This window comes from Crocodylus siamensis, chromosome 6 (genome assembly GCF_052110815.1).
Source record: "Crocodylus siamensis isolate JL-2025a chromosome 6, ASM5211081v1, whole genome shotgun sequence".
In the NCBI taxonomy this organism is placed as follows: Eukaryota; Metazoa; Chordata; order Crocodylia; family Crocodylidae; genus Crocodylus; species Crocodylus siamensis.
In genome coordinates, this window is record NC_143400.1 from 22205242 (window position 1) to 22325389 (window position 120148).

The 120148-nt window shown below is 55.3% G+C and overlaps 8 protein-coding genes across 21 annotated transcripts; 4 read left to right on the forward strand and 4 right to left on the reverse strand.

The window, feature by feature from the left end:
- Positions 1-9931: 9931 nt before the first annotated feature.
- On the reverse strand, positions 9932-16486 carry LOC149861613 (zinc finger protein 213-like). Its single transcript, XM_090052452.1, has 4 exons — positions 16424-16486; positions 15519-16181; positions 15213-15411; positions 9932-14327 (listed from the first exon to the last, which is right to left on the reverse strand). The coding sequence occupies exons 2-4, from the start codon at positions 16098-16100 to the stop codon at positions 13378-13380; spliced, it is 1731 nt and encodes a 576-aa protein (XP_089908578.1). The 5' UTR covers positions 16101-16181; positions 16424-16486; the 3' UTR covers positions 9932-13377.
- Positions 16487-23767: 7281 nt separating this feature from the next.
- Positions 23768-36340, forward strand: LOC149861614 (uncharacterized). Its single transcript, XM_090052478.1, has 4 exons — positions 23768-24349; positions 24430-24553; positions 29191-29307; positions 34636-36340. The coding sequence occupies exons 1-4, from the start codon at positions 23891-23893 to the stop codon at positions 35421-35423; spliced, it is 1488 nt and encodes a 495-aa protein (XP_089908604.1). The 5' UTR covers positions 23768-23890; the 3' UTR covers positions 35424-36340.
- Positions 36341-38464: 2124 nt separating this feature from the next.
- Positions 38465-46612, reverse strand: LOC149861615 (zinc finger and SCAN domain-containing protein 31-like). Its single transcript, XM_090052521.1, has 5 exons — positions 46043-46612; positions 45839-45962; positions 45030-45119; positions 43197-43716; positions 38465-41249 (listed from the first exon to the last, which is right to left on the reverse strand). The coding sequence occupies exons 1-5, from the start codon at positions 46499-46501 to the stop codon at positions 41213-41215; spliced, it is 1230 nt and encodes a 409-aa protein (XP_089908647.1). The 5' UTR covers positions 46502-46612; the 3' UTR covers positions 38465-41212.
- Positions 46613-46667: 55 nt separating this feature from the next.
- On the forward strand, positions 46668-61295 carry LOC149861616 (antigen-presenting glycoprotein CD1d-like). Of its 5 annotated transcripts, none has more exons than XM_090052527.1 (9): positions 46668-48669; positions 48799-48937; positions 49352-49524; positions 50503-50675; positions 52268-52546; positions 52683-52964; positions 53108-53410; positions 54745-54850; positions 59422-61295. In XM_090052527.1, the coding sequence occupies exons 4-9, from the start codon at positions 50564-50566 to the stop codon at positions 59426-59428; spliced, it is 1089 nt and encodes a 362-aa protein (XP_089908653.1). In that variant the 5' UTR covers positions 46668-48669; positions 48799-48937; positions 49352-49524; positions 50503-50563; the 3' UTR covers positions 59429-61295. The 5 variants fall into 5 exon arrangements, with proteins under 5 accessions (XP_089908653.1, XP_089908651.1, XP_089908652.1 ...); XM_090052525.1 differs by having other exon boundaries at positions 60455-61295; XM_090052526.1 differs by lacking the exon at positions 49352-49524 and having other exon boundaries at positions 60455-61295.
- Positions 61296-63404: 2109 nt separating this feature from the next.
- Positions 63405-85683, reverse strand: LOC149861617 (sialic acid-binding Ig-like lectin 5). The gene is made up of 7 exons (XM_090052538.1): positions 85511-85683; positions 75955-76308; positions 75380-75625; positions 74630-74908; positions 71700-71867; positions 71507-71553; positions 63405-67756 (listed from the first exon to the last, which is right to left on the reverse strand). Exons 2-7 carry the CDS (start codon positions 76253-76255, stop codon positions 67715-67717), a joined length of 1083 nt encoding a protein of 360 aa, XP_089908664.1. The 5' UTR covers positions 76256-76308; positions 85511-85683; the 3' UTR covers positions 63405-67714.
- Positions 85684-85744: 61 nt separating this feature from the next.
- Positions 85745-98038, forward strand: LOC149861618 (zinc finger protein 202-like). 7 transcript variants are annotated; one of them, XM_090052432.1, is made up of 7 exons: positions 85783-85801; positions 86560-86781; positions 91666-91910; positions 92299-92987; positions 93077-93278; positions 94072-94161; positions 95902-98038. In XM_090052432.1, exons 4-7 carry the CDS (start codon positions 92385-92387, stop codon positions 96888-96890), a joined length of 1884 nt encoding a protein of 627 aa, XP_089908558.1. In that variant the 5' UTR covers positions 85783-85801; positions 86560-86781; positions 91666-91910; positions 92299-92384; the 3' UTR covers positions 96891-98038. The 7 variants fall into 7 exon arrangements, with proteins under 7 accessions (XP_089908559.1, XP_089908558.1, XP_089908561.1 ...); XM_090052437.1 differs by lacking the exon at positions 85783-85801 and having other exon boundaries at positions 86516-86781; positions 92299-92483; positions 92571-92987; XM_090052433.1 differs by lacking the exon at positions 86560-86781 and having other exon boundaries at positions 85745-85801.
- A 4942-nt stretch (positions 98039-102980) lies between these two features.
- On the reverse strand, positions 102981-108764 carry HPN (hepsin). 4 transcript variants are annotated; one of them, XM_090052447.1, is made up of 13 exons: positions 108649-108764; positions 107963-108051; positions 107166-107267; positions 107050-107091; positions 106648-106777; positions 106372-106494; positions 106161-106201; positions 105575-105740; positions 105242-105432; positions 105018-105113; positions 104429-104571; positions 104134-104298; positions 102981-103997 (listed from the first exon to the last, which is right to left on the reverse strand). In XM_090052447.1, the coding sequence occupies exons 2-13, from the start codon at positions 107997-107999 to the stop codon at positions 103959-103961; spliced, it is 1275 nt and encodes a 424-aa protein (XP_089908573.1). In that variant the 5' UTR covers positions 108000-108051; positions 108649-108764; the 3' UTR covers positions 102981-103958. The 4 variants fall into 4 exon arrangements, with proteins under 4 accessions (XP_089908573.1, XP_089908574.1, XP_089908572.1 ...); XM_090052448.1 differs by lacking the exon at positions 108649-108764 and adding an exon at positions 108387-108508; XM_090052446.1 differs by lacking the exon at positions 108649-108764 and adding an exon at positions 108387-108468 and having other exon boundaries at positions 107963-108048.
- Positions 108765-114987: 6223 nt separating this feature from the next.
- On the forward strand, positions 114988-118861 carry LOC149861620 (tapasin-related protein-like). Its single transcript, XM_090052558.1, has 5 exons — positions 114988-115088; positions 115386-115712; positions 115797-116090; positions 117289-117393; positions 117508-118861. Exons 1-5 carry the CDS (start codon positions 115022-115024, stop codon positions 117663-117665), a joined length of 951 nt encoding a protein of 316 aa, XP_089908684.1. The 5' UTR covers positions 114988-115021; the 3' UTR covers positions 117666-118861.
- Positions 118862-120148: the final 1287 nt, after the last annotated feature.

Genomic DNA, 120148 nt, shown 5'->3' on the forward strand with positions numbered 1-120148 from the left:
AGGAAACTACACACACAAGCATGCACATGCACACTATTATGTCAAGTTTTTGTCACTTCTAATGTAGTGATTTTAAGTTTGCTATTGTGAATTAAGCTTGTTATTGTATCTTTATATTTGTTAGTAAAAAATATGCTTTTTAATTTGTATTTGGATGTATGGATGAATGAGTATAGAGTTATTGGTAAAAAGCAAAAGTACTATGTGTCAGCAAACAAGGTACCAAATGGTGAACTATGCTAAGAAGAGGCTGAAAAGGTAAATTTAGAAGCTAGTCTGTACCAGGTGAAGAGGAAGACAAGCAGAAAAAAAAAGATGAAAAACAAGGTCTGCAAAACATCTCAAAGCTAAAGACTCCCTTTGTGATGCACACAGCCTACACCGGTGACAACAGAAGAATGTTGAAAAGCAACACCTTAAGTGGCAATATGTGAGCTGGACCACTTGCCAGAGTGGAAAATCACTAGAGTCCGAACACAGAAGGCACAGAAAGGTGGACCAAGAAAGGTGGACCAGTCATCCAACATCAACTTGATAACCCCTACAAAGGAGGGAGAGTTTGCAGCAAGAAGTTGGGGAGATATTCTGCAAAACTTCACTGGAACACAGATGTGTCTGTATTTCCTGTTCCTGCTTGGCCAGCCACCTGGTGTAGTATCGAGCAACGAACTTTGGTAACTATAACATCTGCAGAATGACTGTGAGTGTGCGTGCGTGCGTGTGTGTGTGTGTGTGTGTGCGCATGGGTGGGGGAGTGGATGTATATATGAGAGCTCTATTGAATATTATGATCAATAAACACGGCATTTTGCCTTATTCCCCCTCATAAGGTCTCGCTCATCATTTGAGCAAATCGGTAATTTGTGCAACTCTAATGTGCTTGTGTGTTTTTAGTATGTAAAAGTAGGATTCAGATGGAATGCTCTTCCCTGTTCTTCCATTACTGGCCCCTTTTTTTGTTTTTTAACAGTAATTTGGTCACTTTAAGAGAGTAAAATATACTGTGTCCTGAATTCTCTCAGCAGTCCCCTAAAAGTACAATTAGATATTTTGCTTTGTGCACTATTATGACAGTAGACTTCTTCAATCTGGGGTATAAAATACCTCTGCTGTTTCATTAGCCCTCGGGTTTAGTCCTTTTCCTTTTCATTCCACCAAAAGAGCCCCAGTGTGTGTCTAGGATATTCAGGTTGACTATTTTTGTTACAGTTTCCCAAGGAAGAGAGATTGTGCTTTCTATCACTGGCTTGTAGTGAAGCCTCTGCCATTGTGATGATGGCACATTCAGCTTTTTCTGAATAATCACCCATGTGCGTGACGGGTACGATATGACGAGTACAAGAGCTGTGCATGCTTCCAGTTCTCTTCAAGGAGAGAAAGCTCCCAAAGCTATTAGAGCCGATCAAGGTCAAAGTCCCAGTCAAAATATAGATAGTTGGGCAGATCCATCAATAAATTCCTCTGAGCCAGCTCCACATTGGACGGTTGAGATGCTCAAAAGTCAAAGCAAATCCTTTTTGCAGGCCAGAGTTCAGACTGGATCCCAGCTCATGAATCCTGTTCCCAGGATACTCCATGATGAGGCGATCAGCCTACCTCTGGGCCCTTGAGCCTCTGCCACATCATGATCTTCTTTCCTAGACAAGTTTATATTTTATGTATCTCATTTTAATACCTGTTGCTGTGGTCTTTTTTTCTGATGTTTTTGGCATAATAATGAAAACCACTTTCGCTGGAAAAGGATGGCAGTTGTCATGGGTGCCTATGTGTGTGCATGTGTCTGTGCACATGCAGGTGCATGCACCCAGAGCAGCTGGGAAGAATGGCCAGGTACTGTGAGGTATCTCTGTGCAAACCCAGGGCTGTTCGCTCTCTGTACAGCACAGTTGCTCCCAAGCCATGGCACACAGGGGCCTTTGCACCCTGGACCCTGCCTTCCTGCCCTGGATCTTGGGGTCAATGGGAACCTGCCCAGTGAGCGTTGCACCTTGGTTCTGCTGGCTCCTTCCCGGACTCTCCCCCTCACGCTGGTCACAGTGTCACAAGACTCTTGACTGTGCTGCCCTGCCTGGCACAGTTCAGCTCTGGCAGCAAACACGGCCTCCGGGTCCTGGCATCCCAGCTGCAGCTGTTCCAGCCTGGGGTCCAGCCCACGCACGCAGGCCTCTAGGGAGGCTGTGTTCCCTGGGGTCCCTGGGCCCAGGCTTTGTGACTCAGTGCGTCCCCACGGCTGCATTATGACATTGTGACATCGGAGCCCTCTCGGCCAGCCCTCAGCCTTTGCTGGACACAGGTCACTTGCATTCTGAGTGCTCATTGGCCGAGTCCTGGCTTCGGTCCCACCCCAGCGGAGATGCAGCCAAGGCAGCAGGTGTGTGTAGCTTCCTTGCAGGGGCAGACCCTGGAGGAGCCCTGCTGGGCCCCAGGGGACCAGAGCTGCAGGGAGAAGTTGACACCCAGTGGGGCAGGATCCTGAGATGAGCAACGGAGCCGGAGGCAGGTGGTGAGAGAGGAGCGGCCGCTGGGGAGACGGTGCCTGCGGAGCAGCTGCAGACGGGACCTGGGGTTAGTGAGATGTGCACGGTCTGCCCTGGAAATCACCAGGCTGAGCTCCAGCTAATGGAGGCCCTGCCTTTCTCTCCAGCCTTGGGGCATCTCTGGGCTGGGGTCCCAGGCCTTTCCCCACAGCCTGAGGGGCAGACCATGTGAGCCCCTCTGGGGCTGGGAGTCTCCCTGGGGCTCAAGTCTCAGGAGTGAGATTTTGGGGGATTCTCACCCCAGGGCACATGGCTGCACTGAGGTAGGGGGTCGTCACCCCCCTGCCTTCCTCCTTAGCAGGGGCACCATGAACCCCTTGGCTCTGGGCAGGCATGAGGAGCACGGTGTGCACAGGTCTGGCCAGGACCGGCCCCTGAGGGTCTCTAGTGGTTAGGACCACCCAGGTGGCACAAAGCCAGGCAGTCGGCCTCTGCGCAAATGCTCCTTGGTTTCTAGGGCCTTGGCGAAGTGTCAGGACGGAAGAGTTAGCATCTGGATCTTTTTTGCAAGGACTGAACTGGGGCTGGCTCCTTCCACGCAGCAAGCGTCATTGGAGCAGAGCCCGAGCTGCTGCCATGAGTGCCAGGACCTGCTCAGACTGTAACTGGCCTATGTTTTCAGAGCTTAGGTTGAGGCCTAGGATTGAGGGTCTGCTGTTTGATTGGTGGAGCCCACCCACCAATCCAGAGGCAGCACAAGGGAAGCAATGCCCCGCCCTTTTCCAAAGGGAGGGGGCAAGGAGCAGCTGGACCTGAATCGGAACTGCGCCAGCCAGGTCGGGAGAATGAGGGGGATGGAGCCCCTGAAGAGTATAAAAGGGGAGCGCGCTCGGCAGGCTGGGGACAGCGGGGAGAGAGGAGCTCCACAGATGGCCATCTTCGGGACCCCGCTTGAGCTTCAGCGGTGTGTGAATCGGTGTGCGGGGATCAGGCTCTAGGAGCCGTTTGAGGCGGCTTGAGCCTGCGAACCCGGCAAATGGCTGGGCAGTCAGTGTGCAGATCGGCACACAGAGAGCAGGCCCTGGGAGCAGCTCGAGGCTGCTCGGGCCAACCCGGTGTGCTGGTTGGCACATGGAGGACCCGCCTGGGAGCAGCTTGCGGCTGCTTAAGTTAGCCCTGGCCCTAGGCCAAGGGACTGGAGCCCTGCTGTGTGGTTCTGCCTTTAACTAAAAGAGCCTCTGTGCCCAGAACAGGGCCCGGGAACGGCAGGATGCCTGGTGTGGGACTGGGGAACCAGAGCCTGTAAGGGTTTGGCTCCTGCAAGAGAGTGAGCGAGCCCCGGGCTGCCCAGTGCGGGGCACCAGGCCATTGATGAGCCCCGAAGGCACCGCTGGAGAGAGGCTGTTGCAGGATTGGCCTCCAGGGGATGAGCCTTGGCTGCTTCAGAGAGGAAGCATGTATTGCTGGGGAATCGGGCCCAGGAGGGGAGGCAGGCATAGGACAGGAGGGTCTGCCGCCTCCACCCTCTATCATGGGAGGGCCGTGTCCACGTCCCAGGGCCCTAAAGGGGAGGGGCTCCAAGGAAACCCGTCAGGGAGGTACTGAGTGCACTCCCTATTTTGGGTGATTGTTGTGTAGCTATGGGTATTCTTTAAGGATGTTTATATGGTTTATATGTTCTTAATGTGTTAATATGTATATTTGTATTGTTATTTGGGAGGTCTAGGAAATATTATTAACTTATTTGAGCTACATAAGTTGAGTCCCCATATGTGTTTATCGTGTTATAACCTTAACTATGTTGTTCAATGTATTAATTATTATATATGTTGTAAGTTATATGGCTTATGTGAATTGTGGGATATTATATGTAGTGATATATGCTAAGCTTTATTGCAAATATTTCATGTTTTAGCTTAAGTATTTATTAGACTAATAAATTGTATATAGTTAAGCTCTTGGTCTCGGCCTGGCTGTGTAGAGAGGAGAGGGAACTGCTCTAGTAGCCAGCGCCTCCATCAGCACCATGCCTGACCCCACCCCTGTCACTGGAGGACAGGGAACTCCCCCCCGGGTGTACCCGGGCTACAAGACCAACCCAGAGGATGCAGGCTGGTCTCTCTCTCCATTTCTTTCCCTCTCCTTCTCTCTCTCACCTCCCATATACCCATACACTGTGTACACACTCACTAGTTCACTAGGATTGGGCTGTTTTTTCCAGCAGGGCAAGGGAGTGGCTGAGGCCTTGGGGGGCTTATTTGCCCCTTCTGCCTCCTCGGAGCCTGGGCAGGCCTGAGCCACCAGTTTGTGGGGCAGCGTGGGGGAGGACCTCCATTCAGGGGCCCAACCTGGCCCCATATCCAGTGTAACCCTCGAGCCTGTGACCACCTCTCCGAGCCATGTGGAGCCCCCAGAGCCTTCAAACCAGTGCTGGGCTCTGCTGCAGCTCCTGGTGGCAGGCGCTGAGCTCCCACGTCTGGCTGTGAGAAGAGACGGGAGCCAGAGGGACAGGGCAATGGAGGCAGGGAAGGAGCGTTCTCTGGGCACTGGGGGTCTAGGAGGCAAGAGCAGGAGGGACGGGAGGGGGTCTAGGGTGAGAGAGGGGGGCTGAGGGGGCTGGGAGACCAGACGCCTGGCTTCTCAGGGCACTGGGGATCTCAGGTGTGAGAATCCTTGTGCACTCACAAGTGCCCCACCATGCACCTGGTTATCCCAGTGTGGGCTGCAGCCCTGCCAAGCCACCTTCTACACCCACCCCATGGCCTAGGCCCCCTGCTCACAGGGTATGGGGGGATGGTAAGAGCATGGACACCTGGGTCCCAGGGGCAGCGCTGAAGCCTGTTCCCCCCTCACCCAATGCAGAGACTCTGTGGGTGCAGCCAGCACCAGGGCACTGCGGGGGAGCTTGCAACCAGCTCAGGGGCAAGTCATCAGGGTCAATGTGGGCACTGCTGGCACAGGAGCACATGGGAGTACATGCAGGAACAAGTGTGTGGAGCCAGGGAACGTACTCCCCACCCCACCCCACCCCACCCCACATGGGCATTGTGACACTGGTGGTTGTGGTACTTCCTGCCCCATTGTCTGCACTGCCCCCCTCCCAGGCAGCCAGTGCTCCACAGGACTTGAGGGGGCAGGGGCTGTGGGTCCAGAGTGTGGGGCTGGGCTGGGCTGGGAGCGATGGGGTTGCAGGTCAGTAGTGAGGAGCACTAACAGGGCTGTGGGTAATGCAGAGACAGCAAAGGGGTGCGGGTTGGGAGTGAGGGGCACTTCTGGGGCAGAAGGGAGTAGGGGCTGGTGAGGTGCTGCCCCACGGCTGGAGGAAGCCTTGGAAGTGCCACGGCCCTCTGCATGTGGGTGTCCGGGTGCACCCAATGCACCACTGGGGGACTGGATCTGCAGGCCTCAGGCATGGGGTGGGCACTGGCTGGGGCTGCTGCTGGCAGGTGAACAGGGCCTGGGAGGCATCTCCACCCCCTGCAAGTCCCAGGTGGGGATGAACGTCAGCCTGCAGGTTCGCAAGCTGCACCTGGTACAACAGGACAGATGCCACGATCCTGACATCCTCTCCCCCTCCAAAGCCTGGCAGGTCAAGAGCCCATCCTAAGGGTTATTATTAAAGTTCACTTGATACCACGTTGGAGGAGTTGCCATGGCAGTCCTTGTGGGGCTCTGGCAACAAGAAATCCTAGCGGGAACAAGGGCAGAAGCAGCGTCCCAAGAGGTGCAATCGTACAACGACAGAAAAGGTACCAGGTAACGTGGGGCCCTTGCAAGACACGCTAGGAAATTTGGCCATCACACCAGACGACAAAGGTAACCTATTTAATGATTTCTTTGCCTCCATTTTCCTGAGCAGGAACCAGATCAGCCCCCCCACCGGGCCCCCCTCAGGCCCCAGGGGAGGCACACCCAGGCCAAGGGTCAGGGAGGATCTAGTCAGGGAACTTCTGGAGGGACTGGATGTATTTAAATCAGCGGGTCCGGACGATCTCCACCCCCGAGTGCTGAGGGAATAGCTGAGGTCATTGCGGGACCCCTGGCACGGCTCTACGAGCACTCGTGGTGCTCTGGTGTGGGGCCAGAGGACTGGAAGAGGGCCAACATGGTTCCCGTCTTCAAAAAGGGGAGGAAGGAGGACCCAGGAACTATAGGCCAGTTAGTCTTACTTCGATCCCAGGCAAGCTGTTCAAGAAAATTATGCTGGCACACATCCACGAGGGGCCAGCAGGGGATTTCATGCTTAGGGGCAACCAACACGGGTTCATCAGTGGCAGGTCCTGTCAAACCAACCTGGTGGCCTTCTACGACCAGGTCACCAAATCCTTAGACGCAGGGGTAGCAGTGGACATCATCTTCCTGGACTTTCGGAAGGCCTTCGACACTGTCTCTCACCCCGTTCTCATTAAGAAACTGGGGGCTGTGGTGTCGACACCCGCACAGTCAGATGTGTCCCAACTGGCTGGAGGGCCGCACCCAGAGGGTGGTAGTGGATGGGTCCTTCTCAACCTGGAAGGACGTGGGCAGTGGGGTCCCCCAGGGCTCGGTCCTTGGGCCCACACTGTTCAACATCTTCATCAGAGACTTGGACAAGGGGGTAAAAAGCACCTATTCAAATTCTCAGATGACACTAAGATGTGGGGGGATGTGGGCACGCTGGAGGAGACGGACAGGCTACAACTAGATCTGGACGGGTTACAGAGGTGGGTGGATGAGAACAGGATGGGATTCAACATCTACAAGTGCAAGGTGATGCACCTGGGGAGGTAGAGCCAGCACCATACCTACAGGCTGGGAAACTCCCTTCTTGTCAGCACGGAGGCGGAAAAGGATCTTGGGGTCATCATTGACTCCAAGATGAACGTGGCCCGGCAGTGTGGGGAGGCAGTCAGGAAGGCCAACTGTATCTTATCGTGCATCCACAGATGCAGCTCGAGCAGGTCCAGGGAGGTGATCCTCCCCCTCTATGTTGCACTGGTCAGGCCGCAGCTGGAGTACTGCGTCCAGTTCTGGGCGCCGCACTTCAGGAGGGATGTCGACAGCATGGAGAGGGTCCAGAGGAGACCACTCGCATGGTCAGGGGACAGCAGGGCAGGCCCTACGAGGAGAGGCGACGGGACCTGAACCTGTTCAGCCTCCACAAGAGAAGGCTGAGGAGGGGTCTAGTGGCCTGTTACAAACTAGTCCGAGGGGACCAGCAGGCATTGGGGGAGTCCCTGTTCCCCCAAGCACTGCCAGGAGTGACCAGACATAACGGTCATAAGCTGGCGGAGGGCAGATTTAGATTAGACATCCGTAAGAACTACTTCACAGTCAGGGCGGCTAGGATCTGGAAGCAACTTCCAAGAGAAGTGGTGCAGGCTCCTACCCTGGGGGTGTTTAAGAGGAGGCTGGATGAACACCTGGCCGGGGTCATTTGACCCCAGTACTCTTTCCTGCTATGGCAGGGGGTCGGACTAGATGATCTGCTCAGGTCCTTTCCGACCCTAGAAACTATGAAACGATGAAAAAAGCAAAGAGACGGGGAAAGCAGAGGTCCTGAGCTGGATCCTGGTGCCTCTCACGTTCGTTCCAGGTTCATTTGAGCCGAGGGATTCGCTCCCAGGGAGTAGAAATGGTGAAAGGCCGGTCTGGCTGTTCCAGGGAGGCTCTTCCTCGCAGCCACAGCTGAGTCTGGTAAAATTTGGTGAAATCCCTGAGATGACTCAGAGGGAAGGGATGGTGCTGGTGGTCTCTGGTCATCTGAGTGCAGGAGGAAATCCAGACTACAGATGACCGGTGTGAACTGGGTGCCATACGAGCGTGCTGGCTGGGGTGTTAGCAAGGGAATCCTCCCTTTCCTCCCGCACCACCACCGTAGCTGAGCTCAGACCTGTTCTGGAGGGCACCATGCAAGCTTTGATGTCTCTGTCCACATGTGAGGGCAAGGAAATGAATGGCCAGCGAGCCCCAGACTGCTGCCATTTCATGCCCCGTTTCTTCACTAGCACTCCTGACAAGTTTATGCAAAGCTAACCTGGTAGGGAAATAAAAGGGAGCCTGGGAGGACACCAGTGGAGTTGGAAGAACAGATGTTTTGTGGTGGGAAGGTGAGGTAGGAGGGAGCTGGGTTAGATCAGGTACAGTGAGCTGTGGGGTAAATGGAGGGAAGGGCAGGATCAGGCCTGAGGTGCTGTGGGTGCAACTAAACAGCATTGTTCAGGGTCACACCTGGCGCATTGTAGGTTAAAGGAAAGGATTGCTCCTGAGTCTTGGAGGGGTTGAATGGAAGGCAATGACAGGGTTGAATGGGGAGTGTGCTGAAACCAGCTGAGGAAGCTGGGATCCAGTCTGCAGTTCTGGTGGGCACCACCTTGGGGGACTCCGCGTGGGCCAGTTTCCTGGAAATAATGATGGTCAGTAGTTGCATAAGCAGGACCCCTCCATGCCCCCTTCACCCCAGAAGGCGATGGCAGCCTGGGCTCGGCAACTGGGCCCAAGATGGCTCCCAGGTTACTTCCCTATGACTTTGTTTCACGGTACTGGGTAAGTGCCGTCCCCAGGTTTAGCAACCGTTCTGGGGCAAGGGGGGCTGAGTGGGCCTGAAGGGAACGAGCGAGGCTCGGAGGGAGCTGGAAAGGGGGAACAGTCCCAGGGTGGGCAGGGAGAAAGTCCCAAGAAGGATCAGTCCCAGGGAGGACAGTAAAGTCAGAGGGAGGATGAGGGGAACTGGAACGCCATGAAAAAAGACTGGTTTTGGGGTAGGGTCTCCTGTGCTTTTGGGGATGTCGGCACCCTGATACCTCCTCTTGAACCAGAAAACACCCTCCCTCCTTCTTGGCAGCTGTTCAAAAAGGAGTGCTTGGAAGCAGGGTGTTACAGGCCACCAGGAAGCCAGGGACTGAGAAGAGTCAGGGTCCCCAAGCCAGAGGCTTCCCTGCACAAAGCTGTGCTAGGGCTGGGGTCCTTAGGAGAGGGGGAGTAGATACAGTTGGGGGGTCCAAGGAAGAGCTTTCCCCTTCCCCTTGAAAGGGGAGCTGGATCCTTCCATGGGTGCAAGGGGAACAGAGAAAGGAGGGACCTGGGAGACACTGGCCTTACGGTGGGGAGGGGTAAAACTGGGAACGTAAAGGTGCCCGTGGGAAGTTGTTTCCTAGAGGGTGATGGTTATAGACATGGCCCACAAAGTCCCTTTCCTCTCTCTGAACCTGCAGCCTCCTGCAACTACTAGACAACCCAGTCCTCCACCAACCATCATGGGGGCTACTCAAAGTGTGAGATTTTTCTTTTAAAAGAAAAAAAAATTAAAAAAGAGAAGGAAAGTCAGGGCTGTTTTCTTTCTTCTGAACTTCTGCTTGGTTCAGGGGCAATGACAGGCTTTTTGCCCTGTCTGGTAGGACACAGACCAGAAAATCAAAGATAGGGCGATAGGTGAGGGCACGAAAAGAAAGACCATAGAGCCAAGTGGCTTTGAGACTAGCAGAGACTTTAATGTGTGTACCGGGGAGTCCAACATGCTGAATTCCTCCCAAAAGCTTGATCTGACAGTCTCTGCCTCTATGCATGGGAGATGCAGGGCTGCCACAGGCTGTTCCTCCTTGAGCAGCTATTTTTGGGGAAAGGCAGGACAGTCCATGAATGCCTATGTTCTGCCACTGGGATTTCCCAGGCTTCTATGTTTTGCTCATGGCTGCATGGGGCTGGGGGGGAATTGCACTCCCCCACCTCTCCGCTTTCAGCTGCATGTCAGGGATCATTCAAGCCTTCTTCAGAGGCTGCAGCTGAGACTGGGGGTTGCAACTGGGCCAGGCCAATGCTCCTGCTGGGACTCAAACCTGGAGGTTCCTGGCTAGGTCTTGCCCCTCTGCTTAAGGTAACACTAATCACCGTATTCAGGGTCAGGAAGGAACTTTGTCCCGTGCTCAAACTGGTACGGACTCCGTGTGCGGGTGGCGGGGTTGCCTTCCTCTAGTAGGAGAAGGGATTGGACATGGCCCTCTTCCTGCAAGCTCTTGAGCATACAGAAACCTTCACAGCAGCAGGGCATTGGCCACCACTGTCCCCCTGCTCTACCTGTGCCCAGTTAGGGTGTTAGGTCCTGTATTGTATCAGGACTCACCGTGTCATTCTGCTGTGCATTTAGAGGATGGATTTTTATAGGATGCTTTGAATACAGTTGATCCTGTGGGGGTTGGACTGGATCATAAAAATCATAGAAATTAAGGGCTGGAAGGGACCTCAACAGAGCATTGAGTCCACCCCCCCCTGCTCTGGGTGGAAAAATTGCTGAGATCAAATGATCCCAGCAAGGCGTCTGTCCTGCCTCTCTGTGAAGACTTCCAAGGTTGGGGACTACCCTACCTCCTTGGGAAGCCTGCTCCAGATTCTGGTCATCCTCACCGTAAAGTCATTCTTCCTTGCATCCAACCTGAAACCATCTTCTAACAGTTTATAGCTGTTGCTCCTTGTCCTCCTCTGGGGTGCTCTAGTTTTTCTCTCAGCTCCTGATATTCACCCCTCACACAAGGATGGCAAGTCCCTCCTCAGTCTTCTCTTCCCCCAGCTGAACAGTCCCAGATCCCTTAGTCTTTCCTCATAAGGTTTGTCCTCCAGGCTCTTAATCCTGTGGCCCTTCTCTGGGCCTGTTTGAGATTATCCACATCTTTTTTTGAAGTGCAGCGTGCAAAACTGGACACAGGACTCTAAGCTGGGGTTTCACCAGCGCTGAGTAGAAAGGAAATATCACTTCCTTACCCCTGCTCACAACGCATTGGCTAATGCATCCCAGTATGCCATTAGCTCATCCATATTGGTCATCCCAGTATGGATGACCTTCCAGCCCCATTCCTCTGATTCTACAAATGCTTCCCTGACCGCTGACACAACTTTTGTTGCACCCCAAATGTCTCACAAATGGGACCCTGTGAGCAGCGAGAGGGACAAACCCATCAGCTTGTGCCATGAAACAGAATGGGATTGGCATGAGATACATGACAGTCTGTACACTATACATATCTGCCTTAAACACTGCGTGCAGCCCTGGCCTCCGCCTCTCCCATGGGATGTAGGAGAGTTAGACAAAGCAAAGAGCAGAGCAACCAAGATGATCAGGGGAGCAGTGGGCAAACCAGAAGAGACTAAAACGCTACACTTAGTGAGAAGGCTGAAGGCAGGTGTGAGAGGGCTATGATAAAGGTCTACAAATCACGAAGACTATGGCCAGAGTGAGCAAAGAACTACAATTCAAAGTCCCAGACTACTAGTCCTAGGGGGCACCCACAGAAATTAGGAGAGTTTTACAACAAACAAGAGAAAGTACCGTTTCATGCATCATGTAGTTACACTGTGGAAGTAATTCATGATTACAGGAGGTTGTAGAGGCTGACAGTACAGCTAGGTTAAAAAAAGGGGCCTAGACCAACTCATGGCCTGGGGATCTACTAACACCTGTTAAGCAGAACAGTTGGGAGATGTTTCCTCTGGCATATCTAACCCAATGAGGGTGGATTCACAGATTTCGTAGGCATTAGGGATGGAAGATCTTCGAGTCGAGGTTCAGGAAGTCAGCTGGGGTCATAGGATCCCAGCAAGATAAACATCCAAATCTCTCTTGAAGGCATTCAAAGTAGGTGCTTGAACCACCTCCGGCGGCAGGCTATTCCAGACCTTGGGGGCTCGGACAGTAAAGAAGTTCTTCCTTAAAATAGCCTGAAACAGCCGTGGAGGAGTTTGAGATGGTTTGACCTTGTCATCCCTTGGGGGTGTTAGGGAGAGTAACTAGATCTTGGGGTGCTCAACCCACAGCCCATGGGCCACCTCCAGCCCCTGCGTCTGAGACTGTCACCCTGTGTGTTCACAAGGCCTGATCTTGATGTGCAGGGCCTCACAGAGGTGGCATGGGGTCCTGATCCCAGCCCGGCCCACAGACTGGCTCCATGAATTGTCTGGCCCATGGGGCCAAAAGGCTGAGGACTGCTGCTTTAGATCCACCCAGTTCAGTGCTCTCCCTCTAAAACCACACAGTCCTGCTGCCATCAGGATACTGGGCTGTATGGACATTGGTCTGAGCCAATTTGGCACTTCCTCTGTTGTGCCAGTCACACCAGTTGTGTCAGGAACGAGGCCCTGTCCAAGCGTGGTGGGGAGGGGCATCTCCAGGATCAATATGGGGTGAGGGAGGCCCCCCAAAGCCACCCCCAGTGCCTGTGCTGACCCACCCTGCCCAAGGTCTGACTCGGAGGCCGTGCCCCTCTCATGGGCCCGACAGCAACCGAAGTCCCTTTTCCTCCAAGAACAGGTCCAATCCCTTGGTGAATCTGGCTAAACTCTCAGCTTCCACCACATCTGGTGACCACAAATCCCAGCCTTTCATGCTACGGTGGGTGAAAAAGACCTGCCTGGTGTTCGTTATCTACCGATGACCTCCTAGCTTCATGCTGTGACCCCTCATTCTTGTCTGGTGAGAGATCATCGATAATAAATCACTACCACATTTCTCTTCGGCATTAAGTGTATTGTAAACCTGTCCCCTGCTCAAATGTTCTTATCCGACCTGACCTAGCCTAGCTTCATTAGCCTTGCCTCCTAGGGAACCCCTCCATAGGCCTCATCATCCTTGTTGCCCTTCTTTGGACCTACTCTACCTAGTCTCTGTCCTTTTAACATATGAATTTTCATCCTTGAACCAGACGCTAGGTCCGTTTTGCCCAGGCTCCCGTGTCACATGGCAGCAGAGAGCGGAGGATGAAAGGGAGAGTGAGCTGGGCTTCTCCCCCTGTTCCTCTCTCCCTTGCAGCCTCCAGCACTGAAGGTCCAGGAAGTCCTTAGCTCCCCTTGGAGGTGCGAGGGACCAGAACTAGGCACAATATTCAAGGTGTACTGAGGACAGAGGTGCACACGAAGTCCTCCCCCATATGGGCAGTCACGGCGCCTCCTGTGCGTGGATGTGCCGGTGGCGGGCCAAGCTGGAGCGGTCGGAGAAGCTCTTCCCACAGTCGGGGCAGCTGCAGGGGCGCTCGCTGGAGTGGATGCGCCGGTGATGGGCCAGGTCTGAGCGGTTCACAAAGCTCTTCCCGCAGTCGGGGCAGCCGTGGGGTTTCTCCCCTAAGTGGAACTTGCGGTGAACAGCCAGGCCAGACGACTGGGCAAAGCTCTTGCCACAGTCGCTGCACCGGTGCGGCCTCTCGCCCGAGTGGATGCGGCGGTGGGCGGCCAGGTGGTCAAGGCGGGAGAAGCTCTTCCCGCACTCACAGTGGTGCAGCTTCTCCCCTGAGTGCACGTGCTGGTGGCGGATGAGCTTCCAGCGCCACAGGAAGCTCTTCCCACACTCTGGGCAGCTGTGTGGCTTCTCCCCGGAGTGGATGCGGCGGTGCCGGGCCATGTCCGAGCGGCTGGAGAAGCCCTTCCCACAGTCGGGGCAGCCGTGGGGCTTCTCTCCTGAGTGGATGTGCTGGTGGCGGGCCATGTCTGCGCGGCTCAGGAAGCTCTTCCCGCACTGCGGACACGGGTGAGCTCTCTCTCGGCGCTTGGCACCGAGCTCCTGCTTTTCCCGGATGCCATCCATGCCGACTTGGATCGGAGGCTGCCCCTCGTACTGGGGAAACCAACTCTGGATGCTTGTCAGGTCTCCCAGGTCCTCCGCAGTCTCACCGCACCCCCAGCTCTCTGGGAGATCTGCCCCAGATCCGCTCTCCAGCCCGAGCGGAGCCAACACCTCCACATGCTGCTTATGCTTCTGGGGCCGGCCCTTCCTCTTGCACAGTCGGCCCTGCTCGGGTCTCAGGGGTCTCCCTGGGGAAGTCCTCAGCCCCTCCAGGTTGGCAGGTGCTTCCTCAGGAAGCTGCTCCTCTGCTTTGCCTAGGATCCCCACACCTGCCAGGAGGGAGGAAGAACCCATGGGTTAGCCCAGAGCTAGTGGCAAAGGGAAAGCCCTGCTCCTCCGCGCTGGTGTGCACCAGAAGCAGCCTCGGCATGCGAGGAGGAAGAGGCAAAATCCCCAGCTCTCGATAAGGGACGTCAAGGGCCACAAAGCTGGAGATGGTCCTGGCTCAGAGCATCATATCAGAGCCTCCACGAGCAATGCTCCCTGGGGGAGACTCCATGCTGAGTCAGGCTTAAGGTGGGGGGAAAGGAAAGGAAAGACCAGGCTCCTCTGCTCCAGGCCACAGGGAGCATTTCTAGGGAGAAGCCTTGACAGCAGAACAAGCCAATCCATTCGAGCATCAAATCCACATCCAAACACTCCGGCAGGCCAGTTTTCTGCTCTTGAATTTGGTCTCTTGATGCCAGAGAGGGGAAGAGAAACCCCTCCCAAGGTTCTGGCTATGCTTCTCCCTGCATCTTTTGCTTCATGACTGCCCCATTCAAGTCCCAGGACCTTCCCGTCAACCTCCTCCTGGTCCAGGCCAAGCTTGTCCCCTACCAGACCAGGAAAGAGACCCTGGGCTGGCAGGGAAGCAGGGCTGTTTTCTGTCACTCTTCCATGCAGCTTTGGCTCACCATCCCCTAGGCCTCACCAGGGCATGACTGGGAAAAGAGAGTACCACGGGCACAGGGGGGAGGGGGAATTGGGATACAGTGGTTGGTATTTACAGCGACCAGGATAAACCAACTAAAATAAAGGCTTTTCCTGCTACTGCTGTCATGCAGCCGGACTCTAGTTCCAGCTCCACCCCAGACAAGCAGTGACCGGGATTTGAGCCCCTTGTGCCATGGGCGGAAGAGCCACACAGGCCCCAGGGGCATGCAGCATGTTACCTGAACCCAGGAGTTGCGGCAGCTCCTTCCTGGAGCCGTGGGGCAGCTCGTTCCGGGGCCCGGGGCTCTCAGCCCATCTGGCCAGCTCCACGGGGTGGAGCTGGGGTCGCTCTAGTGACGAGTCCAGAGGTTCCCACAATGCCCCAGGAGGCTCCATCCTGTCTGAGGCTACGTCCTCAACCTTCACACGCACCGTGACCTGGGGGAATTAAATATCTCACCACGGAGCCCCAAACAAGGAGACGGGAGGAGAGGGAACGTCCCCCAGACCCATGGAGACAGGGACGATCGGGGCACGACACTCACCTGCAGCTTCTCATCCTCCGCCTGCCCCAGCTGGAACCCCTCGGCCAGGGCCACAGCCTGGGCGCAGGTCTCCACGCCGCGCCCCCACTCCCAGCTCCGCATCTCCTGGGGCAGGATGGCCAGGAACTGCTCCAGCACCACCAGCTCCAGCACCTGCTCCGGGCTGCGGCGCTGCGGCTCCAGCCAGCCCCGGCACAGCTCCCGCAGGCGGCTGCACGCCTCCCGTGGCCCCGCCGCCTCCCGGTAGCAGAAGCCCCGGAAGCGCCGGCGCCGCGTCTCCAGGGTCGGGGGGTCGTCCTGGGGAGCCAGCTCCAGCTGTCGTGGGGTCACGGGGGCCGGCAGGGCTTCGGCGGGGAACAGCGGGGACTGCAGGACCTCCCAGCGCTGCACCGACTCTTCCTGCGGCTCCTGTTTCACCACCACTCTCAGAGGCTCCTTGCCAGGCCGGGCCGGGCCGCAGCCTTGGGCCTTGTCGCGGGGCTTGGGGCCTGCTGGGTCCTGCTCCTCTTTCTTCACCAGGGGCTGCAGCAGTGCCTCGAAGGGGAAGGCCAGGCCTGGGGCTGCCCCCAGCTCAGCAGCCATCTCCTCTGCTGGGGAGGCTTTTCCCAGAGTTGAAGCCGGCGTTCGCGCTTTCTCCCTGCTCGATGGCGCCCGTCCGGGCCCCTGGGAGAAGAGACAGCACGGGGGAGAGGGGCGATGGGGGCGCAGCTCCACCACGCGCCCGCTCAGCCCTCGACGGACCGCCCGCACCTGCGCCGGCGGGGCACGGGGGGCCCAGCCCTGCCCGAGGCGGGGCGCGCTCAGTGCCCTGGCCCCCCCCAGCCCTGCTGGGGCCCCCCCACTCCCTCCCGGAGCCCCTGCCCCGGCCGGGCCCCCCACTCCCGCCGCGCAGCCCGGGCACCCACGGGCGCACAGGAAGTCTCCACGCTGGGAGCTGATCCCGGAGCCCCGGAACAGCGCTGCCGCCCCGGAACTTCCAGCAGCCAATAGGAACGCGCACTGCGCGGCGCCAGCCAATAGCCGCAGCGGGAGGCGGGAGGAAGCCTCGGGCTGCCGCGCGGATTCGCCAGACCGCCAGTGACGTCAGAGGCATGGGGGCGGGGCCTGCCCGAGGACAGATGCACGGCGCCGAGCACTGGGCGGGGCTGCAGCCTCCCAGCCAGTAGGGCAGGTCTATGCAAATGAGCAGGGCTTGTGATGTCACAGCAGACCGTGTTGTGGTCAAACAAACAATGCGGTGTGATGACGTCACAGTAGGTCTTATGGTGCCCCAACAAGGTTTGCGATGTCACAGTAGGGTTTGTGATCGCATGGTAGGGGTTGTGATGTCATGAACCTACCCTCAGCCCAGCCCCTGGCCGTGGGGATCGTACCCGGGGGGATGCTGAGCTCTTGATTTGGGGCTGGCAGAGCGGGAGCAGAGCTGGGGCATGGGAGCAGGGTGGGACAAGACCCCTCGAGGAGGGGAGAGACCAGCACCGTGAGCCCCTTCTCCCCGGCCTTGAATGACTTGGCGTCTGCGGGGCAGGGACAATGTCCTGCCGTGGGGGATCACTCCCGGGCCCTCCCTCTGCTTGCTCCTTCGGCCTTTGGGCTCGGGGCCCTGTGAACCCCAAGGCCTCTGGCTTGCACATGAGACGCCGGCGGTGGAGTCGAGGGTATCTGCGCTGAAGAGGCCAGGAGGGAGGAGAGTTGCCTGTGGCAGCATCACACAGACTAGAAGGGTGGAGCTCTGCATAGGCAACTGGTAGGGGGTGCGCGGGGGTGTACATGCCCCTCTGACGGGGCTGGTGCCACCTCCCCCCTGACGGCCAACACCGATGCTGTCGGTAGGGCTGGTGCCCCCTGACATGGCCACCACCATCGGCGGCATCTGCAGGTGCCCCACCCCAGATTCAGGGGCACCTGGCACTCATGGAGCTCTGCTCAAGTCGATGCAATGGCATTTGGCCCAAGACACAAAATTCAAATAAAAAAGGAGACGTGAGAAAGCAAGGAATCCTGGACTCCTGCAACGTGAGGGCTGGAAGGGACCTCACGAGGTCACATCTCATCCAACCCCTGCTCCAAGCAGGACCAGCCCCTACTTCATCATCCCAGCTAAGGCTTTGTCTTCAAAACCTCCAAGGAGGGAGACTCCATCACCTCTCTGGGTAGCCTGAGCAAGAAAAATTTTCCTAATATCCCACCTCAATCTCCCTTGCTGCAGCTGGAGCCCGTTGCGCCTTGTTCTGTCGTCTGCCACCACTGAGAACAGCCCAGCTCCAAGGAGATGGGAAAGGAGAGGCCTGGGCTGGATCCTCGTTTGTGGGGTCTGAGACCTGGGGTGGATCCTGGTATTCCAGAAACTTCTAAGAGGTTCATTCCCAGGGACTGAAAATGGCAAGAGACAGCTCTCACTATCACAGAGGTGTGAGTCCGTGGCCACGTCTGAGTCTGGTAGCCTTGGGCACGACGCTTTGAGCAGACACAGAAGGAAAAGCAAGTCATCCTGCCACTTCTGGTCTTTTGGAAATGAGTGCAGAGGGTAATCCCAGGGTCACCAGACAGAAGATCATAGAAAATTCAGGTTGGAAGGGACCTCAGGAGGTCACATCTTGTCCAACCCCCTGCTCCAAGCAGGATCATCCCCAACTACATCATCCCAGCCAAGGCTTTGTCTAGCTGGGTCTTCAAAACCTCCAAGGAAGGAGATCTCACCACCTCTCTGGGGAGCCTGTTCCAGTGTTTTACTAACTTCTTCCTGAGAGAGTTTTTCCTAATATCCAATCTGAACTTCCCTTGCAATTTCAGACTGTTGCCCCTTGTTCTGTCATCTGACCCCACTGCAAGCAGTCCAGCTCCATTCTCTCTGCAACCCCCGTGAAGGCTGCTGTCAAATCCCCTCTCTGTCTTCTCTTCTGCAGACTAAAACGCCCAGTTCCTTCAGCCTCTCCTCCTATGTTATGTGCCCCAGCCTCCGAACCATTTTTGTTGCTGGATTCTCCAATTTGTCCACATCCTTTCTGCAGTGGGGGCCCAAAACCGGATGCAGGACTCCAGATGTGGCCTCACCAGTGCTGAATAATGGGGCAGAATCACTTCCCTTGATCTGCTGCCAACGCTCCTATTAATGCAGCCCAGGACTTTTTTCACCTGTAACACCCTGAGCTGGATGTCTAAGCACGATGGCTGGGGTGTTAGTAAGTCTATTCTCTCTTCCCACCACCCTCACCTGACTTGTGCTAGGATCAGCTTGCTCTGAAGCTGGGTGCTGATGCAGGTCAGCACCATGCAAGCTCTGGGGTTACACAGTCGCCGTCCGACAGCAGGGTGGTGAGGACAGGCCCTTTGGCCCCCCTGCACTGCTGGCATTTCACCTCCTGTATCCCCCCACCTGACTCATGTCATAATACAATAATTGAAAGTTAGGTGTGCATCCTAATTGAGGAAACTGAACTTGAGCAATTTTGGTTAGAAGGAAAAATCTTTTTTTTCACTCTGCCTTCCCAAAAATAAGCTGCCTGTCATACTTGTGGGGGGCATGGTATACATATAAATATTTTTGTTTAAACACATTTCTCTTCCCTTCTCTCTTCTTAAGCTATATGCCTGCAGAAGACTCTGAAACTACAATATTTAGCGCATGCCTGTAATAATGTACCTGATCTGTTTGCATGAAGATGTGCGTGGTGGTGTTTTACATCAGTCATGAAGAGCAGTAAAAAAAAAATCATTCACACTTAAATCAACTACAATTCTAAAAATGGTCTCTGCCATGGGATTAATATTTCTGAAAACAAGGGTTGGGTATTTGAGCCATCAAATAAAGTTCAGTCAATTGACCGGTCAAAAATGTAAAAAAAAATTGCCAAGAGGTTCAAATAATACACAGAAAAAGCATGTGACAAGGACACGAACTCCTGGTGCTTCCGCCCTGGCCTCCTCTGTGCACTCCCTGGCCCAGACTGATGCTGTGTGCCCCACTATCCCCAGCTCTGAGATGGGTCTAGGGGAAGCAGAGGCGATGCTATATCTAGCCCCCTTTCGTACCATTCATAGCGCCCTAAGGAATACATCTCCTCCCCCCCTCGCTGAGCTCTGCACCCGCATGATGGTGGTCGGGTTTGGGGGACATCCAACAGCTTCATATATGTCCAGCCCAGGGATAAGGGAATAGAATAGGGGAAAAAGAGGAGGTTCCCTCACTGGGTGTTGAGGTCTTTGCAGAGGTATTTCTGTGTGTGTGCGTCTCCCAGAGTTGTATGCATATGTGTGGAGCCAGAGAGATAAGTATTAACCCCAGGGAAGCTGTTCCCTTACCCCCTAGAGCAGACAGGCTAGGGGCAAAAAAGACTCTAGGTCTGGAAACAAGCAGCCTATGGCAGAAACAGCGGCACAGCTGGACCCGGACTGCACTGGGCACAGGGAAAGACTGGCCTTGCCCCAGGATAGAGCTACAGCAGCCAGGCTTGGATGATGCAGACAGATGCCGGGAGGGTGCTGGTGGGGTAGAAACAACCACTGCTGTTCTCACTGCTAATGCCCCGTGGGCATCACGGACCAGGCCTCTGCCCCCTACACTGGTCTCACATGCTGCAGGGGACCTGCCCTGGTCCCCTTGGTCCAACCAGAGGCAGCTCAATAGCCCCAGGGTGATGTCTTGTTCCCTATGCAGGTTCAAACTCCCTCATTGTGCTGTGCCCCACATAGCAAGGCATCTTAACCACTGGACTGCAGGGGCACCAAGCACCGACACCATGTTCCTGAGTTCCATCACCAGCTGAGGAGACTGTCTCCCTGTCTCTGCATAAGGGTTGCATGAGCAACCTCCAGGGAATGGATGGGAGGGAGGTCCTGGTCCAAGGGAAAAGGGGATTTGAACGACAGCTAATGCAGTGAGTTCCCAAGTGCTAGTGATTTCAGAAAACAGCTGGGGGCGGGAGGTGCAGCCACCTTTGTCGGGGGGATTGGGCTAGGTATACAGGCCCCCTTGCCTAGCACTGAGACGCAGCCACCTGTGTGCCTGGGCATTAGGGCTGGGCCCCTCGTGGAGTTGGGATGTGGCCCCTTCTGAGGTGGGGAATTGGGTCGCCCCCTCCCCTGATGCCAAGATGCAGCTGCCTTCCCTTTGTCTCTCTGCACTGGTGTGGACATGGGGGATGCCGGCAGCAGGGGAGGGCTGGAAAAGGGGGGACCTCAGAGCAGGATGTCCAACATAGACGACAGTCTGGTTATCCTTCGTTCTCTGTTGCTATGAAACCAGACGCCTCTATGTCCCCTATTTTTCTCTTGAAAAGAAAAACAGAGGACACAAAGGCGTTGGGTTTCATATCAATAGAGGACAGAGCTACAGAAAACCATCATGTCCTCTATGATGGCCTCCCTGGTGGGGATCCTCAGGCAAGGGGATACAGGTTGAGGGAAAGAGACTCCCAACTAAGGGTCTCCTCACCCTCCGCTGCCTTCCTGGCGGCCCCTGCTCCACGTGGCCCAGTTGAGGAAGCCGCGCTGCGGAGAGGGGGAGAGAAAGCATTGCATGAGTATGGAGGGGGGGTCTAGGCATGGGCGACTGGCGCCACCTTGGTCACCAGTGACCAGTCAGTGAGCTGGGGGGGTTCCCCTGCAGCTGATCTTGCCAACCGGGAAGCGGCCCCGGTGCTACATCCAGGGCTCCCACCCCCCGGCTGGCACTTGCAGGGGGGCACCGGCACTCCCCCCTGCCTGTCACTTAAGCGGGGAGCCCGGCCTGTCGGGGTGCACCAGTGCTCTCAAGAGGTGCATGTGCACCCCCTATGTGTCGCCACGGGGTCTAGGCACAGGCGACTGGTGCCTCCTGAGTCTGGCAACCGGGAGGAGGGTCCCCCAGCTGCCGATTACTGAGCTAGCAAGGGAACCAGAAGTGCACTTCCACCAGCACTTCCAGGGGGTGCACAGTCGATCTCAGGGGTGAGATCGCATCGCCAGTGGGTCTAGGACAACCATGATGCAGCCAGCTCTGGGATGGAGCAGATGGGGAATGGCTGAGTAGAAATCAGCAGGAGCAGCCCAAGTTGCCAGGCCCAGACTGCCGCTATGGGCCATGAACGCCAGGCTCCGGCCATAGCTCAGGGCAGAGGCACCTAGATCATTTCTATGTCCCATGGGGCCAGGCCCACGAAGGCTAAGACCCAAGTTCAAGGCCCAGACTGTTGCCAAGGGCCGAAATGAGGAGCCCACCCAGGTTAGGGCTCGAAGCACCAGGTTCAGACCATCACAAAGGCCAGGGCTGCCAAGCAAAAGCCGTTGCTAAGGCCCAAGGTGCTGGGCATAGGCCACTGCGAAGGCTGGAGAGTGCCAGGCCCAGGTAGCTGTTAAAGGCCAATGCGGCAGGTACAAATCAGACCCTAATGGCAGAAACGCCAGACCCAAGCCATCACTAAGGCCAAAGATGCCAGGACCAGACCCTTGCAGAGGCCTCATGTGCCCACAGTGTCACAACGATGGAGGCATCAGGCCTTGACTATCCCTAAGGGACGAGGTGCTGTGTCCCAACCATTGCTAAGGCCTGAGAGGGACAGGCCCACGCCATCACTGGAGGCCGAGGCCCAGGCCATTGCTAATGCCCTGGCTGTCAGGTGAAGAGGATGGCTCAGAGCAGAGGTGACAGGCTCAGGCCATTGTGAGGGGCCAAGGCAACAGGCCTGCCCCACCATGAAGGGTCAAAAGCACCTTGCTCCGGCCATTGATAAGGGCAGAGGTACCAGGCTCGTGCCCATTGCTGTGGCCTGAGAGAAACAGGTTGAGATTGCTGCCAAGGGCCACGGTCCCAGCTAAGCACCAAAAGAGACTCATAGATTCAGGGGCTGGCAGGGACCTTGCAAGACCATGGGTCCAGCCCCCTGCACCAAGCAGGAACAACTGGGGTCAGGCAACCCCCGTGAGGTGACAGCTCCGTCTCCTCTTGAAGATGTCCAGGCTAAGTGATTGCACCACCTCTGGAGGGAGCTTATCCCAATCCGGACACTAACTGTGAAGAAGTTTTTCCTAATGCTGAGCCTGAATTGGGCTCACAGGAGCTCGTAGCCATTACCCCTGGTTTTCCCCTCGATGTACTCCCCTAGTGTAGCGGTAACCTGCTACCAGGTCCCTTCTCAGCCGTCTCTTTCAGGCTGAAGAGTCCCAGGTCCATCAGCCCTTCCCCGTATGTCTTGCCGGGTAGGACTCTGATCACACCCTGGGGCGGGGGTCTCTTCTCTGGACCGTCTCAAGCTTGTCCACATCCTCGTTGAAGCGCGGTGTGCAGCCCTGGACGCAGGGCTCTAGCTGCACTCTCACCAGTGCTGAGGAGAGGGGAAGAACAACAGCCCTGGTGTTGCTGGAGATGCATGGGTTGATGCACGCCAGGGTATTATTTGCCCTGCTGGCCACAGCATTGAGCTGCCGGCTCACATTCATACTGTTGTCTATTATTACCCCCAGGTCCCTTTGATTCGTGGCGCTGGTCTGTTTGGTGTGGTCAAGCCTATGGGTGTGTTGAGGTGGCTTGTCCTGGAGGTGGAGCACTTGACATCTCTCAACCTTCAACTTCATCTGGTTCCAGCTCACTGTATTTGTCAGCCTGTCCCGAGCCGCCGGTATCTGCAGCCTATTTTCAAGTGCAGCCACGAATCACCATAACTTGGTGCCCTCTGCAAACTTGGCCAGTGAGCTCTTTATCCCACATCCAAATCACTGATGAAGATGTTGAAAAGCACTGGACCCTGCGGGACAGCGCTGCCGACTTCTCGCCCGGATGGCACAGATCCGTTCACTACGACACCCTGGGTCCCATCCTGCACCCGCTTTGTACCCACCTGTCTCGCAGGTGAGCCCGCAACCCTCCAATTTTCTCCAAGTGCCAGGCCAAAAATAATGGCCGAAGTCCAAAATCCCAGAGCCAGGCTTTCACAACGACTGTCCTTAAGAGCCAGGGGTCAGGGCCAGACTGTGGCTGTGAGAAAAGTAGCGGCCAGACGGTCAGCACCGGGGAGGCCGTGTCCAGCGGTGAGCCCGCAGGGCAGGGCGGAGGGGACACGCTGGAGGGAGCCGGGGGGAGGGGGTAACAATGGCTTGGGCGGCGGGAGCCGGGTCCGTTCAGGCTGCGGAAAAGGGACGGGAGAGCGGCGGGGCGGGACGCCGGAGCGAGCTCGTTCCCGGGCGCGGCGGCATGCCTGGCCCGCAGGCCGTGAAGCCCGGCGAGGGGGCGGGGCGGGGCGGGGCGAGGCCGGCGGGAGGAAGGGGCGGGGCGAGGAGGCACCGGGCGGCGGGTTGGGTTGGGGGGCCCGGCGGCGCGGGGCGGCGGCTCGGGCGGAGCAGGCCGCGGCGGCTCCTCCGCGCTTTGTCGCGGCCCGCAGGTGCCGGCGGCGGGGCGCATGGAGAGGCGGGGCGGCGCGGGCCCCGCGCGGGCGGCGGGTGCCCCTGGTGCCAGCCGGGCGCCCCCGCGCTGGGCAGCGCCGCGGCCGGTCAAGCAGGAGCCGGAGGAGCCGGGCCCGGGCGGCGGGGAGCGGTGGCGAGAGGGGCGGCCCGCCCTGCCGGCCCCGGCCCCCGACCCCCGCGGCCCCGAGACGTGGCGCCGGCGCTTCCGGGCCCTCCGCTACCGGGAGGCGGCGGGGCCGCGGGAGGCGTGCAGCCGCCTGCGGGAGCTGTGCCGGGGCTGGCTGGAGCCGCAGCGCCGCAGCCCGGAGCAGGTGCTGGAGCTGGTGGTGCTGGAGCAGTTCCTGGCCATCCTGCCGCGGGGCATGCGGAGCTGGGAGTGGGGGCGCGGCGTGGAGACCTGCGCCCAGGCCGTGGCCCTGGCCGAGGGGCTGCAGGCCGAGGCCGAGAAGCTGCAGGTGAGGGCACTGGTCTGGGCGCGTCTCGCGCCCCCTCTCCCTTTCCTGGGGTCCCGGGTGACCTGTTTCACTCCCCCCAGGTCGTAGTGCGTGTGAAGGTCGAGGACGACGCTGCAGACGGGGCGGGACAGGGCGCGACCCCGGGGTCCCTGAACGAGCCGCCTTGTTTCCCGGCAGAGGGGCCCGCGCCCCTCGAGGAGTCAGGTGAGTGCTGGCGTGGGGCAGGGCCTGGGGAGAGCTACGGGGGACCTGTTCTCGGTGCCGCCTGGCTGTGAGCAGCCAGCACGAGGCGACTGAGTCTCTTGCTGCCCACCTGTGGCTTGACGGGCTCCGATCGCCATCACCGCACATCGCTGCTGGCAGCCGCCCCAGCAGAAAGCTCCTTGGCCGTGTTTGGGCCTCGTCGCGCTGCCAGGGTGAGATCCGGTTGGTCAGATCAATCCACATAGTGGGCGGCATGATCGGGGTCGCACCTCAGATCCCTGCAGGCCTCATTGCTCACACGGGGGTCACGTGGACAACAATAATAACGTCCCGTGGCTGAGAGCCCCTCAGGGGACTCAGGCTCCCGGCCACAGACCTGCGTCCAAGTTGGCTGCGGGCTGCCCACTATGGGAGCACACCTGGTCACACACTGGGTTAGTGGTGTGATAGGAGCCAGCTGTGAAGTTGTTCCACATTATATATGGGATCACTTTGGTTCTCTCCACATTTCAGTCACAGGTGGAACGTGGGGCCTGGTCATAGCGTGAGAGCTGATTAAGTGGCAAATCACATCATAACTGTAATGGGTGGCTGGGGCCTCAGTGATCGAGTTGCAGTCATGCCTCACTGGTACCTGCTCTGAGCCCTCTGGGTCCAGCAGTGAGCCCAAGTAGGTGTTGGGGATGTGGATTTTCCCAGCGACTTTTGCCTGGTTCCTGTACACTTAAGCCCCAGCCTCTGTCCTGCAGATTTCCCCAATATGAAGACGTGGGACTCACTGGCAGATGGAAGCGCTTCAGGCTTGTGCCCCAAAAAGAGTGTGCCCCTGGGAGCAGGTGAGGGGAGCTGCAGCACCAGGAGGCACTGTCCATCAGCCGAAAACTTTCATCTGTGCTGATGCCCCTCACTCCCAGCCTGCAGCCCTCTGGCCTCCTAGCCCTGCCAGTGCCCCTCACTCCCAACCTGCAGCTGACCCCCCAGCCCTGCTGGTGCCCCTCACTCCTGACCCTCCTATAGGTTGGAAATTTGATGGTGACATAAGTCTCAGCTGCTGCACTCCCCAAACTCCTGGCGATTGACTCTTTCACTGCCTGCCCCACTCATATCTGGCGTGGATGGTGCGTGGCCCAGACTCAGCCCACAAGGCTGCATGACTAGCACCCCGGCCTAGGTTACACCCCACTCCTGTGCGTCCCCTGGAGGGTTTGGAGGTGAGAAGATTTGCCCCTTTCAGTGGGGGATCTTGGCTGGGACCGAAACCCCCCAGCACAGTGCCCTGTGGGTCCTGGAAAGGCAACTTCAGAGGGGCAAGATTCCTTGTGGCTCAGCTCCTAATCCACCTTTTCTGTCCCTAGCATCCCTGGGGACTTCCTTATCCGAGTCTTTCATTTAGGTACTCTGGTTTTTATCCAGCCAATGAATCAGTTTCTTATCCTCAGCACTATGTTTCTCATACCAGTTATTCATTCTTTCTTCTCTTGTTTCTGCCACTCGTGTATTTACGGTTACAGGCATACCTCGTTTTATTGCGCTTTGCTTTATTGCACTTCGCAGATATTGCGCTTTTACAAATTGAAGGTTTGTGGCAACCCTGCGTCAAGCAAGTCTATCGGCGCCATTTTTCCATTGGCGCCATTCGGCTCAGATGATGGTTAGTATTTTTTAGCAATAAAGTATTTTTTAATTAAGGTATGTACATTGTTTTTTAGACATAATGCTATTGCACACTTAATAGACTACAGTATAGTGTAAACATAACTGTTATATGCACTGGGAAACCAAAAAATGCGTGTGACTCGCTTTATTGCGATATTCGCTTTATTGCGGTGGTCTGGAATCGAACCCGCAATATCTCCGAGGTATGCCTGTATTGTCTTTTCTGCATTAGCAACTTCGTCCAAATCCATTTTTGCCACTAAATAAAGACTTCTCTCTTTACTTTTAATAGGTCAAGGAACCTTCACAGATTTCTACCTTTCTCTTCCTACATCTGTTAGTTTCTCCTAAAACTTCTTTAACCACCTCCAGCATCCTCCTTCCTTTATCCCAAGGTGCATTTGCATCAAGCCTTTCTTGTTAAAACAACATCATGGGTTGATTTTGCTACTATAGAACTGGCTTATTCATGGAATCATAGAAAATGAGGGTTACAAGGGACCTCAGGAAGAAGTCACATCTAGTCTAGTTCCCTGCTGAAAGCAGGACCAGCCCCAACTAGATCTTCCCAGCTGGGGCTTTGTCAAGCCGGGCCTTAAAAACCTCCAGGAATGGAGATCCCACCACCTCTCTAGGTAACTTGTTCCAGTGCTTCACCACCCTCTTCATTAGAAAGTTTTTCCTAATATCCAACCTCAACCTCCCTTGCTGCAACTTGAGACCATTGCTCCTTGTTTTGTCAAGTCACAACCTAAATCCTGCTTTCATCTCTTCCCCGTATTTCTTTCTTTTTTACTGTATTATTGGAATAGCCCAAAGTTCCCAAGTAGGATTTTGTATTATGCCACTTCACTCCAACAAGGTATATCACCTTTCATCCCTTCATTTCCAGTTTATCTTTAATATTAGCCATTATGATACTTCTTTGTTTTGTTTTGTTTTTTGGTACTTGATGTCTATTGCTTCTATAGGTGCTCACCCTTCTGGAAAACTGTTGACCAATGCCACTGTATGGGCTTCCACATGCTCACAAATGTGTTTCCTTCTTGCTTCTTATCTTCCTATTTGTAAACCCTATGGATCATATCATACTCTTTTCAGTACTTATCAACCTATGCAGTCATAGCTGCTCCTATGAGGATCTTTCTGTTGGATGGAATAACTGCTATGGCTGCATCTGCTGTTGATATCAAAGCCTCCCTTTCCTGTTTGGCAACAGCTTATCTGTGGATCCTGTATCTAGATGATGTGAATGACTTTCCCTCCCATATAAAGTTGCAATGTCATCTACCTGTCATTGACCAATAATTGGTGCTGAAAACATTCATTGAGAATAAATCCTGTTCCATTTCTTTGCACGGAGTTACCTTCGTATGATAAACTGTACTTGTCCATGTACATGTACATCATTTGTTATCTTGGACACACAAAATCTCTTATCCTTCTGTCTTCTAAGACATCTCTTGTTTCTGCACCTTTGCCCCCATTGTGTGGTACCACTGGGCAATTAATGTGAAGCAATAAACTCTAGAGTTTATTGCTCTGGAGTTTATTGCTCCTGGGGTTGCTGTGAATATGTGCCTGGGATTGCAACATGTTGAGCTGGGTCCGAGCAACCCTGGCTGGCTGGGTGCCCAGGGGGAGGGTGGGGTGTCCCTGTATTTAAAAGTACTACCCTGCTGCAGAGGTAATCAGTTTTCTGTGGCCTAATAATGCCCCATGTGTAGATACCAAGACATTTACTACGGAGCTAATTAGATAGCTCTGCAGTAAATGTCTTATATAGACATGCCTGTTATGAGGGGTTTTTTTATGCCTTTGTATGCTTCAGAATGATTTATGTGTCATACAGCCGTACTTCTGCTTTTTGGGTGACAGCTGTATGTCTGTTTGTCTATTCTGTCTGTCTTTAAAAAAAAAAAAAAGTTAGGAATTAATTAATCCAAATCATAACAGATCTAGCATTCAGAAACTTATCCAGTCCCCCAAAATATAGGCAAAGACAAACATGAATCTTCTCTCAACAGTACTACCACAATGCAAATCAATGTCCACAGAAATCTTGTGTTCCCTTCTTCTCCCCCGCCTTCCTCTCTTTCCAACCCCCTCCCCCACTCCCTCCCCAAAAAAAGGTTCCTCAGTGTTTCTGTTGATGCCAAGCCCCAGTGTTTCTTTGTCTCTGTACAATAATTCAGTACCTCCTTTTCCCTGGAACACTGCTCATCATCTCATCCCTGCTTTTAATTTTTAAATCTATTCCTAAGTGCTCACTCAGAGTTTGCATTTCAGTAATCAGAAAAGTTTCTCCCATTTTCTAGTCTGGAGGCAGAAGATTCATTTTTAGCAAATTCCAAAAATTTCCACAAATATCCGTCAGCCCGATTTTTAAGAATCAGCCAATTCTCAGTTATGGACAGGGTGCAATACACCTAAAACGACCAGTCATGACACATTCAGTTGATAGCAGGAGACCTTTATTGATGCATAGTAGCAGCATATGACGGTTAGCAGGCAAGCAAAGGCTCTCACCATACACTGTGCCCTAGGCTTGCACACAGGAAGACGGATGTCTTCTGCGGGTCTCTTCAGTTTGGGGTGGTCTTGCCTGGAGGCAACGCCCAAATGATCAACATGCCCTCCCTTTGTTCCTCTCCAGTGTTGTACCTTTAGGGCATTCATTGTGTACCTAGCTGGTGTGCATTCATTAGTCAGATTTTTTGCATTTCCTCTCTTTTAGTCTTCTTTGGTACTCATTGTTTTTTATTGCTTTTAAGATGAAATATTCTTTTTAATTTAATTGATGTGATGTGATGATTCTCCATGAAATACAGGTTGATGTGGCGCGTTATCCTTGATGCTAAATGTCCATCTTCCCTTTTTTCCTCAAGGCTTCATTAAGATATCTGAGTTCACTAGTACCAACTGGATACTAGATGGAGACTAACCAAACATAATATCCCTCTCTCCATTTCTTGGAACAGGACATCAAGGCCCCACACCGGACTTGATCTGTCACATCCAGCAAGACGAGGTGGAGCTCTGGGGCTGTGGCAGTAATGAACCTGGAGAGAGCACGTGGTCTGTGGGTCCACCCCTAGGTGAGTCCTAGTGGGTCCTGCCTTTTCCCCCCTCCCTTAATCTGAGGCCTGCTCAGAACCTGGAGTGACAGGGAGAGCTGGGCACGTCTTAAACGAATATGAGCTGTGACTCCAGGGTCCTGACTTGAAGCAGCTTGGCCTGTTCTGTACTGTCCAGGCCGATGTGTGCTTCCAGTGCCTGCACTTTGGTGAGGTAGGGACAGGTGACTGTTCCCTCTTCTTTGCTCTTGACCGTGGACGCTGGGGAAAGAAGTACCTCTTTGGCAAAGTCTCCTGTTAGCCTCCTCTCTGCAGAATGAGTCCTAGGCACCTTGGCAGGGGTTGTGTCATGGAGAGGGGAATCTGCTCAAAGGGAAGGCATACAGTACTGGGGCCAGAGACCAGCCTGCTGTTTTGATGCCAGGTGCAAATCTGGTGCCCTGGGGGAACTGTGGGCCAGGAATTGCACCGTCGCTCAGCCATGCAGGAGTTGAGCTCCCAGGTGAAGGTGCTCATCCCTCTAACCCTCTCTGGTAGTGCATGATGGGATTTGTCGTCTGCTATTGCGATCGTTATGGTCAGCAGAAACTTGAGAGCCAGTAGGGTTGCGCTGTATAGGCTGTGGCTCTCACCATCTCTTGTGGTTCCTCCTCCTTAATTTGAACTGCAGCTCTCCTCCATAACAAGCAAGTCATATGTGAAGCATTTATTTGGTATCTCTGCCTGTATTAAACAGCTGTGAGGTGTGGATAGGAGTCACAACCTCTCATGAAGCATGGGGTACCAAATCTTCCTGGTTTGTGCCAGTCTCCTCCTTTCTGCTCTATCTCTGGGGCATCCTGGGGACAAGTGTCCCAGGCTCTGAGACCACATGCAGTTTAACCCCAAGACCTTTGTCTTGGTCCATATTCCTCTGACACAGAAGACACCTGGGACTCATCTGCAGATGAAGGATCCATCCGCTTATTTTCCAGACCAGACATGTCTCGGCGAGCTGGTAGGAAGCAGAGGTCTGCTCCTTCCGGAAAGACCTGATTTCAGGCCTGGCTCAGCGGCTGAAAATCCTCCCCTCCCAGGATGTTTCCCTGAAGGATGAGGGCAGACACACTTCGCCTCTTTTGGTTAAGCCTGGCAGCCATTAAAGCTTGCTTGTGCCCCAGAAGCCCTGTTCCAGGTCCTCATCACTGGAGGTGTTCAAGGAGCTGGACAGCCCCTGGTCGGGGATGGACGCAGGCAGCGTGGTGATGCCTATGTTCTGCTATGGGGATTTCTCAGGGCTTTGCTGTTCCCCTTTCCTGCTTTCTGCTCCATGTGCCAGGGTGTTTTTAAGCCTCCTTCAGAGGCACTGGGTGTTGGCTGCAGCCCCGGCTGGGGGTTGTGACTAGACTGTGCCGATGCTCCTGCTGGGACTTGAAACCAGACAGTCCTGGCTAGAGGGTCTTGCCCCTCTTTTTGGGGTCAGAAAGGAATTTTACCTCATGATCAGATTGAATTGGACCCAGGTGGGGGTTTGTCTTCCTCTGGAGCAGGAGGCAGTTTCTCTGCTTGGGATCTCTCGACTTTATATTAGCACATTGTTAGAATTGACTATCCAGTGAAAGGTGGGAAAGATAACTAGTAGGGCAGAAGTGCCAGGCTTCAGAAAGGCTAAATGTAATGAGCTCAGGAGATTAGTAAGCGAGGCACTAAAGGGCAAGAGCATTGGTGAGATGGGAGTCCAGGAAGGGTAGGCGTTCCTCAAGGGAATGATCCTTCAGGCACAAAAGGCGACCATCCCAGTGCACATAAAGGGAGGCAACAGAGCCAAGAATCCTCTTGGCTCAACAAGGAAATCCAGGAGAGCCTAGGGAGGAAAAGAGCGGCATCCAGACTGTGGAAGCAGGGGTAGCCCCCTGCTTGGGTCGCGCTTGCAGGGAGTCGGTGGTTAATGCATGCCAGCGTGGTGTTTGCCCTGCTGGCTGCAGCATTGCACTGCCAGCTCATGTTCATGCAATGGACGATCGCTACCCCTAGGTACTTTTCGGCTGTGGTTCAAGTCAAATTGTTGCCACCACATCTGTAGGTATGTTGGGGATTGTTGGCCCTCAGATGGAGCACATTACACTTCTGAGTGTTGAACTTCATCACTCATGGATTTCACAGGACAGACTAGGGCAATTGGTAACAGATAGGAGGGACAAAGCTGGGCTCCTAAACAAGTTCTTTGCATCTGTATTCCTAAACACGGATAAAGACATATCTCCGAAAGGGGCTATAGACAGGCACAAAAGGGACTCCAAGTCACCAACAGTTAGCGCTGACCTAGTGAAGGGGCATTTGGAGGGGCTGGATGTGTTTAAGTCAGCAGGCCCGGATGATCGTCATCCAAAGGTGCTGAAGGAATTGGCCAGTGTCATTGCAGACCCACTGGTGAAGTTGTCTGAGCACTCGTGGTGCTCAGGATGGGTCCCAGAGGACTAGAAAAGGGCCAGTGTGGCCCCTATTTTCAGGAAGGGGAGAAAGGATGATCCGGATAACTATAGGCCAATTGGCCTTACGTCTATCCTTGGGAATAGCTTTGAAAAAATTAGTAAAGATCACATTTTTGGGAGTCCAGTAAGTAAAATAATGCTGAAGGGCAACCAGCACAGATTCATAGCAGGTAGATCCTGCCTGACTAACCTTGTTTCTTTTTATGACCAGATCACAAAATGCTTAGATGCAGGAGTTGAAGTAGATGTCATCTACTTGGATTTTAAAAAGGCCTTTGATACAGCATCGCATCCCATTCTTAATTAAACAAATAAAGCAGTTGTGGCTTAGATGACTACATGGCCAGGTGGGTGGAGAATTGGCTTGTGGGGTGCACCCAGATGGTGGTGGTAGATGAGTTGTTTTTGACCTGGAAAAATGTAAACAGTCCCCAGGGTTTGGTCCTTGGACCAGTGCTGTTCAATGTCTTCATCAGTGACTTGGATGAGGGCGTGGAGAGCACTCTGTCCAAATTTGCGGATGACACCAAGTTATGAGGCAAAGTAAACACACTGGAGGGCAGGGAATGGATTCAGGTGGATTTGGACAGGTTGGGAATGTGGGCAGATCGGAATAGGATGCAGTTTAAAAAGGATAAGTGCAAAGTGCTGCATCCAGGGAGAAAGAATCACCAACCACCTGCAGGCTGGGAGGTGACTTTCTAAGCAGCGCAGCAGCAGAAAGGGATCTTGGAGTCATAGTTGACTCCAAAATGAACATGAGCTGTCAATGAAACAGTGATAAGTAAAGCCAACCGCACTCTTTCATGCATTAGCAGGTGCATCATGAACAGGTCTAAGGAGGTGATACTTCCCGTCTGTGCAGCACTGGTGAGATTGCAGCTGGAGAACTGTGTCCAGTTCTGGACACTGCACTTCCTGAGGGATGTGGACAGCATTGAGAGGGCCCGGAAGTGGGCCATTTGTATGGTTATGGACCTACAAGTAAGGTCCTATGAGAAGAGATCGAGGGACCTGAATCTCTTCAGCCTCTGCAAAAGAAGGCTGAGAGGGGATCTTCATAGTTTCATAGTTTCTAGGGTCGGAAGGGACCTGAGCAGATCATCTAGTCCAACCCCCTGCCATGGCAGGAAAGAGTACTGGGGTCAAACGACCCCAGCAAGGTGTTCATCTAACCTCCTCTTAAACACCCCCAGGGTAGGAGCCAGCACCACTTCTCTTGGAAGTTGGTTCCAGACCCTAGCCGCCCTGACTGAAGTCGGGCCTCCTGATATCTAGCCTAAATCTATCCTCTGCCAGCTTGTGACCGTTATTCCTGGTCACTCCTGGCAGGCTCGGGGGAACAGGGACTCCCCCGATGTCTGCTGGTCCCCCCCCGACTAGTTTGTAACAGACCACTAGATCCCCCTCAGCCTTCTCTTGTGGAGGCTGAACAGGTTCAGGCCCCGTCGCCTCTTGTAGGGCCTGCCCTGCTGCCCCCTGATCATGCGAGTGGCCTCCTCTGGACCCTCTCCATGCTGTCTACATCCCTCCTGAAGTGCGGCGCCCAGAGCAGGACGCAGGACTCCAGGTCAGTGATCTAGCAAGGTCCTTTCCGACCCTAAAAATCTATGAAATCTATTAAACTCTCTTGTAGAAGCAGGACATTGCCGACCAATGTTCCTGTGCTTTACCTGTCACAGGTTTGGGTTTGTCGTCCTGTTGCATCAGGGCTGACTGTAGTTTTAGGGAGAGGTCGGACAAAGGGTGTCTAGGATGGTTTGCACAGGGCTGATCCTGACTCAAGCAGGGCTTGGACTAGATGTGACCTCCGGAGCTCCCTCCCAGTCCCCGTCTAGGATTCTGCGATCAGGACATTGACCCATGAGGCTGCCTCAGACCCGGGTCCCAAGAAGCTGCTCTCAGGACTTGGTAAAAGCATCAGAGCAAGTACTGGGATGAGCCCCGCACAGCCCTATCAGGGCACATCTGTTTCTTGAGCATGTCGGCGTACCTGGGTGTGCAAGGCAGTGCTCAGGACCATCCTTTTCAAGTCCTGCACCTCCTATGGTAAAGCCGAACCCCTAGAGAGCCTCCTTCTTGTAGGCAGTTGCCTCTGGTTTCATTCTCCACCCCAGACAGCCAGGAGATATTGATGTCTAGTGGCAGCACATGTATTTGCACATGTTACTGTCCCGCAAGGGGTCTGATGCAGCCTGGCTCTTGTTTCTCAGGCAGGGTTTAGATCTGGGACCAAACCACTGAGAAATGGGAGCCAAAGCTGTGTTAAGTAGGGAACATGAACCTGGCACAGACCTGGACCAGCCGTCTGGAGTCTCAGGCTCTCCAACGATGCTGTGGCTGATGAGAGCTGGAAGGAAGCGAGTCACGACTGTTGCTGCCTTCGCTGCCTCTTTCAGCGCTTTTCTTCCTCAGGGCTGTGTGAGCAGACTCAGCACCACAGGTGCTGCTGGCTCTGCCCCATTTCTCACTTGCATGCATTTGCCTCTTAATAAAGGCATATTCCCAAATCGCTCAGAATACAAGCGCTCTGGTTCGTTGGAGGTTTCCGGCCATCAGGCTCCTACAACAATGCCATGATGGTTTGGGTGGAGAGGCTTGGAAAGGACCCCGGCACCCTTCCAGATGGCCGTGCTTATCCACTCTGGGCGCATGAGACCTGGTGTCCTGCTACACATCCCTGGCCTTGTCCCCTGCGCCTTCTGCTGTCACCTTGCAGAGCATGCAAGGCACCCACAGGGAGTGCAAGCAACTATCCCAGTTGGGGCAGCAGCTTGGCTCTGCTCTGAGGCACATCCCAGCACAGGGCAACAGCAGTGCTTGGCCCTTCTCCAGCGGTACAGGGTCTAATTCCTGGGTTTCTTTTTGCACCCGGCAGGTGCTGGGAGGCTGAGCAGAGCAGAGTGGTGGCCTCATGAGGACGGGCTTGCAACTCCTGAACTGGCTGCAACCAGACAACCCTTTCCCACCTCACATGGACAGAGAAGAGCTGAGCCCCAACCTCTCCCTGCATTTGGGGAAGGCCTCAAGGGGCAGCAAGACCTTAGCCAGGAGAGCAGGGTTCACAGCGGGGAGGCAACGTATAAATGTGGAGTGTGTGGCCAGAGCTTCAGGGACAAGGACCACCTTTTTGTGCACCAGAGAGCCCACAAGGGGGACACGGACCTGCCCTGCGGTGAGTGCGGGAAGATCTTCCACGACAGGTCACTCCTCCTCATGCACCAGCGCGCGCACACCAGAAAGCACCCCCACCTCTGCCCCATGTGTGGCAGGAGCTTTGCCTGCTGCTCCCACTTCCAAGCCCACCAACGCATCTGCCGAGGGGAGAAGCCGTACGGCTGCAGCGACTGCGGGAAGAGCTTCATGAAGCAGTGTCACCTGGAGGAGCACCGGCGCCTGCACACGGGGGAGAGGCCGTTCTCGTGCCCGGACTGTGGGAAACGCTTTGCCTGGAGCTCGAGCCTCACCGCCCACCGGCGCATCCACACGGGGGAGAAGCCGTTCCCCTGCTCCCGCTGTGGGAAGAGCTTCCGGCAGAGCTCGCAGCTCGCTGTTCACCAGAGGGTCCATACTGGCGAGAAGCCGTACTGCTGCCCGAAGTGTGGGGAGAGCTTCACCTACCAACACCGTCTCAAAGGCCACCAGTGCCCTGAGCCACTGCCCTGAGCCACACGTGGGGAAGTCTTCCCTGGACAACCAGCCTTTTCCAGCACAGGTATTCAGCCGCGCGCTAGGTGAGCAGCATGGGGCCAGTCTTGGTAGCAGCATCAGGCCCTGGGGTCTGGCACTGACAGGTCTCCAGCTCTGAGTTTGGCCTCTGGGACTGGATACCACCCCCTTTCCTGCCCCCTCATGCAGGGATTGGTTCTTCGGGGCCCCTGGCACCACAACCTCTCGCTCTAGTGTCCTGGGATTGAGCCCTGGGGCCTGATGTCACCCCCATCTGGCCCTATGCTTGGGGACTGGGCACCCGATCCAGTGCACAGGGCCTGGGGTTCCCCACAGATCCAAAAACTTGGCAGTGGAGGAGTGGTGCTTCCATTTGCCCGCCACCAAATTTCCAGTGCGGTGGGCCAGATGACACATGGTTGTGGGCCAGAGAACACCCCTGATTTACATCAATCCATGTGTGCGCATGGGGAAGAAACCAGACAGGACGATTTTCCCCAGAGCTCCCAGCTCACCCTTCACCAGTGGGGTCCTCCCTGCAGGGAGACCTGCAGCTGCACCAAGCATGGGAAGGACTACAACCAAGGACCCACCCCCTTGAGACCTTCACCATCAGCAAGCAGCAGCTGCTGCCAGCTCCTCCCTGAGCATCAGAGGCTTGGCTGCTCGATCTGGAGGGGGAAGCTGGTGACGCGTCCGGCACTATGCCATCTGCAGTCTCAGGCCTTTCCAGCGACGCCACAGCCGATGAGAGCTGGGAAGAAGCAAGTCACAACTACAGCTGTTTTTGCTGCCTCCTTTGGTGCTCCTCTTCCTCAGGGATGTGTGAGCAGACTCAGCGCCACAAATGCTGCAGGCTCTGCCCCATTTCTCGTGTGCATGCATTTGCCTCTTAATAAAGGTGCATCCCCAAATCGCTCAGAATATAAGCGCCCTGGTTCCTTGGAGGCCCCCCGTCATCAGGCTCCTATGACAATGCCCGTGGTGGTTTGGGTGGAGAGGCTTGGAAAGGACTCCAGCGCCCTTCTGGATGGTTGTGTTCATCCACTTCAGGCGCACGAGACCTGGTGTCCTGCTGCATGTCCCTGGCCTTGTCCTCTGAGCGTTCTGTCACCGTGCAGAGCATGCAAGACACCCCCAGGGAGTGGAAGCAGCAATTCCTGGTGAGCACGGTGTATGCAACCAGATACAAGCTGAGCTGCCTGCTGTTTCATTTTGGGCACTGGATGTGTCCCGCCACCATGGGTGGCTGGTGCTGCAGTGGTCTGAACCCTGACAGAAGCCGTAACCAAATGGCATGGTTACGTTCCCTTTGTCTAGTAGCTCCCCTAAGCCTTTGGGTTTTCAAGCCTCTTGCACCTGGGATTCAGTCAGGTTGGCTTTTGGGGCAATCTTCTTGTCAGACCCTGTTTGCAATGGGCAGGTAGGATAAACCAATTTCCTGGTTCCCAAATAAGCCTGCTCTGTGTGGCTTAGCCCAGGGGTTGGCAGCCTCTGGCCATGAACTGGGATCTGAGCTCCAAAGCCTCTGTCCCTGCTCAGAGCGGTGAGTATGGCCCTGTGTCAGAGCCTGTATGGACGTGGCATCTCCCAGGGATCCCAGTGCTGTGTCATGATCCACGCTGCCACAGCAAGGATCAGGCCCTGCATGGCTCCCCTGCCTAGAGGCGTGTGTGTCCCCATTGCCAACAACTGGCTGGGCCAGGGCGCAACAGACCCTGGTGCAGCTGCTTGCAACCTCCTGGCTGCCGACCACAACCGACCCAGGCTCTGGACAGGTGGCTCTGGGCACCGGGGAGGTTTGTGGAGCCTGGGCCCCTGGGGAGCTGCAAGGGGCCCAATCCTTGTTATGGCAGTGCAGTCCCAACTACTTCCCCGCTGTCTGCCCTGAGGCACATGTGTCGAGCAAAATGCCTTCATGTGCCATGCATCGGACACGCATGCCGGAGGATGCTGACCCCTGGTCTAACCTTAATGCTACTGCCAGGTCCTGTAGGCAGCCACGCGGCCCTTAGCCCCATGTGGCCCCTCTCAGGTCTCCAGCCCACCTCCCCTGCAGCTACCTTGCCCAGAGCCCCTGGTTAACCTCTTCCTGGCTCTAGCCAAGCTGGACATCTACCCAACCAGGAAGGAGGATCTGGCCGGGGGATCCCCCGGTGCCTGTGGGGCCATTGTCCTGTCCCTCATCTGCTTACTTCTGCAGGTGAAGTGTCCCTGGCTCCTTGGATTAATTTGAGAGCCAGTGGGTGCTGGTCATTGGTGTCCCCCACTCAATGCCCTCGTGAAACTACAACTCTCACTCCTGGCTTTTTTTTGGTGTCCCATAAGGTCAGTGACCTGCCCTTCGCAGCTTGCATCACCCGGGGGGCACAGGAATTATGGTTTGACTTGGTGAGCTTTGGCCCGTGTCACAGACTGGCACGTCAACAGGCCTGCCTTGGGCAGGGGGTTGCAGTTGTTGTGGCCTCTGGAGGTCGCTTCCAGCCCCAGGTCTCTGCGAGTCCAGGAAGGTCTGGTTCAGAGGCCGTGCCCTTCACTCCTGTGCTGAATAGTGACTGATGCCCCTTTCCTCCCTTGGATCTGGCTATGCTTCTGGTTTGCATTGCATCTGCTGGCCACGAGTCCCACCCGTTGCTCCCATGCTGGATGCAAAAGACCTTTCTCATGCTAGTTTTAAACCTTCGACTTACTACTTCCATGGTTTGGCCCCTTGTTCTTGTCTGCTAAGAGACCAAGAATCAAGCCCTACTTTCCCATGGAAGAGCCAAGTATGAGCCAACCTTGCTGCCAAGAAAGCGAAGGGCATGGGTAGAAGCGTTGCCAGATGGAGGGAAGTGATTCTTCCCCTCTGTTCGGCACTGGGGAGGCCACATCTGGAGTCCTGCAGCTGTGGGGCTGTCAATCCAGAAAGGATTGAGAAGAGTCTGGCGGGGGTAAGGAAATGGTTCAAGGGGCTTAGGAAGAGAGGCTGAGGGAACTGGGCTTATTGAGTCTGGAGAAGAGGGGCGCTTGTACATGTGACGGTGTTTAATTCTCCCTAAATTGAATAGGTTTATTAAAACTGAAACGATTTGTTTTAACAAGCTGAGTGGGGATTGAATAGCAGCCTTCAACTCCCTGCAGAGGGCTGCGAAGAGGCTGGAGCTGGGCTGGTCTCAGTGGGGGCAGATGACAGGACAAGGAGCGATGGGCTGAAGTTGTAGCAAGGGCAGTTGTTAGATACTAGGAAGAATTTTCTCACAAGGAGGGTAGTAAAACAGAGGGACGGGCTGCACAGAAAGGTGGCGGCATCTCAATCCCTGGAGGTTTTGAAGACGCAGCTGGAGAAAGCCTCAGCTGGGATGCTGCAGTTGGGGCTGGTCCAGGCATCACCTGAGGTCCCTTCCAGCCCTCATTTTCTGTGATTTCACCTCATGGCCTGCTCACTCAAAGAAGTAGACCATTTCCACCCCACTGGTACAAGGGGAGGGGGTAGTTTGGGGGCTTGGGGTACTCTGGGGCAGTGCTGTGGTTGGATGAGGTGGGCACATGGTGGGGTGGGAATCGCTGTCGGAGGGGTTGGGGAGGTGACAGGGCTGGGGTGGGGGGCAGGAGAAGCACTTGGGTCAGAGTTGGGGGTCCCTGTCAGGGTGTGGGGCAATGGGGGGTGCTGGGAGGGGGTGAGGGCAGAGGATGGGGCTGTCCCCCCAGGAGATGATGGGGGAAAGGAGGACTTGGGGGGGGGGGTGGTTGGGGGCAGGGGTGTAAGGACCTTGGACCCTCATAGGGCACCAGCCTGCATCCGGGGCAGGGAAGAGCTGCCCCCTCCCACCCTGGGGAGTTCAAGGGATGGGACCGGGGGCAGTGGGGTGAAGACACTGGGCACCCCATGTACGCCAGCACGTCTGGCCAGTGCCCCAGGGGCAGGTGAGGCAGAGGAGGGAAACAGGCCCCTAGAGAGACAGGCCATTCCCTGCTTTGGCCCCCTTTCTCTGGCTTTGCCCCTCAGTCCTGGCCGCTCTCAGTCCCCAGGCCCAGTCTCTTGTGACAGCCCAGCTCTCCGGGTTCCTCGACCCAGGCACCTCCATCCACCCCGACAGTCACAATTCAGTCCTTCCGAGTCGAACACATCTCACCCACCAAGGGTGCTGCCAAAAGGCCCTGTTATACCCAGCCCCCAGTGCCACCCCCTAGAGGCAGCTGCACCTGTTACACTCAGCCGCCAAAACACCCCAGAAGCATCAACCTCTCTGCACTTGGCCAGGCTTCCCTGTTATATGCAGCCCCAGGCGCTCTGCCCCAGAGGTGGCCGCATCTTAGCAGGGATCTGGGAACAAGCCCAGCATCAACTCCAGACCTTACAGACAGGTGATTTGTCATCTCCGGGGTCCAGGATGCACTGGAGGATGTGCGCCATCATGGCCTGCGCAAAGACCGGGTGCTCAGGGGGGTTGTTCTGATCAACCTTATGTACAGCTCTGAGCACCAGCTGGGCCTGGGGCCTCAGGAATCAACCTCCCCCTGCTTGCAGGCTCCAGCTCTCACCCCACAGCCTATACAACTGCTCCGATAGTCCCACAGAGGCATCTGCAGAGGGACAGTTTCTCTGAGGGATGTGCGTGTGTCTGTCTGTGTGCACACATGCATGCACCTGTCTGACACCTGGGCTGTATGTGTGTTGGACACCTGGGTTTTGTGTGCACATGTGTTGGACACCTGGGTTTTATGCGTGTGTGTGATGGATGCTGGGGTAGGGGTCTGTTGGACACTTGGGTTGTATGTGTGTGCACACATGTGGGTTGGGCACCTGGGTTGTGTGTGTGCGCACACACATGCATGAGGATTGGATGCCTGGTGTGTGTGCGCACACGTGGGTTGGATACCTGGGTTGTGTGTGGGTTAGACACAGGGCCAGGGGGGCGGGGGATGGATGCCTGGGCTGTGTGCGCGATCTGTCGGTGGGGTTGGACACCTGGGTTGTGTGCATGTGTTGGATGCCTGGGCTGTGTGCATATGTCCATCCAGCCCTAGCACCCGGCCTTGGTGCATCCATGCAGGTTGTGGTGTGAGCCAGGATGCAGCCAGCTCTGGGGTGGGGCAGGACGGGAGTGGCTGAGTGGAACAGCACAGGAGAGCCCTGGGCCTTGCCCCCAGAAGGCACCAGCTGGGTAGGATCAGGGTCAGTGCACATGGTGGGGGGGGCAGGCACAGGGGCACCACAGGGGCAGCAGAGCAGGGGTGTGGGAGGGGGCTCAGTCATGGTAGAAGGAAACACAGACACGCCCCAGGCATCCAACATCCGCACACGCACACACACACAAGCAGAACCCAGACATCCGGATCACACGCACAGGTAACAGCAGGGACATGGAGACACCCAAAGGACCCCCATCCTTGCCCAGGGACCCAGACTCCTACTCTGGCCCAGCCACCCAGCACCCATCTGAGCCAACCGCACAGCAGCACTGGGCAAGTGTGGGGGTCCTATATACCCAGGTCCAGACATCCACGCCAGAGGCAGCTGCAACTAGCATACCCAGCCCTGTGCCCCACCCAAGCCAGCTGCAGCTATGTTATACCCAGCTCTGGGTGCCCTTCCCCAGAGCCAGTCGCAGCTGTTATACTCAGCCCCCAGCACTCCACCCGAGCTGGCAGCAACTCTGCTATACCCAGCCCCCAGGGGGGTGGGCACAGACTGGGGGAGATGTGAGTGGGAGACCAAGAGTCTCATCCCTGTCCCTCCCTGCTCCCTGGCACTAGGGGACTTACCCATCTCCATCAGCTGTGGAGCAGGACCACCAATGGCATCAGTGCTGCGGTGCCTGCATCAGGGGGGCAATGTCCCTGTGGGTAGTGGGTGCCATGGGGTGAGCACACAGGGGACTGGCCCCATACTCTTTCCCACCCCCCCACCCAGATAACCATTCCAGTGGGCCAAGTACAAGGCACCATAACTCATCCAGGGTGAATAAGTCCAGCCTGGGGGGCCAGGAGCCCGGCTGCCTGGGCAGGTGAAAGCAGGCCCCACTCACCCGGTTTCCCATCCAGGCTGCAACATGGTCTATGCCTGCTTAGCAGCAGGACATGCCAGGTGTGGGAGACCCCAAAAGCATCCTTGAGGATCAGGGGGTGGAAGGACCAGGTTGCAGGTGGTCCAGCCACCAAAGGAGGGACTTGAATCACAGGCCAAGTCAGGGCCCAGCCACCAGCTCTAAGGAGAAACTTTAATGGGATCCTTCGTCTGGCAGAACGCAGCCTGGACCCCTTTGCAATGTCAAACGAACCCCTGCAAAAGCCAGCCGAATGGACAGGAGGGTTGTAATTCTGACCAGAGGAAGCCATTGCAGTCAGGGACAGATCCAGGATCTCCCAAAGGGGGTGCGGGAGCATCGACCCATCCTGCCCCCAGTTTCCTCCAGTAAGAAGGAGACTGTGAGGCCTCTTTAAGTCTCTAAAACAGGTGAACCTCCCCCCGCCTTCTCCATCCTGTTCAGTGCATTGAGTCCGAGAAAAATAGGGCCAGAAGGGAGCTGTGCATCCAGTCCAACATCTTGCCCCAGGCAGGATCAGCCCCATCCAACCCATTCCAGACAAACCCAGCACCCCAAACTCTTAGCAAAATTACCATCATGGCACTGGATATCATCCCTGAAGCTGCCCCAGAGGGACCTCAACTGCTAAAAGAGGTTCCAGGAAGGGGCTCCGGTGCTTCTTGCCTGAGACCGGCGCGGGGTGGGGGGAACCGATAAGGGAAGATTTTCACTAGCTTTAGGGGTTGTGAAAAGTCCTCAGAGGCTTATAGCACAATGCAATCCAAAGGTGGGGATGTCACCATGCCACCACACCCCTTCTGCATCTGCCCCTGGCTCCAGAAAACCAGAAGGCAAGGGCAGCAATAGGGCTTTTGGGAGCTCAAGTCCCCTGCAGCCGATAGATGCTGTGCACGGACAAAGTGAATCTGGGTTTGGGAAAGCTGGGGTGCTCTGTCTCTAGCTGATGCAGCCAGCTGAGATCCAAGCTACCTCCTATGAGTTTGGGGGGGACCCTCTTCTTTGCCCCATGAAATCTGGGGGTCTGCAGTAGGTCCTACCTCCTGTGGGTGCATCTCTACCCTGCCCTCACGTCCTTCACAATGGCGTGACTGGGACCAGCCCCAGGATCTCCAAGAAGCCACTGGAAGAAGAGCAGAGCTCTGTAATCCCAGTCTTTTGCACCTGCACAGGTCTCCAGCCTCTGGTTCGTGCCCATGTCATGATTCTGGAGATGGGTAGAGACCTGCCCCAGGGACACCCCGTTCAGGTCTGGGCCCAGTTACAAGAGAAGCTGACTAACAATGGGGTGGGAAGGGAGGAGGTCAGCCCCCCTGGTAAGACTGAATTACGGTTGAGATGGTAAAAAGAAAACCTGAATTAGGCTCTGGGGGACACCGTAGGATCTGTGTAGGGTCAGATGCCTGATGACATCTGGGCTGATGCCCCTCCTGCTCCTTCAGGGCCAGACTCTGACCTCCAGAGGGATGAAGAGGACATTCACTCTCCCAGGAGAAATTCTCTCAGGAGTGACTGAACTCCAGATATTTTCCTCCCCGATCAGCTATTTTTACTCCAGGAGAAAAGGCCCAAACATCTGCACACTCGCAATTTCTCCTGGGAGAGCAGCAGACTCTCCCAGGAGTAAGTGAAGTTCTGCACGAGGCCACAGCCAGTTCTGAGCTAGCTCGTCTGGGACACATGTCGACAGGGACCTTCCCCTTCTCTGCCCCAGCACATACGAGGCCCCGCCAGGTCCTACCTTGTGAGGGACAAGGGCAAGGCAAATCTCTTCAGGCCCTCAGTGCGGGGATGAGTTGGCTCCCCTGAGTGCAGCTGCGGGCTGGGACCAGAGGTGCACCGAAAGCTTTGTCCATAGCCAGCCAAGGGATCCCCGGAGGGGATGCACTGGTGCTGGGCCAGGCTGCAGGGCTGCGTGAAGCACCTGCCACAGTCGGGGCAGCCGTACGGACGCTCCCCGGAGTGGATGCGCCGATGCTGGGCTAGGTGGGCATGCTGGGCAAAGCTCTTGGGGCACTGGGAGCAGCGGTACGGTTTCTCCCCTGTATGCACACGGCGGTGCCGGGCCAGGTCTGAGCGGCTAACAAAACGCTTCTTGCATTCGAAGCAGCCATGGGGCTTCTCCCCTGCGTGGAGGCGGCGGTGCCGGGACAGGGAGGACAAGTGAGCAAATGGTTTCTTGCACTCAGCGCACCAGTGACGATGCTCCCCCGGGCCAGGGGCCGGCTGCTCCTCGGTGACCTCTGGCATCTGGGCACCTGCTGGGTGGAGACACAGAGCTTTGTCCCTGCCCTGCTGCTCCCCTGAGCTGTCACGGGACTCAAAGCAAGGCTGGCCCTTGGCACTTGGTTTTCCCTAGGCCCCAGCTACACATTATGTCTATTATGCACCTGACTGGTGAATTGTGCAATAAATTTATTACTTTGCACATGTAGCCAGCCTAATCAAGCCACAGAAATGGCCATCCAGCTACCAGAAGAGCCAAACAGCTACAAAGGTAGCACTTGAAAACATGTAACAACTTTATAGCTGGTGAACTGAGCAATAAGTTCCAATTGGCCATGTGTGGAAAGTAATTAACCACCATTAATAAGCAAATCATGCAATGAATTTAGGACCAGCCATATATGCAAATTAATTCTCACACAATAAAAATGACTCTCCTTCTATAAAAAAAGCCAACCAGCTCTCAAGTTGTTACACACGTTCAAGCACAATGGCCCTGCTACACGTTTCATATTACGCAGTTAACTAGCAAATCGTGCGATACGTTTAGGCCGGCCATGTGTGCAATGTAAGCCTGGCCACAAGCACAAAGGAATTATCACACAGCTCACTGGTTAAATCGCACTATAAATCTAAACCAGCCAGACGTGCAAAGTTATCTTCGCATCGTTAACTGGAGAACTCAGCAATATACCGAGACTAGTCACACATGCAAAGTATCTATCACACGATAAAAATGACTGTCTGGCTATTAAAAGAGCTGACCAGCTACAAAGTTAGTGCCTGAAAATGGGTTTATAGCTAGTTTCTCTCCAGCTTTAATTTGGACATGTGGCACAGCCCCTATTAAAACTGAAGTTTCCCTTCCAGGACCCCCAGGGAGATGCGTAGGAGAGAGGCATGAACTAGGCCGGGGCATTCAAGTCACACGACCCTGGGCAGCAAAGTCTGGGCCAGACTCCACCCAGGTCAGAAATCTGGCAGTGGGGCAGGCAGGGGAAGAGTGAATCACCAGGGGTTTGGGGGCTGTGGCAGCTGCAGGCCCCTGCTGGTGCCCCTCACTCTTGACCCACAGCCCCGCTGGCGCCCTTCCCTCCCGACCTGCAGTCCCTTGCACCCCAGCCCTGCCGGTGCCCCTCACTTCTGACCCGCAGCCCCTGCCTCCCTAGCTCTGCCCGTGCCCCTCACATCCAACCTGTGGGAGTTGTGACGGGGAGTGGGGGGCACCGGCAGGGCTAGCAGTACAGGAGGCTGCAAGTCAGGAATGAGGGGCACCTGCACACATGACATGTTTCTGCTGATGGATGGTGCCTCCTGGTGCTACAAAGGGCCAGGCCACTCCCCTCACCTGCTCCCGGGGACAAGCTCCTTCTGGGGCACAAGCCTGAGGAGCTTTCATTCGCCAACGAGTCCCAGGTCTCCTCCGTGTCGGGGGAATCTGCAGCAGGACAGAGGCCAGGGGTTAAGCTTACAGGAACCAGGCAAAAGTCAGTAGGAAAACCCACGTCCCCAACACCTGCCTAGGCCCATTGGTGGAGCCAGGCACCACTGATGAGCAACCGCAACTCGATCACTGAGGCCCCAGCCACACGTTACACTTGCAACGCAATTCACCACTTAATCGGATCTGAAGTTGTGACCGGACCTCACGTTCCATTCATGACGAAGTGCAGACGGACCTAAAGTGATCCCACATACAACGTGGAACGACTCTGCGGCTGCACCACTGCGAAAACGTGCGAGCAGTGGGTGGGCAGCCTGCAGCCGACCTGGATGCAACCTCATGGCCGGGAGCCCAAGTCTGCTGGGGGAGCTCCTGACCACAGGACCTTGCTACTGTGGTCCTAGGTGCCCCCTGCACAGGCAGTAAGGCCTGCTGGGATCTGAGGTGCGACCCCGATCATGCCGCCCACTATGTGGATTGATCTGACCAACCGGATCTCACCCTGGCAGCGCGATGAGGCCCAAACACGGCCAAGGAGCTTTCTGCTGGGGCGGCTGCCAGCAGCGATGTGCGGTGATGGCGATCGGAGCCCGTCAAGCCACAGGTGGGCAGCAAGAGACTCAGTCGCCTCGTGCTGGCTGCTCACAGCCAGGCGGCACCGAGAACAGGTCCCCCGTAGCTCTCCCCAGGCCCTGCCCCACGCCAGCACTCACCCGACTCTTCGAGGGGCGCGGGCCCCTCTGCCGGGAAACAAGGCGGCTCGTTCAGGGACCCCGGGGTCGCGCCCTGTCCCGCCCCGTCTGCAGCGTCGTCCTCGACCTTCACACGCACTACGACCTGGGGGGAGTGAAACAGGTCACCCGGGACCCCAGGAAAGGGAGAGGGGGCGCGAGACGCGCCCAGACCAGCGCCCTCACCTGCAGCTTCTCGGCCTCGGCCTGCAGCCCCTCGGCCAGGGCCACGGCCTGGGCGCAGGTCTCCACGCCGCGCCCCCACTCCCAGCTCCGCATGCCCCGCGGCAGGATGGCCAGGAACTGCTCCAGCACCACCAGCTCCAGCACCTGCTCCGGGCTGCGGCGCTGCGGCTCCAGCCAGCCCCGGCACAGCTCCCGCAGGCGGCTGCACGCCTCCCGCGGCCCCGCCGCCTCCCGGTAGCGGAGGGCCCGGAAGCGCCGGCGCCACGTCTCGGGGCCGCGGGGGTCGGGGGCCGGGGCCGGCAGGGCGGGCCGCCCCTCTCGCCACCGCTCCCCGCCGCCCGGGCCCGGCTCCTCCGGCTCCTGCTTGACCGGCCGCGGCGCTGCCCAGCGCGGGGGCGCCCGGCTGGCACCAGGGGCACCCGCCGCCCGCGCGGGGCCCGCGCCGCCCCGCCTCTCCATGCGCCCCGCCGCCGGCACCTGCGGGCCGCGACAAAGCGCGGAGGAGCCGCCGCGGCCTGCTCCGCCCGAGCCGCCGCCCCGCGCCGCCGGGCCCCCCAACCCAACCCAACCCAACCCAACCCGCCGCCCGGTGCCTCCTCGCCCCGCCCCTTCCTCCCGCCGGCCTCGCCCCGCCCCGCCCCGCCCCCTCGCCGGGCTTCACGGCCTGCGGGCCAGGCATGCCGCCGCGCCCGGGAACGAGCTCGCTCCGGCGTCCCGCCCCGCCGCTCTCCCGTCCCTTTTCCGCAGCCTGAACGGACCCGGCTCCCGCCGCCCAAGCCATTGTTACCCCCTCCCCCCGGCTCCCTCCAGCGTGTCCCCTCCGCCCTGCCCTGCGGGCTCACCGCTGGACACGGCCTCCCCGGTGCTGAGTAGGGGGAAGAATCGCGTCCCTTGATCTGCCGGCCCCGCTGGTGCAGCGCCGGACGCGGGGAGCCCGGCAACCCCGGCACGCTGCCGGCTCCTATTCCACTTCTTGTCCCGGTCACCCCACGTCCTTCTCTGCAGAGCTGCTGCCTAGCCAGTCCCCCCAGCCTGCACCGGTGCAGGGGACTGATCCATCACAGTGGTGAGGTGCATCCTGAGATATCAAGCATCAGGTATTCTTTCCCCATTAAAAAGAAACTAGAAGCTATACTAATACACCCGGGGCCTGGATCTGCGTTATTTGGTTTTGGACTGAAGCAAAAGCAAATGGAGCAGCATTGAAATGAGGACTGGGGAGCTTTGTGACCAGGAGCAGCCAATGGGTGGCAGTGTGGCAGAGCTAAGGATAGCTTGATTAGTGGAATATCAAGAGACACGGGCCACCTCATTAGCATGAAGTGTGATGCCTGCGCTGTGCATATCAACCCCCATGACCATGTCCCTTGTCATCCACCTTCTCTCACTTGCTAATTGTTGGGAATTGGCCTCAACTGCTTCTGCAACCGCTTCTGGGATCACAGGAGGAACGTAAGGATGCACCAGCGCAGCAGGAAGGGGCAGGGGGTGTCCAGGACTCCCCAGTGTCAGGAGATGGGAGGGGGAGACGTCCGTACAAGGTACAGGATGGTTCAGTGCCAGGATGATAAATCTGAAACAGGACCCCCCAGATCAGGACATGGACATGCTCACATGACATGCCACAGGACATGGGCGTGTCCACACGACTTGAAAGTGTCCACTGAATGCAGACGTGCCCATAGGATGTGAACGTCCCCACAAGACAGTGGACATGCCCATAGGATGTTGGAAATGCCCACAGGATGTGGACATGGCCACAGGATAGTGGACGTTCCCACAGGACGGTGTCAAGACGGTCAAGATCCTGTTGCAACGTGATGGTTTGTTTGGATCTGGCGCTGAAAGGGGCATTAGCAATTATGAGACCTTTATATTGGCCGAGTTGAGGCTACATGGTGGTATGCCTACACCCAGTCACAGGCAAACACGCGTGAACACCTCACCTGTGAGAACACACGTATGTAAACAATAAACGTGACCCAACCTTTGCCACCGAACCAAGCCTGCAGAGGTCCTTTAAGATGAGGTTGGTATTGGGCTCTCCTGGCTGCGTCTCTTTGCTGGCATCCAAGAGACTCTTTGCTGGTCCAAGAGGCTTCAACCCTGACACTGCATCAGTGACACCCAATGAGGGCAACGATGACGTGTGAGAAGGGATACGATAGACAGAGATGGAGTCTTGCACCCCTATCACTTGTTCTCTGCTGCTGAAACAGAAGGGGAAGCATTTCCAAGAGCAAAACCCTCCAGTCCCTCTTGTCTATCCTGAAGCCTGGGGTCCCAGGCCGCAGCCTGGCCAGCTGCCAATGAGTTCCCCGAGCTCTGGTAATGACTAGACAGGAAGCGCCACGTAATGCTTCCCCGGGTCCCAATGGCAGTGCAAGGGCTATGTTCCACTTTGAGAAAGGGGACTGGGTCTAACCTCCAAGCAGAAACCTGGGAAAACCGGTCCGACTGGGGTCCGACAGGAACAACATCTCCCCTTGTTTAGATGCACGTTGTGTATGCAACATCACTGTTTATTACAATATAAACAACAATGCCTCCTCCTAAACTCTTCGCTCCAGGGGTGTGAATGCCCCTCTCTCCTTTTTTTTAACGCCCTTGATCTTCTACTAATCAAGGTAAGCCTTTCTTCGCTGTAAGCCAGCCATTTATTTCACCACTTTCTATATTGTGGCTCCTGTTTCCCAGGCTGTTTTTTTCACTCATTCCAATAGTTACACTTGTTTTTTGCATCCCTCTTAAAACAGGATCATCCATCCTTAGGCTGCTAGTGTATTTGGAATACTTCTCATTTTTATCTGGAAAAAAATGTGTGCTGTGCTATACGTGAGGACGCACTACACCATCAGCACCCCGCTCTCAAAATTCTAGATCCACCACAGACAGGTCTGTATTTATACTGGCGTGACCCCCCCCGTGCCAGTGCTTGTCTCTCTCTGTGTCCAGATGTTTATCTCAGCCTGTGTTATCTGCCAAGTGCACGCACCTGCACTTTGGTTCTTGTGATCTCTGGCTCAGTCGTCAAGTCTTGCATGTTACCTTCCTTTTTGAGTGTTTCAGCTGCTGTTTCCATATACCCTTCAGGGTCTTTTTGGCTTGTGAGTGTGTCTTTATTTAATTTTTTCTCTCTTTTTGGGTCATCCAGCCATCTTGAGGCCTCTTTCTCCCCTGCTGCTTGCCAGCACTGTATCGGCACATAGCAAAACCACTAAGAATGGCCATTTGCTGGATCAGACCTTAGATCCATCTTGCCCAGTCTCCCGTGTCACAAGCGACCTCCCGTTCCTCTCTCCCTTGCAGCCTCCAGCACTGAAGGTCCAGGAAGGTCTGATTCAGAGGCCGGGCCCCTCACCCCGATGCTCAATAGCAAGCGATGCCCCTTTCCTCCAAGAACGTGTCTGGTGGATCTGGTAACACTCTCAGCTTGCACCACATCTGGTGGCCACGAGTCTCAGCTTTTCCTTTCGCACTGGGTAAAAAAGACCTGCCTGGTGCTCTTTATCAACTGACAGCCTCCTAGTCTCATGCCATGACCCCTTGTTCTTGTATGGGGAGATAATAAATAAATAATAATAAATAATGAAAAATCCCTGGTGACTTTCTCTTCACCTTTTGATATTTTGGAAACCCTTCTCTGGCCCCCCTCAAGCATCTCTTTTCCAACCAGACCAGGCCTGGCCTGCTTGGGAAGCCCGTTCATCGCCCTCATCATCCTTGCTGCCTTTCTCTGGACCTTCTTTAGCTCTTCTGTGTGCTCTTGGAGGTGCAGGGACCAGAGCTGGGCACAGGATTGAAGTAAGTCAGTGCCCTCACTGACTATGTCCAAATGCTGGGAAGTCCTCCATGAAGGCCCTATGGTTTCATAAAGGTCCATCAAGGTCCTTTCCATTTTTGTTTTTCATTTCTCTTCTTAACCAGGCAGACAAGGTTCTTTGGGTCAATCTGATATCTTTTGTTAGACCAACTGAAATAGTTGGAAAAATTCTTCTCTGCAAGCTTTTGGATACAAACACCTTTCCTCAGCCAGAGGAAGCGTCAGAGAAGTGTCTTCTTAACCAGAGCTCCTATACCAGCCAGCCCAGCCCTGAGAGCTGCAGCGCTGAGCAAAGCTGCCTGGGGCCTGATGCCAGTGCCAGTGTTAGGTTCCTGCTACCAGTGGCAAACTATCTTCTGCTCCAGCCCCAGGGCCCCGTCTGGTCCTAGGGAGGCAGGAGAGAAAGCCAGCGTGACAGCAAGGCTGGGGGGTTTCTGGCCCACTTCCCATGCACCAGTAAGTGCAAGATGAGTGTTTTCTCTCCCCTCCCCACCACCCCCAGCATTTCCTCACACAGCTGCCACCTGCACTAACTCTGAGCCCGAAGCCTTAATGTGGGAACAGCACTGAGAAGGGGCTGTGACTTCCCTCCCCCTCTCCCCCAGTGCTCTTGACATGACTGGCTGGTCTCTGTTAGTACCTGCAGGAAGACGCTCCAAGGAGAAGGAGAAGGAGAAGTTTTACATGTCCAGGAGTGAATGATGGCACAGAAGAGCTCCCATTACTGGCCTTACAGATCCGCACACCTACCTCCTGGGTGCATGCTGCCTCCTCTCGTAGTCCTGGCATGGGTGCTGGGGGCACTGGCTGGTAAGCGGGGACCCCCAGCCTCTTGTGGGCGGGGAGGGGGTACAGCCTCCAGAGCCAGCACAGGGTAGCACCAAGCTGTGCCAGTGTCCTTTGTTCTGGGCAGTCTGAGATGCAAGGGTAGCTTTACCCTCCTGTCAAACTGGGCAATGAAGCCTTGAAGCCTGCGGGGAACTGATGAGAACAAGACTTATTCAGCTTTCTCCACGTTTCCCTCCCTTCCTGGGGGCTCCCCATCCCCCAGCTCTTCTTGTTCCCCTCATGAGGACACTAGGGGCTGTTATCTGTAGAACCACAGAAAATTCAGGTTGGAAGGGACCTCAGGAGGTCACATCTCATCCAATCCCCTGCTCAAAGCAGGACCAGCCCCAACTACATCATCCCAGCCAAGGCTTTGTCTAGCCGGGTCTAAAAAACCTGCGAGGATGGAGCTCCCACCTCCTCTCTCGGTAGCCTGTTCCAGTGCTTTACTACCCCCATAGTGAAAAAGTTTTTTCCTAACTTTCAACCTCAACTTCCCTTGCTGCACCTCGAGCCCATTGCTCCTTGTTCTGTCATCTCCCACCAATGTGAACAGTTTAGCACCATCCTCTCTGCAACCACCCAGCAGGTAATTGGGTGGTTCCACAACACACATTTTTTTCTGCTTCAGCTGATATTAGGTGTGTTACTAATATGCTGGGGGGGGCTCGCACGGTACAATCCATGTCTGATCAAAGCAAAAATGAACATAACTATGGTAATGTGCACGTTTGCTAGATGAATGCTAAAGGGTTTTTTTTTTTTAAAGAAATCTAACAACCTAGGGGAAAACAGTAAAAACAGGGTTTTTTAAAAAAAGCAGCCTATCAAAGTAGGCAAAAAATGGTCAAGACAAAGAGGTTTTTTGAAGAAAACTAACAAACTAGGGAAAATAGTTTTAAAAAGTTTTATTAAGAAAACTAATGAAGTAGGCAAAATTGTGCAAACAAAGATTTTTTAAAAGAAAATTAACAAACTAGGAAAAAATAGTCAAAACAAAGGGTTTTTTAAAAAAAGAAAACTAACAAACCAGGCAAAATAGTAAAAAAAAAAATTAAAAACAAAAATTAACAAACTGGGCAAAAAAATAGTCAAAACAAAGGTTCTTTGAAGAAAACTAAGAAACTAGGCAAAAATAGTCAAAGGAAAGGGGTTTTTTTAAGCAAAAACTAGCAAACTAGGTAAAACTAGTTTAAAAAATGGGTTTTGCTGAAGAGAACTGACAAACTAGTCAAAAAATAGCCAAAACAATCCAAAGCCCGTGTCGTGAGTTCTCTCCTTCAGATTCATCAAACAGCATCTTGCCGTTCTGAGCCTCTTGACGGCGCCTCTGACGCTTCGCTAGTAGGCGTTTTTGCACCCGAGTTAATATGACAACACCTATGTTAAAGGTTTTATGTAGAGCAAAACACGGCCTGCAGGGCTGTGAACTAGGAGAGACACAAGACCATGAAGTAGGAGAGAGACAGGCCCATGAGTGGCTCGAGCTCTTGGGTTGGTAACACTGCACCGAAAACCCTTCACCCCGACTCTCCATCACTCAGCTCTCCCCTTCTTTCCCCCCAACCCGGCAGCCTCCCCACCTCTAACCACAGGGTCCCACAACCTCCGAGTGCTCCAGATTGCCACCTTCCACGACACCGTCTCCGCGGATGCTTGGGGTATGGCTCTGCTGGGGGACATGGAGACCAACTCCCTGGGCTGCAGCACCTGCCCCATCCGCTTCTGCCAGCCCTGGGCCCAGCGAGCCCTGAGTCCAGAGCACTGGAGGAACCTGGAGCTGATGATCCACATGTACCTGAATAACTTCATTCGTCAGGTGAAGCAATGGGCCAAGCATCTGAACTTGACCTGTGAGTATGAGGCAGATGGGTTGGAAGGAGGGGAGGAGACTGTGTATCATGGAGCCGCTCATGTTACAGGAATGTTCTCTCTTCCCCTCCCCCACTTCCCCCCGGGGCCCATCCCCTCCAACCCTCCCCCATCCAGTCCCCTTTGTGGTCCAGGGCTCTATCGGCTGCGAGCTCCACCCCAATGGCACCTCGCGGGGCTTTTACACGGCTGCCCTGGAGGGCGAAGACTTTGTCAGCTTCGACCGGGACACTCAGGAGTGGGTGGCTTGGCGGGAGGATGAGCTGACGCGGTACGTACGGGACAGCCTCAATCGTGACAAGGGCACCATTGACTTGCTGCACTTCCTCCTTAATACCACGTGCATCAATGATCTCGGCAGCTTCCTGCAGTACGGGAAGGAGGCTCTTGAGAGACAAGGTGAGGCCAGAGCAATGTGGTCCCTCTCCCTTGCGGTCTCTTTCCCCACACGGGGTCTCTTACCCAACACAGAGTTGCAGCTGCCTTTGAGGTGGTGCATGGTAGCGAAGGACACACTGAAATGCATTCTCTGCCCCTCTTAGAGCACCCCGTTGCCGTGGTGTTTGCCCGGGAGCCTCCCCTGACACTGGGGCTCCTGACACCGTCCCTGCACCTGGTTTGCTGGGTCACGGGGTTCTACCCCCAGCCAATCCACGTGTCCTGGTTGCGTGATGGGGAGAAGGTGGCACCGGGCCCACGAATGAGCTCCACCGGGATCCTGCCCAATGCCGACTTGACCTACCAGCTGCGCAGCGCCCTGGCCGTGGCACCGGAGGATGGGCACCGCTATGCCTGCCAAGTGGATCATAGCAGCCTGCAGGCCGGGGGCCTCATTATCCCCTGGGGTAGGTGCACTGCCCTGATTTCAAGCCCCAACGTCAATGCATGAGTGCACAAGAGCAACCTGATGAAATGGTGGTGAGAATGATTTTAACTTGGGCCAAGCAAACACCTCTTTTCTCCTAAAAACCTGGAAGAGGTTGAACCCCTGTAACAGAAACTTCCACAAAATCAACACAGGGTACAGAAAATAAAGAGAAGTGCAAAGTCCTGTAATTACGACAAATCAGTCCCATGCACCGGTGCAAGCTGGGGGCTGACTGGCTGGGCAACAACTGTGCAGAAAAGGACCTGGGGATGACAGTGGACAATAAGATGGATATGAGCCAGCAGTGTGCCTTTGTTGCCCAGAAGGCTAAGGGCATCCTGGGCTGCACTGGTAGGAGTGTTGCCAGAAGATCAAGGGAAGTGATTCTTCCCCTCTATTCAGCACTGGTGAGGCCACATCTGGAGTCCTGTGTCCAGTTTTGCACCCCCCCACTACAAAAAGGATGTGGACACATTGGAGGGCAACAAAAAGGGTGAGGGGGCTGGAGGACATGACTTATGAGAAGAGGCTGAGGGAACTAGTCTTTGAGTGCCTGACAGCACCTCTGATAGGTCACGTGAGTTAATATTAGAACTACCCACCGAATTCAGGGTTTAGCTTGAATTAAAACAGTCAGCAGGACTGTGCAATAGGAGAGAGACATGACCAGGACTGCCGAACAAGCAGAATTGCGGTAGTGGATCCCTCCGCCCGCGGAGCAGCCGGGCCCCTTCCTCCCTGCCTGAGGAGGCAGAGCCCCCCAGCCAGTCGCCGCCGGGCCTCTCAGCAGTGCATGGGCAGTTGCCCAAAAGCATTACAGACAGACAGACTAAGCCCTTTATTATATTAGAATATAATATTAGAAGCTGACTTCCTGCCCTTTGGGCAGGGGGCTGGACTCGATGATCTCCCGAGGTCCCTTCCAGCCCTGATGTCTATGAAATCTATGAAATATATACATTCTTTATTTATTTTATATATAGATATATAGATATATAGTGGTGTTTCAGATTTTCTACATATATGTGCGTGTGTGTGTATACGTATATATGCATATATGTGTGTGTGTGTGTGTGTGTGTGTATGAGGTTTTTTATTTTAGTCACCAAAAAATGTGGATTTTGGGATACTTTTTTAAATCAGAAAATTTGGGTTTTGGGTTTTTTTTTTTATCAGAGCAAACCGGGATCCCTGCTAATTACACAGGTTACACAGGGATAAGTAGTCAAGAGTCAAGGGAGTGAGCAAGCCAGCCAAGTACAGATGGAGAGCTCCCTCCTCCCTCTCTCTTGCTGTGTTTTTTTTCCCCAGCAAACACCGGTCACTCCAACGTGGGATGGACCGTAGGAATCAGCATTCTTGTTTTGCTCATCGCCACCGGGACGGCCGTCATGGTTATACGGCTGGGAAGATGTAGGTGAGTTTTCTGCCTTCCCTCCATACCCTCCATTGCAGCTCTCGGCCCCGGGGGCCAGCTGAACAAGGTAGAGAACATCAGGTCACGAAGCACGATCCATCTCCTGGGGTTCAGTGGCTGGTACATTAGTGTCAGTGATAGGGGTGATTTCCATCATGGTGACATCTCTACACCAGTGAAAGCCCGAGGCACACATGCTGTGACACCAATCCTTCTGCCACTGAGTTGAGAAACTGGGATGAGCTGCAAAACCAAATGCCAGCTGGAGAGGAGCTGCTGGTAGCATTATAACGACATAGCTGTGTCCTGTGAAGAGCCACCACTCCAAAGGACTAATGATTATCTGGGTGTAAGCTCCTTTCCCATCACTGCCTCTGTGAAGCTGTTTGCATCTTTTTGAAGCATTGGCCTGCCTGGTTTGATTCACCTTAGAACAGCGGTTTTCAACCTTTTCTCATTTGTGGACCCCTACAGATTTTCAAATGGAGGTGTGGGCTCCTTTGCATGGCAAGTGTGGGTATTCACATACTTTTCATTGATCATAGTCATCTTTTGTGGACCCTTTAAACATAGTTTGTGGACCCTAGGCTGAAAACCATGAAGGTAGAATGATAAAATCGTAGAGAAGTGGGGCTGGAAGGGACTGCTAGAGGTCATAGAGTCATCATTACAGGGTCATAGAGATGTTGGGGTGGAGGAGATCTCCAGAGGTCATGGAGTCATCATTATAGGGCCATAGAGATGTTGGGATGGAGATCTCCAGCGGCCATAGGGGCAGAGAGTCCATGAGAAGTGGGGAAGAAGGTACCTGCAGAGGTCACATCTAGTCCAACACCCTACCTGAGGCAGGATCAGCCCTGTCCAAACCACCCCAGAAACATCCAGCACCTAAACTCTTTGTAAAACTCCCATTGACCCTGGCATGACATCAGACATTGCACCCAATCCTGCCCCAGGGAAAGCAGGAGGACCACAGTCACCAATGTCCTGCTGCTATAAAACATTGTTAATATATGCTCAAGAGATCCCAGGTAGAAGCTGTGACCCCCTGCTACAGAAGGCAGCCCCCAGCACCCCTGAGTCCGTACCAGTCTGACCATGGGGTAAAATCCCTTCCTGACTAACTCTGGCATCGGTCTGAGCCTGAGCAGAGGGGAAGACCCTCTAGCCAGGACCCTGCAGGGTGGGTCCCAGCAGAGCATTGGCACAGCACAGTCCCTATCCCCAGCCTGGGCTGCAGCCAGCACCCAGTGCCTCCAAGAGAGGCTTAAAACCCCCTGACACATGGAGCAGAAATTGTGGGGAGGTGCAACTTTCAAAGTCCAGAACAGAGGCATCACGAAGCCTCGATCGTCCCCAACCGGTTGCTGTTTTGCACCCTGTGCTCTTGTCCCAGGAGCTATCGGGACATACGCACAGAGGACCTCCAGCCCTGAAGGTGCCAGTACCAAGCTGGGCCCAGGACAGGGTGGAACTGCTCGGGACACATGGTGCATGGACCCCCACAGCTGCCTTCAACCACCTTATCCAGGGACTGCTTATAAATAGGAGAAGATCACCAGAGAGCTGTCCTGGATTGGAGAACTGGGGGACTGCGGTGTCGACACCCACACAGTCAAATGGGTCACCAGCTGGCTGGAGGGCCGCACCCAGAGAGCGGTGGTGGACGGGTCATTTTCAGCCTGGAGGGACATGGGCAGTGGGGTCCCCCAGGGCTCGGTCCTCGGGCCCGCACTGTTCAACATCTTCATCAGTGACTTGGATGAGGGGGTGAAAAGCACCCTGCTCACAGTTGCTGATGGCACTAAGATGTGGAGGGATGTGGGCACGCTAGAAGGGAGGAATAGGCTACAATTGGACCTAGACAGGTTGCAGGGGTGGGCAGCTGAGAATAGGATGGGATTCAACACCGACAAGTGCAAAGTGATGCACCTGGGGAGGAACAACCGGCACCATACCTACAGGCTGGGGAACTCCCTTCTCATCAGTGCGGAGGCAGAAAAGGATCCTGGAGTCATCATTGACTCCAAGATGAACATGGGCTGGCAATGTGGAGGTGCAGTTAAGAAGGCCAACCGCACCTTGTCCTGCATCCACAGATGCATCTCGAGCAGGTCCAAGGAGGTGATCCTCCCCCTCTGTGCGGCACTGGTCAGGCCACAGCTGGAGTACTGCGTCCAGTTCTGGGCGCCGCACTGTAGGAGGGATGTGGGCAACATGGAGAGGTTCCAGAGGAGGCCACTTGCATGATCAGGGGCAGCAGGGCAGGCCCTACGAAGAGTGGCGACGGGACCTGAACCTGTTCAGCCTCCACAAGAGAAGGCTGTGGAGGGATCTAGTGGCCTGTTATAAACTAGTCAGAAGGGGATCAGCAGGCATTGGGGGAGTCCCTGTTCCCCCGAGCGCTGCCAGGAGTGACCAGGAATAACGGTCACAAGCTGGCGGAGGTAGATTCAGACTAGATATCAGGAGGCGCGACTTCACGGTCAGGGCGGCTAGGGTCTGGAACCAACTTCCAAGAGAAGTGGTGCTGGCTCCTACCCTGGGGGACTTTAAGAGGAGGCTGGATGAACACCTTGCTGGGGTCGTTTGACCCCAGTACTCTTTCCTGCCATGGCAGGGGGTCGGACTAGATGATCTACTCAGGTCCCTTCTGACCCTAGAAACTATGAAACTATGAAACTTGAGGGAGACGACCAGGATTTTGTCTATCAAATGCTTAGGTCTTATCCATGGAAACTGGGGTCCCCATAGAAAGCAGAGGAAGCTGCCATACTCTCGCAGGCAATTAGATGGTGGCTTCTAGCTCATCGCATGGAGGTTCTGTAAAAGCTCTTGCAATAGGAGCAGTGAAGGCAGGGAACTCATTGAATCAGAAAACGAGGGTGGGAAGGGACCTCAGGAGGTCACATCTAGTCCAACCCCCTGCTCCAAGCAGGACCAGCCCCAACCACATCATCCCTGCAAAGGCTTTGTCTAGCCACATCTAAAAAACCTGCAAGGATGGCAATCCCACCTCCTCTCCAGGTAGCCTGTTCCAGTGCTTAACTATTCTCCTCATGAGAAAGTTTTCCTAATATCTAAGCTCAACTTCCCTTGCTACAACTGGAGACCATTGCTCCTTGTTCTGTTGTTGAAAATGCAACTGGTTTTAATATGGGAATTAAGAAGTTTCATAGATTCATAGCTGCTAGAGTCGTAAGGGACCTCAACAGATCATCGAGTCCGACCCCTCTGTCTAGGCAGGAAAGAGCGCTGGGTCAGATGACACCAGCCAGATGCCTATGCAGCCTTCTCTTCAAGACCCCCAGGGTAGGGGAAAGCATCACCTCCCTTGGGAGCCCAGTCCAGATTTTGGTCACTCTCACTGTGAAGAAGCTCTTCCTACTATCCAGCCTAATCTGCTGTCTGTCAGTTTATGACCATTGCTCCTTGTTACCCCAAGAGGCGCCCTGGTGAACAAAGCATCTCCGATCCCTTGCTGCGCCCCCCCTAATGAATTTGTAGGTGGCCACAAGATCACGTCTCAGCCTTCTCTTGCGGAGACTGAAGAGGTCCAAGTCCCTTAGTCTGTCCTCACAGGGGTTGGCCTGAAAGTCGCTGACCATACGAGTGGCCTCCTCTGGACCCTCTCCGTGTTGTCCACGTCCTTCTTGAAGTACGGCACCCAGAACTGGACACAGTGCTCCAGCTGCGGCCTGACCAGTGCTGCATAGAGGGGAAGTGTCACCTCCTTGGATCTATTTGTCATGCATCTGCTGATGCACAATAGTGCGGTTAGCTTTGCTGCTGCTTTCATCACACTGATGACTCACGTTCATCTGAGATTGCTTTCTGCGGAGAAGGTGATTCCCCAGCCAGTAGATGTGCTGGATATTTTTGTGCCCTAGATGCGGCACTCTGCACCTGTCCTTGCTGTACTGCATCCTGTTGTGTGCTGCCCGCTTTTCTAACTTGTCCAGGTCTGCCTGTGATTGTTCCCTATGCTTTGGGGTATGCACTTCCCCCCCACAGTTTAGTATTGCCTGCAAACTTGGACAGAGTACCATTCACACCCACATCCAAGTCACTGAAGAAGATATTGAAGAGTAGAGGTCCAAGGACCGAGCCCTGCAGGACCCCACTACTCACATCCTTCCAGGTCAACACTGACCTGTCTGCTACCACTCTCTGGGTGCGACCCCCAAGCCAATTTGCCACCCACCGGACCATGTACATGTCTATGTTGCAGCCTCTTAATTTATTATGAGAATGGGATGAGATACCGTATTGAAGGCCTTGGTAAAATCCAAGAGAATGACATCCACCTCTACTCCTGCATCTAAGCATTTTGTGACCTGGTCATACAAAGAAACCAGATTAGCCAGGCACAATCCGCCTGCTATGAACCCACGCTGGTTTCCCTGCAGCATTATTTTTCCCACTGAACTCACAGAAATATGATCTTTAATAATTTTTTCAAAGACTTTTCCAAGGATGGAGGTGAGACTGACTGGCCTGTAATTACTGGGATCCTCCTTCCTCCTCTTCTTGAAAATAGGGACCTCATTGGCCCTTTTCCTGTCCTCCAGGACGTGACCTGAGCGCCACGAGTGCTTGAACAGCCCTGCCAGTGGTCCTGCTATGACACCGGCCAGTTCCTTCAGTGCCCTTGGATGCAGCTCATCCGGGCCTGCTGACTTGAACACATCCAGTCCATCCAAGTGACTCTGCACCAAGTCAGCGTCGACAGTCGGTGGGCTGGTGTCCCTCTGACGCCCATCTAAGAACCCATGAGGAGCCTTATCTTGACCCTTGTTCAGGAACAATGAGGCAAAAAACTCACTGAAGAGCTCAGCCTTGTCCCCCGTGTCACTAATTGCTCCTCCTTGTTCAGGAGAGGTCTTATGCTGCCCTGCACCTTCCTTTTACTCCTACACATCTAGAAAAAGACTTGTTGTTGTCTTTATTACGTGTTGACACGTAATTTCAAGTGGGTAACTCCGTAGTTGCTTTGGCCTTTCTAACTGCCTCCCTGCCAGTGCGGGCCAAGTAGGTATACACCTCCTTGGTAGCTTCTCCCTGCTTCCACCACCTATATGCCTCTTTTTTGCCCTTAGACAGCCCTGGATTTCTCTGTTTAGCCATGGAAATTATTTTGCCCTTTTCCCCACTTTCCCTTGCACTGGGATCGTCTCCCTCTGTGCCTGGAGGATCACTTCCTTCAGGAATGACCACCTGGACTCCCATCTTGCCAATACTCCTATCCTGCAGTTCATCGTTCACCACTGAAGTCAGCCTTCCTAAAGTCAATTGCTTCCACCCGACTCGTGATCTTACCCACTTTATGCCGTATGGTGAATTCGATTGACTGGTGGCTGCTGTCCACCATTCAATGGTGAAGGTGAATTCTGCTGAAAGTGGCAACAAGGGACTGAATGGATGACCTGGGATATTTCTTCTCATCCTGTCCTTCTTGGTGCTGAACCCAGGCCATACGGCTGCCTCCTAGTCTCTGTCCGGCGGGACCGCAGAAGCGGGTGTGGGGCAATCACAGCCCTTTCAAAGGCGAAAGGTTTCAAACAGGCAGCAAAACCTCTCTCAATTTGCTACTGCTTTGTCCAGGATGGATGCTGGAGCGGATTTGCTGGGCCTGGATCCTTCTCAGCTTGCTCATCCAGAACAATGAGAACTTCACAGCCGAAAGGGCTCCGAGCCCCACATGTTCAGCCTCCTTAGACTCAAGGTAACTCTCACTGGACTAAGCAGCAGCTCTGCAGAAAAGGACCTGGGGTGACAGCGGACAACAAGCATAGGAGTCAACAGGGTGCCCTTGTTGGCAGGAAGGCTAAGGGCATCCTGGGCTGCGTTAGTAGGAGCGTTGACAGCAGATTGAGGGCAGTAATTCTTCCCCTCTGTTCAGCACTGGCGCCCTGGAGCCCTGTGTCCAATGTTGGGCCCCCCACTACAGAAAGGATGTGGACACATTGGAGAGAGTCCAGTGGAGGGCAACAAAAATGGGTAGGGGCTGGGGGCACATGACGTGACAGGCTGAGGGAACTGGGCTCGTTTAGTCTGCAGAAGATAAGACTGAGGGGGGATTGAATAGAAACCATCAACTCCCTGAAGGGTGGTTGTAAAAAGGATGGAGCTGGACTGTTTTCGGTGGTGCCAGATGACAGAACAAGGAGCAACGGTCTCCAACTGCAGCAAGGGAGGGTTAGGTTAGATATTAAGAAAAACTTTCTCATGAGGAGGGGAGTAAAACACTGGAACCGGTTACCTGGGGTGGGGTGGAGTCTCCTTCCTTGGAGGTTTTGAAAGCTCAGGTAGACAAAGCCTTGGCTGGGATTATCTAGTTGGGGCTGGTCCTGCCTGGAGCAGGGGGTTGGATTAGATGTGGCCTCCTGGGGTTCCTCCCAACCCTCATTTTTTATGTTTCTATCACTTGAGGCACTGATGGAAAATACCAGGTCTTAATTTTTCACTCTTTTCTGACTACGGAGAAATAATACAGGACATCTGTTGCAGAGCACTCAGAAAGACCCCAGCAACTCAGACTTTTTCTAAAAGTAAGGATTCCTGTTTGAAAGCCCTGGTTTTATCTTGCAAATCATGTTTGCTAACTCTATGTGTGCATTTCATGGGAGCCTTGAAAAGATCTCAACGCACCCTACAGCAATCCCTTCTCCATGACTCACTGTGCCCATACCCCAGGTCCTACCTTGGACAAACCCATGTTGCAGTTCATCCCTTTCCCCATTTACCTTTATGCTTTTCATTAATCTCCCCTTCAAGTGTCCCCTAAAGCTTCCTGTGCTGTTGAGATAAGATAATGAGTGCATATTTGCTCAGATGATTCCCTAACCCCCTACCCTCCCCCTTTTAGCATACAGGGACTATGTTTGCTCTTCTTCAGGAGGACCCTGAGGTGAGAGATTCATTAAAAATCCTCATGATCTGTGATTTCTGAAGCCTCTTTTTTCAGGGAACAGATGGTTGTAGCTGTTACCCACTTGAAATGCACCGGGTGAGGTGCTGCAATGCAACTGCACCTTCTTCATGATCCTTGCGTGGTCCAAGGGAGATGAATTGCCCTAATTTTGACCTTGGAAGAGGCAGGGATAAGCTTACAGCAGTTTTTCTATGCTTGTATCACTTGCCTGTGACATGGAGAAAATTGTTACCTCTTGTCTGTCCCCTGACGGGAAGATTCGCCAGGCCCATCTCTGAGTTCTGCTTCATGTATATCCATCGATGTCTACTAGCAAATTGCCCATCAAAAATGACTGGGACGGGGGGACAGAGGCCTGCAGCCATCCTGCCCCCCCGGGGCCCTGGGGCCACCCCGCATCTCCCCCCAGTGCTGGGGCCATTCCTCCCTTCTCTCTGCCGCTTCAGGCTAGTGCCGGGCCACGCGACTGTGGCAGTGGTCGCCGTGCCACGGTCGCAGCGGTGGTGGCAGTTGCAGCTGCAGTGGGGCACAGCCACCGGTAACTCCCCCTCCCCTTCCTGCTGCCCTCCCTCATAGTTTCATAGTTTCATAGTAGCTAGAGTCGGAAGGGACCTAGGTAGATCATCTAGTCCGACCCCCTGCCTTAGCAGGAAAGAGCACCGGGGTCAGATGACCCCGGCAAGGTGCTCATCTAACTTCCTTTTAAAAATCCCCAGGCTAGGAGCCTGCACCACTTCCCCTGGAAGCTGGTTCCAGGCCCTAGCCACCCTGACTGTGAAGTAGCGCCTCCTAATATCTAATCTAAACTTACCCTCCGCCAGTTTGTGACCGTTATTCCTGGTCACTCCTGGCAGCGCACGGGGGAACAGGGACTCCCCCAATACCTGCTGATCCCCCCTGACCAGTTTGTAGCAGGCCACAAGGTCCCCCCTTAGCCTTCTCTTGTGGAGGCTAAACAGGTTCAGGTCCCGTAGCCTATCCTCATAAGGCCTGCCCTGCTGACCCCTGATCATACGAGTGGCCCTCCTCTGAACTCTTTCCATATTGTCCACGTCCCTCTTGAAGTGTGGCGCCCAGAACTGGACGCAGTACTCCAGCTGCGGCCTGACCAGTGCCGCATAGAGGGGGAGGATCACCTCCCTGGACCTGCTCGAGATGCATCTGTGGATGCATGATAGGGTACGATTGGCCTTCTTGACTGCCTCCCCACACTGCCGGCCCATGTTCATCGTGGAGTCAATGACGACTCCAAGATCCTTTTCCGTCTCCGTGCTGGCAAGAGGAGAGTTCCCCAACCTGTAAGTGTGGTGCCGGTTCTTCCTCCCCATGTGCAACACCTTGCACTTATCAGTGTTAAACCCCATCCTATTCTCATCCGCCCACCGTTGCAACCTGTCAAGGTCAGCTTGTAGCCTATTGCACCCTTCTAGTGCACCCACATCCCCCCACATCTTAGTGTCATCAGCAAACTTGAACAGGGTGCTTTCTACCCCCTCATCCAAGTCACTGATGAAGATGTTGAACAGTGCAGGCCCGAGGACCGAGCCCTGCGGAACCCCACTGCCCACATCCTTCCAGGTCGAGAAGAACCCATCCACTACCACCCTCTGGGTGCGGCCCTCCAACCAGTTGGCGACCCATTTGACCGTGTGGGCATCGACACCACAGTCTCCCAGCTTTTTGATGAGGACAGGGTGAGAGACAGTGTCGAAAGCCTTCCGGAAGTCCAAAAAGACTACATCCACAGCAACCCCTGCGTCTAATGATTTGGTGACCTGATCGTAAAAGGCCACCAGGTTGGTCTGACAAGACCTGCCACTGATGAACCCATGTTGGTTGCCCCTGAGCATGCATTCCCCCGCAAGGCCCTCCTGGATGTGTGCCCTCCCCTCTTCCCTGCCACCTTCCCTCCCTCATGGCTGTTGCAGAGCACTCTGATTGCCTGTTGGGACAGCCAACCAGAGGGCAAATAAAGGATTATGGACAGACAGACAAAGGCTTTTATAATATTAGAATATATGCGCGCACACACTCACACTCACACACTGGCAGCACACCTCTGTGTGCTTGCCACTTTAAGGGCCTGAGCAGGCTTTGAGGCAGCCTGCAGGTGACTAAAGAGCCAATCAGGCGGTCACATGATAGCCAGGAAGCCACCTGATTGGAGCAGAGCGGACCAGTCTCAGTATAAGAGCAGGCCCTGAGGAGCAGAGCCTGCAGTTGGGGCAGGGTGGTGAGGAGGTAGGGTTGCCCAGCTGGGGCTCTTCTGCTCCCAGGAGCATCTGGAGGGCTGGGCTGGGCTGGGCGGGGCTGGATCTATAGGGGAGGAGGAGGTTCCTAGGGAGCCAGCGGGGTCCCGAGCCCTGAGGAAATGGCTATGGGCTTAAGGAGAGCTAGGCCAGCCTAGGGAAGGGGCGTAGAGCTTGTGGGCCTACTGATGGGCTGGGCAAGCCCTGATTGAAACAGGGGTGAGGCCTGGGGCTCGCGTGTGCCCAGAGGAGGGAAGGGCTGCTGGACGTAAGATTTTTAGGGCTCTAGGCAAGCCCAGTGTGGGTGGACGGTGTTATGGTGGGACTCCTGCTAAATAGGAAGGTCAGCCGGTGCCAGGCTAACCCTCAGACTCTTGACTGGTCAATGCAAGGGGGCGTCTGTATTGGGGTGAAAGCGTAAGTAATTTTGCATGACAAGCCAAATCAGCAAGTGATGGAAACCAGAAAGTCTTCTCCGGCAGGAGGATGTCCCCTTCTGGGACAATCCAGACAGGTGTTGAAGGCTGGATTTAGGACAACGGTGGCAATGTCTTACTTTTTTGCTGCCCCCTTTTATGCTTTTCTTCAATTTCACTCCTTCAAATGCTCTTTGCTTCCAGGCTGGTCTCACTGCCGTCAGCATACTGTCCACATGTTATCCTGTCAGCATGTTCCTTTGTTCAACAGACCCATCACAAGAACACCTCTTAATCTGGCCTTTTTCTGATATCTTATTTTGGGCATTGTCCATTGGTCTCCCTTATCACCTTTCATTAACATATCCAATTATTTCATCCCTCTGATTCAGCCGGCTAGTGCCAAGCTCAGTTGATTTGAGCTGGTAACAAGGCCATTGCTATATTATGTTAGAAGAACTTCTCACAGTGATAAAAAAGAAAAGGTACTACAAGCTCTGCAAAAACAACTCAAGGCCAACTAATAAAATAAAAAGACAATGAGGCAATGTAAGCAATGATTAAATAAGGCTAAAAATAAACAATACTATCATTTGCTACTCTTAGCAGGTGCAAGTTTAAAGCATAAAATATAACAAGCTACCCTAACACAGGGGTGGGAGCAGGGATTTCTCATTATTGGTGCTACCCAAGTGATGAACAGGGACGGGTGTGGGATCCCCGTCTTGTGGCTGGTTGAGAAAGGAGTTGGAGAAAGACTGGTTGGTGGCAAAAGGCTTGGGGCAATGGGAAGGCCACCAAAAGGGGAAGGGCTTTCTTCCCAACAGGAGCAAAACCCACACATTAGCAAGCTCCAAAAGCACTGGGGGTGTGGGGAGGGGGCCTGGGGGGGAGGAAGTGGCCCCATTCCCTGGAGAGCTGGATGGGCACCTGCAACCAAACCTGGAACAACCCAGGGAAACCCTGTGGAGGAACTGGGTGCTGCCACCCTGCCCTTGTGGCACTGCCCTTCCCCACCCCAGGAGCAGTCCCGGTGCCAGGGGGATCGGACCCCTAAAGCTCCTGACCCCTGCGGGGAGTCTGTTCCTGACCCTGCTGGTGGGGACCAGAGCCCGGAAGGCAAGGGTCCATCACAGGAGCCAGCAGCATGCCCTTGTTGCCAAGAAGGCTAACGGCATCCTGGGCTGTATTGGTAGAAGTGCTGCCTGCAGATCGAGGGAAGTGATTTTTCCTTTCTATTTGGCACCAGGAAGGCCACATCTGGAGTCCTGTTTTCCATTTTGGGCCCCCCACTACAGAAAGGATGTGGACACATTGGAGAGAGTCCAGCGGAGAGCAATGAAAATGGTGAGGGGGCTGGGGGACAGGATTTGTGAGGAGAGGCTGAGGAAACTGGGCTGATTTAGACTGGAGAAGAGAAGACTGAGGGGGATTTAATAGCAGCCTTCAACTAGGGAGGTTGCAAAGAGGATGGAGCTGGACATTTCTCAGTGGTGGCAGATGGCAGAACAAGGAGCAATGGGCTCAAGCTGCAGCAAGGGAAGTTGAGGTTAGATATTAGGAAGGCCTCTCTCAGGAGGAGGGTGGCCAAGCACTGGAACAGAGGGGTGGTGGATCTCCATCCTTGCTGGTTTTGCAGACCCAGCTAGACAAAGCCTGGGCTGGGATGATGTAGTTGTGGCTGGTCCTGCTTGGAGCAGGAGGCTGGACTAGATGTGACCTCCTGAGGTCTCTTCCAGCCCTTATTCTCTGCGTCTACGACTCTCAGGTTCTCTCCTTAATTCTCCCACTTTCCCTGAGATGCAGAGAGGAAAAGGACACTCCTGGGTTGCCCCCATGGCTAGGAGCTTTGTCAGTGGCTCTGAGACATCCCGGCTGGGCAAAGTAGGTAGGACAAAGCCTGCAAGCAAGACAAGTCCTTTCCTAGGGGGACTATGCAGGTCACCAGGGCTTGGAAGCTTTACCCTCTGATCCAGGATGTACCACTCAGCTAGGGAGACTGGAGAGCTCAGAAGAGCAAGAGTTAAACACAGCTGCTGTGTAGGGAGAAATGTATAGGAGGAAATATGGTGTGGGAGGGTCATATGCTGTGTGAAGAGAAGGGGGGAGGGAGAGAGAGAGAGAGAGAGAGAGAGAGTGTGTGTGTGATGAGGGGGTGGATAGTCAGTCCCAAGTTCAAGACCTTTGGCTGCCAGCAGAGCCAGGTAGGAGGGGCATGACCAGAGAGAGCCTGGACTGGGCACGCTGTTAAAAAGTAGGAGTTTTCCCTTACATATTTGTCCGAAAATGTTTGCAAAAAGACAGGGCAGCCTATCAAGATGCTTTATTCAGCATAAAATCCTAGGGACATGGGGTTGGAAGGGGCTCCAGAGGTCACATCTAGTCCTGCCCCTGCCTGGGGCTGGATCAGCCCTGTCCAAACCATCCAGGACTTGTCTAACCTATTAGAAAAATTAGATTCAACTTGGATGCAACATGAAGCAGGGGGACTGTGGCGGCCAATGTCCTGCTGCTTTGAAGATTATTAAAATATGCTTGATAGAGAAGTTGGGCTGGAAAGGACCTCCAGAGGTCACAGCTAGTCCAACCCCCTGCCTGAGGCAAGATAAACCCTGTCCAAGCCATCCCAGACACATCCACTATCTAAACTCTTCCTAAAACTGCTGTCAACACTGACATGACACAAGACATCGTACCCAAACCTGCTACAGCGAAAGTAGGGGGGCCGCGACGGCCAATGTTTTGCTGCTATAAAATATTGTGAATAGACTGTTTAGAGACCACGAAGAGAGCCCATGCCCCCACTATGAAGGAAGGCGGACCCCCCTCCCTGTCCTTACCAATCTGACCACAGGGTGAAATTCCTTCCTGACCCCAAATCAAGCATTGGCCTGAGCCTGAGCGGAGGGGCAGGACTCTGTAGCCAGGACCCTCTAGGTTTGAGTCCCAGCAGAAGAATTGACTAAGCCCAGTCCCCATTTACAGCCAACACCCAATGCCTCAGCGAGATCCCAGGAAGCTGCTGTGCCCTCAACTACAGAGGAAAGCAAAGGTAAAGATAACTCTACATGGTTCAGAGTGTCTAGCCAGTGCTGGATCTCTAGTCTGAAGTGAAGAAGCTGCCTCCATTGGTGCCCATTGATGCCCTCCGGGGATCCGGCCCACAGCCCCATAAAAAGTCTCCTCTTTCTTCTTCACTGCCCAGTACAGTGGAGAGGGGCCTGCCATCCAATGGGGTAGAAAAATCCGGGTTCCTGTTGGTAGGTCACAGGGCCGGCCGGGAGCCACAGGACTTGAAACCTACATTCTGTGGAAGACAGCTGACATCAGCCCATTGGGAATTGGTTCAAGGATATCCTAAAACAGGCAGAAGCAGGATGAACGGCTGTAGTAGCTGAGGAAAGCAGTGTTTCTAGTCAGGCCACAAGGAGGGAGTCACTTGACGTCAGGGCTCATTGTCAGCTACTTGATTCCTTCTAAACTCTTCACTCCAGACATGTTAACGACCCTCTCTTCCTTAAAGGTCATGATCTTCCACCCTTCAAGCTCTCCTGTCTTCTGGCATTCTGTTGTCTATTCACCACTATGGGTAATGAGCAGGGATCGTGGTTTTCTCTGATTTAAAAAAATCCCCAATTTTCGGATTTAAAAAATATCCCAAAATCCACAGTTTTCTATCACTAAAATAACATGCCACTAATACAGACAGACAGACACAAACACACACACACACACACACACGTGTGTGTGTGTATGTATGTATATATATATATAGAGAGAGAGTGGTATTCCATTTTAATCATGGAAAAATGTGGATTTTGAGTTACTTTTTTAATTTGAAAATTGGATATTTTTTTTAATCAGAGAAAACCAGGATCCCTGGTAATGAAGCTCCTATTTAACAGCCCTGTGCAGTGTTTTTAACTCCTTCCATGATCTTATATTTGTTTTTGCCTCCATCTTAAACTGAATAACCCAGCCCTAGGCCCTTCACGTATTAGTCAAGCTTCTAGTTTCTTTTTAGCTGAAGAAACAAGTGCTGTGTTAAACTTAGCATATAAGCAAGTTAGTGCACCTTTAAAATGAATGGAAGGAAGTTCTTTTTCACTTAGCAGGGAAGGAAAGGGGGGGACTTTTGGCCACCAGATGTGGTAGTAGCTGACAGTTGAGCCAGATTCACAAAGGGATTGGGCCTGTTCTTGGAGGAAAGGGGCATCTATCACTATTAAGCTTGGGAATGAGGGGCATGGCCTCTGAATCAGAACTTCCTAGATTTTAAATGCCAGAGGCTGCAGGTGAGAGAAGAACAGAGGGAGAAACCCTGGTCAGGCCCAGGGCCAGGTGCCAGGGGCATCCGTAAACCCTGCCAGATACATGCCTGTGGTGATGGCTCCATGGAGGAGTTGCCAGCTGAGGTCCCTGGTGGCAGTGTGACACAGGACGCTGGGCAAGATGCACCTATGATCTAACCCAGGAAATGGCAATTCTTAGGTCCTTATGTGCCCCCCTTTTCAAAATCCCAGATCTGTCCAGAGAAAGCAAGAAAGGTATGTAGGAACACTGTAATCCTGAAGCTCAGTAAACAGTTTGGTGCCATGATGTGTGCTTGATGGATGTGCTTCTGGGATATAAAAGAGGGAAAACAAGAACACACTTTGGGGTTGAGTTTAACTAGTGTATCCACCTGGCTGATTGTCTAAGGAAAGGCTATGCTGAGTTTTACATGGGATATTTGGCTCATGTGATGTTTAGATCACACTCATTATGAATATGACTCAGACTTACATATATTAAGCAAATAAGTGGTGAATTGCACGATAATTTTTGACCACCCACACAAGAAAAGAAAGTACCGAGCCATAAAAATGGCCATCCAGCTACAAAAAGAGCCAACCAGCTACAAAGTTAGCTAATGACCTTAGTGCTGGTTTCTATCCCTTCCCACCAGAGATGATTCAAGACTCCTGTGTGGTCCCAAATCCAAGACCAAAACTCAGCTGAGTTTTCCATCTCAGCCCAGGGAACCACTGAAGCCAGCTGGAGACCTCTGTAGGGTTTTAGGGCTGGGAGCCACAAGTAGTGGATTACAGGTCTCAGCCCTGGGACTACGTTTGATTGTATTATCTCAGTGGAGCAGACCCATGTTAACACAGCACATGTCAATACCATTGGGAGATCCTCCTTCTTTGGAAAGGTGTAACCTTGCTACAATACAAGAGCACTTAGCATGTCTTCATGGGCAGACCCAAGATTTTGAACAGGGGAGGTGCAGAAGGTGTGGGGCATCATCACATATAACAGCATATATTTCTCTCCTGTTAAAGAGAAACTAGAAGCTTTACTAATACGGTAGAAGGCTACCACTATATCACTACATGTATGTTCAAAGCAAAAAAGAAATGTAACTATTGGAATAAGAACATATAAGAACTGTCCTCCATGGGGTGACAACCTAGGTCCATCTTGCAGAGCTTGAACGGAGAATGAACTGGGTCTAACCAGGGTTTTTATTTCCCATTGTCCCTCTTTTCCTTTCTTTCCATGCTGAGTGAAAAAGACCTGCCTTGTGTTAATTTTAAACATGCACAAACTTTCTAGATTAACTTGGAGTCCTGTGTCCAGTTTTGTGTGTAACCACCCCCCTCAAAGATGGGGACAAATTGGAGAGAGTCCAGTGGAGGGCACCAAAAATGGTGAGGGGGCTGGGGGACAGGACTTATAAGGATAGGCTGAGGCAACTCGTCTTATTTAATCTGGAGAAGAGAAGACTGAGGTGGGAACCTCCCTGAAGGAGGGTTGCAAAGGGGCTGGAGCTGGACTAATCTCAGTGGTGGCAGATGACAGAACAAGGAGCAATGGGCTCCAGTTGTAGCCAGGGAAGTTGAGGTTGGATGTTAGGAGAAACTTTTTCAGAAGGAGGGTAGTGAAACACCAGAACAAGCTACCCAGAGAGGTGGTGGAGTCTCCATCCTTGGAGGTTTTGAAGACCCAGCTAGACAAAGCCTTGTCTGGGATGATGTAGTTGGGGCTGGTCCTGTTTTGAGTACGGTGTTGAACTAGGTGACCTCCCAAGGACACTTCAACCCCCCATTTTCTATGGTTCTATGATTATATGTTACATTTTAAAAAACCCTAACTAACCAAAAATAGTTAAAATAATCCAAAGATATTGTGTCGCTAGTTCTGTTGTCATTATAGTTAAATGTACATCTTCATAAAACAAAATCTAGCCCCCTCAACTGTTTTGATGCTTCACTGCCAGGCATGGGCAGGGATCCTGGTTTTCTCTGATACAAAATAATTCCCAGTTTTCAGATTAAAACAGCAACCCAAAATATACATTTTTCCATGATTAAAATGAAATACCACTATATATCTCTCTCTATATATATATTAAAGGCATTTCATTTTAATCATGGAAAAATGTGGATTTGGGGATACTTTTTTGATCCAAAAATTGGGGATTTTTTTTTAAGCAGAGAAAACTAGGATCCCTGGTCATGAGTTAACCCTTGACCCCAGCCAAAAGTCTGAGAAACGATAGATCTGAGTACACCTCCTATTACTACTATACCCAAGCTAAGGTTTTTAGCTAGAGTTATCTGCAGGGCTGTGAACTAGAAGAGAGACATGACACCAACAGCCAACAACACAGCAGAAGAAAGGATCATTGGAATAATGGAAAATCAAGAGCATTAACAAGGAGAGAGGATTGTTCACACCCATGGAGTGGAGAAAGATTAGCAGGAATTGGGGAGAAGACAACGAGCCATGAAGTCAACTGACTTTCCTCAGTGCTGCCTGAATAGAAATGCCGTACCAGTTGGTTTTAAAATTTAGATGAAGCAGCAATCAAAGAGTGGGGCAACTGCCCCAGTGCAATGATGGGTGAATTGCTCCTTAGCTGTGCACAAGACAGGGGTCTAGGATGTGTGTACAGGCTCTCCTGAGTTCATCGAGGAGGGGGGAAAGGAGATAGCACTGAGGGGGCAGCAGCAGCGGACGTATCCCCTAACACAGCCAGGACAGCATAGCAGGGGAAAGCCCTCGTACTCACCTCATACGTTGGCTCTACCTCTAGGGTGGGACAGTTCAGGACATCACCTGGGGAAGGGGGAGAAGCCATTTCTCAAATCAGGGGTCATCCTAGTCTTGTCAGGCTTGGGGTCACCCCCAATATTGCCACCATAAACCTCACTCTGGCCACTGTCTAAGTAGCCCATAGATAGACCCCGAGACGCATTACCTACCGTATAAGGAATCCACGGCCATAGTCTCACCCTTTGCAAGCTCTGCCTTCTTCTGCCCTCTCCTGCACAGGTAGTGAGCACCCAGGTTAATGAAGGCAATGAATAGGATGTCAGCAACCACAATAGCTCCAATGAGGAGGGGACTCAGCTGGAAACATCCACTGTGGCCTAGGGAAAGACAGGGATTGAGGTCGTGAGGTCTCAGCCTTGAGAACCCAACTTGATGCCTCCTTCATCCTCTGAGGTTTTGAAGACCTGGCTGGACAGAGCCTTGGTTGGGGTGATGTAGTTGGGGCTGGTCCTGCATGGAGCAGGGGGTTGGACTAGATGTGACCTCCTGAGGTCCCTTCCCACCCTCATTTTCTCTGAGTCTATGATTCTACTTAGAGGCAGAGCTAATGATGGCAGCTGCTCGAGTGCAAGGATCCAACCAGGTATGGCCTTTCTAGGCATTGCATCTAGACTTATTTTCTGAGGTTGCTCTTGAGACACTTGTGTCATGCCTGCTATGTTCTTATTTTCATGTCTCTGTGCTCAGTCAAGGTACTAGCAGGGTTATGGTACTTCAAGCAGTGACCAAAAGATGTCTTAGGCCGTGGTTGTCAACCTTTTTTCATTGGCAAACCCCTAAAACATTTCAAATGGAGTTATTCACATGCTTTTGATTGATCATGCTCATCTTTTGTGGACCCCCTAAACACAGTCTGCAGACTCTAAGGGGTCCACGGACCATAAGTTGAAAACCACTGGTCTGAGGAAACACATCTTTAGTTTCAGAGTCCAGCTACTCTTTGGTGTTTCTTGCAAATTTTACTTCAATGACTAAAAAGAAATGGTAAAAGTAAAATATTCTTTGTTGGAAAGAGATGTGTTCAAGTGTCTGTGGGCACTTCCACACTGACTGACATGCTGATTTAAAACTATGAAGAAACCTAGAGAAGTAGGGCCGGAAGAGTTTTCATGTAGTCCAGGCTCCTGCCTAAGGCAGGATCAGCCCTGTCCAAATCATCCCAGACACATCCAGCATCTAAACTCTTCCTAAAACTACTGTCAACCCTGACACAACATCAGATATCACACCTGGACCTGCCCCAGGGAAAGCAGGGGAGCAGCAATGGCCAGCATCCTGCTGCAGTAGAAGGTTGTTACTAGACGGTCCAGGGATGCCAGGCAGAGGCCATGCCCCTGTTTCAGAAGAAGACAACCACCCCCAGTCTGTACCAATCTGACCAAGGGGTAAAATTCATTCCTGACCCCCAAATGCAGCATCAGTCTAACTCAAAGTGGGGAGGGCAAGACCCTCTAGACAGGAGCCTTTGGACTTAAGTCTCATCAGGAGCATTGGCACAGCCCAGAGCTAAAAATTACAAGAAACCCAAAACAACTCCAGAGTATTGTGCTGCTTTTATCACACATCCTACAGCATTTACTGATTTCTTCAATTGCCACCTTCTGTAATCCCGGGATTGCGTGTATCAGCTTTCCTGGAGAATATGAAGTTATTAACCCCATGAGAAAATCTCAGTCCAAGACCCCTAGATGATCCAACAAACAGCAGCCATATGCCTAATGTACACACATCAAGTATTATTCATTATAATAATAGTTAATCTCATTGTTCAGGGAAAGGGAGACAGACCCCTGATTTCTGGGCTCTACCTGAGATGTCGGCGTGGAGGAAAGAGAACTGGGAGGCGCCGTGGACAGTTTGCTTAGAATATCAGCTCTGTGCTCAGCAACCAGCAAAAAGACCAATGCAACACTGCTTCCCACATTTTTAGCTTCTTTTCTAACTTTGAGATCTCAGGACAACAGCAGAGTCTCCCAATGCCTGAAGGAAGGTGTTTATGACCGAAAGCTTGCAAATAACATTTTTCCAACTATTTAGTTGGTCTAATAAAAAGATATCACACCTACCCAAAGAACCTTGAACACAACATTAGGGATGACAAGGGAACTGTAAACACAACGAAAAATATCATGGTGCCCTTTATACAACCATGGGGCATCCACACCTTGAAGAGTGCACCCAAGTCTGGTCCCCACACTTCCAGCAGGACAGAGGACAGATGGAGAAGGTCCAAAGAAAGGAAGCAAAGATGATGAGAACGATGGAGAAGAGACTAATGAGGCCAGGCCTGGTCTGGTTAGAAAAGAGACAATTGAAGGGGAGTAGGAGAAGGGTTTAGCAACATCTCAAACGGTGAGAGAAAGTCACTGGGGATTTATTACTGATTGTCATAAAGTCATAGAGAAGGGGTGCTGGAAGGGACCTCTAGAGGTCACATCTAACCCAACCCCCTGCCTGAGGCAGGATCAGCCCTGTCCAAAACATCCTGTACAACCACAATTGACCCTCTACATATGACAACCCTCAACCCTGACGCAGCCCTGGCTCTCACCAGATGAGAACGAGGGGTCACAGCATGAAACTAGGAGCTCATCGGTTGATAATGAACATGAGGCAGGTCTTTTTTCACCCAGCACGGGAGGAAAGGGTGGGACTCGTGGCCGGTGGAAACTGAGAGTTCAGCCAGATCCACTAAGGGACTGGACCCGTTTTTGGAGGATGGGGGTGTGGGGCACAGCCTCTGAATCAGACCTTCAAGTGCTGGAGGCTGCCAGGGATAGAGGCACAGGGGGAGAAACCCAGCTCAGACAGTCACTCCCCCTTCCAGCCTCTGCTCTACCTCCACATGACACAGGAGACTGGGCAAGACGGGCCTGGGGTTTGATCCAGGAAATTCCCATTCGTATGATTTTATGGACATGAAGTCTGCTCCAGGAGTAAAATGCCCTTCCCAGCCTTAAGCTATATTAATCCCTGGCTAAAAAGACCTCAGTCCATGTGTTGCCAATCTCCATAGGCCCCCCAGGCAACACCAGTCACAGCCCAGCTCACCTGCGGGAATGCCCCATCCATTACTTACAATGAAGGGTGATGGGTTTGCCCCCGGAGGACACCAGGAGCCCCCAGCTCAGGCTGGACATCCAGATGCCGCAAGTGTAGTCACCATCACCCGCAACATCCGCACAGGTGATACTTAAGTCTTCTCCTGCTTCCAGCAGCCATTTGCTGCCCTGGGACCAGATGTACCTAGTCACGGGTTCCCGGCTGGGACCCTGGCAGCGCAGCGTGATGGAGCTGCTGTCCCTGCCCAGGCTTCTCTGAGTCACCTGCAAAATCTCCACGCTCGTCTTGTTCAGGGCTGCAGAGGATGAGAGCGGGGTCAGAGCTGCATCTGGGAGCTAGGGCCAGAAAGAAGTTCAGGACCCACCCCACTCAGCCCCTGGGATCATGGACCTGTGAGAAAGAGCAATGTCGGGTGCAGCTGCCTCCAATACACACAGCGAGGGCGAAATCCCCCTTGTTTTCCTCCAGATCAGCACTTTCCAATGGGCTGATTTATGGCATAGTCAATACAACCTATTAATGGGCCCTGAGAGGTCACAAGGGCGTCTGGGACCGAGCTGGTGCTTGCCAACAATGTCATCATCATCCCAAAGACTGACAATGGATGTGGTGCCAGCTGGTACGCTAGCAGAGAGAAAAGGACCCAGGAGTCATTCCTCCCACATCCCAAGACTGCCTACGGGAAACCCGGCTTAGCTCCCAGACACGGAGGAACCCAGGAGTCCTGGACCCCACCACGCAATGAGTTTAGACGCCAAGGCCGTACCTGACTTTGGGGGCCAGTCCGGGATGCAGGACTCCTTGTATCCACCCAGCAAGCAGCTCAGCACTGTGCCGTGGGGCAGCTGGGATGAGGACCTTTGCAGGCGGGTCTGATTGCCCTGCTGGGTTTGTTCTGGGATCAGCCGGCCATCTGGTCCATACCAGGAGGGGGAATAGGGGCAGCTGTCCCGGACGGAGCATGTGAGAGATTCGGGGTCCACTTGGAGATGAGGGGTCCCGCATGCATCCGCTGAGGAGACAGGAGAAAATTAGGCTGTTTTACCTTGCAGGTCCTCAACCAGAGGATGTTGGTCCCCCTGCAGTGCCCAGGAGGGGGGCACTGGGATGGGCAGAGAGAATAGGGCACTGCCTAGGCAAGACCCCAAAGGCACTAACTAGCTCCCCAAACCTCTGCTTTCCACCCATCAGACTTTATCCCCCAGGGGTCCTGGTTCTCAGCTCTCATTGCTCCACTGTGCCCTCTCTTCACCAGCCTGACTTCTTCAGCCCGGAGCAGAAAATGGAAGAGGAGCAGATAATGACCCATCTGCCCCCAAGCCCTGGGTGCGAGCACTTTACCCAAGACACTGAGCTTCACGCCAGGATGGCCAGTCCACCCCGTGGTCTGTTTGCCGTTTGTGGTCTCAAAGCGAAAGTGGTAGATGCCCTGGTCATGGAGACGCAGCCCAGACAGCTGCAGGGAGCAGTTGTGCTGCCAGTCGCCCAGGTAGTGGGCACGGTCCTTGAAGACTGCACTGACCCGCATCTCTTCCAAGTGATACACAAAGTACATGCTGTTTTGTTTCCACATCACTGCAGTGACCTGCTCCCTTTGCGGGTAGCTGAAGGAGCACGGCAGCGTCATGCAAGATCCCTCCATCCTGGACACAGGCTCAGCCTTCAGATTCACCCCCCAGGCTTCAGCGCAGGCACCTGTCAGGGAAGCGGGGAGACGGGGGTCAATCTGCAGTGTCAGGGTGCTGTGTGGCCCTGCGGGGTTTGAGGGGGGCCTTGGTGGCCTGGCCCTGGCTACTCATAGGGAGGGATGTGATTTGAGGCATGAAAGGAAACCTCCACCAGGGCCCCCAATGGACCGGGGAGCTCACATCCCACCGTCATATGCATCGCTTTCATTGGACATGAATGGAAATAGGATGCAGGCTCCTAATCGGGTCTGGGGGAAGGCACCAGGCAGGCATGTGAAAACCAGTCTCCTCCCCGTGCTCCCCACGTCTGGGTCCCATCCCTGCCACCCAGCTCCCCGCAGCACCTCTGATGCCTTCCTGTTCTCTGCAGGCCCAGGCGTGCCGTGCCCTTGATCTTTTCGCAGCTTTGCCTGACCGCCTCGGCAGCGCACAGCAAGTCCCAGCTGTTACCCGCAAAACCCAGGCCCTTCCCTGGCTGTGACTGCAGCTGTGTCGTGGCCGGGGTGCAAGAGAAGGAGACCTGAACAAAACCAGCCCCGTGCTGCTGTAAATACTGCACCTCCGACCCGTGTGCAAGTGGCTGTGGGCACCCAGGTGTAAAGCCCCCGAGGCTCTTCAGGTGCTGCTGTAGCCCACAGGCACACACTCACACTCTCCTCTTTACCAGTTCAATCCCCCACACCATGAGATCTCAGATCCTACCGCTGCCGCCTGTTCTTTTAGCCCGTATCAGGCAGGAACAGACAGTCAGTTTTAGGGTTAGATCCTGAGTTCAGCACAGCAAGCCCTGCAGTCCCAGGTCCTTGGGCCTGGCCTCGGGGGCTCTGCAGATACGGCGAGCACTTTCCCCAGTGTGTGAACAGCCCCCAGGGTCTATCCTGCACTAACACGGGTGCGGTCGGTCCAGAAGACAGGACCCAGCTCTGGGTTCTCTTCCCAGCTCAGCCAGTGCCCCCCATGAGGGCTGGTCCAAGTCCTTCTCTTCCTTTCTGACTCAGTTTCCCTTCCTGGCCAGTGTTTGTCTGGCCAGAGACTGCTGGGGGGTAGGGGCTCACCCCAGCCATGCATCTCTGCGGTACATGACATCCTGGACTTCCTACGTGGGAGCTCTTAGGCACTACTTTTTATATAAGCAGGGCTTTGACTGCTGCTGTCCCCCTACTTCCCCTATGGCAGTTTTGGGTGTGAGGTCTTGTGTGGTGTCAGGTTTGACAGTTATTTTATGAAGAATGTAATTATGGATTTATGTGGGATGGCTTGGACAGGGCTGATCCTGCCTCAGATGTGCCCCCCTAGATGTGACCTCTGGAGGTCCTTTCCAGCCCCAATTCTCTAGGATTTCTATGATAACAGGGCCCCAATCCCAGAAACTTCTGTGCCCTGCCCTTAATAAATCATCCTATTTTCTGCCATGACAGGAGGGACTCTGAGTCTTTCTCCTAACAGTTTTCCAGCCCCCAAGCACAGAAGAACCAGCTCTTACCTGGGTCTGGGTTTGCTCTGATGCTACCACTGGCTCTACCCAGGGCAGGGAAATCCAACCTTGCTCAGTTCTTGTCCCCAATGTTGCAAGGGGCTGTCACCCCAGGCAGGAATATGATACCCTGGGTCTGAAAGGCAATAGTCCTGCTGCAGTGCTGTGCGTTCAGGGTACTGCCTAGAGCGACACACAGCCTGGCGGAAACACATTCAGAACAGGAGGATGCTAGGGTAGACCAATATACAAGGTGTGAGAGGGTCATATCCTGTGTGAAGAGATGTCAGATGATCACTGCATTGGCAAGCTTCAGACAGACTTACAGGGGGCTTGGAAAGCCCTTGGGGAGCTGAGCAAAATGGAGAATCTGTGATTCACCCTCCGGGTCTGCATTGGCCTGGGTGGATGAAAGGACAAGGGGTTTCAGGATCCAGTAATGTTTTGCTGGGAGAATAATCCCAGTGTTGGACTCATTCCACCAAATATTTGGGGAACTCAATTCCTGCTAATCTCTCCACTCCACAGGTGTTAATGACTCTTATCTCTTTTCTTGTGCTTTTCTGTTCCAACTATCCTTTGTTCTGCAATGGTGCTCTGTTAGTCAGTCCTGTTAATGCCTCTCAGAAAGAACGTGCTTATGGTGCTTTGAGGAGCAGTGTTTTACTCCTCAGTTTTTTACTCCTCAAAGCACCTCCAGCCTTGCCTTGAAGGCAAGGCAATCATAGAGTCCTAGAGGGCCGGAAGGGACCCCCAGATGTCATAGATTCATAGTCATAAAGGAGCAGGGCTGGAAGAGGCTTCCAGAGGTCATAGAGATGTAGCCATCGAGTCATAGAGAAGCAGGGCTACACAGGACCTCCAGGAGTAATAGAGTCATAGAAAAGTGGGACTATAAGGGACTTCCAGAGGTCATGGAGTCATAGTTATAGAGAAGTGGGGCTGAAAGGGACCTTCAGAGGTCATAGAGTCATAGAGAAGTAGGGTTAGAAAGAATCTCCAAGGATGATAGTCAGTTATAGAGTCATAGAGAAGTAGAGCTAGTAGGGACCTCCAGGGGTCATAGAGTTATAGAGAAGCAAGGCTGGAAGAGACCACCAGAAGTTACTGAGAAGTAGGGCTGGAAGGGACTTCCGGAAGTCATAGACTCATAGCATTCGAGTCATACAGAAGTAGGGCTAGAAAGGACCTCCAAGGATGATAGAGTTATAGTCATAGATTCCTAGAGAAGTGGGGCTATAAAGAATCTCCAGGGGTCATAGAGTCATAATCGTAGAGTCCTACAGAAGCAGGTCTGGGAGGAACTTCCAGAGGTCACGTCTAGTCCAACCCCCAGCCTGAGGCAGGATCAGCCCTGTCCAAACCACCCCAGACACATGCAGCATCTAAACCCTTCCTAAAAACCATCAACCCTGACACGACACCAGACATCACACCTGAATCTGCCCCCGCAAGGAAAGCAGGGGGACCATGGCCACCAATGTCCTGCTGCTGTAAAAGGTTGTTAATAGATGCTCCAGAGACCCCACGCAGAGCCCGTGCCCCCGCTACAGAGGCCCCCCCAAATCAATACCAATCTGGCCAAGGGGAATATTCCTTCCTAACCCCAAATTTGGCATCAATTTGACCCTAAGCAGAGGGGCAAGACCCTCTAGCCAGGGTCTGAGTCCCAGCAGAAGCAATGGCACAGCCCAGATGAAGTCGGTGGCGGGGCAGGGGGAATCCAAAATTACTCTACTCCCAAATCAGCTGCACCTTGAGATGTCGCAGTGGCCAGAAGAGAGGTGACAAGGACACATCTCAGGCAGATCTCCAAGCAACAGATGCCAACATGCAGAGCTGGGAGGAGCTGGCTGCCAACTGACTCCAGCGGTGCCACAACCTCAACCAAGGGGCAGCCCGTTTCGAGGTAGAGGGTCTTGCCCTCGAAGTAGAGAAGAGAGAGAGGAGGAAGGAAAAGGAGAAGAAACCCAACCTACAGTCTAGTCTCCCCTGTGGAAAGATCTGCAACATGTATGGATGGATCTGTGGCTCAAGGATCAGACCCTTAAGTCACCTCAAGACCCATCACTGAACCTCAGTAGAGATCATCTTCCAATGGAGGCATGGTTGACAATGATGTCGCACCAGAGTTGGATGTCACATCCTGCAGAGATACCAACCGGCCTGTGATCCACTGTCCCCATGTCCAGTGACGAGACAGCCACCTCAGTCTAGGTCAATGTCCAGCAGGCAGAGGTGTGCACCAGATCCCTCTGTGCAAGTGACCAACCCAGATGAAGGATGGGTTGGGTCCTTTCAAACAATAGGACAACTGTATGCCATTGAGTTTTGGACGTATGACGCCTGTGGTGGTTGTGATGTCACAATATGATGATGTCACAATGGCAGTGCTTAAGTCTACTCCCAGTCCAACCAGCCAATGTTCACGCTGGGCTCTGGGGTTCAGCCCCTGGTTCTGGTGACCAGATCTCGGGGGCGATGCCAAGTTTCCAAACATTCCTGGGGGCTGCTGGTTCTCATACTGCAGGGTGAGTGCAAAACCCAGTGATCTGGGGCTGAGAAAGGTGTTTTGGAGAATGCTAAAGAGAGGGAGGAAAGGGAGAGAAGTTGTTGTGAGTGAGGGAAAGATGAATGGAGAGAGGATGATGGGAAGAGAACCTGTGGTGGGAACAGGGGCAGATCCAGTCACACCGCTCTGATTCCTGCTCTGCCCAGACATTAAAACCAAATTGGGCAGCAGCAGTGGCATTTCTATTTAAGCAGTGCTGGTGGAGCCCATTGACTTGCACTATCATCCCCCAATTCCTGCTAATCTCTCCACTCCACAGGTGTTAATGACTCTCATTTCTTTTCTTGCTGTTACTCTGTTCCAACTATCTTTTGTTCTGCAAAGGTGCTGTATGTTTGTCGCCCTGTTAATGCCTCTCGTAAAACAGGGGTGAGCCCTGATGGTCCATGTATGCCCAAGGAGGAGGTTTGGGGGCCTCTGATATGATGAGAAGGGTGATGCCCACAGCACTGTGAGGTGACATGTGGGGACTGGGGCTGGATGATTGACCTGGAGAGGCCACCCTGGAGGTTCCTTGAGGGAGATGATGCTGACGGGAGGCAGCAACAGGGGAGCAGGGCCTGGGGCTGTGGCTAAGTTGGGGGGTGGAGGGTGGGCTGGGAGGGCTCGGGGCAGGGATGGCGAGTGAGAAATGTCATTAGACTCAAGTCACCCTTGTTAGACTCAAGACACTCCTCCTTAGAGTCAAGGCACCCCTTGTTAAACTCAGGGCACCCTCATGAGACGCATGCCATCCCTCATTACACTCAGAAAGCCCTGGGGTAGCCTGTTGTTAGATTTAAGGCATCCCTCGTTGGACTCAAAGCTCCTTGTTAGACTCAAGACTCCCTTCATTAGACTCAAGGCACCTCTAGTTAGAGTGAAGGCCTCTCATTAGATTCAAGCCACCTTTTGTTAGACCCAAGGCCTCTATTTAGATGCCTGGCACCGCTCATTAGACCTAAGGCCCCTCATTCACCATCCAGCGTAAGGTGGCAAAGGGCTGCAGCAAGGCAACAGCCCTAGACTTTAGGAGGGCTGACTTCAACAAGCTAAGGAGGATAGTTGGGGAAGCGCTGAGGACCCAGAGGGGAAGGGAATCAGATGTCGAAGGTGAGTGGTTGCTCCTTAAGGAGACGATCCTCCATGCCCAAAGGGAGGTAATCCCAACAAGGGTCAAAGGGAGCAGGAGGGCACATAAACCCCCATGGCTCACTAAGAGCATCCGGGAATGTCTCCTTGCTAAAAGGGAGGCATATACCCAATGGAGAGATGGGGTCATCGCCAAGAAGGACTATGTTATAGTCGCCCGAGGATGTAGGGGGGCAGTCAGGAGGGCCAAGGCAGAGTTGGAGATAGGACTAGCTTCCCGGATTAAGGACAATAAGAAGTCCTTCTTCAAATACATAGGGGGTAAAAAGAGGGTCCCGGGTAATGTGGGGCCCCTGCAGGACACGATGGGCAACTTAGTCATCACGCCAGATGACAAAGCTAACATATTTAACGATTTCTTTGCCTCTGTCTTCCTAAGTAGGGACCAGTTCAGCCACCTCCCTGCTGGGCCCCCCTCGGGCCCCGAGAGAGACACGCCTGGGCCAAGGGTTAGCGAGGAGTTAGTTAGGGTACTTCTGGAGAAGCTGGACGTGTTCAAGTCCGCTGGTCCGGACGATCTTCACCCTAGGGTTCTACAGGAACTGGCTGAGGTCATTGCGGGACCCCTGGCACGGCTCTATGAGCACTCGTGGTGTTCTGGCGAGGTGCCGGAGGACTGGAAGAGGGCCAATGTGGTCCCTATCTTCAAAAAGGGAAAAAAAGAGGACCCGGGAAATTACAGGCCAGTTAGTCTGACCTCAATCCCGGGTAAGCTCTTTGAAAAAATTATCCTGGCACACATCCAGGAGGGCCTTGCGGGGGAATGCATGCTCAGGGGCAACCAACATGGGTTTATCAGTGGCAGGTCTTGTCAGACCAACCTGGTGGCCTTTTACGATCAGGTCACCAAATCATTAGACGTAGGGGTTGCTGTGGATGTAGTCTTTTTGGACTTCCGGAAGGCTTTCGACACTGTCTCTCACCCTGTCCTCATCAAAAAGCTGGGAGACTGTGGTGTCGATGCCCACACGGTCAAATGGGTCGCCAACTGGTTGGAGGGCCGCACCCAGAGGGTGGTAGTGGATGGGTTCTTCTCGACCTGGAAGGACGTGGGCAGTGGGGTTCCGCAGGGCTCGGTCCTCGGGCCTGCACTGTTCAACATCTTCATCAGTGACTTGGATGAGGGGGTAGAAAGCACCCTGTTCAAGTTTGCTGATGACACTAAGATGTGGGGGGATGTGGGTGCACTAGAAGGGTGCAATAGGCTACAAGCTGACCTTGACAGGTTGCAACGGTGGGCGGATGAGAATAGGATGGGGTTTAACACTGATAAGTGCAAGGTGTTGCACATGGGGAGGAAGAACCGGCACCACACTTACAGGTTGGGGAACTCTCCTCTTGCCAGCACGGAGACGGAAAAGGATCTTGGAGTCGTCATTGACTCCACGATGAACATGGGCCGGCAGTGTGGGGAGGCAGTCAAGAAGGCCAATCGTACCCTATCATGCATCCACAGATGCATCTCGAGCAGGTCCAGGGAGGTGATCCTCCCCCTCTATGCGGCACTGGTCAGGCCGCAGCTGGAGTACTGCGTCCAGTTCTGGGCGCCACACTTCAAGAGGGACGTGGACAATATGGAAAGAGTTCAGAGGAGGGCCACTCGTATGATCAGGGGTCAGCAGGGCAGGCCTTATGAGGATAGGCTACGGGACCTGAACCTGTTTAGCCTCCACAAGAGAAGGCTAAGGGGGGACCTTGTGGCCTGCTACAAACTGGTCAGGGGGGATCAGCAGGTATTGGGGGAGTCCCTGTTCCCCCGTGCGCTGCCAGGAGTGACCAGGAATAACGGTCACAAACTGGCGGAGGGTAAGTTTAGATTAGATATTAGGAGGCGCTACTTCACAGTCAGGGTGGCTAGGGCCTGGAACCAGCTTCCAGGGGAAGTGGTGCAGGCTCCTAGCCTGGGGATTTTTAAAAGGAAGTTAGGTGAGCACCTTGCCGGGGTCATCTGACCCCGGTGCTCTTTCCTGCTAAGGCAGGGGGTCGGACTAGATGATCTACCTAGGTCCCTTCCGACTCTAGCTACTATGAAACTATGAAACTATTAGACTCAAGACAATCCCTCCTTAGATTCCAGGTATCCCTTGTTAAACTTAAGGCACCTTTGTTAGACTCAAGGAACCCTTGTTAGACTCAAGACACTCCTCCTTAGATTCAAGGCACTCCTCATTAGACTCAAGGAGCCCCTCGTTAGTCTCAAGGCCTCTCAGTCTCAAGGCACCCTTATTAGACTTAAGGCACCCTCATTAGACACAAGGAGCCCCTTGTTAGACTCAAGGAACCCCTCAGTAGATTCAATGAAAGGCCCCCTGGTTGGGAGGCACTGGTGTACAGTATTGTGATATACAAGGCAGGGGCAGGGCCAGGGGCAGGGGTCGAGCCTGGGCTGGGGATGGGAAGGAAAACCAAAAGGAGCAGTGTTTTTTAAGGTCCAATGAGTCAAGGCTGCCAGTGGCAATGATTGAGGATCCTCCTCCAACCATTGCCAGCCTCACTGCAGGGAGAGCTTGGACAGCCACTGGGCTGAGATGACCTAGGCAGAGCCAGGCCTATGCCCAAGGGAGCTGGCAACTCTCCATCACTGGAGGGTTCAAGGAGAGGCTAGGCAGGGATGATCTCGGTGTTGCAATGCCTGTGCTCTGCTATAGGGATGTCCAGGTTGTGCTGGTTCTCCGCTTCCCCCCCTTTCTGCTCCATGTGTCAGGGGGGTTTTAAGGCTTCCCCTTAGGTGCTGGCTGCAGCCCAGGCTGGGGGTGGGCACTGGGCTGTGCCAATGCTCTGGCTGGGACCAACCCCTCAGGGTCCTGGCTAGAGGGTCTTGCCCGTCACTCAGGCTCAGACCGATACTAGATTTGGGGTCAGGAAGGAATTTCCCCCCGGTCAGACTGGTATGGACTAGGGGGTTTTGCCTCCCTCAGCAGCAGGAGCATCGCCTCTCCCTGGGGTCTCTTGGGTGACTACTAACGACATGTACTGCAGCGGGTTGGCAGCCGCAGTCCCCTGCTTTCCCTGCGGCAGGGAGATGCGATGCCTGCTGTCATGTCAGGCTTGACGGTAGTTTTACAAAGAGTGTAGGTGCTGGATGCGTCTGGGCTGGGTTGCACAGAGCTGATCCTGCTGCAGGTTGCACAACCTCTGGAAGTCCCTTCCGGGCCTTCTTCCTGATGGCCACTGGAGGTCCCATCCAGACCCACTTCTCTAGGACTTGCACCAGCCCTCGGGGGGCACCGGCTGAGCTGGGAAGAGAACCAGAGCTGGGTCCTGTCTTCTGGACCGACTGCACCTGTGTTAGCGCAGGATAGACCCTGGGGGCTGTTCACACGCTGGGGGAAGTGCTTGCTGTGTCCGCAGAGCCCCCGAGGCCAGGCCCAGGGACCTGGGCTCCCACAGCCGCTTGCACACGGGTCGGAGGTGCAGTATTTACAGCAGCACGGGGCTGGTTTTGTTCAGGTCTCCTTCTCTTGCACCCCGGCCACGACACAGCTGCAGTCACAGCCAGGGAAGGGCCTGGGTTTTGCGGGTAACAGCTGGGACTTGCTGTGCGCTGCCGAGGCGGTCAGGCAAAGCTGCGAAAAGATCAAGGGCACGGCACGCCTGGGCCTGCAGAGAACAGGAAGGCATCAGAGGTGCTGCGGGGAGCTGGGTGGCAGGGATGGGACCCAGACGTGGGGAGCACGGGGAGGAGACTGGTTTTCACATGCCTGCCTGGTGCCTTCCCCCAGACCCGATGGGATCCCGGCTGCGGGAGACGAGGGCCCCGCTGCTCCTGGCTGCACTTGGCCTTCTGGGAGGCGAGTATCACATGGTCCTCGATGTCTCAGAGACCTGCATGCTCCCCTGAGTCTGAGCAGCACATGGTCCCTGGGGCCTGAGTGAATTAGGAACCTGCACCCTATTTCCATTCATGTCCAATGGCTGGAGCTGCATTCGACTGCGGGACCTGGGCTCCCCAATCCCTTGTGGGCCCTGCGCGCCTTAACCCGCATCCCTCCCTCTGAGCAGCCGCGTCCGGGGGCCCCTGCGCCGCCGCACCGCGGGCTGAGTCCGGGGGCCGAGCCCGCGCCGTCTCGGGAGCCGGGCCGGCGGCTGTAGCGTCTGCGCTGGTTTGGCAGGATGCCCCGCTCCTCCTGCCGCTTCGGGGGCGCGGCGGCCTGGCCCGGGGCCGTGCTGCGGGGCGGCGCGGGGCTGCTGCCGCGAGGACAGGGTTAAACGCCTGCGTGCCGCCCCGGGCGGTGACGTCACAGAGCAGGGAGGGGGTGGGGCCGCGCGAACTTCCTGCCCGGCCTGGCTCCGCCCACGTGGGTGCGGGAAGGGGCAGCGGCGGTGAGTCGGGCGCGGGGGACGGGGGGTTGCAGGTGGGGCGTGAGGGGTGTCACTGGGGTGGGCAGTCAGGGGCATCATGGGGGCGGGGGGCTGCAGGTGGGGCGTGAGGGGTATCACTGGGGTGGGCAGTCAGGGGCATCATGGGGGGCGGGGGGCTGCAGGTGGGGCGTGAGGGGTATCACTGGGGTGGGCAGTCAGGGGCATCATGGGGGCGGGGGGCTGCAGGTGGGGCGTGAGGGGTATCACTGGGGTGGGCAGTCAGGGGCATCATGGGGGGCGGGGGGCTGCAGGTGGGGCGTGAGGGGTATCACTGGGGTGGGCAGTCAGGGGCATCATGGGGGCGGGGGGCTGCAGGTGGGGCGTGAGGGGTATCACTGGGGTGGGCAGTCAGGGGCATCATGGGGGGCAGGGGGCTGCAGGTGGGGCGTGAGGGGTATCACTGGGGTGGGCAGTCAGGGGCATCATGGGGGGCAGGGGGCTGCAGGTGGGGCGTGAGGGGTATCACTGGGGTGGGCAGTCAGGGGCATCATGGGGGGCAGGGGCCGCAGGTGGGCAGTGAGGGGCGTCGCTGGGCGTGGGGCAGGAGCCTCCAGGGAGCGGAGGTGCGCGGCGCCCGGGGCCAGGTCACAGCCGCAGGGATGCGGGTGCGAGAGGCAGGACAGGCCCGAAAGCAGCAGGGACAAAGGGGTCACGGTGGCTAATCCAGGTAATGGGATCAGGCTGAGCCCTCCCCGTCCCGCTGCGTCCCTTCCCTGCAGCTGCCCAGGCCGGCCCGGCTTGCCGAGGTCCCCGGCGCTGGTGGTGGGGAGGCTGGAAGACGAGACTCCAGCGCGGGCTGTGGTGCGGCCCCACCACGTCACTCGGGGGACCCCCCCCATGGCCGCCTGTCCCAGGGGCACCCTGAGCCGCCTGACATTAGCTGGGCTCTGGATGACTGAAGCCCAGAAGCTGTACCGCGCCACAGCTGGCATCCAGACTCGGTGAGACCAGCATCCCACTGAGCGGGTCCAGCAGCTGCAGGATGTGGCGGTTGTCCCCCGGGAGAGCCCGGGGGTCCTTGAGGACGTGGGGAGAGGAGTTTGGGGCATCCCAGCCTTGTTTGATCAGCCCAGGACAGTGCGTGGGGATCCGTGTCCCTCAGGCGAGGCCGCCAGGGGTAGCCCCCAGGTAGGAGCGACAGTGACTCAGAGTTTCCTGAGCAGCGCAGGGGTCGTTACCTCAGATGAGTAGGAGGGACTATTGGGACTGGCATCCAGCGCAGCGTTCGCACGGTCTCAGCATTCAGCTCCTGAGATTGGCTTCCCCATGAGAGAGGCCTGGCTGTCTGTGGAGGATCTCAGCATCCTAGATAATGCGGGTGGGGAGGGACCTCAGGAGCTGACGTTGCATCCAGCCACCTGCTCCGAGCAGGACCAGCCCCGACTCCATCATCCCAGCGAGGCTCAGTCTAGCTGTGTCTTAAGTATGTCCAAGGATGAAGGTGCCGCGACATTTTTAGATAACCCACTGCAGTGTTTCACACCCCTCCTCGTGAGAGAGGTTTTTCCTAATATCTCTTGTTTTGGACCCGTTCTGTCTCTGGGACAGACTTAGACCAAGCAGCTCTAGCTCCACCTCGCAGCAGCCCTGGTGGTACAGTAGAGGCCACCCTAAATAGTCTGTGCCTCTCTCATCCTTGGTTTTGCACGTGCCAGCGAAGGAGGTTGAGGTTGGATCTCAGGGGAAACGTTTGCCCTCTCCAAGCCAGGAAGCATTGGGAGAGAGACCCGGGGGAGCTGGGGGCGCTCCATCACTGGAGGGGCTTGAGGAGATGTTGGATAGACACTGATGGGGGATGATGTAGGGGTTGCGATGCCTGTGCTCTGCCATGGGGATGTCCCAGGCTTCTGGACTTTACAGGTTGCCCCCCTTCCCCATCTTTTTGCTCCATGTGTCCGGAGGGGTTTTAAGCCTCCAAAGGGGATGAGGATGGAGACTGGGCTGTGCCAATGATCCTGCTGGGACCAACCCTAGCGGGTCCCAGCTAGAGGGTCTTGCCCCTGTACTCAGGCTCAGACTGATGCTACTTTTGAGGTCAGGATGGGATTCCCCCTCCCCCGGTCAGATTGGTACAAACTGGGGGAGGTGGGGGTCTGTAGCATGGGCACGGGCTCTACCTGGGGTCTCTGGAGCATTTATTCACAACCTTTCGCAGCAGCAGGATGTCGGCGGTCCCCCTGCTTTCCCTGCGGCAGGGTTGGGTGGGATGTCTGGTGTTGTGTCAGGGCTGACGGTAGTTTTAGGAAGAGTTTAGATGCTGGATGTGTCTGGGGTGGCATGGACAGGGCTGATCCTGCCTCAGGCAGGGGTTGGACTAGACATGACCTCTGGAGGTCCCTTCAGCCCCACTTCTCTAGGATTCTCTGCCTCTATGACTTCTGGAGATCCCCTCCACCCCGACATTATAGGGTCCATGCTGAGGTGGAGGGGATCCCAGAGGCCATAGAGTCATCATTATAGGGTCATAGAGATGATAACTCGATTAACTCTGGAGATCCCCTCCACCCTGACATTTCTACAACGCTATAATGATGACTCTGTGACCTCTGGAGGTCCTTCCAACCCCAATTCTGTAGGACTCTGTGTGATCCCATGATTTCTGGGCCAATACAGCTACACCATCCCCTTTACACTAACTTCCCTGGGAAGAGAAACGATGAGAAACCTGAGGCCTTGTCACCCAGTAGCAAATGTACCTGTATGGTCTCTTCTTTCTGCAGTTGCTGTTGGTCATGTGGCCTGATGGCTGGTATCTCAGTATAGTTTGCTTGTCTTATTCTCCTCTGGTGGGATTGCCATCTGTGGAGGTTTTGAAGGCCTGGCTCGACAAAGCCTTGGCTGGGATGATATAGTTGAGGCTGGTCCTGCTCGGAGCAGGGGATTGGACTGGATGTGACCTCCTGAGGTCCCTTCCAGCCCTCATTGTCTATGATAGGATAAAACCACCCCCAGAGTCATCCCGGGTGTCACCAAACAGTGTCCCGGGTGAGGAGAGTCCCATCGAGCCTGGCTTATTGGGACAGGAGGAGCTGAAAGGTGATAACCCTATGTCCTACCGTGGGAGCCCTTTTTCGTAGAGTCATAGAAAATTCAAGTTGGAAGGGATATCAGGAGTTGCATCTAGTACAATCCCCCGCGCCAAGCAGCAAGGCTACGTCATCCCAGCCAAGGATTTGTCTAGCCAAGGCTTCAAAGCATCCAAGAAGATCCCAGCACACACGTATCTGGAGAGTAACAGGCTGCAGCCCCTTCACCACCTCCTCCAGAAACTCTTGATGGCTGCTCTTTTCCCCTCACCTGGTTATACATGCATTCCCCATCCATGGCCTAACTAAATCCCAGGGCCTCTCGGTCTACATCCTTCTGGTCCTGCTTGAGCTACTCACCAGGAAGGAGGCTGTGGCCAGGGGACCCTGGGGACCCCAGGGCCATTTTCCTGTCCCTGGTTCGATCCCGTCTTCAGGCAGAGCATCACTGGGCAGCATCCAGTAGCTGCTTGGACTGGTTCAGGGGGTACGTCTGGTGCGCTCTCCCCCCTCAGTGCCTTTGTTTTGAACCTGTGACCTTCACTGTTGATCTGTTTTGCCTTTTATTTGTCCCACGTATTCAGTAGCACATATCCTGGGTCCGTAGGTCTGTCTCGCCCAGTCTCCCATGTCACACGGTAGCAGAAAGTGGTGACTGGGTCTGAGCTGAGTTTCTCCCCCTGCTCCTCTCTCCCTGGCAGCATCCAGCACTGAGAGGCCATACCCCTTGCTCCCAGGCTTGATAGCAACAAATGCCCATATTCTCCAAGAATGGGTCCAAGCCCTTAGGGAATCTGGCTGCACTGGGTTTGAGCTGCCTTTCAGATCCTGGATCCGACCCCGGGGGAGAAGGCAGATGAGGAATGGGACTTGTTTATGATCACAAAAAGCATGACCAAGGACTGCAGGAAAGTTGCCTGAATACAGGGGCTTTTTGAAGCCATTGAGGACTAGGATCAGGCAGTCATATGAGCCATTTGGGAGTGGAAAGCCTGATGTGAGCGTTTGGGAAAGCAAGGGAAGGAAGCAGCAGGATGTGTCCTCATTGCCAGTGGAGTGGAGTAAGTTCAGGGAGAAGAACTGCAGGCTCAGAGGTGCTCCTCACTCTCTAGAGGAGCACTGAAAGACCTCCATGAAGATGGATAATCCACTTGGCAGCTTATGGCAGGCTGAGGATACTAATGTCTCCAGGCTGTTGACTGCCTGAAACGAAGGCTGGGAGCCTGTGAGAGTGGCAGTCATCCATCCTGGATCTCAGGCAGAAAGTGAGGCAGATCCTTTCCACCCTGATCTCTATGAAGGGGAAGGGCAGTGGGATGGGAATTATATCGAAGTGCGGCTGGAAGGGACCTGTACGGGTCACAGAGTCATCATTACAAGGTCATAGCCATATCTGGGTGGAAGGCACCTCTAGAAGTCATAGAGTCATAATAGGGTCATAGAGATATTGGGATGCAAGGGACCTCAGGAGGTCATAGAGTCATCACTATAGGGTTGTAGAGACATTGGGCAGGAAGGGACCTCCAGAGGTCATTGAGTTGTCATTATAGGGTCATAGAGATGTCTGGGTGAAAGGCACCTCTAGAGGTCATAGTCATCTTTATAGGGTTGTAGAGATGTTGGGCTAGAAAGGACCTCTAGGGGTCAGAGTCATCACTATAAGGCCATAGAGTGTGGATCTGACCCCAGAGGTCATAGAGAGATTATTTTAAGGTTGTAGAGATGTTGTGATAGAAGGCACCTCTAGATGTCATAGTCATTGTTATAGTGTCATGGAGATGTTGGGCTAAAAGGGACCTCTATGGGTCATAAAGATGACTCTATAGGGTCATAGTGATGTAGGGGTGGAGGGGATCTGCAGAAGTCAGAGGCAGAGAGTCCTAGAGAAGTGGGGCTGAAGGGACATCCAGAGGTCACATCCTGTCCAACCCCTGCCCGAGGCAGGATCAGCCCTGTCCAAACCATCCCAGATGCATCCAGCAACTAAACTTCTTGTAAAACTACCGTCAGCCCTGACACAACATCAGACATCACACCTGAAACTGCCGCAGGGAAAGCAGGGGGACCACAGCCGCCAACGTCCTGCTGCTGTGAAAGGTTGTTAATAAAAGCTCCAGAGATCCCAGGTGGAGGGGCAAGGCCCTCTAGCCATGACTTCTGGTGTTGGTCCCAGCAGGAGCATTGGCACATCCCAGTCCCCATCCCCCCCCGGGCTGCAGCCAGCACCCAGCACCTCTGGGGGAGCCTTAAAAACTCCCTGATGTGGCAGAAAGGGAGGGGGTAGGGGTGGGGGCACAAATAGCAAAGCCCAGAAGTCTGGGACATCCCCACAGCAGAGCACAGGCATGGTCGTGCCTAGATCACCCCTGCCCAGGCTCCATCCAGCCTCTCATTGAACCCCTCCAGTGATGAAAGTCCCCAGCTCCCCTGGGCATCTTCCACTGCCTCCCAGCTCTAACAGTGGAAAAGTTTTTTCCAGAAATCCAATCTAAACCCACTTAAATAAAACACTCCAGAGTCATCCCCGGGTGGGGGTGGGGGTAGGGGTGTGAGCCCACGTGGGAGAATTGTGGGGAGGGTTGTTTATAAAGTTGTAAGGGGAGGGGGGCTCCGGGATATGGGAGAGACGGGCTGTGGGACCCAGCTGAGGCGACTGTGGGGTGGGGACCATAAAAATGTGCCATTGACTGGATCAGGCCCTAACTCCGTCTTGCCCAGTCTCCTGTGTCAAGTAAAGCCTGGAAAGGAGTGTGTTGGGTCTGAGCTGGGTTTCTCCTCCTCTTCCTCTCTCCCTTGCAGCCTCCAGCATTGAAGGCTCAGCATTGAAGTGCTTCTCACTCCCGTCCTCAGTAGCGACCGATGCCCTTTTCCTCCAAGAATAGGTCCAAGCCCTTGGAGGATCTGGCTAAACTCTCAGCTTCCAGCACGTCTGGTGGCCACAAGTCCCACCCTTCCCTCCCCTTCTGGGTGGAAAAGACCTGCCTGGTGTTCCCTATCAATCGATGACCTCCTAGTCTCATGCGGCGACCCCCCGTTTTTGTCTGGTGAGTGACAGGTAATAAATCCCCAGTGATTTTTATCTTCACCTTTCGGTATTTTGGAAACCCATCTCCTGCCCCCTCTCCAACATGTCTCTTCTAACCTGATCAGCCCTGGCCTTGTAGGTCTCTCCTCCATAGCTCTCATTGTCCTTGCTGCCCTTCCTGGGACCTTCTCTAGCTTTTCTAGAGGGGCTTATGAGGTGGTAGTGCCCCCAGCCTTGCACAGGGGGTATTGTGGGATCCAGCCCTTTTGCTGGGCCCTGCATCAGTGCAGGGGAGATGATCACGCAGCTTGCCCGCGGAGTTAATTTTAGGGTGCCTCGGGTTTATGGAGCTCTTTCAGTTCTCGCTCTTCCATCACATGATAAAGACTCTGTTTTTTTTCCCACAGGCGGCCCAGGGGACAGAGACGCCTCCAGTAAGTCCCACGAGAGAGCAAGAGAGGCCCTGAGCTGGGTGAGGCCTCCTCAAGGAGAGATGGCTGCTGATCTGGGTCCTGCGCCAGCCCTGGGCTTCCCCTTGCCAACATCAGGGCAGCCCCGCGTGAAACTGGAAGAGCAGGAACCAGAGCCCAGGGTGGGAGCAAAGGGCACCGGGAAAGCCCCTTGCATTGTCCAGGCTGGGACCAGCGGTGGGTCCCTAATGTGGGCGGCTCCACGGCAGGTCAAGCAGGAGCTGCAGGAGGAACCGATCCAGCGCTGGAAGGTGCTTCAAGCCCCGCCATCCCCTGCCGGTGCTGCACCATCTCTCTCCTCCGCACGGGTGCTGGAGCTGGCACCCAGGGACGAGCCTTCAGCCACGGAGACACGGCGCCAGCACTTCCGGGGCTTCTGCTACCAGGAGGCCGAGGGGCCACGGGAGGTTTGCAGCCGGCTGCAGGAGCTCTGCCGAGGCTGGCTGCAGCCCCAGCGCCGCAGCAAGGAGCAGATCCTGGAGCTGGTGGTGCTGGAGCAGTTCCTGGCCATCCTGCCCCAGGAGATGCAGAGCTGGGAGTGGGGACGTGGCGTGGAGACCTGCGCTGAAGCCGTGGCCCTGGCTGAGGGGTTTCAGCTGGGGCAGGAGGAGGATGAGAAGCTGCAGGTGAGGGCGTTGCACCCTGATCGTCAATGCTGCCATCCCTGTCTCCCTATTCGGGGCTCCCTGGCAACATGTTTCGCTCCCCCCGCCAGGTCACAGTGCGTGTGAAAGTCGAGGACGTGACCTCGGACAAGATGGCGCCTGCTGGGACATTGTGGGAACCTCTGGACTCCTGTCTGGAGCGTCCCCCCATGCACACACCACAGGATGAGGCTGGATGGGGTGAAAGCCCCGGGCCCCGGGGGAGGTTGCCTCGTGCCTTCAGAGAAGAGCCCGCGTCACTCCAGGAGTCAGGTACCATGCAAAGCCTGGCGATTGGTGCCCGCATGGCTGTTCAGCCCATAGCATGAGAGGGTCAGATCCCTGTCACTGCCCATCGGGGGTAGGATGGGACCCACAGACCTCTTGTGCTGTCACAGGACCTGGCAGGAAGGTCCTTAATCTTGGTTGGACTCCCTTAATGCAACCAGGGCATGTATCAGTGATCAAGACCAGACCAGGCCACCCCTTTCTCAAGCTGCCACCTGCTGCCAAGCTTGGGCTGGCTCAGGTGTCCTGGCAACAACTTTTCCCAGTGGCTTCTACCTAGTTCCCATAAGTTAACCATAGAGTTGTAGAGAGAATCATAGAGTCCTAAAGAAGTGGAGCTGGATGGACCTCCAGAGGTCATGTCTAATCTGCCCCCGTGCCTGAGACAGGATCAGCCCTGTCCAAACCATCCCAGACACTCCCAGCATCTAAACTTCGTAAAACTACTGTCGACCCTGACGCAACACCAGACGTAGTGCCCGAAACTGCCACTGGGAAAGTGGAGGGACCCCAGCCACCAATGTCCTATAAAAGGTTGTTAATGGATGTTCAAGAGGTCCCATGTCGAGGCCATGCCCTTGCTACAGAGGAAGGCAAACCCTTCCTCCCCACCCCCCATCTATACCAGTCTGATTGGGGGGAAAATTCCTGCTGACCCAAAACCTGGCATTGGTCTGGCCCTGAGCAAAGGCCCAATGCCTCTGATGCTTGTAGCAGAAAAGGGGGGACAAGGGCAACTGGCAAAACCCAGCAAACCCCAGCCTTTGTCCTGCTGCAGATTCCCCCGATGCACGTGAGACCTGGGACTCGTCGGCAGATGAAAGCTCCTCAGGCTGGTTCCCCATGCGAGGCCCTTCCCTTGAAGCAGGTAAGAGCTGCGGGGCTGTGCCCGTTCTGGTACCAGGAGGCGCCATCCATCAGCAGGAGACTCTCCTTGTCAGGTTTCCTTGGGGGCTGAGGCTCCCACTGATAAGCTCATTCTCTTCTCCCAGTGCCCCCCAAGGAAACTTCCCTTATGCCCTTGAGCAGAAAGTATCATGATACTCCTTTATACATCCACGGTGCATCCACACCATGAGACTGCACCCAGCTCTGGTCCCTGCACCTCCAACAGGACAGAGAAGAGCTAGAGAAGGTCCAGAGAAGGGCAGCAAGGATGATAAGAGCTATGGAGGGGCTTCCCTAGCGGGAGAGACTAATGAGGCCAGGCCTGGTCAGGTTAGAAGATGAACACCAGAGCGGGGACAGGAGAAAGGTTTCCAAAATACTGAAGGGTGAAGACAGAGTCACTGGGGATTTATTATTGAGAAAGTCACCAGACAAGAACAAGGGGTCACGACATGGAGCTAGGAGGTCGTTGGTTGATAACAAACACCAGGCAGGTCTTTGTCACCCGCGAGGAAGGAAAGGCTGGGATTTGTGGTCACCAGATGTGGTGGAAGCTGAGAGTGTAGCCAGATCCACCAAAGGATTGGACCCGTTCTTGGAGGAAAAGGGGCATCGGTCGCTATTGAGCATGGGAATGAAGGGCTCAGCCTCTGAATCCGAATTTCCTGGACCTTCAGTGCTGGAGGCTTCAAGGGAGAGAGGAACAGGGGGAAAAACTCAGCCCCAACCCAGCTCACTGCCTCCTTTCCAGCCTCAGCTCTGCATTGTGTGACACAGGAGACGGGCAAGACGGATCTGGAGTCTGATCCAATCGGTGTCCGTTCTCACGACTTACTCTAATACATAAGCAAGCTTTATGATAATATCGCTATACCTATTGGCTCAAAACTCTCCCTTTACACTCCTGCTTATGCTTCACTGATGCCCAAACAAGGTGAAGTTTATTAAATCTCGTTCTACCTGAAAGCAGGATTAAAAGGTGGAATTTGACTGTGTTATGGTAGCGTTAGAGTGATGTCACAGCCATGAGAGTCCAGGAATTACACGAGAGGCCAAGATTTCTTAAGGACCCACTCTTTTATTGGCCTGCCTGTATAATTAGACAAACTTTTGAATGCAAGATGTTCTTCTTTAGGGCTGAAGAATAAAAGCCAGCATAGCAAAGAAAAGCAAGGAACAGTCAGAAAAGAGAAATTCCTAGGGGCAGCAGACAAAACAATTAGCTGAAGAAAAGAAGTCGATTACTGGGGGATTAGAAAAGGAGCTCTGTCGCAGTGGGATGCCGGGGGCTGGACACGATGGACCTCGGACCTACTCTGACCCAGTCTGTGGCAGTTCTGATGTGTGCCATTGGGTGAGAAGTCCCAGATCAGACCAGTGTAGGACAGAGGGAACTGGAGGGGCATGAGAAAGATGGTTGTTTCGGAGCCACGTCTGCTACGCTGTAGGGGATGTTGGCACTCCCCATCCTTTCCAGGAGCTGACTGAAATGAAGGAGCTCTCAGAGGCTGGCACTGAAGAGCCAGGGTCTCCAAGCCCAGGGGCTTGCCCCTGTTGAAGCTGCGCCAAGGCTGGCGACAGGAGGTGCTCTGCGCAGAGGGAGAACGGATGAGGTCTCCCTTCTGCTTGCTCTTTCCTCTCGTGTGCAGAGAGCAGAGATCAGAGCTTTCCCTTTGCTAGCGATGCCGGGGCTAACCTGTGGGTGCTCTTTCTGTCCCAGGGATTCTGAGCAGAGCTGGGGAAGGGCCTGTAACCCAGGAGCTGCCACGGCCGTTCTCGTGGAGACTGTTGGATAGGAGCTCCCAACCTGAGCCCAAGAGGCAGGGCCAACTGCAGAGGGATGTCATGGCTGGGAGCAGAGATGGGTGCGATGGAGAAGCCAGAGCCAAGAGCCAGGAAAGTCTCGTGGGGCTGAGAGACCTGAAGATCCACCAGTGGCAGCTTCACCCAGGAGAGAGGCTGGATCCAAGCCAAGCTGGCGGGGCTGGCATCCGAGGGAAGCCAGAGCTTGGTACGGCGTGCCGGGAGAGAGCTCACCCCTGCCTTCAGTGTGGGAAGCATTTCAGCTGCCCATCGCGCCTGGCCGCACATGAGCGCCTGCACGCGGGGGAGAAGCCTCACGGCTGCCCCGAGTGCGAGAAGCGCTTTGCCCATCCCTACTACCTGGCTGCTCACCGCCGCGTGCACTCAGGGGAGAAGCCCCATGGCTGCCCCGAGTGCGAGAAGCGCTTCTCCAGCCGCTCGGACCTGGCCCGGCACCGCCGCATCCACTCGGGGGAGAAGCCACAGCGCTGCGGGGACTGTGGCAAGAGCTTCCTGTGCCGCTGGAAGCTGACCCGGCACCAGCGCATCCACTCCGGCGAGAAGCTGCACCGGTGCCAGGACTGCGGGAAGAGCTTCGCTCGCCCCGACGGCCTGGCTGCTCACCGCCGCATTCACTCAGGTGAGAGGCCGCACCGCTGCGGGGACTGTGGCAAGAGCTTCACGCAGTCGTCCGGCCTGGCCGTCCACCGCAAGTTCCACTCGGGGGAGAAACCCCACGGCTGCCCCGACTGTGGGAAGAGCTTTGTGCGCCGCCCAGACCTGGCCCAGCACCGGCGCATCCACTCGGGCGAGCGCCCGTATGTCTGTGGCGCCTGCGGGAAGAGCTTTGTCAACAGCTCCAACCTGGCCCGGCACCGCCGCATCCACGTGCAGGCGCCGGCCTGACTTGGCCCCCATGGCGGACGCCTCTCCAGCCTCCACACCTCCTGCCCTCGGGCAGACGGCTTGCCAAGGGTAGAGAGATGTGTCTGGCCCTCATGAGGCACCAAAAGAGCCGCTGGGTCCAGAGGCCTGACCCTGGTATTTGATGGGGAGCAGAGAGGACGTTCCCTTTTGCCGGGGGGCGTTAGCTGCCTGTGCTCCTCGCTGCCCCTCAGGAACGACGTCAGAATCTGGCTCAGAATCGGGCCCTGCCCAGGCAGAGCCGTAGCAAACGGGAGAGGCTGGGGCAGGGGTCAGCATGGGCGCCGCGACCTCCACCTCTTTCTGACGTTGACCCCGGACCCTGCTGCACTGAGAGTATCCGGTTCTCCCGCATGGACCAGCAGTGTCTTCCCGGCGTGGTTCGGTTCGGTTCACTGCCATGGCATGGGCTGGTGGGCCCATTGCTCCCAGCATTCTTGGGGTCCCGGTACTGGAGGGTCTTGGGCTACAACATTCATGGTATTTATGACCAGAGAAGCATTTGCTGAGCCCCATCCATCCCGCCCGACCCCCACCAAACCATCGCTCCCCCTCAAATGTTTGTGCCTATAACCCTCCCAGTGTCCATCACGGCTCCTCAGCGGACTGTCAGCAGGAACCTCTGGGCAGTGTGGACCAGAGCGCCACTGCTGGCGTTGAGCTGGGGACTCGATAGAGCAGTCCTGTCCTCCTTCGTGTCCTTGGGACAAGGTATTTAGCAGAAGTCGCAGCTTCATTGGCAACTGATGGGCCCAGGCTGCAAGCGCTTCTGCCATGGCAAAGGAGAGACGGCCCACGACATAGCCTACCTCTCCTATGGAAGTGTGGGGCAGCCTCTTGAGGGGGCAAACTCAGCACGTTGGACTCTCCCGTTGCAAGCGTCAGGTCTTGGCTGGTCCCAAAACCATTCAGCTCCGTGATTCTCCTGCAGCAGCAACTCCCGAAGGCTATTGACCACCCATCCTATCACCTCTTCTCCGATGCTGTGTCCTGGTGAACAGGGCACCCGATGGGACACCTGATCTGTCAGGAAAGATGTCCAAAGTCAGGAACTGAACCCCATGTCCCCTAGACCACAGGTTTTTTTTTTTGGTTTTTTTTTAAAGAAAATAAACCTCATGTTGTTTGAACAGCCCTTGTGATTTGGGGTGGGGAAGGACCAGTTTGTCTTGTGTTGGAAGCGGCCGTAAAAGGAGTTTTGAAAAGGGACCTGGTCCAGGTTGAATTTCCAAGGGGCTGAGATGGCCAATGGGTGTGGATGTCAAAGGGATTGAAGTCCCTTGGAGGGGAGGTTGGCATCCTTGCTCTGCAGGTCCGCCTTCAGCATGTCCTTGTAGCGTTTCCTCTGGCTGCCACGAGATTTCAGGCCGTTCCGGTGGCATCCAGGCTCTTGATGTGACAGTAGTATGTCACCCATGCGCTGTACCCCCCAGGTCTTCAGCACAGACCCCATGAGAAGGCTGTAGAGGCCTTCAGGTTAAGGTGATCAAGCCTGTAGCCAACCCACCCCCCTGAGCCCCCCCTCAGGAAGCTCCCCCTCATCTCCAGCCTCAGTTCCCCTGCTGCAAGCTTGAGGCGATTGCTCCTAGTCCTGCCCCCTGCAGAGAAAAAGCCCATCCCCATCCTCTCTGTTATCATCCTTCAAGATGCCTGTGATCAAATCCCTGCTCAGACTTCTCTTGTGGACTCTGTCGCTCCAGCTCTTTTGGCCTCTCCTGATCAGCCCTGTCTCCCTGGCCCCCGGTCATTTCTTTTGCCCTGTGCTGGACTCTTTCCCATCCGTCTACAACCCTCTTACAGTGCGGGGCCTGGACCTGGACACGGACTCCAGGGGCAGCCTCCCCAGTGCTGAATAGAGGGGAGAATCGCTGCCCTGGACTTGTTCCTATGACCAAGGAGGCTGTTGGCTTTTATTGCCACCAGAGTGCACTGTCGGCTCATTTCACAGCCCTCACAAGCTCCCTTCCAGTCCTGAGCTCCTAGGACCTCATTTCAGCTCCTAGGCCTGTCTCCCCACTGCCAGACCCTTCTGTGCAGGCAACACCCTGTCCCAGGACAGAGGGAACCCTGGATCCTGGTCTGCCCAAGCAAATTCATTTTGCTCTGATTTCCCCCTTGCCCTCCTGTCCCCAGGGGCTTCCAGGCATGACCTCGTGGGTGGAGCAAGGGGCAGTGTTGGGGCAGCACCGGGCACTGCAGGGACCCGACGCAGGGATGACCTGTCATGTCTTTCACATATTGTGGGCTCTAAGGCGCACCTGGCTAACTAACCGCCCCTACTGTGTGGGGCAATGGGTGAAAGATGCAATAGAGTTCTTGGGACAAACAAGGCCAAAACACACAGGATAGGAGTGTCGTGTGGGTCAAAGGGTTAAAACGTGAAAATAAGTGTGCCTGAGGGGGACACTGAGCACAGCCCTCCGGGCCGCACCTACCAGTCCTCAGAGGCATCCAAGGAGCTAGTGGTTGCTGCCCACTGGTGCTCCGCCCAGAGACGTGCACGGACAAGAGAGAGGAAACACAGGGATGACCTGTGGCCTAGTTGGGCCTAACCAGGGCGTGAACACCTGGTCTTCACTGCACCCCCCTGGTCTGGGCTTGGATGTGAGAGCCAATGGAGCCACCTCTGCTTTGTTTCCAGCTTCACGGGGGCAAGCAGGGTTGGTCACTCCCCAGCTGAAATGCAGCCACTTCTGAGGTGGCGCATGGCTGCCGGTTCACAGCTCATGGCAGCAGAAGCTGAGGACTGGCCAGGGTTAGGGGGAGCTGCTAGGACACTTGGTGGGTATTGGATGAAGACCTATAGCCCTACTTCCCCCATGGGGGGCAGGGGGCAAGCCCCTGCTGCCTGGCTGCATCTCAGGGCCAAGACCTCAATCCCATCCAGGTCCTGCTCACGCCGGGGCTGGAGCCTGTGGCAGGACTGAGCACTTCCCTTGACCATCTCTACTCCTCCATCCTGTCCCAGCCATGAGAAGGAGCATTGAGCACTTAGGATCAGTGGAGATTGGGGCTGGGGCAGGGGGGATATTTCCAGATCCCCCCAGACATCCAGATCTACCCCGGGTCATCCTCAGAAGGTTCACCCTGGATGCCCCCTGGGACCCAGCTGAATGCCCGGACACCTGGGTTCGATCCCTGCTCGGGGAGAGGAGTTGAGGCTGGAACTTAAAGAGGAAGCTGAGAGCCCGGCTGCCTGCGTGCCCTCCAGCGCTAGGAGGGGAGTTCAGGATGAAGGGTTAGAGCAGGGATCAGCACCCCCTGGCACGTGTGGTGAGCATGGCATGCAGTGCCACTTTGCTTGGCACACCACCTCCAGCCCAGGCCCTAAGCAGCTGCTGCCAGTCCCAGAGCCCAGGCTGCTCCCAGCAAGCAGACTGGGCTCCTTGGGCTGGCTCCAGCCAGGAGGCTGCAAACAGCTGCTTCCGCCTGTCGGCACTCTGGCACCTTCCAAAGTAGACATTGTGGGTTTTTTTGGCACTTGAGCCAAAAAACATTGCCTACCCCTGGGTTAGAGCAAGGAGGACTGGGACCCAGACCCCTGGGTTCTCTCTCTAGCATGCCATATTCATCATCTCCCACTTCGCACTTCTCTCATTCATGTCCAGAGCTGTGTCTCAGGTAGGCAGCTGCATGGAGGCCACGACTGGACCCAGGTGTCCAGTTAAGACAGGAGACACCCCCCACCCCAACCCAGGCTGGAAACACGCCAGCCCCTAGGGAGGGAATGGTTTGGCCACAGCTGGGGGGGAGGAGGGGAGACTGGGTTGCATTTGGAAGCGGGTGAGAGTGCAAGGAGGGGCTGGAGATGCCTTTGCCCAGAGCATGACCAGCAGCCGCGGGGCTGGGGCTGGGACAGCTGAGCCTGGCATGATGCCTGGGTGGAGCTGCACTCCCCCCACCCTGCTGCAATTGCAGGATCCCCTGGTCCCAGAGAAGCATCAGGCCAACACAAGCAGGGGCCACTGGGTTGGAGGCCCGCCAGCTCTCCATGTCTGTCACTCCCATGAACGCAAAAGGCTCTGACCGTGAAATAACCTGGGCCAAGTGCTGGGAAGGTAAGCATCCTGGAGCCAAGCCCAGCGCCTCCGGGAAAGGCGCTGAAGCCAGACAGGGAAACCCTAGGTACAGGGAGCAGGGCAGTGAGGCCAAGAGGAGGGAGAGGTAGCAGGTTGGGTGGGGGGAAGCAGGGCTCAGAGGGGCAAGGCTGGGAGGATGAGAGCATCATCATGCAGGGTGCAACTGAAGGAAGGTGTGCAGTGAGTTGGGGGGGGGCTTTGCTGAGGAGCGGGGGTGTCAAACCACTGATAAGGGACAGCCAGCCCTAGAATGGGGGGGTGGGGTTGAGAGGGCAGGGGGTTGTTTTTTGGTTGGGTTTTTTTACCTTTTTTTTTTTTTTTTTACTGATAATACATATTTTTTACTGTCAACCACTTTTTTAACATAGTTTAGGGAAGGGGTGTCATTCATGTGGGTCTGGGAGCTGGACCAGGATCATAAAGCCATAGAGAAATAAGCCTGAAAGGGACCTCCAGAGGTCACCTCTAGTCCAACACCCTGCCTGAGGCAGGATCAGCCCTGTCCAAACCACCCCAGACAAAACCAGTATCTAAAATCTTTGTAAAACTACCGTCAGCCCTAACACAACACCAGACATCACACCCGACGTGATGGGACTGCAGCAACCAAACTCCTGCTTCTGTAGAAGGTTGTTAACAGATGGTCCAGAGACCCCAGGTAAAGGCTGTGCCCCCACTACAGAGGAAGCAACCCTCCCCCCAGTCTGTACCAATCTGACCAGGGAGGAAATTCCTTCCTGACCCCAAGTCCAGCATCAGCCTGAGCCTGGGTGGAGGAGCAAGACCCTCTAGCCAGGACCCTCTGGGGTTGGTCCCAGCAGGAGCACTGGCACAGCCTAGTCCCTATCCCCAGCCTGGGCTGCAGCCAGCAGTTCTGGGGGAGACTTAAAACCCCTGTGACAGATGGGGGAGGGGTGCAATAAGGAAAGCCCAGAAGCCTGGGAAATCCCCGTAGTTAGCCAGAGCATAAGGAAATCCGGGACATCTAGGACCAACCTCAACTTCCTCTGCTGCAACTTCAAGCCGTTGGTCCACATCCTCCTCTGTGCAGCCAAGAGAAAAGGTGCTTTCCCTCTTCTTTATGGCAGCCCTTCAAGTATATGCAGACTGCTATGATGTCCGCTCTTTAGCACTGTAACCTCAAGCTGAACATGCCCAGCTCCCCCAGGAGGACTTGCTTTCTGATACCCTGATCATCTTTATTACCCATGTCTGGACCTACTCTAACTTCCCCCCTGGCCTATGCTGGGCCATACAGCTCCATGTCCGACACCTCTGGTTGAGGTATCCAGGGCGTGGCAGGAGGGTTACATGGATGTGATGTCAAATGTAAGTTGATAAAAATGTGTGTCAGGAATTCAACCATCAGTAAAAAAATTAAACTGTCAGTAAAAAAAAAAAGTGACTCAGTTAAAAACCACAACCCCCTCAACCCCCACCCCAAACAACAAACCACTCAGCTCATCATCCTGGGTTGGCAGATCTACAGGACCATAACCATCCCTGGCCTGAGCTGCTGGTGATACCCTGAGGGAGAAGGAAAGGCCCCCTCACTCCTATAGCAATGAGATGGGGAAAAAAATCTCTTTCCTGGCCCCAGTGCCCAGAAGCCAGTGGGAAGCCAGATGTCCTTTGCTGTGCCTGGCAGATCATAGTATCATAGTGCTTAGGGTCAGAAGGTACTTAAACAGATCATCAGGTCTGACCCCCTGCCCTGGGCAGGAATGGGTGCCGGGGTCATATCACCACAGCTAAATATCTGTCCAACCTCCCCTTGAAGACCCCCAAGGTAGGAGAGAGCACCACCTCCCTTGGGAATCCATTCCAGAGCCTGGCAGCCCTAACTGTAAAGTAATGTCAGCCTGAACCTTCTCTAACAATTTGTGGCCATTATTCCTAGTAACCCTGGGATAGTGGGCAGAACCCCCCTGCCCCAGCCTAGGCCCCTGGGGGCATTGCGTGATCCCAGGTAAAGACAGGCCGGACCCGGAAGTGTCTAATCAAACATTTATTAGCACAGTGATTGGCGGCAAAAGTAGGGCCCGTACAGGCCCCACAGCTATGTACATAAAGGGCCCCAGCCAGGGGAAGGGACCCAGGGGCTGGCTCTAGGCAGGGAGGCCCAGACACAGCCAGCAAGGCACATGTGTGTGTATGGGATGGTAAGAGGGAGAGGTGTGTGTGTACGCGTGTGTGCATGTATGCATGCGTGTTTGCTCACATGTGCATTCATATGTGGAAGCGGGGCTGGCTGTGCATGAGTACATGCATGCAAACATACACGTGTGCTCTCTACACATGGTACAGGGAGGTGGGTACCATGGGTGCCGTGCCTGGGCTGATCCGTGTGGGCAGTGCCTGCCCTTTGTGCATCTAAGGTGCATGTGTGTGTGTGCACACGTGTCTGTTGCATGTTCCTGGCATGTGTTGGTACATGCAGATCTCCAGGGTGCATGCCCACCTCTGTTCTTTCCCCCCACCCCACTTTCTGGCCCTATGAACTGAAGCCAGATCCTCCCCTGAGTCCTGTCCCTCCCAGCATGCCATGCACCAGCAAGAGCAGTGCATGCTGGGATAACTTCCCCCACATGGTGCCTCCTCCCAGTACTGAAGCAGTTAATAGGTGGCAGATCCATCATGACTGGCTGATGTCCATTGGGGGGGGTGTCTTTGCAGCCATACCCACTGCCTTCACCATTCCCTGGCCAGCTCCTCTTCCCTTGCACAGAAGTCTGACAAGCCACAGAGGAAACCCATTGGTCAGCATGTCCTTAAAGGGCTGGTGCCATGTTGCAATAGGCCGATCCAGCCAAAGGATGCCCCCGTTGGCCAGCGGAGGTTTAAAGAGCCGATGCTGCATCCCCTTCGGTGGCTGGGGCCCGTTCCTGGCCTGCAGCCATGATGGGGGACAAGGCCGGAAGTCAGAGGTCACCAGGTCAGCAAGGTCCATGGGTGGGGGGGCAGGCAGGGGTCAGTGCTGGGACACGATACCGCTGACCTGGGAGTGAGTCTGTAGGGACAGGGTAGAGATGTGGGGTCAGGCCAAGGGGCATGGGACTTGGGGAAGAGGAAGGAGCCAGCCCTGCTCCTCCGCCCCAGCAGGGTAAAGCGGGCAGGGCATGTCCTGGCCTCAACCCTACACACACCTTCATGGCCTTGTGGATCCAGGCGTGGAAGGCACCGACACGTGTGTAGACGCCTGGTTTGCGGGGCAGGGCACAGCCAGTGCCCCAGCTCACCACGCCGGCCAGGCGCCAGCGGCGGGAACGTGCCACCCCATCCTCGCACACAAAGGGGCCCCCGCTGTCTCCCTGGAGGGTCAAGGTCACAGGCAGTCCTGGTCCACCCTGACTCACCCCCCCCAGCCCCTAGCACGATCCCATCCCCGCCCCCATGCCAACCTGCCCAGCCCTAACCCCTGACCCTTGACCTCCTCAATACCTGGCAGGCATCAACGCCACCCTCAGCAAAGCCAGCGCAGAACATGCGTGGCCGGATCTGGTTGCCGTAGTACTCGGGTGTGTTGCACACGGTGGAGCTGATGATGGGCACGGCTGCCTCCTGCAGCACCTCGGCCTGCTGCCCTGGGGAACAGGGGGAAGGGTGCTGGGACCCATGGGACCCACCCACCCCACCCGCCAGGGGATACACGGCAGCGGGCTAGGAAGTCCCGCCTCCTATGACCCTGAGGCTGCACAGGAAGTCTCACCTCCCCCCAGGGCTGGCACATCAGGAAGTCCCACCTCATATAACCTTGGGGCTGCACAGGAAGTCCCACCTTCCCCCCAGGGCTGGCACTTCAGGAAGTCCCACCTCCCAGGACATCCCACACCCTCTATATCTGATGCTCCCAGGAAGTCCCACCCCCACCCAGGGAAGAACCCTCTCCAAGGCCCCAGGAAGTCCTGCCCCCACCAGACCGCGGCCCCCAGGGTCCCTCTCATGTGTGACCCCCTACTTCCACCCTCCTCCATGGTCACAGCCCCCACAGCCCTGAGGCTGGTGGTATCGCACACACATGTGCACTCACCATAGTACTGCGTGTTGCCCCAGCCTGTCACGGTGCAGATCTTGCCATCCACAAGGTGCTGGCCACGCACCGGCAAGCACACGGGCTGCACGTACTCTGGGGTGTGGGGAGAGGGTAGCCAATGGGCAGAAGGCCCCGCCCATGCGTGCACCAGCACATGCATGACAGATGCACCAGCAGGGGTGAGAGGGCTGCAGGTCGGGAGCCACCGGCCTGGCACTGACCAGTGAAGGTGACAGGCACAGCCAGGCGCACCAGGGCAATGTCGTCGGCATTCTCCTCACTGTTGGGGTCCAGGAAGGGCTGGTAGCCCCCATGGTAGACGACACCCAAGACCCCAACCTGCTGCCCCTGGCCCGCAGCCTGCGACACAGCACCCAGCAGCACCCGCCACCGGCTCAGCACCCGGTGCCTCCTGCCCGGCCATGGATGGACATGGGGAGCGGGGGAAGAGGGGGGAGGGTCAGCAAGGAGCAGGCAGCTGCCCCCCACAGCCCCCCGACCTGGATACCTGGGTTCTCCCCAGCTTTGTGGGTCAGGGGATGGTGGTCACTCACTCGGGGAAGCAGTGGGCAGCGGTGAGGACCCAGTCGCTGGCCAGCAGGGACCCGCCACAAAGGTGGGCGCCATCGTGCCGCAGGCTCACCTGCCAGGGCCAGCGCCCACGCCCCGCGTCCTGCCCGCCCACGATGCGCTCCACCGGCAGCTTCCGGCGCCCACACTCTGTGGGGAGACACCCCCCACCCCCAGCCTCAGCACAGGCCCCAGACCCCCCAGCTTCCCCCAGGGACTCCCACCCCCCTTGGGCCTCAGCACAGGCCCCAGACCCTCTAGATGCCCCATAACCCCAGTCCTCACCCCAAGACCCCCACCCTAGGTCTCCCACCCCTGTCCAGTGGATCCCCCAGCCCCCACCTGGCCCCTAGAAGACCTCCACAGCCCCCTGGGGCCCCCAGGAGACCCTTGCACCTCCCTCAGAACAGCCACCCCCCGTGTGCTCACCCCCCCCGGCCCCGCCCTCAGGTGGACAGGACCCCACAGGGCCAGGAAGCAGCTGCAAGGCATGATGGGAGGACATGCCCTGGACTGCCCCCCCTCTCCAATCTCATCCTTGAGGACTGGAGTGTGGGGACAGGCACCCACCTTGGCACAGCGTGGCTACGAACCGGCCGGTTGGGCACTCGCTGCGGGCAGAGAGGAGGGTTGGTGCCAGGATGGAGGCAGCAGAGCCTCAGGACCACCCCAGCCCTGCTGGTGCCCCTCACTCCTGACCTGCAGCCCCCCAGCTGTGGCGATGCCCCTCGCTTCTAACCCACAGCCCCTGTCCCGCAGGGCACGCCCAGCTCCCCCTCACCAGGCAGTGACAACCTCAGCCAGTCCACTGGCCAAGGGCAGCCTGGCCTCATCCACGCAGAAGAAGCCGGATGTCCCGTTGGCCCCAGCACGCTCCACATCCAGCTCTGAGTGCCATAGAGACCTGGGGAGAGAGCGGTGGGGGTTACCCCCAGGGTCCCCTTGCCACCCCCTCCACCCACAGCCCTTCAACCCTCCCTCACTTCCAACCAGGAGCCCCAAGCCCCACCGGTGCCCCTCACTCCTGAACTGCAGCCCCCCACCCCATGCCAGGTACCGGATGAAGCCCATCTCCTCGCAGCTCAGTGCAGCCACCAGCGCGTTGGCAGGAGAGGAGCAGACCAGGCGCCACCTGCCCTCGGCCTCGTCGAACACGGTGAGCCGCAGGTCAGCTGGGCTCACCTGGACTGGGGGGTGGGGGGCAACCGTGAGCCAGGACCCCAATCTCCAGGACACCCCGCTGCTCTGCAGCACCCCCAGGACCTGTCCCAGCATCTGCCTAGGCTCCCCCGACTGGGCATGACGTTCACTGTCTGCAACCGAGCCCAGACACAGCTCCAGGAAGGGGGTGGGAACAGCAGGGGCTGGGAGCTCAGATGCCTCCAGGTCACCCCCTTCCTCAGTCATCCAAAGGGCCCAATCCCTGGCCGCGTGGAGTGGGGCACAGCCTGGGACTCACCTCCGTACAGTGCCTCGCTGTCGCCTGTCAGCACACATGTCACTGCAGGAGAGAAGAGGGGGGTAAGAGCCTGGGAGGGGGCAACTGGGGGAGGGGGACGGGGGGGCGGGTCTTACCAAGGGCCCAGATGCTGGCACCAATGCCGGCCAAGAGCAGGAACCCACCAGCCACCGCAGCCACGACCCTGGGCAGTGTCCAGCACTGCACCTTGGGGGCCCCTGAGACACACAGGTCAGATCCAGGCCCACCCCCCAGCTCTAGGCACCAGAATGGGAGAGAAGCCAGGCATCGGGGGTCCCCTGCAGCCCCCTCCCGTCCCAGGCGCCCAGACTCCCCTGCAGCCCCCTCCCATCCTGGAGCTGGGAGGGAACCCAGGTGTCCTGGTGGGGGTGGGGGCTGTGCTCTGGACTCTGCCCCCGCCAGGCCCTCGTGGCCGCCTGGCTCTGGGATGGCCCAGCTGACCTGGGATAGGTGGGGTTGGGGGAGGGGGGATTGCTCCCAGGCCCCCCAGCCCCAGCCAGACCCAGGAGTGCCCACCTCAGAACCCAGGCATCTGGGACCCCCCAGCCCCCCCCCGGCCCCCCGCCCCCCAGCTCTAACACCCCAGGCCCGCGGTCTTGGGGGCTGGATGGACAGATGGATGCCTTGGTTCTCCCTATCATGAAGCCCCGTGAACCCCCCACAGGGGCCCCTGGGGTCCAGGAGGGACTCCCCAGGGCCTGGCAGTGGAGGAAGGGCCAGGGAGGGACCCCTGCCCCCTGCCAGATGCCCCATTAATTGTTAATCCATACTGGGGGGCGGTCTGGGTTGGGCCTGGCTTAGAAATAGGGTCTGGGGTCTGGCTGTGGGTCGCCTGCGGGTCTGGGAAGGGGTCCAGACAGGCCGCGGGGGGGGGGGTCCGGCTACAACTCACCGTCCTTCCCGGCCATCTCTGGACTGCAGTTAATCATCCACCCACGGCCCCGGGGCCACCTCCCGTGGCCCTGGCACCGGCACGGCCTGCTGGGGGAGGAGGCACTGCCATTGAGGGGGCACAGCAGAGCGCAGCCCCCTGCCCCCCCAGCCCAGCCAGTGCCCCTCACTCCCGACCTGCAGCCCCCCCCCTTACTCCAGAGCCGCAGCCCCTGCCCCCCCGGTCCTGCCGGTGCCCCTCACCCCTGGGGCCCCTCACTCCTGACTCCACCACCCCACGGGGCTCAGAGCCCCCCCACAACAGCCTGACACCCCCAGCCCATCCCCAGGGGAGAGGGTCCGGCAGGGGAGGGGTACCAGGGACTGATGCCCCCACCCCAGAACCCAGGTGCCCAGGCTCCCAGTGTGGGGGTGGGGGTTGGTACCGGCGGGGGCTCAGGGCCCCGGGCTGGCGGGTGCGGGCCAGGCCATGGCGGCGGGTGTCTCCTCCTCCGTCTCCACCTGGGCGGGCACCTGGGCACCCCTGGGGCGGGGAGGAGCCGGGGGCGGCGCCCAAGCCCAGGTGCCTGGGGGGGGTTAGGAGCCCGGGAGCCTGGGTTCTCTCTACCTGAGGGGTTTAGGAGCCCAGGTGCCTGGGTTCTCTGTAGCTGGGGGGTTTAGGAGCCCAGGCGCCTGGGTTCTCTCTACCTGGGGGGGTTTAGGAGCCTGGGCACCTAGGCTCTCTGTAGCTGGGGGGTTTAGGAGCTTGGGTGCCTCAGTTTTCTCTGGACTCCATGGCGTTAATCCATGTGTCGGGGGCATCCCTGACCCCTGCTGCCCCGCCCCACACCTCCCCAGGGAGGGGAGGGGCCTACCGGGAATCCCCACCCCCCCTCATTTCTGCACCCATTGGTTCCCTCAACAGGCCATTGTCTGTGGGGCCCAGGCAGGGAAACTGAGGCAGGGCGCCGGGGGGTGCTGTCATGGGACCCAGCAATCCTGGTGCCCAGCCCCTCTTCTTCTCCCCCCACAGCCCAGGTGTCCGGGTTTCCAGCGCCCCTGGTCGGGACTGCTGCACCCCCGGCAGGGCCCAGGGTCCCCCCCAGAGGTGCCCCCCACTGGGGCAGTGTGGGCAGGACCTGTCCTCCCCCAGGCACAGAGCTGAGCGAGAGGCTGCAGGGGTGGAGATCAGCTCATGGGAGACCTTGGGGGCTTCCTGCCAGGGCTGCGGTTGGGAGTGGGAGGCACTGTCCTGGCTGGGGGCAGGGGCTGCAGGTGGGGAGTGAGCGGGAGGTCCAGGAGGGTGAAGCCCGCACGTAGGGGGATCAGGCCGGGACGTGACTCCTCCCAGGCCAGCACAGACTGGGGGGGGTGGCAGGGCCCCTTCCGTGGCTCTGCCAAGTGGATCTAACACCTTCCTCCTTGCATCCTAGGCAGCAGGACACAAGCAGACCCCCAGGCCCCAGCCTCACCTTGGCCAGTTCAAGAATCATTGAGTCACGGAGAAACAGGGCTGCAGGGGAGCTCCAGGGGACCCGTCTAATCCAGCCCCCTCCCTTGGGTGTCTCTCCTGGCTCTATTGTTGGTGGCAAAAGCAGGCGAGCCCACAGAGCTGGATGTCAATGGGTTTGGAGCCTCCGGGGAGGACCTGGCCTTGGTATCCCTGCTCTAGCCACCCCAGGTCTGCATGACCCACTGTAATAGCGCCCATCCACCCCCAGTTCCCCCAGTCTGGGTCACTGAGATCAGGGGTCCTGATAAGCTTCTGGAGGCTGTTGCTTCTCCGGCCACAGGGGAAAGAACTGGGGGGGAGGCACAGGAGAACAGCCACCAGCTCCTCCACGGATCTCAGCTGTGGCCAAAGCCCGTTTACTTTACGGTTCCTTGTAATCAAACGATTCCTGCTAATCTCTTCACTCTCTGGGTGTTAGCACCTCCCTCCTTGTTTGTGGTCCCTCCATGGCTCCCAGTGATGTAGGCCCCTATATCCTAGCTCTGTGGACTGTTTTGGCTAGAAACACAAACTTGGGTGTAGAAGTGCTCCGGGGGGGGAGGGGTGGCCAAAACCCCCCAACACTGGGGTGCAGAAACTAAGGAAGTGTCAGAGGCACCATCCAGAGGTTCAAGAAGGTGAGATCAACCAGCTTTTTGGTCCAATGCTCCAATGTCTCTAAGTCTTTCTGAATCACAGTCCTGCCCTCTAGCTTATCTACTACTCTCCCCAGCTTGGTATCATCTGCAAACTTGCTGAGGGTGTACTCTATGCCATCTTCCAGGACATTGAGGAAGATATTGAACAAAATTGGCCCCAGGACTGACCTCTGGGGCACTCCACTTCATACTGACTGCCAACTAGACATCAAGCCATTGAGTATTACCCTCTAAACCTGATGATCCAGCCAGTTTTCTATCCATCTTCCAGCCCATTCATCCAACCTGGACTTCCTTAAGCTAAACAATCCAGCCCTAGGCCCCAAGTCTAGTAGTAAAGCCTCTATTTTCTTTTTAACATAATGAAATGTGTGCATTGAGCTACTGCAATGATGCATCTCGACATCTGCACCCCGCTTTTCAACATCCTAGATCCACCGCTGGGCAGGAGGGCAAAAAGGCCACAATGAGGTAACAGCCAGTGGCTGCTCAAGGCTCTGAGCTGTGGGGAGATGGGGAAGGGAGATCAACACCCAGCAGGGCTATGAAGCAGCGGAGGAGTTGGGTGGTTGGATGCATGCTGTGATAAGGAGTGGAGGCTTATCAAGGACTGTGGAGCACAGAGCAAATTGGGACATTTTTGACACGTCACCCATAGAGTGTGACAGCATAAATTGACACACATTGTGTCAATTTAAGGGAGTTGGATTAAGACAATGTGAACCCCCCTGCCCCTGGCATGATGTGTACAAGTGCGCTGGGAGGCTTGCAGCTGCAGAGCCAGGGACTGAGCCTGAGCTAGCCAGCCAAGCTGAAGCCGGGGGGGAGGTTTGCACCTTGTAGATTTACTAAAGTGCTTTCGTAAGCCACGGCTGGCTTCACCCAAAGTACAGCTAACCCCATGGGCAGGCTACTGAGTAAAGAGGAGGAAACAGGTTTGGCTTCCCACAATAGCACACTGTAGATTCCCACCCATCCCAGCTTGGGAGACTCGAGAGCACATGGATTAACAGCAAGTCCTGAATTTGCTGAGCTTTCCAGATTGTCTCCCCCAGCGTATGCCCTTGATTTATAAGGGCACTTGTACACCTTATGCATTGCTTGGATACATGTCATGAAATGGCGGCAAAAGTCACCGTTTCAGTAGGTTAGTCGCATGTGGCTGCTCTGAATAGTCAAATTAAAGATCTCTGATTGGTTTTATTTAAATGTCTTGGTTTCACTACAATATTTGGCCTTGGACTGAACAGGATCTCTTGTAGACTTGGAAGGTGTTAATTTGTCGGGATTTATAGACTCAGGGAAGGTGAAAGGGAGGGTTTCTTATCTCATTTCCTTCTCCATTGTGAAATACCATTCAGCTTTTCTACCTTATCTTCATTTGTGGTTTTCTGATGACGCTAGTTTTGTTCAGACAAATTAAGCATTTTTTATTTTCGCAATATCTTCTTGATGTCCAGATATCATTGGGCATTCAACATCCATGGAAATCCCTCATGGTCAAGGGTGGGATCAGTTGTCTTATCTGTCGGTCCACAGATGGCTGATGAAGCTGGTCTAGGATGGACAGACTCTGCTGCCACTTGGGGACATGTTTCCTTGCAGGATGGGTGGCTCTGGGTTTTTGGTTCGATTCGTGACATGCTGTTTTCCATCTCCTGTTGTCATAGACCCATAGAAAGTGAGGGCTGGAAGGGACCTCGGGAGGTTGCAACTAGTCCAACCCCCAACTCAAAGCAGGACCAGTAGCAACTAGATCATCCCAGCCAAGGCTTTGTCCAGCCGGATGTTCAAAACCTCCAAGGATGGAGAGTCCACCACTTCTCTGGAGAGCCTGTTCCACAGCTTTACTACCCTCCTCCTGAGAAAGTTTTTCCTAATGTCCAACCTCATCTTCCCTTGCTGCAACTTGAGACCATCACTCCTTGTCTTGTTATCTGCCACCACTGCAAGCAGTCCAGCTCCATCCTCTTTGCAACCCCACTTCAGGCTGCTAATTAATCCCCCCTCAGTCTTCTCTCCCCCAGACTTGATGAGCCCAGTTCCCTCAGCCTCTCCTCATCCGTCATGTGCCCCAGTCCTCTGAACCTTTTCCATTGCTGGATTCTTCAACGTGTCCACCTTCTTTCTGTACTGAGGGGCACATTACTGTACTGGACACAGGACTCCAGACGTGGACTCCCCAGTACTGAATAAAGGGGAATAATCACTTCCCTAGGTCTGCTGGCAACGCTTCTACTAATGCAGCCCAGGATGCCCTTAGCTTTCTTGACAACAAGGGCACATTTTTGGCTCCTATTCAACTTATTGTTGGCTCCTATTCAGCTTCTTGTCGGTGTGAAGTTTCAAAGTACTGAGCAAAATATACATCTAATAGAAGCAAATATACATCAAATGTGTTGGGTTATATCAATCGCTACTGCCAGTTGTTTGAGGTAAAGCTGTGCTATGGTGTGTTTAGGTAATTGAATGTATCGTCTTCCCTTATTATGTCCCCTTTTAGGCTTTGTGTTTAGTTAGACCTGGGAATGGATTCCTGTGGTTTGCTGACCAAGCTCGTTGTCACATCTGCAAAGGTTCAGGCTACGGTCGCTCAGAAACAGGTTTTTGGGCCTTCTGTTTCTGCAGCTTGGTCTAGGCCCTTGAAAAGGGCCAAGGCTGGCCTCCCTCTCAAGGCAGTGGTGGTTAGAAATGGAAGGGAGAGGAAGAAAGAGGGGGAACCATGGGTAGAAACCACAGCGGGCAGTAGAGATGAATAAAGCAGGTCACCCATCGAAGGAGTGGGGGGAATTGTAGGGGCAAATCCAGGTGATGGGATAAGAACCCACAGCCCGTGTTCAGACCACACCTGACCCAGTCTGTTTGGAAAGGTTACGTCTTACCCTACAATTTACCATCTAAATTGGTTTCAGGGTTTTGGCGTCTCAGAACAGCCACCCTGAAGTCAGTGCAAGGAGGTCCAGGTCTGCCGCAGGCTTGCGTGTCCTTCTGGAACTGCTGTTAGCTTCATGTTTGTTCCTAAACACATGGATCCCCCCCACCTGCCCCACGCAGACAGCCAAAGGGTGCTATGAGCTGGCGATGACATGTAGCACATCACTAGAGGAGCAGATGAATGAACTTCAGTATTTTAATCCGCGTGCACGGATATGGTCCATGGTGATGTGGGGGGCCCAGCTGGCCTGCGGGTCCAGTGCCTTGGGCCCCTGCTACCAATTGCATATGAGCACAATAAATTTAAGACTAGCTGCAGGTCCAAAGTAATTACTATGCCATCGAAATGGCCGTCCAGCCACAAAAAGAACCAAGCAGCTACAAAGGTAGCACTGGGAAATGGGTGACAGATCTAGAGCCGGTTTCTATAAGGCTTTCATGTGTACGTGTAGCAGGGCCCTCAGGGAGGATCGCGCAGGCCAGATGCTGGAGCAATGCCTTTGAGGCTACAGGGGTGCTGGTGCGACGTCTGAGTTGTGTCAGGGCTGGCGGTAGTTGTACTAATAGGTCGGGTAGTGGGGTTGTCTGGGATGGTTTGGACAGGGCTCATCCTGCCTTGGGCAGGGGCTGGACTAGACGTGACCTCCAGAGGTCCCTTCCAGTCCCATGGCTCCATGAAATCCCTGAAGGGTCGAAGTGAGGAAACTTTTCTTTCCTCACTCCTGACTCTGCCTGAATTTGCCAACAAAGGGTGGGGGGCTTATTCTTTTTTGCAAAAATATTAAGTGTGGGTGTATGTTTGTGTGTATGTATGTATATATATGTGTGTGTATAAATATATGTGTGTATATGTGTTTGTGTATATATGTGTGTACACATGGATATATGTGTGTATATGTATGCATGTCTGTATATGTGTCTATGTGTGTGTGTGTTGTTCAAGAGTCAGTCAGAAAGTAGTGCCTCCTATTTTTTCTCAGACAAATGCATATATGTGTGTGTACACAAAACCTGCACACGCACTGGTACCATGTAGGGTTGGTTTGTTTTTTTTAATTGGGTATTTAATATATATTCTGTTGTCCAACATCTACACTAACAGAGGGGTGTGTGTGTGTAGAATTCTTGTCATTGTTTTACATCCTTGGTATGTTGCAACAAATATTAATTTTACCTGCACAATTTGTGTGCATGTATATATGTATGCATGCATGTATGTGTATGCATTCATGTGGGTGTGTATGTATGCACGTATAAATGTATACGTGTGTGTATATGTGTATATATTGACCTTTTGTCATTGTTTTTCATTCTTAGTGTGTTGCAACACATACTAATTTTACCTTTATAGTCTGTGTGTGTGTGTGTGTGTGTGTGTGTGTGTGTAGACCCTAAATGCTGGAGGCCGCAAGGGAGAGAGGAACAGGGGGAAAAAAACCCCATCTCAGACCCCTCCCTTCCAGCCTCCACACTGCTGTTTTGGGACGTGGGAGCTGGGGAAGATGGACCTAGGGCCTGACCCAGGGAATGACAGTTTTTACATCCTTAGCATATAATTGGGGGCGGGGGGGGGGGGTGTGATTTGTCCCACATCATGGCTTGGTTGTAGCAAACGCCCAATTTGTTCACACATTTCTTTGTTTCTTTGTGGCCAACAAAACCAACCAAGAGATCTTGCAAACCGGAAACACCCAGGTCCTGTGGAGCAGGACAAAAGCTACCCCCAGGGGACGTTAAGTGCTGTTCTCCAGGAGTTTTGAGCTAATGTAGCCACAAATGAGGTGAAATCTGGCGCATTACGAAGCCCCGCCGGGCTAGCTGAGCCCATCTGAGCTGGATTAAGGCTGGTTCGGCTGGACTCCAGTCCGCCTACCAGGCGCAAGGCTCTTCCTCCCTGCCCCCCCGATGCTGTAACAGCTGCAGGGCCATATAAATAGCAATGCTCTCAGGTTTGCCCTTCTCTTGCCTGGGCGAGAGCCAACAAACAGACAGACAGATGGGTGGTGGGTCCATGGGGCTGGTGACTCTCCTCCTCTTCCCCCTCCTCTTCCTGGGGGTGGACGGTAAGTTCAGATCTCCCCTGTATCCCAACCCCCCTGTATCCCATACTCTGGGCATTGGCAAGCCAACCTCTGCCAGCCTGGGTGGCCCCCGAGTTTGTGGAGGCCAGCCTGGACTTAGAGAGGAGCTGGGGAGGAGTGGGGCATGGAGCCAAGACACCCCCTGGCTGACCCCAAACAGAAGAGCCAGGATTTTGGGGCTTGTTCCATGCTGGAAGGGGCACCGGAGCAGCCTGGTCACACCAAGCTAGGTTGCAACTGGGCATCGGGCCCTGGTCTGGTGTCTCTCACCCCATGCAGGATCCCAGCTGCAGGTGCTCACGGTACCCGTCTCCCAGGCCCTGCTGGGCACCAGCGCTCGGCTGCAATGCTGGTTCGACATCGGGGGACCAGTGGCCTTGAGCTCCCTGTGGGTGACCTGGTGTCTTGGGGCCCAGAGGATCGCAAGCTACAACCTGGGTCAGGGCCAAGCCCGGCCTGGGGCCAGTCTGGTGGAGACGATGTTGGAGAGTGGAGACGCCTCGCTGGTGCTGGCCGGAGTGACGCTGGCGGATGAGGGGCTGTACACATGTGTTGTGGGTTACGGGGCAGAGGAGCAGCAGGGCAACACCAGCCTCCACGTGCTCGGTGAGGGTCGCCAGTGGGTCCTGGCAGGGAGGGGACTGGGGGAGACCCCCGGCACCATGGATCCAACCCCTCCCTACCCCGCAGCTGCTCCGAGGGTGTCCGTGGCCCAGCGCATAGGCACTGCAGAGACCACCCTCGAGTGCCACGTCAGGGGCTTCTACCCAGTGGCTGTGGACGTGGCCTGGCTGCGGGACGGGCAGCTCCTGGACAGCTCGGGCCGCACCATCCCCCAGCGGAGCCCCAATGGCACCTACAGCCTCTCACTGAGCTATGCCTTCACCCCGGGCGCAGACAGCGTGGGCAGCATCTTCTCCTGCCGCGTGCGGCACCCAGCGCTGGGGGAGGCCTTACAAGTGAAGCTGCCCCTGCTCATCACAGGTGAGACCCTCCCCACCCCACACACTGGCCATGGTCATGACCATGGTCATGACAAGCCCAGATATCATGCGCGCACACACACACACACACACATGCACATCTGCACATATACACATACACATGGAAAAACATATGCATGTATTCACACACACACACACTCGCACATGCACCCAAACACATGCGCGCACATACACATATACATACACGTGTGTGTGCACACACATACAAAACACCTACACACATATGCACACAATACACACACATATATATGCACACATGCGTGCACACACAAAACACCTTTACACACACATATGCACACATGCACACATACATATATACACACACATACACATGAAAACACCTATATACACATACACACATGCACTCATACAAACACGTAACACACACACACAAGCATGCATGCATACATCCCCATGCATACATGCACCTAAGCCACACAGATGCACACACATACATGCACACATACAAACACACACATGTATATGCACACCTATGCATGCACACACACATATTTCACTTTTTTGCAAAAAAGAATAAAAATCTCCCTTTGGTGGCAACTTCAGGCAGAGTCAGGAAAGAAAAGGCTCCTTCCCTTCATAGATTTCATGGAGCCACAGGGCCGGAAGAAACCCTGAGAGGTCATATCTAGTCTGACCAGCCCTGTCCAAACCACCCCAGACACATCCAGCATCTAAACTCTTCCTAAAACCACCGTCAGCCCTGGCAGGACACCTGACATCACACCCTCACCTGCCCCGAATCTGCCCCAGGAAAACCAGGGGGACCGCAGCCACCAATATCCTGTTGCTGTACAAGGTTGTTAATGTAAGCTCCAGAAACCCCAGATGGAGGCTGTGTCCCTGCTACCAAGGAAGGCAACCCCCACCCCAAGTTGATACCAAATCTGACCAGGAGGTAAAATCCTTTCCTGACCCCAAATCTAGCATTGGTCTGAGTCTGAGCACAGGGGCAAGACCCTCCAGCCAGGACCCTGCAGGGTGGGGGCCAGCAGGAGCATTGGCCCAGCCCAGTCCCCATCCCCAACCCAGACTGCACCCAGCACCTCTGGGGGAGGCTTAAGCCCCCCAACACTTGGATCAATAAGGTGCTGGGGTGGGATTTTGGGTCTGCCCGGAGCCCCAAACCTGCCCCTTGTCTTCCCCCCACCCCCATGCAGGCACTGGTGAGAACGAGGTGGTATTTGGAGCTGCCCTGGGGGTCGTGGCAGCCGTGGGGCCGATGGCCGCGGTGCTCCTGTACGGCTGGAGGAAGAGGCGAGAAGGTATCTATGGCCAAGGGGGGAGGATCCTCCCTCTGATCCACTTTGGGGTGGAGGGGGGCAGGTCCCGAGCCCCCATAGCCTGGCTCTCCACCCATTACCCTCTGTTCCCACCAGGCCACTGGGATCTGAGTGGTACCAATGTGCCGGACACGGGGCTGGAGGCTGGCAGCGATGCTCGGGGGTCCCCGGAGGGCACTCAGGACTGTGAAGCCGGGGGAGACGGCAAGATGGGCACCAAGCCAGTGACAGGCAGCATCAGGAAGACCAAGTGACTTGAGTGTCGAAGCCACTGGCTACCCCAGCCCCAGCCGTGGAGGACCGGGGCAACGAAGAGAATGGCATGGGGAGTTGGCACAGCCCCCAGACGCTGTGGCTGGGCAGGGCACGCCGTGAGACTCCCCCCCACCCACACACACAAAATGCACGGGGAGCCACAAGGGCAGGAGCCAGGCCAGGATGTCTCCTGCCTGTAGCACCCCCGGGGCCCAGGGCAGAGCCGGGGCAGTGGGGGTTGGATCAGCCCCCCCACCCCCCGCTCTTTGTCTGTAGGTACCTCAGTGCAGACGGATGCTGTTCCCAGGCCCTGTCTCTGCAGTGGGCATGGGGGGGTGCATGTGTGTGTGCGCATGCGTGCAAGAGCGTGTGTGTGTATACCTGTGAGAGGGTGCGGATGTGCAAGAGTGACAGTATGTGTGCAAATGTGACAAGTGTGAGTGAGAGTATGTGTGAATGTGTGTGGGTGTGTGTGTGACTGTCAGGGTGTATGTGACTGTGTGTCAATGTGTGGGTGCAAAAGTGTAAGTGAGTATGTGAATATATAGTGTGTGTGTGTGTGTGCATGTATGTATCCGTGAGAGCATGAGAGGGGCTGAATGTGAGTGACTATGTGAATGGAGTGTGTGTGCGTGTGTGTGTGCATGCACAAGAGTCTGTGTGAGTGAACATGTGAATGTAGTGTGTGACTATGTATAGGAGTGTGTGTGTAAGCATATGTGTGTGCATGAGTGTGCGTGTATGCATGTATGAGAGTGTGTGTGTCTGTGACAGTGTCTGGGAGTGAGTGAGTGTGTCTGTGTGAGTATGTGAGTGTGTCAGTGTGTATATGAGCATGTTAGTATGTACACAAGTGTGTGAGTGTGTGTGTGGAAGTGACACCAAGCTCCATGCCCCACCCCGCAAGTCCAGCCCCTTCCACCCCAGGGAAGCACCACTCCAGGGCCTCAGGAGCTGGGGCTCTGCCCAGGTACCCTATGCCCCACGGCCCCCAGTAGCAGGGGGACCCACCAGCCACCCCCATGGCCCCCTGCCCTGCCATAACCCCTGGTACCCATGTACCCCCAGAACAGGTCCAGTCCCTCGGCGCATCTGGCTCCACTCCCAGCTCCCCCACATCTGGCCTTTCCTGCCACGCTGGGCAACATCCTCGAGGGCCAGGTGGTAATAAATCCCCAGAGACTTTCTCTTCCTCTTTGTTGCAAGCCCTGTCCCTGCCTCCCTCCAGCGTCTCTCTTCTTGCCCTACCGGTGCCTGGATCTCAACCTGGGTCCTGTGGCTCAGCAAGGCTGGAGCAGGGCTAGGAAAGGGGCTGGGGGGCAGGGGGCTGTGGGGCGGGAGTGAGGGGCACCACATGGCAGGGGGCTCTGGTCAGGGTCCCGGGCCCCACGGCTCAGCGAGGCTGGAGGAAGGGCAGGAAAGGGCCCAGGAAGGTGCCAGGGGAGACGGACAGGGGATGAGGAGCCATGGGGGCAAGCAGTGAGGTTCAGGATGTCCCAAGGAGGAGGCCCAAGGGACCCGGGACCCGTTGCTCCCCACGAGGTACCCCCAGGGGTGATGGGTCCATTCATGGCTGCCACCCAGGAGAGTCAGAGCTGCTTCCTCTGGGATTTAGGAGCCAGTAGGTGGTGGGTGTCAGAGCCAAATAGGGGGATGTGGCGTCAGGGCAGAGGCCATGGGGTCAAAGGCTGGGAGCAGCCGAGTCTCACACAGACATGCGACACCGAGTTGGTGCATAACGTGCAGGTCCATGCCCCGCCAACCTCTGCCTTGATTTCCCCCCACCTCGGCCCCTGGGAGCTGAGTGGGCACAGCCGGCATGAAGCCCGTGGGCTGCGCTGGGCTCTGTAAGAGCCTCGTCTGGGCTCCCGGGAGCTGCGTGGAGGAGGCACACCCCCACCCTGCGTCGCGCACCCGATGCTGTGCCAAAAGCTGAGATACCAGCTCCAGCAGGTGTTCGGGAGACCTCTGACCCGAGCGGGGCCAGGCAGGGTATATCTGGGGGGTCTCAGCACCGCCCTGCTTCACCCATGAGGACCCAGGTTTCCAGGGCCTCGATGCACTGATGGCAGCGCTGTACTTACTTACTACAGGGGCCTCCCCTTCCCCGCTGGGGAGTACACACCTGAGACCCTCGGCTATGCCAGCACCCACTTCCAGGTGTGGGACAACAACGTCTTCCATGTCTCCTACCCCAAGTCCGGTAGCGCCGGGACCCGGACGCCTGCCCCCCTTTGGGAGGGGAGTTGGGGAGAGGGGGCAGAGCATGGGGGGCCGAGAGCCCCGACACCTGGGGTCTCTCCAGCACTAGGGGGGAGTCAGGCAGGGAGGAGGGGTGCAAGGGGGCTGGGACCCTGGGCACCTGGGGTCCCTGGGCAGGGTTAGGGTTAGGGTTAGGGCTACCTGCCCCCCCTTCCAGCTGCTGACCTCCCACCTGTCCATGCAGCTCTTCCCCAGCTCCTTCCAGGGCTCCGGAGCCAAG

Bases quoted from the DNA above. Each gene is read 5' to 3' on its own strand.
- LOC149861613 (XM_090052452.1), bottom strand. From the start codon at position 16,100: ATGGCTGCTGAGCTGGGGGCAGCCCCAGGCCTGGCCTTCCCCTTCGAG. The intron at 15,412-15,518 runs GTGAGTGTCGTG...TAATTCCCCCAG, and splicing joins CGGAGGATGAGAAGCTGCAG to GTCACGGTGCGTGTGAAGGT. The intron at 14,328-15,212 runs GTAACATGCTGC...CCCTCCTGGCAG, and splicing joins GCCGCAACTCCTGGGTTCAG to GTGTGGGGATCCTAGGCAAA.
- LOC149861614 (XM_090052478.1), top strand. From the start codon at position 23,891: ATGGAGAGGCGGGGCGGCGCGGGCCCCGCGCGGGCGGCGGGTGCCCCT. The intron at 24,350-24,429 runs GTGAGGGCACTG...CACTCCCCCCAG, and splicing joins CCGAGGCCGAGAAGCTGCAG to GTCGTAGTGCGTGTGAAGGT. The intron at 29,308-34,635 runs GTGAGTCCTAGT...TGCACCCGGCAG, and splicing joins GTCTGTGGGTCCACCCCTAG to GTGCTGGGAGGCTGAGCAGA.
- LOC149861615 (XM_090052521.1), bottom strand. From the start codon at position 46,501: ATGGAGAGGCGGGGCGGCGCGGGCCCCGCGCGGGCGGCGGGTGCCCCT. The intron at 45,963-46,042 runs GTGAGGGCGCTG...CACTCCCCCCAG, and splicing joins CCGAGGCCGAGAAGCTGCAG to GTCGTAGTGCGTGTGAAGGT. The intron at 43,717-45,029 runs GTGAGGGGAGTG...GTCTCCACCCAG, and splicing joins GAGCTTGTCCCCGGGAGCAG to CAGGTGCCCAGATGCCAGAG.
- LOC149861616 (XM_090052525.1), top strand. From the start codon at position 50,564: ATGATGGCACAGAAGAGCTCCCATTACTGGCCTTACAGATCCGCACAC. The intron at 50,676-52,267 runs GTAAGCGGGGAC...CCAACCCGGCAG, and splicing joins GGTGCTGGGGGCACTGGCTG to CCTCCCCACCTCTAACCACA. The intron at 54,851-60,454 runs GTGAGTTTTCTG...TGCTTTGTCCAG, and splicing joins ATACGGCTGGGAAGATGTAG to GATGGATGCTGGAGCGGATT.
- LOC149861617 (XM_090052538.1), bottom strand. From the start codon at position 76,255: ATGGAGGGATCTTGCATGACGCTGCCGTGCTCCTTCAGCTACCCGCAA. The intron at 75,626-75,954 runs GTAAAGTGCTCG...CTGTCTCCTCAG, and splicing joins CGTGAAGCTCAGTGTCTTGG to CGGATGCATGCGGGACCCCT. The intron at 71,868-74,629 runs GTAAGTAATGGA...GTCTTTCCCTAG, and splicing joins CAAACCCATCACCCTTCATT to GCCACAGTGGATGTTTCCAG.
- LOC149861618 (XM_090052433.1), top strand. From the start codon at position 92,385: ATGGCTGCTGATCTGGGTCCTGCGCCAGCCCTGGGCTTCCCCTTGCCA. The intron at 93,279-94,071 runs GTACCATGCAAA...GTCCTGCTGCAG, and splicing joins CGCGTCACTCCAGGAGTCAG to ATTCCCCCGATGCACGTGAG. The intron at 94,162-95,901 runs GTAAGAGCTGCG...TTTCTGTCCCAG, and splicing joins AGGCCCTTCCCTTGAAGCAG to GGATTCTGAGCAGAGCTGGG.
- HPN (XM_090052445.1), bottom strand. From the start codon at position 107,823: ATGGGGCATCTGGCAGGGGGCAGGGGTCCCTCCCTGGCCCTTCCTCCA. The intron at 106,778-107,049 runs GTGAGTCCCAGG...CCCACCCCCCAG, and splicing joins CAGCGAGGCACTGTACGGAG to TCCAGGTGAGCCCAGCTGAC. The intron at 103,998-104,133 runs GTGTGTGTAGGG...CTGTCCCTACAG, and splicing joins GGATCCACAAGGCCATGAAG to ACTCACTCCCAGGTCAGCGG.
- LOC149861620 (XM_090052558.1), top strand. From the start codon at position 115,022: ATGGGTGGTGGGTCCATGGGGCTGGTGACTCTCCTCCTCTTCCCCCTC. The intron at 115,713-115,796 runs GTGAGGGTCGCC...CCTACCCCGCAG, and splicing joins CACCAGCCTCCACGTGCTCG to CTGCTCCGAGGGTGTCCGTG. The intron at 117,394-117,507 runs GTATCTATGGCC...TGTTCCCACCAG, and splicing joins CTGGAGGAAGAGGCGAGAAG to GCCACTGGGATCTGAGTGGT.